The sequence below is a fragment of the Eublepharis macularius genome, chromosome 7 (genome assembly GCF_028583425.1).
Source record: "Eublepharis macularius isolate TG4126 chromosome 7, MPM_Emac_v1.0, whole genome shotgun sequence".
Taxonomy (NCBI): Eukaryota; Metazoa; Chordata; class Lepidosauria; order Squamata; family Eublepharidae; genus Eublepharis; species Eublepharis macularius.
Window position 1 is genome coordinate 104,348,065 of NC_072796.1, and position 144,179 is coordinate 104,492,243.

Sequence of the window (144,179 nt, forward strand, 5' to 3'; positions counted from 1 at the left end):
AAGACTTAACAACATTTGTGGTAGGATATGAGCATTCATCACAGCTCACTTCTTCAGATACAGCTAGAGTCCATCTGTCCTTATATCTTGGAGAGTAGAGTGATTACAGAAGCCGAATGATAATAGCCGGAAATGAGAGGAAGGTATGATCCTGATTAGTGGCACCACCACCACAACAACACAATTAGAAGGTCTTGTATAATCTTTTGTTGTGTAAATTGAGGATAAGGCTGCCTGTCTGTGATAATTTAGTCTGGATTAGATCATGAGTTTTTTGAGGTCTCATCAAAAGGGAAGGAAGCATGTCAACATCACTCTTTGATCAACTGAACCAGAGAATACTGCAGAATAGGAGCCTTGAAGCCAGGTCTTAGGCTATACAAACACCACCTTTTCTGGAAGAGGTTTTCTACTATTGTGATTGGAGAGGAAATGCATGAAAATCACCTATCAACACCTATTACCAACAAATCCTTTCAAAAGGTCTCTTTAAAAATCTTGAATCCTTTCCAGACCTCAAGACTCAGAGAACACAAACTGATTGGAAAAGGTGTAGTACTCAGGTTACTCCACCTCTTAAAGGGGAAACATCATTGGTTTTGGCAGGCTTAGGACTGGAGCTCATTAAGGCTTGAAGACAGAGACAGGAAATAGTTCTCAGCCTTGTAGTAGGGACTGGAGTTCTTCCAGATTTACAACTTATCTCCAAACAGCAGCGATCAGTTCCTCTGGAAGGAATGGCAGCTTTGGAGAGCACACTCTGTGGTATATCACAATGTCTAGGAGAAACAGTTCTAGAGAGACATTACATCTAGGGATCCCATTCCCCCAGTGGGGGCGGGGGATCCCCACCTTTCACCTTCCACCCCCCGCCTCCACTTACCTGGCCAACAGGGGAGGAAGTATAGCAGCAATGACCACCTACTAGCCTTGCTAACAGTCACAATATATTTACTAATACAATACATAAACTCAATACACAGTAAAATGCATGTACAATGAACCATTATCAATACAATTAACAATACAATTAATTCTACACTTCACACTATCCAGGAACCTCCAGGAATTAACCAAGCTGGCAACACAAGCATATACTATTTCCAAAATTTTATTGAAATTTTCTCATTTGTAAGCCCTGCAGTGATGTTCCTAAACCTGTGTGAGCTGCTTCCCAGAGCCCTAAGGCACAGAGGGGACTGCCTCTGATATCTTGCAGTCAAGTGAACATTTTCCCACCTTTGTTTTGATCATAATCAGGAGTATATTGTTAAATGATTACCAGCAATCCAACAAAAGAATTGCCTGGTACAAAAAGAGTGAAAGAAAAGCGGAAGAGTAAATCTAAACTACTGAATTGCCGTTCCCATAATCCTCTAGGGGGGGAAATAACTGCTAAATCAGTACATAATATAGATCTTTCCTGAGAGTTATGTGATATTTGATTGGTTTAAAAGCTGAATTCAGATCTTTCTTGATGAAGAGCTGTATGCAGTTTGAAATGTATTGGCCTTATTACTTTTGAAATAAATCTAACTCTGAGTCTTACATTTCATGTACCTATTAATGCAACATTCTGCTTAAAGAAACCTGGAAACACATTTATTAAAGCTACATTGGCCAATACAGGAACATAATTCAATTCTATTGGAAAGCATAGATTTAAAAACTATGTAATGCAGAAATTGATAGTATGGAATATACATTATAATGATGAATAGTATACCAAGGTACACATCTATGCCAAAAAAATCCCTTATTGAAATTTCTTAATGATTGAGCAAAAGTCTCTATGGAAAATGGGTCCCCTGGAGTCCAAACTGGGGGATGGGGTGTGTGTGATCTTGCTTCAGAGCTCTTGGGCCCATTCACCACACCTCCTGCTGGACAAGTAAGGGGCGGTGGAGGACAGACAATGGAAGTGGGGGAGAATACCCTGCTCCCACTGGGGGATTGGGAACCCTAGCATAGACTATTATTGCTTCTCTATCCTCCTCCTTCCAGTAAATATGACCGCTGACTTGCAAGAAATGGACTAGTTATTCTACAGTCATTTTCAAGGGAACATTTTATGGTTATTGATACATTCTTTGATAAGGCTGAAAATAAACTGTGGAGGAAAGATGGAATCCATATTCCTCATGCTTAGCTGTTCCACGGCTCACAAAGAGTGGAAATAGTTTCTAGGGTTGTTCGATGTGAAAGACGACATGATCTGGTTCCATTTTTTCTGTTACAGTAAAGGTCTGATGTTTTTACCATTTTTTTCAAACATAGATAAAGCTCGACAGAAGGTGACTAGGGACTTGATTAAGTATTTGGTAACAGTGGTGGGGGTTGTTATTTCCTACCAGCGCATCAAACTTACAGCAGTGCATCTTTACAGAGATGATGGTGTACCACTGTCATAGGTAGTTTATCACATTTTCCTAGTTGATTGACAGCGAGGCCTTCGTGACTTTTTAGTCAGCAGGTGGGAAGAGGTGAGTAAAATTAGACTTAACCTCTTCCTGTGGCAGAGACAATGCAGGGAGAATGCAAGATTTAACTGTGCACACCCTGGGGCACCTGTCAGGTGAAGGACAGTTTGCCTAAAACAGCTCCTAATGGTTGACTGGTCCTAGGGGATTGCTGAGGGAATGCATTTCATAGGTTGCATTTCATCTGAGTGATTCTGCAGGTTGTGGAATAGGATCAGCTATAAATAAGAGTGTAGTTTCTCAGTATTAAACAAGAAGACAAAACAAATGCAGGTAGAAAGGGAAGGGGGTCCATGCATGGAGGGGAGTGGGATAGGATGGATTCTCCCAGTAGATCATGCCCTCCAAACTCTTATGGACACTCCATGTAATCGTCACTGAACTCTAAGGCCATCTAACCCAGAAGAAGCCAGGCTGCCGTGCATAGCCCCTCTCACCACCCAGGCTGATGTGCAAGTGGCAAAAGGCATTCCAGTAATTTTTTTTCATGGTGAGCTTGGAGCTGGGTGGAATTGGCCAGCATGCAAAGCTATAGTGCATTTAATCTCCATAATCACAGCTGTAGGATCCCCATACTAAGAATGAAGCTGGCCCAAGTTTAAACCAAATTTTGAGTCTCATGTTTCTGTTCTGGGATATATGTGCAGTTTGTGGTTTTAAAAAAATCTTTTTAGACATAAAACTGTCCCTAATAGCTTTCTTGTCTATTTGATGCTCCCTGACTAAAAGGAGTAACAACAACTTTACTTAAAATGCAAATTCCTCCCAAAGGGTCCTAACACACTATGTGTGGGTTTCAGGTAAAAGCTGGTGGCTCCGTGGGTAAAGTGATCCTCACCTTGTTTAATGAGAATATGACTTACACATCTGCTTTTCTGCTATGAAAAGTAGTATGCAAAATAACCCTCAGAGGCATTATGTATTCATTTGGTTGGAAGACATCCAACATTGAGTTAAGCCCCTTAAATTTTATGGTTAACGTACTGGCTAAGTGCTGTAATAATAAAGAGAGAGTTAAGCCATATTTGTAAAGTAGCTTGTTTGTTTATAATGGAACCAGAGCACATACCTTTGTTCTCAGATGAAAAGCTTACTATATTATTTATCTATTTTACATCCATTCGGATCTATCAATTACTCCAACATTCTGTTGCTTGTAGATCATTAAAATATAAAAACTTGACTGAGCAGCAAACTAAGGGCTGCAGGATATATACCTGTAAATCACCTGTTGACATCTCTTCTAGAATACAAGTAATGTGAAATGATGAGTGTCTACTCTAATAGTATATAAATGCATATCCTGGTATGGGTCCAAGGACAGTGCAATGTTGATGGGTATCATCAATCTTCTTGCCCAATGGTAGCAAGTGAAACTGCATGAGCAGCTCAGAATATTATAGAAATGGCTATTAGAAGTGGATTGTGTCATCTTCTGTGTTGGCACTTCTGTTACTTAAGAAGGAACATTTTTCTTTCTTCCCTTTAAAGCTCACATAGGTTGCATTTCATCTTAGTGATTCTGCAGGTTGTGGAATAGGATCAGCCATAAATAAGAGCGTAGCTTCTCAGTATTAAAAAAAAGACAAAACAAATGCAGGCAGAAAGGGAAAGGAGGGTCCATGTGTGGAGGGGAGTGGGATAAGATGGATTCTCCCAGTAGATCATGCCCCCAAACTCTTACAGACACTTCATGTAACCATACATAAAGCTATTTATCTTGGTAATACTTGAATTGTGGTTATTGCATCACTTCCCTGGTTTTGCTTTTCAACGTAGTAGACCCTAAAACTTCTGCTACAAGAAATAACATGCAGGGTTTTTTCCACTTTGTTTTCTGTAGCTATCATACAATGGTTGATTTTCATAAAAGGCTTTATGCCCTTTCCCAAGATTCCAATCCTGCTCTTACAGAACAGTCTCTCCAATATAACCATTCCTTCTCACCATGCCTTATCCAAACCTAGAAGTACATGTTTTGTAGGCAGAAGGTCCCAATTCAGTCCCCGGACAACTGCAGCTAAAGGACTTCATGTAAGAAGTGATGATCTGAGATTATAAAGGGCCTTTACAAAGGAAGACCACATTGAATTAGATGGACCAGAGGTCTGTCTGACTCAGTATAAACCAGCTTTATATTCTATATATGACATGCTCCAGCTTTTCAAGAAATAGTGTCTGGATTGTGGCATCAAATCAGCAAAAGGAGCCACTAGGGAGGAGGTGATGGGCATGATTTGTGTTGCTTTGCCACCTCCCAGATCCATGCACTGCTGCCTGTGTCCAAAGAGAGGCACATTACGAGGCATTCCCACAACCCGTACTAATACCACTGTTGCCAGGGTCCGAGGTAGGCTGACTTTTCACCTGGCTGAAGCAGAATGGCAGGAGAACACTGGGGCAGCAAAATACCTTGAGCAAGTCCTGCATCCTGGGGCACAGTCCGTTCATTCATTTTTGACTGACGCCTTCTAAGAGCACATGACATTCTGAACCCATTTTTTAAAATTAGCTACTTGTAGGGCCAAGACAAATGTGAAGAGTTAATTCAGATGCTATTAACAGACAAGTCATGGGGTTTTGTAAGGCTCTTTCTTTCTACTTTCATGGCCTTGTGTTTATGTTCTTCAAGTAGAAGGTTTGGTGAGATTTGCACTACTTAGCTCCAAACTCACTGGGGTAAAGGAGGGCAAACAACTCTTATTCGTCATCCCGTGTAATCTTTGAATGTTTGAACAGAAGTTCATGTGTATATTGAGATTTTCTGGAAAAATATGCACACAGTCTGTTTTCATCCTAATTCCAAGTTACAGTGGATTTTTCTCTTCTCATGCTCCCCAAAGCACTGGAAGGTCACACATTTCTGAAAAACAGATTCAAATCACCACAGAGCATGCCAGTCAACAGACCAGTAAAAGATAATTGGATATGGGAAAAATATTGAGAAGGCAAACTAAAAAACTACCAACAATTTGATTATTATAATACATGTTTAGATCTAAATGTGTGAGAATACACACACACGCATGCAACACTATGTGAAGGAACCACTATTTTTTAAAACTAATTTCTTTTAAAACTAATTTTAACTTTAAAAAGCTGTATCTCTTCCCCGCTTTGCACTTAGACTAATTAATGCCTAACAAGGAATTACCATGGAATTGTTGCGTGTGAGTATCTATGGATCAGGACAATTATACATGCTTTATATCAGGGGAAAATCTATATTATTATAATACACGAAGAGATTAGGGCCGTCGTCACACGGGCTTCTATTTAGCGTGAAAATGGCACAATTTCCCGGCAAACACCCACCTTATTCCAACACTGATGCGATTTTCTCTCTTCTGCTTTGTGCTTGATAGTCGCGATATTTTGCGCCTCAGTGTGAATGCCTCACATCGATGTTTTTCGCCTCGCCACACCATAGGTCCACCCTTTTTTTCTCTCCTCAATCCCAGAATCCATTTCTCCCGCGACTCCCCCTTTTTTTTTTATAATGTCCTTATATCGCTATAACGACATCACACAATGAAAATTTTCTGCTGAAGAAAACAAGTAAAAATGACTGAATTGCCATTAGAGAAATTTTTATTTTGACCCCAAACCACACCTCGCTAAAAATGGCCGTGTTCAGTCATTTTCCGGTTTTTTTTTTTTAATTACGATGTTATAGCAATATAATGACTTTTTTTTTTTTGCGCGGGAAAATTTTAAACTCCGCAACCGTTCTATCCGACTTCCGCTTTCAGTTTTGCGTTACCGAGAGGATCTTAGGCGCGGAAGACTGCAGCCTCATCCAGCTGACAACAACTTCAGTTGTGCACACGGATTTCAGATTATTCAGGAAACAGCAGTAGATTAGGAAGCTAATGTTATTCCGTTATAGCGGAATTAAATGCCAAAAAAGATTTTTAAAAAAGGGGGGGGGAGCTGCTTCTGCGCCCATTAGAGAGAATGGAACAGAGCGCTTAGGTGTGGACAGCTGGGAGCGCGAAGAAACGCAAGGTGACCCAAAGAAACGTTACTGTGCCGATATCAGTGTATATGCTGTAAATTTAACGGAACAGATGCCAGTGTGACGACGGCCTAGATGAACTCAGCATTCACATTCTCATCACAAAAAAAGCATGCAACAGTCATCACTTGAATCAGAATTTCTACCATTTAGGTATCTATTGATCTAAGGTTACCCAAGCCAAATGTTTAATTGATATTGTAATAGGAACTCTGTAAAAAATACAGTTGACAAAATATTCTTGATGTGACTGGAGGTGATTTTTGATTTATTTTTTTTAGCAAAGTTGTGGTTTAAATTGTAAATGCTACCACACTGATGGGAAATGAGCACAAACTGCCACTGTACTTCTGCTTTTCTGTCCCCTTAGTATATGTTTTCTTCTTCAGGAAGCCTATAAAATACACATTGTATAGTTTCAGCATACTGTTTAATTGAACAAATGACCCTGCCTTATATTGAATCGGACTGTCAGTACTGGCAGCAGTTCTCCAGGGCTTCGGGGGGGCGGGGCTTTCACATCACCTGCTACCTGATCCTTTTCGTTAACCATGGCAGGGACTGAACATGGGACCTTCTGCATGCCAAGCAGATGCTCTGCCACTGAGCCATACCTCCTTAGTTATTAAAGGTATTCAAAAATCACTCGGTGTTTGATGTGTTTTTTCCCTCCAGAACAGATTATGAAAAATCTCCAGGTATGATCTTTCTCTGCACTGTTATGATTTCAATGGGACTTGAGTCTATGTAACTGTGCTTTAAGTCCAAGTGCCTCAGGGTAGCAAATTGAAATCTCAGGTTTGGATGCTTGGAAGAAAGGCTACAAACACTTTAAACAAAATAAATAGTATTTTCAGTATAGCAGGCTGAGATCTCACAGCCATCAGCTAGCCTAAACACTTAATGGCTTTGTTACTCCAAAAATGCACTCTCATATCTAAGATGATACAAGTATTGTAGTTGCCTGAACGGCAGTCAACCCTCCTCCCCATTAAAAATGGATTAAACACAAAACCAGATGGCTCTGAATTTAAGATGACCCTTCTTTCCTTTGTGTCTTTTGGTACCAGCCAGAAGACATGGGGGCAGAGGATGTGCCCAGAACTCTAGCGCTTGCACAGAGCCATATTTGCAGTGAACAGAAACTAAAAGAGCCACATGACTGCTGTATGCCGTGTGCTACTCCATCCAACACACGCATGCAAAAATACGAAACTATTAAATACAGAACTATAACAATGAGTACACCCACATGACTTTTTAGGCGCTTTCCTTCCATCCCTGGCACAGGGCCTCCAGCTCAGCCATCTTCCAGCCCTTCTGGAAGTGGATGTTTCAAAGGTGGTAGCCACCTGCCAGCAATCGACCTCAAAGGGCAATGGCTTTGCCTACTTTCCTAGAACATGGGGCGAGTGTCACAAATGGGGATGGTGCTCAGAAGAGCCACAGATGTTATGTTTAAAAGCCACAAGAGGCTCCCAAATCACTGATTGAATATCACTGGCCTAGAAGGACAGAGGAGCTCCCACAGCTGCTCCATGAAAAGCCATGCAGTGGTATACTTGCATGGCACTGACACTTGCGCTTTTCTTTCATCCGCAGATTCTTGGTGCTGGCCTTCTTGTTCAGTTTCACATGCACACATACACCTGAATGGGGTAATCCTATTTTATAAGATTTTCAACCCTCTTTCACTATCCAAGGCAGATGTGTTAGAGTGGCGCCATCTAGCGGACAGATTCATAGACATCATCTTACTACAAACAGTTCTGCTTTTCCAATCCTAAACATCTGCCCTCCGATATCTATGATACTGCTATAAGATCACTGTAATTCTGGTGGACTCTCTCATATTCTGTGCAAAGATGGCTGTAATGTGAAATAATATGAGTTGTAGTGGGCAGCAGAAGAGACACTATTCTGTCTTCAGTCAGCATCTCTGGGTGTCATTAAAAATTATAATTTTTTAAAAAAAATATCAGAGCAATGTAGATGCAATTTTTTTTTGCTCCTGCTGCTGCTTCTACTGGTACCCCCCCCCCAATATAATTGTGAAAAAGTAAAACTGTTATATTTTATTAGATTAGTTATTGGCACTCCCAGCCTAAAGATAGCATTAGACACTTCCCATTCACATGCATTCTCAGTGGTGTTTCCCACACTTAAGAGTCTTTGCTTTTTTTACATATATTGTGATTGACCCAAGGTTGCTATGTTTCCAGCTCAAGCAAGTGAGCCATGCTTTTGTCAGGAAAACTAAGGAGCAACCTTTTTGGGTACGCAGAATATCTGGATCGCACAGAGAACATTCAGCATGCACAGGGTTAAAAAAAACTTTAAACACCTACTGTACTCTGATTCCAGTGAACAACCATACATCTACCCTTAAAAGCACCTTTTTGTGCCTGTTTCATGGTGAGAAGAGTTCCAAGTGATTACAAAGTGACACAGAGAAGGGCCTTTTGAGCGTTCTCAAGAGTTCCTTTTTAGGTGGTCAATAAAAGAAAGGTTGAATTAATGGGTTCTAGATCAAATCAAGCCTGAATTTTCCCTAGAAGCTGAAGTGACAAAACTGAGGCTATTATACTTTGGTCACATCATGAGAAAACAAAACTCTCTGGAAAAGTCAGTAATGCTAGGAAAAGTTGAAGGCAGTATGAAAAGAGGAAGACCCAAAATAAGATGGCTTGCCTCAATAAAGGAAGCCATGTCCTCCAGTTTGCAGGATCTGAGCAAGGCTGTTACCAATAGGAGATTTTGGAGGTCTTTCATTCTTAAGGTTGCCATAAGTCAGAAGAGACTTGATGGCACACACACACACTCACTCTCTCTCTCTCTCACACTCTCTCTCTCACTCACTCTCACACTCTCTCTCACACTCACTCTCTCACACTCACTCTCACTCACACACACACACACACACACACACAAATGACATTCAGGGATTGGATTAATTAAGACTATGATTATTTCTTATTTATTGGTTTGTATAGTGCCATCAATTAATATGGCATTTTGCAGAGTAAAACTGCAAAACAAAACAAAAGATGCATCCCTGACTCAAGGAACTTACAATTTACATTTATTTTTCAATTATGCATAACTCTGGCTTAGTTCAGTCGTAATACAAACCATGGTTTACAGTTAGATAGTAAAACCAGGATTCGGCTCACAGATCACTCAAATCTTGGTTTGCCTCAATAAATGTTGGTTTAATTTCCTTCCCTCTGTATCAGGGTGTCACCAAAGAACAAGTCAGGATTAAACCAGGATTAAGACAGGATGTCTGCATTCAGACATCACACAAATCCATAGCTGAGATTAACTGTCGCTAATAATCCTGGTTCGTGGAATGGCCTATGTTCATACAATTACACTAAATATTGTGAATTTAATTAAACCAGGCTTTTGTGTGAAGCCTGACCTAAGCCAGTATTTAGCCTGCTTTAGCCGCACAGCTCAGAGCAGGTAACAGCATGAATATAAAATTGACCATAGTAATTAATACTTTCACCTTTGTGGGGCAAAATATATCTGAGGGCACTGGCCTTTTAAGTATATTTAAAATGTATATTTGGCAAACTATTTTCAAACATTCAACATATGAAACGGAGAGTGAAGAATGTAGAAAAATACTGTGGAATGTGCTCATTTAAAAATATTTACCTCCTGTGGGATTTTTTAAACACTTTGCTATACTTCCCTTAGCTTTATGGATACTGATAATCCATAATTTAAAGAGATGCCTTTTAAAATAAATGCAGAATGTAAATATCAGTCATTATTCACATTTGCAATTAGCATGTGAAACTTCCAGCAACAACTGCAGATAGCATGTGATTTTGTCAACAAATTCAAAATGTATTTTAAAATGTACAAAAGGAAGATATAAGAGAAGACCCCCAAGCACGAAAAGGAATGCATATATGTACTGCACCTTTGGAGACCAGACTATAGGAGCACAAACTAAGAACAGAGAAACTGCTACCATTCCATAAGCAACTGGTAAAAAAACCTGCAAAACAGAAAAAAAGGTTTGAGAAAACAAGAGTCATATAAACAGAAGCAGAGACTAAACACACACACACACACACACACACACAATCCCCTCTTTTTTATATTCTATACACAGGATCTTGAGGTCCCAGCAACCTATTTTCCACTCTGTGAAAACAACCGAAGCAGCCCCAGGCAGAATCTCTCAAAAGCTGCACTTCCATCATCTCTCTTCAATATTCATGATCAGCTTGAAGTCACCTTGCCCAGCAGCAACTACTATTCCATCATGTTCCCATGGAAGGCTCACATTGGCTTTGTTTCAAACTTGGTTATCAACATGACTGTAAAACCTGCAATGACTGGGATGCACAAGCAATTTTCTTTTATTTTCACTTCATTCAGACCCCATCTTTCTCTCTAAAGGGTTCCCAAAGAGGCTTACATCATTCTCCTCAGCTCCATTTTTTCCTCACAACAATGCTGTAAGGTAAGTGAAGCTGAGAGTATATGATTGGCCCAATGACACCTAGCAAGTTTCCATGGCAGAGCAGGGAACTGAACCTGGATCACTCAGATCCTAGTCCATCATTCTAGTCACTATACCATGCTGTAGATTTTTATACAGTTTAATTTTTTAAAAGAAGATTGTAAGCTCATTGAGGCACAAAGCTGTCTTATTGTACTCTTTGAAGCATCATGCACACTGAAGGTGCCATATTATATTGTTCGTATTGATAACAATGTAATTGGCTTACATGAAGAGGCATATCTTATTCTCTGAGATCACTTAGGTAGATCAATTTAAGCAACAAAAGATATGCAAGTTTGGAGACTGCAGTATCACTGATATCAGTAGTGCCTAATCTTGTTTAAAATAAGTGTTCTGTGCTTCACAGTAGTCCTAACTGGAAAAGATTTGCAAGACATTACTCATGATAAAATGTTTTTAGACATTTCTATCACACATTTTAATTTATTCCCTTTTACCTTGTATGGCCTGTGTAGATTAGGTTCTCGGTACCGGAGGACAATCAGGCTAGCACACGTAAATCCAATCATGAGCCAGAGAGAGAATCCAAAATAGTTAGTTAAAGCAATTAGGTCTGATGGGATAATGAAAATGGATGCAGTAACAGTTGAGAAAATCATGGCTGGTGCTGGAGTCCAATAGTGGACATTAAGCATGGATATTATAGCAGGCAAATGTCCAGACTGACTCCCAGCATAGCTTAATCGTCCAAGTGTAAACACGCTGCTGTTAAGGGCACCAAATATTGAAATAGCCACAGAGACAGGAATAATCCATGCAACTGAAGGGATCACTCTGTCAGCCCAGGTGACTGCTACAGCAACTGCAAGAAAATTATTGCAAGAAAATAATCAAAATTATTAGTTGATTTGTGTTAACAGCTCAGCAAACTTGCTAGTTGGTTAAACATTGTAGGCTCACCAAATGAGACTAGTTTACTTATATCCTACCTTCCCAATATAGTCCAGGTGGCTTACAACATTAATGAAACATATAAAAATGATAGAAAGCTAGCAGCATAAAAATACACAGAAACAACAGTAAAAACACCAAAAGCAGTAAGAAGAGTAATAAAAACAGAACAGAAATAAAGCAGCATAATAAGCTTAAAAACAAAACATTAAAACAAAAACAAGAGGTAATAAAACAATACTTCAAGGGGATACGGATAATACATCAAAGCATTGGAAAAATAAAAAAATCATTTGGTATCTAAAAGGCAGGCAATTAGTTGCCAGATGAATGTCAGTGAGGAGAAAATTCTAGAGTCTTGGCACCACAGCAGAAAAGGCCCCATCCCCACTGCTCATCTACCTTTCTTGTCAAGACCAGACCCTTCAAGAATTATCTGAAGTATATAGTTCAACACATGTGTTTTGTGTTCTGGAAAAGAAATTATGCTAAATCAATAAAATTCTGGTCTAGACGCTTGAAGTTAATTAACCTGGGACTTCTTGATTAAATGTAGGACAATGTTCTTGTATCTTTTTTTGAAGTAGTGCATCTTCAATCATTATGAAACTATCCTTCAGAAACCAAAATTCTATATTGTCTTGTGTACTGATTGTGGCAATTTGGGACCACTGAGCAAAGCAATCAGAAGGCCAGCAATAACTATAATGCACTATTGTTAGAAAGGAAGCCCACATAAAATTACCATAGTTACTCAAAAGGAAATTTATTTCAGGAGTGCCGGTAAGAGGAGATGGTCTTAAATCTGCAAACAAATTTATATGAAGCTGTGTGGCTGTCCACAGTTGGTTGGGCCATGCCACTGGGTAGTGAAACGGGTGAGGGTGGTGTTTGGCTGGAGAGCTAGTTCAGAGGCTTACAATCCAAAGATGCATCAGAAGCTGCTGCAGGAACTCATGACAGCCAAAAGTAGTTCAGGGTCAGGGCCTGATGCCTCCACATCAGTTGCCAAGGCAACAGAGCACTTGCAGGGGAGGGCAGGGAAAGTAGATGTTGTTGGAAAGGAGACAGCCTTGGGCTGGCTCCGAGGGGGGGATAGGAATCCAAGTGAAGTACCACCCCCTCCTCTCCCTAGATTCCCTTTAAAGGCCATTTGAAGTCTCTGTGCTCAGAATGGCTCTCGGCAGGGGATCATGCTCTAAACACGAAGAAGCAGAGGGCAACACTGTTTTCTCCTTAGATTAAGAAACACAACTTGGGATAGGATAAATTCAGAAGTTTTAGCTAAAGGAATGCTATATATCATATTCCATGGATGGAACTGAAAATGATTTGTCTGAGTTTAAAGAAGTGGAGAATGAAGACAATAAAAGCGAAAAAGAACTTGAAGATGATGAAGACAAGGACAGTGATGAAGGGGTGTGATGTGTAAAACCAAAGGCAATGGTAATCAAGCATAAGAGAACAAATATCCTGAAAGTTGTTAGTGAAAAGTTTATATACTTAATGTGTGTTTGTTACAGCTATGGATTTTTTTTAAAAAAAATGTAAAACTTTCTGTTTTTTAGGGGGGAGGATATTTAGATTTGTCTTCCTTTTGGGTAAATACGATAATCCAGTTGTGTGCTTCTTGCTTCTTGATATTCAGTTTTATAATTAAAATGTTGTCAATACTTCATGCATACTCCTGGGGGGGGGGGAGCTGAATACATATAACCAGAGGTGGATGGGGACATTAAAACAGCACTGGAGCAATCTGAGAAAAGAGGCCCCTGAACCCAGAGCTGTTCAGCTTGGACTGTGGGGCTGTGACTCAGTGACAGAGCTTCTGCTGAGCGTGTAGAAGATCCCTGAGTCAATCCCTGGCATTTCCAACTAGAAGAATGATAGGTGAAAAATTCTGCCAGAGATCCTGAAGAGCCACTGCCAGTCTGAGAAGACAATACTGACCTCAACGGACCTACAGAATAAGGCAGCTTCATAGATAGCCCAAGAGGGCCTGATCTTATCAGATCTCAGAAGCTAAGCAGGGTCGGCCTTGGTTAGTAATTGGATGGGAGACCTCCAATAAAGACCAGGATTGCAGAGGCAGGCATTGGCAAACCCCGTCCGTTAGTCTCTTCCCATGAAAATCCCACCAGGGATCATCATAAGCCAACTATAACTTGAGGGCAGGAGTTCATTCATTCATGTGTTCATGTGTTGGACCTGGCAATGGCAGCCACTTGTTATGGCCTGGGTCCTATGATTCAGCTAGTACCATAGAGGACCTTTGGTTCAGTGTGTTCCAGGCTGCCCTTCAGGACAATGGCACATCAAGAACGTGCCCTGTAAGATTATTTATTTATTTAGAAAATTTGTACACTGCCTCTACAGACCTGCTGCAGACAGAAGGTCAGTCCTCTGCGGTCTATAACCAAATTAATTTTTTTAACTGTAATAATTTCAATTATCTCTCTGCTTCAAACCAAGTAGTTGAGCCTGATCTTGTCAGATCTCAGAAGCTGAGCAGGGCCGGCCTTGGTTAGTAATTGGATGGGAGACTTCCAACGAAGACCAGGGTTGCAGAGACAGGCAATGGCAAACCACCTTTATTAGTCTCTTGCCTTGAAAAACCCCACCAGGGGTTGCCATAAGTCAGCTGTGACTTGAGGGCACTATCCATCACCATCAGTTATCACTTGGAGACAAAAATTACACAGAGGTTTCAACAAGCTCTGAGTGGTCCAAAAGAAAACCAGGGAAAATAACTTCAAACAAATATTGGATGAAGATTTAAAAGCACATTTTTTAAAGCTAGCCAGATGCCTTCCAAATCTAGCACAACCAGTCTGGGCTCATTGTTTGTTTGGGTTGTGTTTTATGCCTACACTTTGATCTGCCTAATACTCAACAACCAGCAAGTTTTTAAAAATAACCAGATGGAGCTTTGATCCAAAATAAACCCCACGCAACCATTACACATTAATATAATGGGTAAAATCAGGATATGACACTGGAAGATCTGCACTTGGATCTAAAACAGCATTTTTTTAAAAAATAGCAGCTAAATGTGGCCCCAATTGAGCTCTGGCCCTCAAAGGGAGGTTGCCTGACTTTGTTTTTCCTTATTTGTTTATTTATTTATTTAATGCTTTTTATAGTCTGACTTTCTCACTGAGACTCAAGGTGGATTATGCAGCGTGAGTTAATACAGTCAGTTTCAAGGACACTTCAATAAACAACGTAATAAGGTATATAAATGCAAATTTGCAAAGATTTAAAACCAGCAGAAATCTAATAGAGTTAAAGAAATGCTGAAACAGAGCATTAATAATTCTAAGCCTGACATATTAAACAACATAGAACCCAGTAGGATCATATTTAAAGCAACAGATAGTAAGTATATAGTAGCACATAGTAATAAAGTCTGTACTCCTTATCTTTTTATTGCTAACAACATAGTGGGTTGGTTTTGAACTGCAAAACCAGACAGGAGTGGAAGACTTAAACATCCTTCCCACCTCCAATACTATGGGTGCAATCAGCAGTGGAGCCAACATGGCTCCTATGGGATAGCCAATGTATCATGTCTATTTTGGCCCAATTTCTCTCTCCAACGGAATTCACAATCATTTCAATTTAGAATCATAGAGTTGGAAGGGCTCTTACAGACCATCTAGTCCAATTCCCTGCTCAACACAGGAACAGTTTAATAGGTTTACATTATTGTTCAAAGTCTCTGCAACCAGACTCTGGTTTCCCAAGTTCATTTAGTAGAGTCCAGTAGCACCTTTAAGACTAACCAACTTTATAGTAGCATAAGCTTTCGAGAACCAGTTCTCTTTGTCAGATGCAATCTTTACTATTTTGCAACTACAGACTAACACAGCTAACTCCTCTGGATCCAAATTCATTTACTTATTTTATGTTGTCTGATGTATATGTTATCACACCTTTCACTGAGTCAAAAATACATACTGCTAATCATACCTGAGGAGACCATTTCCTTGGGTGTGAGAACTGTCAGGTATGAAACATTTACCAGCAAGTAAAACACAGTTACTGAAGGAAGTGCAGTCATCACCGTCCAGGGAATATTTTTGCTTGGGTTTTTCACCTCCTCTGGAATATATAATTTAGAAGACACGTTAACTCACAAATACTCTCTGCCTACCTTACAAAACAGGAACTATAGTGGATTTTCTAGTCTCTGGATTAACCCCTTTAAGGATCTTTATCTGGAATTGAAAAGAATGTGAAACTCGAGTATACCCTGCAGAAAATCTCTATGTCAGCACTGGAGCTTTGGATTGTGGCACTATATGTAACCACAGTTATGTACCTTAGGTTTTGACTTGTACAATGCACTTGGATCAGATATCAACAGAATGAGCTACATGCTTGTATTTTTATATCTGATACTGCCAATACAGAAAAATGGCTCAGTTAGATGATTTGTTTTCAATACAATGAAAAGAAAACATGTCTTTTCATTATTGCTTCCAGACACATGGTTCAAGCTATTATTATTAGGAATAATAATAGTAAAAAAAAATTCCCATGCAAGAGATAAAATGTTTTACAAAACATATAAATGCACAGCTTGTAGAAAGAAGAAGAAAGAATTTTACATGGTCTGAACTCATTGACCTAACTGACCTAATGAGGAACTACTTTCAACACTTACTAAGTCTGTGATGTAGATGGGAACATAGCCAGAACCTAGCAGGTAGCTCTGTTTGGATTTAGATAAATATGTGATTGTCCTTAAGCATATAGAAAAAGAATTATACCTGCCATATAATTGAGAGACCACCAGCCACCATATGCATATAGTCCTTGGAAAAAGGCTTCTGCGATCTGAGCAGCATCTGGAATATCTCCACTGAAAGCACTCTCAAATCTTGCTGTGTTTTCTTTCTTCCCTCTTATCAGTAGGACAATCCCAGTAATTGCAATTACAGACAAAGCCATCATTTTCAGTATAGTAAAAACAGTCTGCACCCAAGTAGCCATCTTGACACTTCGACCGTTGAGGATCCCAAGAAACCAGAGAACAGCCAGAGCTAAACATTTCTTCAAGATTTCTGGAGCCGGACACTCACCATAGAAAGGCTGGATTGCATATTCAGCAAACAGTAAGGCCCGAGCAGCATTTGATGCTGGTTTATTGAACACTGCTGTCCATATAAAAATGAAAGCAAGAGGAGAGCCAAGGGCTCTCTTTATGTGGCTGTATTCTCCTCCTGACAATGGTAAAGCAGTGCCTAGCTCTGCATAACAGAGAGCACCCATCAGAGATATGATGCCACAGATAGTCCAGATGATCAATGCAACTCCAACATTGAGCAAAGAGTATTTCAGCACTCCTGTAGGGGATACGAAGATCCCTGCTCCTACAATTGTGCCCATTATAAAGCTAACCCCTCCCAAATAGCCAATGGTTTTTTTGAGCTGCATCTCGCCATCTTCATTTTCTCCTTTAGCTGGATCAGAGAGGCCTTTCTCCATGTTTCCCTCTCCTCCCTGTTTTTCAGCTGGGAACAGTTAATAATTTGAAGAGCATCATTTGCTCCCTCTCCTATCTTGAGTGCAAGGAATTTTTGCAAGGTCATTACAAATAAATTATCCTTTCATGTTTAACAAGCAAAGTACTCAAAGTACTAATGATTAACTATGTACCTCCTTAAAACTAATTTGCCTGTCTTCGAAAATGACAACTTGATCAGCATTCTCACACTGTATTTGTTGAGAAAACATAAAATGGGGCACTCTGTTTATGCTGTACTAGACGACAGAAGTGCACTGATTACTCCAGGCAGATGATTACAGACCGTAACGGTGATGATTAATCACCATTATTTATGTTCTACTTTTCACATGAAGAAGAATCTAAATTATCTGTATTTGGTTTGTATTCACAATTCTTCTGTCTCATAGACACACAGTCTGACTGATGTAGTTGTGCCAATATGCTGCCCATTTTCAGAGGAAACTGCTTCCAATTTTCCTTACTGATTTTAATGGGCTTAGTCATTCCGCATAGGACTACCCTGTGAGTTATTTTCAGGTAGTGAGAGAGACCAATTGTAAAGAAAGAGGAACTGCACTACTGTCTTATCTAAGACATATGGCATTCCCGTCTCATTGTCCAATTCTGGCTATACAAATACCATAGAACCCAACGGGGTTGATGAGCTGTGGCCATAATTTTTGAATTGTCAAGACAAAAATTAGTGATATTCTTCAATTAAAAAAGCATATTCAGTTCCAACAGTGCATAAAATCAAACATGTAAAAAAATAACAAAATAAAATGCAATTTCACTCACACAATTCTTAAGACACGAAAAAATAAATACCTTGCTTAAGTCGGTTTCCATTTATTTGCATCCCAGACCGGCTGAACCCCCTGAACACGCTCATCATCCATTACGCATAACAAACCTAACCTGTTCCACTCTCTTTCAGAGACTGATGATGGAATTCATACCAAGCCTCTCTCTGACCCAATCCCTTCCTTCCCTCCTTCCTATAATTTTCTTTATAATTATGTAGAAAATTATTTCCTCTTAATAGCATCTGAAGAAGTGGCCTCCGATTCACAAAAGCTCATGCTGGAATAAATGTTGTTAGTCTTAAAGGTGCCACTGGGCTCCTGTTTTATATAAAGACACAAGCAATATCAGTTATGCCGGGTAAGGTTGAGTCTTTCCTTATACAGTGGGTTATATCCATAGAAACTTAAGTATTATTAGAAAACTCTTCTGCCTGCACCTTGATAACTGACATTAGACTCTTCTGGGAACAAAACCAATTACAAATCCTTTTCAAAACGTCTTATGTAACAGTAGGCATGGGTAAACAACCTAATTTCTACAATCAGTCATTTCTACAAAAACATACATGCATACCTTATGAATGGGATGGGAAGACTTGACCAAAGAGAAATGATAGTTAATGGTTTATCAACAGTGATGCCATAAATGAACTAGTATGATTCAGGCTTTCTAGTTAGTGGAATCTATGTTCCAACTAATGCGAGTTACATATGCCCAAGAAATCAGTTCTGTACTAAGACATAAATGGCAAACCGTGTTGCCAATGACTCACTTCTTATACCCATGCAGGCACAGTATGTGGGGATAAGAAGTGATTCAGGGGCAAAATGGTTTGCTTCCCTGCCACCTCCTCAGGAGAGGAGGTGGAAGCACCTACACCTGCCTTAATCCAGTTGGGATCAGGAATGGAGCAGGTGGCAATGCTCACCTCACGCCTTCACCTGGCTGGGATCAGCTCATTGACTGAGGAAAGAACTCAGTTGTGATTATATGCTAGACAAAAGTTGAAATGATTATTATCCCGAGAAAGTGGTTACACGAAACAAGCAAGTAGCTAGCATCCTGTCGGGACGAATCAGGTTGATTTGGATCACCCTATAGCGCTTCAGGTCCAGAGGCACGACTCTTCTACAGTACCTTGGAGTCGCAATTGGTGCTGCCAGTGGAGTAGGAGAGAGAGGTTGTAACTGCAGTGAAGTCCACATTGGTGAGATATGACATCCTTCTCTTCAGGGCCAGCGCCACCATTGAGGCAGTGAGGTGAGCACCGGGGTGCCAAAGGGGGCGCTGGAGGGGGTTCCAGGGTGGAGGCGCGCGCCATGGAGCTGGAATGCTTGGCCCACAGCTGCTGCAGCTGACCACCCCCCGTGCCACCGCCATCACCACATGCCAGGCACAGCTGGCATCCGGGGCAGTGTGCAGAGCCTCCGCGTGCCGTCCCAGCCACCCTCCAGCCAATGGGGCCAGGTTTGCTGTGTGATAACGTCATCACGCGGTGACATCATCACGCAGTCCGGGGTGTGGGCGCACACTATGTGCGTGTGCGTGTAGGGGCAGCCGCCCCTGCTTTTCTTGATATATTGAAGAACTCTGTCTGAAGAGATATTCCCACTACTCACCACTACCATTCTGCCCCAGTTGAACTTTAACATACAGAGTGCAGCATTGTGCCATAGATATCTATTTTTGTGACACTGTTTTAGGATACTGGAATTGTATTCATTGTACTATTTATTCTTATGTTATATTTATTGTAAATGGTGTCTTGATATTGACAGTCAATGAGTTTCGAGAATATGATTTATTGTAAGGTTAATTCATTGTTACTTGACTAATCTTCTCCAGCACATAGGATTATTGGTTGATGCCGGTGGCTGTAATTTATATAATGCCAGTTATTTAAGATATATTCGTTGATATTCATGCATTGAGCACTTTAATATAAAATTATAAAAAGTATAAAAATTACATTGGAATTTGTTACTGTGTATTGTAGAATGACTGGTGTATTGCGGGATCAGGAGAGGAGCAGGTAGTAAAGTCCGCTGCCCACCTTTACCTGTTGGGATCAGGCGCGGGGCAGGAGGCAATGCCTGCTCCTCTCTTCACCCAGTGGGGAGCAGGTGGCAATGCCTGCCCCCCCTTCACCCAGCCGTAGTCAGGTGTAGAGCAGGAGGCAATGCCCGTTTCCCCTTCACCCACCTGGGATCAGGAGCAGAGCAGGTGGCAATGCCCGCCCCCTTTTACCTGGCCTGTATCAGGCATGGAGCAGGTAGCAAAGCCCATCACCCCTTCATGTGGCCAAGATCAGGCATGGATCAGGCATGGACAATGCCCACCCACCCCCCTCCTTCACCGGCTGGGATCAGTGACAGAGGAGGAGGGAATGCCTGCCTGCCTGCCCTTCCCTTTCTAGAGCCAATTGTATATTTTCCCACAATGGGCTTTGTTGCTAGTTTATTATACCAGACATATTAGGAAAGGCATTCCATCCTGTGTGAAGGCAAAGTGGAACACCTATCATAAGATGGCACTAATGATTTGCAGTTTTTATAAGTACTTATACTGATAATAATTCTTTTTTAAAAACAAAAATGGATTGCTTGAGTAATCACGAATGCGTTGGGGAGGAGGTTTTTTTGAACTGCAGATTTCAATGTCCTTAGGCAGAGTCACTCTGTGAAAAGACCCAGATTTGTGTGGATGAGATGCTTGAAGTAAGCACAAAGGAAGAGAAATTTAATGAAAGTCCTTGAGTTAAAACTCTGACAGTATTCCATTAGTTCCCAGACATTAAAAAGCTAGACAGAAAAATAAAATGTCAAGGCATTCTATTACAAGTCATCTTTTGACATCTGGATACTTGAATTTCCCACAAATAACAAGTTATAGTTGGTTTTAAAAACTCAGAACAAATATGAATTCAGCAAGTATACTGGGTATCAAGAAATAAAGCAAAACATGCCAGCAAGCAATATATATCGGATTACTCATAATGACATTCTTCAGTTCTTCTTCTCAAGCTTTTCATTAAAATAGACATATTGTCATAACATTTACTGTCTGTTTATTGATTTAGAAAGTGGTACCTTCATTGGACTTCGCCAAGGATTTCCACCTGTCCTTCTGTCCTACCTGTACAAATACCATCTGCTACAATATGCTTCTCCCTAAATTGTTTTTTCTTAGAAGATGGTGTACAGGCTTTCCAATTTTTTTACTTTGGCCTCTCTTCTGTTTCTTAGCTTTTCAAAATTTGGTTCAGGCTTTGGGCCTAGTCAGGTTGCAGAAGAGTAACCTCTGAAAATTAACTGAGCACTAAGCTAGCAGTTCTCAGGGAAATAAAAAGAGGTGTGGATGAGATCATGGGATCAAAGGGCTTCAAGGCCATAGACCAGGATGAGAGGGTCTCTACTAGAGATGGGCACGATCCAAAAAAAATTGCCGATCCAGCCAATTGTGGATTGGCGCCGGTGACGATCCCGATTAAACGATCCACACTGATCATCTCCCGTTCCCGATCCGTGGATCGTGGATCGTGGAGGCCAAAGCGGGGTGCGCTGCTATTCCCAGCTATGTGGGAAGGTGGATGTTGGCGGTGGCCACTGGGCCCGGCGGGCACGGGGAGACGGTGACGAGCCGTCTCCCCTCAGGGAGCAGGGGGTCTGGCTGCTTGCCGGCAGCACCCCCCATGTGCCCTCCTGCCAGGCCAAAAAGGAGCACGCTGGTGAGAAAAGAACGGTGGGTGATGCCGGCGGCACCTGTGTTTGTGTTTGGCCGTCAGAGCTGCCTATCAGGGTTTGCAGGGATGAGATTGGAGTGCCCATGGCTACAGAACACCCCCTTCCCCCTCCCTCCCCAGGGTGTCTTCTCCCAACTGGTGACTGCTTTGCTGCTCCGTGGTTGGAAGGAAGCCCTGCTGATCAAGGAAAGCTGGGCTTCCATTCGAGTTTCCAGGGTGACAGAAGGAGGGGAAACACAGCTCAGGCATTCCCCTGGCTCTGTTGCCCCGGGAATAGATTACTGGTGCCTGAGTGTCTGGCTTCCCGATCCGAGCACGATCCAGCCTCGATCCAGCCCCCTCCCGATCGCTGGATCGTTGGCTGTGGCTGATCATAATCCGCTGAGTCACGATCATGCGATCGCCATTATCGTGGGGGTTTTTGGATCGTAATGCGGATCGTGCCCATCTCTAGTCTCTACTGCATTCTATATGGGGTTGCCACGTCCCCCAGGGCTGAAAGAGGGAGATAGGTATTCATTGGGGGGACTTGCTGTCAAGGACTTACACGTGTGCTCCAGAATGCTCCTGTGTCATACTGGGAATGTCGTCATTCTTGGTGCGACATGGAAGCAACAGATTACACTGGGAGCCAATAGGATTGCCAGCCTCCAGGTGGTGACACACCAGTAGGTAAAGATACAAATCTATACGATGAAATGTATCAAAAATACTATAATGGAGTAACAAAACTCTCAAATACAATGAAAAGAATCAACATCAATCAAATGACACCCAGAGTATGTACAATCAAAAACAAGTGCACCTGTGTTGACATCAAGCCAATTAATCGGAAGACGTCTCAAATAAGTCCGAGGAAGGTAAGTCCAAAGAAGAAATCAATATAAAGTGTATAATAAAGTTCAGTAAAGTTGTCTTTTGTTTCCAGGTGGAGTACAATCCAGAGGGCTGCACCAGAGCTGCCCGCTGCACCCCAGACAGCACAGGCTGGAATCTGCTGTTTCGTAATATTCACGTCATCAGAGGCGATATCTGACCACCAACAACAAAAGTCAAATACAAATTCTCAAGGCATACCAATAAAGACAGTCAATTTTGCACAGAATCTCAAACAATTGTCACATGGCATACTTCTCCAGGCCACAGAGATCAGTTCCCCTGGAGAAAATGACAGCTTTGGAGCGTGGACTGTATGGCATTATACCCTAATGAGGTACCTAACCAAACCCTGCCCTCTCTAAGCTCCAGCCCGCAAATCTCCAGGAATTTCCCAACTTGGAGCTGGCAACCTTACAATTCAGTAATTTTTAAAAAACTTTTTTTCACTGAATGAGCCCCTGACATGATCCATCACTTGCACGTCATGCTGGGAATGTCATTCCCAGTGTGGTGTGGGAGCATTCCAGGAATTTCCAGCCCTCTTCCTGTGCCTCCTTCCTCACTAACCAGGTGAGAAATGGCAGGAGTGAAGGCTGAGTGTAGGGTTGCCAGTCCCCCATCTCGAGCAGGGGGATCCCCCGCCACCATCCCCTACCCCCGCATACCTGACTGGCGGGGGACACACCTCCTGGAGAGTGCTCCCGGGCGGCACAGTGTGCTCCTACGTGGCCCATGCGAAGACATTACTTCCCGGAAGTGACATCATCACACAGGCTAGGAGCACTCATGCACTGTGTGTGCGCGCAAGAAGGATAATGATCAGTTAAGTGCCAGGCCTTCAACCTCCTGCTGGGAGGTTGAGAGGACCCGGCAATCCTAGCTGGGTGTGGAGGATCCCCCGCCCTCACTGGGGGGCTAGTAAACCTAATTCCATCTCATTAGTGCAAGGGACACTGGTGGGGCAAACTGCTGTGATTGCAAACACGTTTCTGCTTCAGAGAGATGTGATGTGAGCAAGCAGGTTCAGGCCATGCTGCAGGGAGCTTGGCATAAAGCAAGGTGAGGTTTTTGCCCTCCCAAATAGTGTGTTTTGTTCTTGACATCTACTCTAGTTTAAAGGCACTAAACTCCAATATGTATTTACATAAGGGATTAAATATGGATTTTTTTAAAAAAAATAGCACTTTAAACTGTTTAGCAAGGCCTATTTTTCCAAAACTTCCACTGGCAAGTTAAAGTTGTCTTGGATGCACCCAAATAAACACATGCCAGGGGGTTCAATCTGGGATCCGTCTGTTTGCCCCAACTAAATGGCTAAGTTCCCCTTTCTAATCTATTTCTAAAGTATCTTTTAAGTAAGCATGTAGCTAGGCCTACCATATGTCCCCATAAACCAACCACAGTCTTCAGGGTGCCACCTACTGACAGTTCCTGCACTTAAGATGGCTTGCCTGGCATCATCCAGAACCTGTACCTTTTCCTTTGTAGCTCCCACTTTTTCTAACAGGATCCTTAAGATGAGCGGAGCACCATTATTAGAAATCTTCAGGAGACATTGCAAGGCCAGAGCTTTCTATGGGGTATAAGCTGTAGATATATCTGGTGGGAGGGGGTATCTAGGGTGGGAGGGGTACCTAATTTACACTGTTTTGCCATTTAATTTTTAATTATTTTAATTGTGACTTGTAAGCTACCTTGAGCCACAAGGAATGGCAAAACAAACATTTTAATTAATAAATAATGCTAACAACATTAGTAATATTTAAATAGAAAAAGAATGCATAAGACAGGCAATCCACAAACTGGTCCGTTTGTGTGAAAACAAAATTCTAATAAAGAAACAAGATTCAGCCACATGCACCAATCGCAAGCTAGACTGGCTGCTTTGCAAGCTTAGGCTCCCAAAATTATGTTTGTATATTATAAAATGCATTAGCCACAACCAACACACTCAAGTGTGTTGGCACAGCACTGCACTTGTGAGTAGGGAGACCAGCTCTGGGTTAGGAAATTCCTGGAGATTTTGAAGGAGGGCTAGAGGCTGGAGAGGGCAGTGTTTGGGAAGGGGAAGGACTGTATAATGCCATACAGTCTACCCTCTCAAGGTACAATTGCCAGGTTGCTCCCAATCCAGCTTCTACATTCCGCCCTCTTGCACCTAATGAACAACGGTCAAAGAGTGCAGAGTGCACTATGGTGGCCCAATCAGGGTACCAGCCGATACATCACAGTGGCTAACGCCCGTTACCAGGAAAAGATGCATCAGGTTGGTAAAACCACCTCCTCATCATTCGATATATCTACCAAACATAAAAACACAGCAGGCTACAAACCCTATTTTTGCTCACACCATCTCCCAACCCTTCACGCAGCTTTTTTTTTATTCACCCGCATCGTTAAGAGAAACAGACAGAGAAACGCTTGTGGATGATTGCATTGGGCTCAGTGCTTTTTCAGTGCCCATGTGTGTACATACACACTATTGACTATCCTTATGACAATCCATCCGTACTTGGCACCCTCTGAGATCCGCGCAGCATTTCCACCTGGAACAAAGAGGCTTCAAGTTCATCCCCCGCTCTGATGAAGAGGTCCCAAGAACCTGAAAATGTGCACTTCATGGCATCGTGCTATAGTGGTTGGTCTTAATGAAAGGAATAAAGCCCCATCCCTCTCCAAGCCTAGGAGTGGGACAAGACGCTGCAGTGCAGCAACGTCGGACAAGATATTACAGGAAGAGCTGTTTTTATGGGTCCCCTGGATTTCCCCCGTCCAACAGAATCTCGGGCCCAGAGTCATAAAAATAGACAAAACTGAGAGTCCTCCCGGGGAGGCGGTTACAGCTATTTCCGGTTTCCATGTGAAGGCTGAGCCAGGCACATTTTGCAGATAAGGAAGGAGCCGCTCTGTCTCCTTTTCTCTTTATGGTGCCCTGTCCTATTTCTCTCTCTCAGTCCAACCGGGAACTGAGAATGCAGCTCTAAGGCGGTTAACACCACAAAGCCTTCGCTCTTCCGTCACCAACTACTGTTTTACGACCCCCCCTCCTTTTTGACTAGCAGCGACTGCCCTGGAGCAGAGAAGCCGTAAAGCAGTCGCTTTCTCCCGTCATGCCCATCGGCGCCGTTTGCCTAACCACGGGGAGGAGGCATTTAAAGCGAAGGGCGGCAGGTTCCGCGCTGAAGGCTGGGGGGTAGAGCGAGGAGGGAGGGAAGTCATGACGGAGTCCGACGCAGAAGTGGGGGAACTCAGCCTCATGGACCGAGGTATCAAGAGGTGAGTGACTGCAAGACTGTATGAGGTCCTGTCAACCTCCCAGTGGGTCCTGAACACCTGAATTACAGCAGGTCTCTGGACGACAGGCAGCAGTTCTCCGGGAGAAAACAGCTGATTGGAAGGTGGACTCTATGGCATTGTACCTGCTGAAGTCCCTTCCCTCCCAAATCCTGCCCTCCCCAGGTTTCACCCCCAAATCTCCAGGAATTTCTCACCCAGGAGTTGGCAGTCCTAGCTAAGTTGGATTCCTCTTTTGTACCCTGGTAAGAACTTATTCACAAGATCTGTTTCTCTCACTTAGCCACTTGTACATTTTTATCCCACTTTTCATCCAAGAAATTCAAAGCAGTGTGTATGGTGATGTCCTCATATGATGGTGATGTTCACATATGATGTCCTCATATGTGATGTCCAACTTCTGTTCAGAAATACAGAACATTTGGTATAAGGGTAATGTGAGCATGTGCAGAATGCCCCTCTTGTTCTGCCTCCTGTTTATAAATATAATAGGTCCTTAACCCGAAGAACAGGACTTAAATTGTATTCAGCACCCACACATGTGACTTAATGGTAAATGTGCTGAGTGTTGTTTAGTATGCTTTGTTTTTTGAGTTTGTGAAATAACTGATGCCTTAATACTCTCTGTTCTTCATTTGTAGTTTGGCAGAAATACCTTTAAGTTCACAACTTCATACACTCAACTTGCACTGCAACCAGATATCAAGGATCGAAGGACTTGACCACATTTTGAATTTACATCATCTTGATCTATCATCAAATTGCATACGTCGGATCGAAGGACTGAGTTCTCTAGCTAACTTGCATACTTTAAACTTGTCTTGTAACTTGATAACAAAAATTGAAGGTTAGTTTGTGGAGGGATTGTTACTGTATTTGTTGCTTGTTGTGAATGTTGCCTTGAATAAGTTGTGAACATATAAAAGTTCTGTTCAAGAAGGCTTGTAAAACTTGTGCTATTGAGTTTTATTTTACACTTATCCACATTACTGGGAAAGCTATATTAAACTTGATAATTTTGTTCAAATCATTTTGAATATCAATAATAGTTTTCTGTGCCTCTTCTAGAGTTTTACATTTTTGCAACATTATATTATTTTTATGTTCATTCCCTGCTAGTTATTAGCTAGTCTAACAGCTAGTTCCTGCAAAATTAACAATGAATCTGCCTTAGTGGGGTGTGGTTCATGAGAACTTATACCATAATTTTTTTTGTTATTTTGACTTCAGTACACTAACATTGTTCCCACTCTGAAACATATAGTTAATAAGTCTTTTTCTTCTTCCTTTTATTCAGGATTGGAAAAGCTATTTAGCTTAAGTAGATTGAATTTATCTTATAACCGCATACATGATCTTACAGGTAAGATAAATTAGTATAAACCTCTAATGTTTATCATGCTTGATGAAGAAACAGTTTGAGCTGAGTTTAAATCTTGCTTGCCACCTGTTGCAAATAAACTATTTTTATATTTTTCATGAGATTAGTGATATGATGGTCCTATAAAATTAGCCATCTTGAACTGTTGTAGCATAGTCATTAAGTGTTTGGGCTCCAAGTCAGCACTCTCCTGGTTCAACTCCCACTGCTGGACAAAAACAAGAAGGAAAAACCCAACCTGCTAAATAAATCAAGAACCAAGAAGGTTGAACAGCCAAGAAAATATAAAATAAATATAATTATTGCCCAGTGCATAAATGATTAAAAACCGTGGAACAACATTAAAAAACTAGAGACCTAGTAGCAACAGTTACACAGAGTCATGCGATTGTTGGCACATATACAAGAGCCAAGTCACAAAATTGATTGCACATATACGGAGACCAAAAATGTTTTGGCCCTCTGGGCCTTCTTCAGTGGTCTAATTTGTTATTACATACACATATAAAAATTTTGGCTCATAAGTATAAAATATAAATATAAAATGTTACTGATTCAGGCCAGGTAGTTTGAATATGGAACCTAAGATCAAAAATAGAAATAAACATGTTGATGTAAGTCAGTTACAGAATGCTGTCAAAAATATTACTTTATATAGTTAAAATAAAAAATAGTAGCACGTACATTTATGGCTACCAGTGTAAGTTTTTAACTTTGTTCCATGGTTTTCAATTGTGTATACACTGTGCATAAACTGGTGTAGTGGTTAAGAGCAGCAGGACTCTAATCTGGAGAATCGGGTTTGAGTCCCCACTCCTCCACTCAAAGCTAGCTTGGTGATCTTGGGTCAGTCACAGCTGTCTCAGAGTTCTGTTGGCCCCACCTACCTCACAGGGTGATTGTCGTGAAGATAATAATAACACACTTTGTAAACCACTTTGAGCGGGCGTTAAGTTGTCCTGACGGGCAGTATATATATCACTCAGTATATAAATAAAATGTTACTATGTTGTTATTATTTTATATTTTCTTGGCTGGTCAACCTTGTTGGTTCTCAACACCCATCACTGCCATGAATTCTGCAGGTTGTCTTGGGTAAGCCAGTCCTCTCAGCCCCAGCCATATTGTGGGGATAATAACAACACTGACTTTGTTTACCACACCGAGTGGGCAGTAATCTGTCCAGAAGGACAGTATATAAGTACACTGTTATTGTTTTTATTGTTATTATTATATCAGAGATGGCTCAAGTTGAGGTGGAAAATCCAAGCATCCCTACGGTGGTAAAAATATAAGAAACAAAAAAAAAGAAAACAAAAAAAAAAAAGAAACAATAGTATAATGTAATGTAATCCTGCAGAATTTACAGGATTAATCTTTGAATTATAAAGATGGTGTCCATTGAAAATGTTTGGCAATTTTTGTTTAATTTTTTTCCAGGGCTGTTATATCTTCGTGGAACCAATTATAAAATTAGCTATCTTGAGCTTCATAGCAACTGCATAAACAATGTTAACCACTTACTCCAGTGCTTGACTGGATTACAGTACCTGTCCCATCTTACTTTAGAAAAGAACGGAAAAAGTAATCCACTGTGTACTGCAGCAAGTAAGAATTGTGTTTACTATATAGTTGCTTAGCATGCCTGCATATTCCATGAAGTTATGCTAGATCATCATAATTAGCTCTTCAGTAAAAAGCGTTTTTTTAAGTTATGTTGTGTTGAAATGAATTTTCAGATATCTATGGTATCTTTATATAGATTCTTTAAATATAAACATAAATGCACAATCTGTTTTAAGGTTACAGAGAGATCCTCCTCCAGGCTTTACCCCAGCTAACTATCCTAGATGGAAAAAATATATTTGGTGAACCAGTAAACATCATGGAAGCCAATCCGTCAGATCTGATGTGCTTTGAAGGCCTTTTGGATTGCTTGGCTTCATCCCATTCCCCCACAGAAGAAGAGGAGGTGTTGTGCCTTTTATTTATATTATGTCTAAAGCATAAGAGCAGGATATACGCCTTCCCTATACTACTAATTTTTTTTTTAATTATTTTTTAAATAGACTTGTGTTAATTTACCAGTGATAACACCCCGTATTGACCAGGTGTTAGCTCACTTTCGCCAACGTACAGCTACGCCATCTTGGCCCACAACTAGTGCTTCCACTGAACTGGTATCATCTTCGGAGCCAGAAACTGTGAAACTTGGCAACGACTTATACAATGATATGAGAATAAAAAAATTAGAGGATCAAATATCGCATCTTTTGGAAAAGGTAATAGGTTTAAGGAGAGGGTGTGTCCTCCAATCAAACTCGGTAAATATTTTTTATGCTGATCTCTGATGTGCTTGTCCAAATTAAATATAACTAACATGCTGGAATGTGCCCCAGAATGCTCTGCAATATGCAGATGTTCCTTTGTAGGCCCTTGAGACTTCCTTGGCAGACAAGTTGATGTGGAAAGTGTTCCCTGAATGAGGAAAGCCTAAAATAAAAACAAAACCCTGATAATAGAATTTTAGTTCCCTAACCTTCTTTTTTGAACCAGAAGAACATGCAGATAGATCTGGGAATACTATTTTTTGACCCAGTGGTCTGACCCACAAGGAAAGACAGTAATGTCTTTAGTCCTACACAGTTCATGTCATTCATCTTACAATGGGATTTAGCTCTGTACCATATTTCTCACAATTCAAGTAGTTAGCAAGCACATATCAAAACGGAAAGACATTGTCTATTTTTGTTAAAGAGATTTCTAAACTCCCTTTCCACCAAACAAGGTGCTCAGCAGCTAATAAAAAAAATGCGTACAATAGCATATAAAACACACAACGTTAAACTGCAGTGGTAAACTCACAACTTTTCAGTGCTTCGACATCTGTCCCCAATATAATCCAGACAGGATGGTCTATAGGGACAACACTAACCTTTCCTCATGGGGAATTCTACAACCTGGGATTGACAGCTGAAAAGGCCTTCCCATGGGTACTGATCAGCCTTACTGGTTTATGATACAGCTACAATGATCCATGCTTTGATTTCATTCAGGTTAAATTACTGTGATTGTGATGGGTTCTACGTGGGACTGTCTTTGAAAATTGCCTAGAAATTTCAGTTGGTCTAAAATGTGGTAGCCAGGCTACTTTCAAGAGTTGGATACAGGACATCATTCCTGTGCTAAAAGATCTCCACTGGCTGCTCATTTGTATTGGGCAAGATTCAAAGTGCTGCTGCTTATCTTCAAGGCCCCAAATGATTTGGGAACGAAGTACTTGAAGTACTGCCTTCTTTGCTGGTGGGCTGGATGGTATGGGAGATCTTCCTCACAAGCCAGGTACTCTGTGCCCCCACCCTCAGAAGAGAGGCGGGTGGTCACCAAAGACAGACCTTTTTCAGCGGTGGTACCTTGCCTGTGCAATGCCCTTCCCTTTGCAATTCAGTTGGTGCTTATGCCAGGCCTAACTGTTCCTTTTTACCCAGGCTTTTTGTTAAGGAGTTGATTTTAGTGTCGTTTTTTAGTTTTTAGATTTTTGGTTTGAAAATAAGTTTAAAATTCATTTTAAGCTGCACAATGTTGTATGTTGTTACATACTGGGTGGGTTCTTAATGCTGGTATATTATTTGTAAGTCACCTTGGGCAGGTCCTCTGAAGAGGCAGCATAGAAATGCACTAAATAAATAAATTAGTACTTCTAAGAAGGCACACCATGTATGAATCTTAAAGCCAGACATGTTAATACTGGAAGAGGAAGCCTTTCATGAAGTCTAGGCCTAGGTGATTAGGGTTTTCAATGTCAAAACCAGCACCTTGAATTGCACTTGGAAATACATTGGGAGCCAGCGTAACTGTGCTGAGCCAGTAATGCTGCGGTCATTGTGGTGTGTTTCTGTGAGAACTCTTGCAGCTGTATTTGAGCCAACTACAGTTTTCCCCAGCCATCTTCCAAGGGCAGTCCCAACTAAAACATGTTACCGCCATCTAATCCTGAATGTTACCAAAATGTGAATACAGCCAGGTTGGCTTTCTCCATATGTTGTTTGCCTGTGATTTGGAGGCTTACCACGCCTGTACTGCTGAAGTATAAATCTGTCTGTGGAAACCAAATTTTTGTACCCTCATTTTCCCCACTTGGTTGCCTCTGTCTTTTCTGCTTTGACTGCTTTAAGTTGCTGTTTGAATTAACTGATCTGTGACACATGTGCTGATAATGTGGCCTAGAAGCAACCTGAAATAGCATAATCTTTCTTCATACAAATTAGTAGTCTCTAAATTGCTGTGTGAATTGCACACTTGTGGGTCTGATTCAAAAGAGCCAAAGCTCACAAAAGCTTGAGAGGAGTAAGTTTGAGGACAAGTACTGCACTTGGCTGCTGCTTGGCTTTAAAATAGGTTTTGGGAGTTAATACAGTCATACAGATGATTCAGTTCTAAATAGTTTCCAATATAATTTACCTCTTTCAATCTATAAACCTTTGTTTCTAAAATGAAGATTATAGCACTCAGGACAAAAAGTGGAATTGATTCTGAATCAATTCTCTTATTTTTTAGATGACAAACTCTTCAAAAAATCACATTGATTTGAATGTTATTAAAGCAAAAAGAGACACAGATCTCACTTCAGGGAGTGATGGTGAAAAAGAAAACAGCAGGAAGGTGGTGAAAAGAAGCAAACTCCCTAATTATCGGAAAGCAACTTTATCTACCAAACACCGTTTTCAGAGGGGCAAAGTCTCAGACAGGTACCTTCAGAAATAACCCTCCTGCAGAATTCACATGGTGGGAGGGGAACTTGGGTAAAATGATGCTCAATTTTCTTCTGTAAGAAGTTTGATAACTATTGTATCTTATTTCCCTTGGTTGTACAAGATGAGAGCCATGAGGAATTGTGGGCGTGGGGACAAATGGAGAATCCCTTTTGCCCATTAGTACAAGATGGCTGAGCGCTGGGGCTACAGGAGGACTCTCCTGCCTAGCTGTAAATCTTGCAGCAAAGGATACACAATGGTAATAAAATCCGTGTAACAACAACAACCACATATATGCCTAACTAATAACTTCAGTAATTCATTTATTTATACATTCATTCATGCACAATACACATAATAAAAACTATTTATACATACAAATCTTCACTTCCCACATGGAACATCCTTTGCACAATTGCTAAAAATAGGTTACCTAAAAATATTAAAGTGCTGGTGCTACAAAATGCTATACAATTTTATTGCACATATAGTCCATAAAGTGCAAGTGCATAGTAACAACCCAGCATAATCCCTAATTACAGGTCCCAATTAGCAAAAGTTCAGCTGATATGTGAAGACTACAATCAAAGTAGGGAACAATCCTTCTCATATGTCAATTCCAAACAGCTGTGTAAAGTAGAGTCCAATAGAATTGGTATGGTCCTCCGACAGGTTATCTAGATCCTTATGTGGCCCATTTCATACAATCCTTATCAAAGAGTACACAGTCAATGAATCCCTCATAAATCCTTTTCATACGTTCTCGTTCCTGAATCCATTCAATAATCACTCCCAGTGAAGATTTGTATGTATAAATAGTTTTTATTATGCATATTGTGCATGAATGAATGTATAAATAAATGAATTACTGAAGTTGTTAGTTAGGCATATATGTGGTTGTTGTTGTTATATAGCTGTAAATCTTTGCAGTCCAGCGCAATTGTCCTCTAATGCTGACTTGGAAGGTTTTGTGGCTAAGTAAGCAGAAAGCTGCTTGTGGCGCCCCATACTAGAAAGGCCCAATGCTTGAATATTCAAATATTTCCTTCTTCTTGTTGTACAGGGATCTATCTGCAAACACACACACACCCATTCTGTTTGTTCCCACCCATATAGTTAACTTGTTTTGTTCTAAGAATCTATGTATTCCACTGTTAACTTACATGTCTGTGTCATTTTAGTGGAGACAAGCAGTCTTCTACAAAATCAGAAAAATTAGGCTCTCAAGTCCGAGAGGAAGAAGATTCAAGTTTACTCTCTGATGTGCCAAGTTTGGAAGTAGTGGGGAAATCACCCAAGAAATTGACAGGTGGAGAGAAGAACCCAGTGAAAAAACTAAAAAGCATAGATTCAAGTATTCCAGAGGAATCAACTTACAGGGTATTTATGGTTCTTTGTTTTGAAGATAATACCAACTCAGTTTTTAGACTGGCAGTAAATCTAGCAGTAATTAGAACAACTTCAGAGCAAAACTGCCTTTACAGTGTTGGGGATTGATGATACCTTTATAACACAATAGAAATAGTAAGATTTCCAGGAGTCTCCTATATTAAAATGCAAAGAGAAAACTGGGAAATTATACTATAGTTCTGTTTTCTTTTTTAAATGTCTGCTGCCACATCTCATTGCTTTGGTAGAATCGGACCAATATTCCATTCATCTCTGAGACTCTGCATATCATATTTATTTTCCCTCTTTTTATCGGATCAGTGTCCCCGTATTACCATCTCAGTAGCGAGTTTTCTCTGGATTGCTGTGAGAATTAGGGATTACAAGATTTAAGATCTGGAGAGATGATTGATTTTGGATTGTATTTTCCATTTTGTGAATTCAAATACTGGATTGTATTTTCCATTTTGTGAATTCAAATACTGATTTTTGTTTGACTATTTTATGCCAATAAAGGGACTGACTGACTGATCATATTTATTGACCGACATCAAATATTTATCAACAAATATTGTAGGTTTCATTTTCTGTGTTGATTCAATATGAGTTTCCAAAAGTGGGGATGATTCTGATGCACTCAAAGCTGCAGGGCCATATTTGAACACCAACAAATGTTGCAGTTGTAAATATTGCCATTCAGCAGAAGTTGACAGATCATATCTAGACCTCAGCTGAGAAAATGACAAAAAATCATTATCATCATCATAGCCTGTTGATCTAAAGTAAAAATCCACTTGTCTGTCTAAGACTTCTGTAAAAAAGAGATTCAATTTTTAAATCTGGATTGGACCATAATGTTAGTTTAATGTGAGAATGAGTCAAATTGATACTGTCATGCTATTATGCGCCATACTTCTCTAACTGCAAAAATTATGGAAGGAACAGAATCCATTTTAACATGAGCAGATCCTAATGTATTCCATAAATGGACTACATACCCATCTTGACAACTCATTGTCTTTTACAGTATCTTCCATTATTGCCAAGTAAAAAATTAAAACTTTTCCATTACTAAGACTTCGTGATGTGTGTATGTTTATGTTTAGAGCTATAGTTTGGGGAGGAGAGTTTGTCCGTAGGGTTTTTTTTCTCCTTGCTTGTCACAGATGTCAGTAAACAGTCCTATCCGCGAAGACAGTTTCAGGTGGTAGCAGTGTTGGATTGTTGTAGAAGAGCAGAAATCTAGTTGGTCTTTAAGGGGCTACTGGACCCGAATCTTAATCTTTCCCATCAAATTGTCTTGTATTTGTATTTAGACTGTGATGTTTTCTTCTTATTCAGGCACTGATTCAGGAACTGGATCAAGAGCGGGAGAGGCGGTGGAAAGCTGAACAAGCTGAAAAGAAACTGAGAGAAAATATCAAGGAACTGCAGTGCCACGCAAAAGAAGAAAAGGATATTCAAAGCATGGCTGTGTATACTACGGATAGGTGAGGAAGCAGAGTGTCAAATTTTTTTAAATAAAAAGATTATTTAATTTCTCCATCTATAAGAGAGAACACCTTAGAGTTGTAAAATATAACCAGTTCCGGTAGGTTTATGTGGATTTTAAAATCAGTTAATCCCCAGTATATTCCAGGTTTTGTAGCCCTTTCGATGGGTAGTTTCAGATAACTCTATGTGCACCTTTTGGACAGTGTGTGTATGTGTGTACCGCATACTTCCTGACAATAGACAGTGGGCGAATAGGACGTTTAATAGAAAACCTATCCTGATTTTTTTTTCTAGCAGTTATCCCACATGTTAGGGGGATCATATTAACAATATGATAAATTTCCCCTGCATGTAATGTTACATGTATTTGGGAAATAGCTATGAAAGTTAACGTTAATAACTTTTTGAAGACGTCTCAAAAACATTTATGCATAGCTTTTAATGATTGTAAAAGCAACATTTACTTCCACAATATTGTTTTTAACGGTATGCATTGAAAAACGTGTTCACTCAGAACAGTAAGATTCACCCATCTTTTTGTCAAGTTTTGTCCATACAGATCAGCGGGGCTTGGGGTAATGTTAAGCAGCTCTACTTGGAAACAATTTCTAAGTTTTCCAATGGGGCTTACTCCCAGAAAAGCATCCTTAGGAATGCTGCTGTAGCATTTTGGCTTTATACATATACATATACATATTTCATACACCTTCACCATGAATGAGGGCCAGAAGAAAAAGAAAACGCACTTGCTGAATATTTTGATTATTATCAAATATTTTGTTTTCTGCTCTTGTATGCTCTCCTGGAATAAGTACAGCTGTGAAATTGGATACTTCTGGTACTTTCTGTGAGAGGCCTTTAAAAGCAGTTCATAACTGAAGAATTTCTCTATAACCTGTGTGTAGCAAGGCAGAAGATGAACAGATGTCAAGAGTTGTAGCATTATGGCATTTATGTGCTTAGAAGGCTGTGTTTGCTTCATAATTTAGGTTAATGATCCACCAAATTAAATTATTTACAGCCCTCTTTCCTGAACTCTGGACTTTCTCCTGTTGCCTTCTAAATAACTTTAGTCCCTATTACACTGTTGTGAATAAAGTTCATTACTAGAGATGGGTAGATGACAAATACTATCATTTTAATCATTCAGACTTCCATAATGAGTATCCAAAGTTTTAAGTTGGGAACACACAACTGTACCTTCCCCAAAGGCAATTTTTGTTGGCTGTTCCTCTAAACCATTAAAAACAAATTATAAAGAAGATTCTGATGCATGAGCTTCATGTACTGCTTTTTTAGGCTAAAAGAGCTGGTATTGAGAGAGAGAAATGCAAAGACAAAACTGCAGGTTGACATTCAGCAACTGAAAGAGGAAACGGAAAGCCTTCGTAAGGAGCTAAATCAATCCAAACAGAAAGAGGAGGATCAAAGAAAGGCACGGCAGGCCCTAGAAGAAACCCTCTCCAAAATGGAGACACAAAGGGTGCAACAGCAAGCTTCAGAGGTATAGGCTTTAATTCCAAGAGTAGAAGAGTTGAGGCTATCGGTACTCTGGTCTTAACTATATTATAGAGAGGGCATGTTGGCAGATGCTGCTTGTTGCAGAGTAATGATAAGAGATGCACTTGACCAAATTATTCCTTCTGTTCATAGAGCTCTAATCTCCCTTGCATATTTACTGATTTTCTAGACTGCATTTTGGAATAGGACCAGGAGTATGTGAATCACTAGTAAACATAGCCCTACCTTTGTATCTTCTGTATGGGCAAACATTAGCGTAGACGAGCAGTACATGTGTGGACATGTTGGTGTCACATTTTTAGCTATGTCCTTGTATATCCCTGTTCACATTAAAATTTCTTCACATGACTGCAAGACCATGTGGCTGCTTCGGTGTCGTTTCTGGACTGTGAACAGTTGCTAAGTGGTAGCGGTTAAATGTTTCTAAGCCAATGAATGAACAATGTGATTTACCAAGCATGGGAGGAAATGTAATACTTTACATTTGCTAGAATTATGGTTTAGTACTGTATTTAACTGGCTTTTCTGAAATCTGAATGTAGTAAAAGGAACATAACTATTAGTATCCCCGATGTATGTTAAGCACTAGCTTGTAGAGCTGTCCAGAATTATAATCATTTTGGTTTTTCCATGTCATTTGGTCTCATAAATCATGAAAAAGAGGCAAATTACAGTAAGCATTTGTTTTTCTTGTACCAAAACTTGGTTCCAGAGTGTAGCTGTGTAAGTCTGTTGCAAGAAAAAAAAGGAGTCTTGTTGCACCTAAAAGACTAACAGAGGATTCCACTATATTAACTGTATGAATCAAAATGCGAATTTTTATTGTATTTGCTGTTGGCCATTACACGTTTACAGAACCATATGGTACAATAGCTAATAAAAACTTAAAATCCTTTGGTAAAATTAATTTAAAACAGTTAAAAAATAGACTATTCCAACCAGAAGATCATAAAACTGCCCCAGTTAGTGCTGCCCTAGATCTAATCTTCTTGCCTGCGAGGGCAAACTGAGAGATTCTGTAAGATACGAAAGTATCATTAGTTAACGGTATGACTGTGTTTTCATTGCCTTGGTTTAAAACATTGCAAAGATAAAACGAATTCAAACTGCAGAACTTAAAGCTTCAGCCGCTGAGAGAGAAGTTCAGTTACTTCGAGTATCTGTTCGACAACAAAAAGAGAAGACAGAACAAGTCCATGAAGTTCTTACACTAAGAGAGCAGGAGCACAGGTATGTATCTTGAAACAGCTTTATATAGTTGATTTATTGAAAATATTTATATACCTGGCTTTCTCCTAGGACCCAAGACATGTCTTAAGTATACGAAGAACTAAATGTTTGGAATAGTTAGCTATAGATAGGTATCTTTTTTTTTTCTTGAACCAAGTGTTGATGCTGAAAGCACTTTTAAAAAAATAACTCTTTGAGTGTAACTGCAAAGCTAGTCTTTCTGTTTGTAGCTGTATTGATGGACCATAGAAGCAACTCTTCTGTTTATCCCACAGGAAGCCATATATTCCCCCATGTGGGCTTCAGCGTATTAAAAAATATTCCAATTACGGATGAGCAGTCTTCATTTATCATAGTGCTTAATTTCTTGTATGTTTCTCAGAAAAGAACTGGAAGCTAGAGTTAGTTTAAATGGCTCAGAATTCCAAGAGGCTGTGTCAAAAGAAGTGGCTAAAGAGCAGCAGAGACACGAACGCCATATTAAAGAACTGGAGGGAAAAATTAGTCACTTATGCCAGAATTATAAAGATCTGGAAGATGAATTTCGAATTGCATTAACAATTGAAGCCAAAAGATTTGCAGAGGTAAGCAGAGTTGGAATGGGAAGAGAGACATGGGATTTTTTTATGCTATTAAAAGCAATTTTATTCTGTCCTTTCTTTGTAGAAATAGAACTGCCATATTTATTATTCCAGCTGTTGAGGTTAAAATGTCTATTACTATTGAATTGAGAATTAATGTCTCACATCCATGGGTTAGGTTCTGTGGATCTGTTCTGCTGGTGCTAATGGTATCTGCTGGTACAAGGAGCTTTCCCTGACAGAACAGGCTGTTTAGCAGACAACCCTATAGTCCTCAAATCCAAAATTAATACAGACTTTTCAGTGTTGTGTATCCTCCAATACTTCTTTTGCTGCACTTCACTAAAATTGCTACATCACATTTTATTCTGGAAATTAATGCATTATCTTCTAGAGATAACCTTAATAATCATTTTTTCTTTCTAAAATAGGTTAAAGAGGCCTTTGACAATGTCGCTGCTGAGTTGGCAGAACATAAACATGTTTTACTTCAATCTCAACAAAAAGAAAAGCAGTCAGCCACTCTGATCCAAGAGCTGACATCCATGGTGAAAGAACAAAAATCTAAGATCACAGAGCTGGTCAAATCAAAACAAGAAACAATGTGTAACTGGAAAGTATGACTCTTAATATTTTGCACGACTCCTATATTGCGTACTTTCTTATATAAACACCTGCTGAAATTAAACATAATGTTTAACAAGTATTACCTTGTGACCTTCACAAATAATCATGCTTTGTGTGACTACAAAATGTGCAGCCACTAGGCTGGCTTGAAATGTGTGTATATGTTTTAAAATAAGAAGCTACAGAGCATATGTTACAATATAATTTAGCTCTGAGAATGCTTTGGTTACTATCTTTTTTTATTACCATTTTTTCCAGATTTCTATTTTGCCACCTTTTCTTCCCTTTTTTATGGATCACTTCTGGTCCTCTTTTCTTAAATTATTTTTTCCTTGGCCCATTGCTTTTCCTTTCTTGACTTCCTTAGGAACACCTCAGGAAATAGCAGCAACAAACCTTTCTACCTCACCCATCCTCTTTAATAACAGTGCAGTTTGGCCATTTATTAACAAAGGCTTTATTATTACTAATATACATTTTCTGTGCAAGTTAAAACATAGATGTTATGGAGTAACTTTTTAGAGTGAGAGTCATTGAAGTTTTTCTTTTTGGTTTTGTAGAGTCAAATCCAAGCACTTGAAAGCATGGTAGAGGAAGATAAACAGAAGACAATTCAACTTGAGCTTCTTAAACAAGAAAAATCAAAACTTATTTCACAGATAACAGCTCAGGAGTCTGTGATTGATGGATTAAAAGCTGAAAGAAAAATATGGGGACAAGAACTGGCACAACAGGGTAAAAGAATAATGGAGTTTATTGCAAATGGGCAAAGGCCGTTACAGTCTTAAACTAGAAAGTAATACATGAAATGATCGGTGTGTCATGAAATGATTGGTGTGTCTTGTTATGATTCTGGTAGGATACAGATAAAGAACAAATCTGAAATCTCTGTTACTTTTGTAAGAATGCACAGTTAAGTAGTTTATAATCAGTGATATAGTGGTAGTAACTGTACCTATTATTTCAGTGGAGTTTAGCTTAGGTTTCCTTTCAGTTTGTCCATGTGGGATAGGAGCTCTTGCGTTACAGCTTGTGTTGTCAGGGTTGCCCTATTATTAGGTGCACCTAAGCACCAGGAGTGGAAGAGTGCCAAAACCACTGCTCCGCCTGTCCATGGTGTTGTAGCCTTCTGAGCGGGAGAGTCGCAGGGGCCCCTTTTCAGGGCCATTTTTGCCTCCCAGTACACACTGCAGCAAGCCACAGTCCTGGCTCCAGTGAGAGCTGCATATGTGGGGGGCTTCCCGACAGTGGCAGGAAATAGTCATTCACCTATGGTGCTGAATGTCCTTGGGCTGGCCCTATGTTCTGCTGATATTGTGGAATGTATCCAAATGCCCATCCATTACCGCTACTTCTGAAAAAGTTTTTACAAGTAGTTCCTTAACATACTACAATGTACTTTTACCTTAAAAAAGGAAATTGGTTAATACTATAAAGCCTGTGTAGAGAGATGCTGTAGAAGGCCTGTCAGTTTAAAATAACTATTCTCTTATATATGAAGTGAAGAATAGAAGAGGTAAGAAAGAGGGCTGCAAGCCAGGTTAGGTGCCTATGTGATCCGGATAAAAGAGCATCAGTTAAAGTTTTGTGTTGGGATTCAAAGCAAAGGGGCCTAAATAGTTAATATTGTTGTGACTATCTGGTTATGAGATGAAAGGAAATAGAACTTAAGGAAAACAAATATACAGTGGCAAGCAAGAAGAACAAACAAGCTTACGAAAGAAAACAGCCTTTTTGCAAGTTTCTGAAAGGATTGGTCAAAGTTTTACCAGTGTTCCTGCAGTTTGAAGTGGTGTAGATGGTGGTGTAGATCTTGGATAGAAAAAAACCTCAAATCCTCAGGAGGGAAAAAGTCCTTTTCTGCCGGCAGCTATCCTATAAAAATAAATGGCCTTCTCCGGGAAAGACTAATTTTTATGGGAGAGGTAATTTTGCTGAAGTGTGCAGCCTGAAGCAAAAGGTAACAAACCAATCACAGCTCAGCGTAAATGAAAAGGGCTTAAAACATCAGAGAATAAAAGAATTTATAGAATGAATCTCTGCTGCTTTCCATGTGCTATGACCGGTGCCCCTAAAAAGCCATTCCTGAGGGTAAGAGAAGCATCAAACAGTGTAAGAGGAGGTAGTTGGCAAAATTTCCTCCCTTTCCACGCTGGTACTAGCCAAACAAAAGCTTGTATAAGAACAGGGTCCTAATTTCTGCTGATTCCTTCTTGTTACGTGCCCCCCATGCTGATCCTGAGGATCCCCCGGCTGTCAGGGTTTTTGGGTGATGCGAAGGTCTCCACGAAAAAGGTGGAAATTTTGTTTCGGAAATTGTCGTACTTGAGTTCAGCGGTGCTTCAAGGGGCAGAGGCACCCGTCACAGGGTGTTCCGCCCTTTGCTCACCCTCATATAAGCTGCCATAAGCTCTTTATTCTTCATTCTTAACCTATTTATATAGGCTGAAGAATGCTGTCTGCTTGAGTCTGCAGTCCCTTCCCTAGTTTTGGAGCCTGGATGCTGGCCCTGCCTCTTCTAGGGAGCAGCTCTGGCTGGTGTTCCTCTCTGTTGGCCGATGCTCTTTGCTTGCAGTCCCAGCCTTTCCCTTTCTTGACAGTTGTCTTCACTCTTTCCTTAAACAAGCCACCCACAAGTAAGTCTTCCCTTGGTAGCCTCCTTTCCTTGCAGTACTTCTTCCCTTCTCTTGGCTGGGCCAGCTTTTTTATCAGGTTCCTGTCTGAGAAAGACTTAAGTGGCCCTACTCACTGCAGCCTCACCCCTGCTCCAGCTGCCTTTAAACTCAGCTGGGTTGGTGGCAGCTGTCATGGCCTTCCTCCCTCAAAGGGATAAAAACACTGATGTCTGATAGAGCTGCTGACTGCAGCCTAAAATTGCCATTTACAGAGAGCACTGAAATGGTAGTTGCTTGTAAATACAGAAACGAATACAGAAACGAATTCTTGATGAAGCAACCTATGCAGGCCTGAAAGAATTTTTATCTCCAGAGCTCACAAGTCACAACTGCTGTACTGTATATAATACCTTTTTCTTCAACCTGCTTGCGAAAGAGAATCGTTTACTGTGACAATGTTTTTAAAAACTGAATATTGCAACATTTGATGTAGTTGAAGGGAATTTAGATTCACTGTTAAGCTACAAAGCACCTGATCATCTAAGTATTATAATGCCTATATACCAAATCGCAGAGAACAGCTCAAAAGAGTGTAGGTTTGTAGTTCCTAAAATATTTGGGAAATGGAACAGAAGGTTGTGAGTTTGCTTGCCTTTATCATGTATAATCTTATATCGCTTAAATATCTACAATGCTGAAACCACCAAACCTGTTTTGGTCTCCTCCCACTCCCACAGGAGCTTCTCTTGCTCAAGATCGAGGAAAATTGGAAGCCAAAATAGAAGTCCTAACTAATGAGATTGAGACTCAGAAGAAACAAAATGAACGGAACAGTGATTCGTTGAAGATCAAGTCTAAAATAGTGGAAGATCAAACAGAAACCATTAGAAAATTAAAAGTAGTAAGCATTCTTTACTGTTTATTGACTAAAGATTTCTGTAATGATATAAGAACATGTCACAATGATTTTATAGGTTTATTTGTTTAATACATTGATATTATCAATAAGAAACTTCAGAAAATTAGCCAGAGGCTCTCAAGTTTTGTTCTGAGTCTACTCCTAAAGAGTAGCTGAGACTTCACTGCGCATCGTGATCTGCAGGGGCTGGGTAGCCACAGATGTCAGCCCTTGGAGGAGACTTATCTGTAAGCCCTGCTGGGAGGAGCAGAGCTCTCTTGTGGACTCAGATTGAGACAGACACCCTAGTAAGTTTTGTGGGTCCTAGGCCATGTAAGGTGTACTTTAGAATGCTGCCTATGATGCATACGATTATCTCCTTCTCATTTCCAGAAATGATCCTGTGTTTTAAACAGCTACATGAAAAGCTGAAATACAGTAGGTGAAGTCTTCTCCATTCCTGCATCTTAATAGGAAAGGTTGTGCCTACTGAGTTTCTGCACATCATGTAGCTGTCAATACATGGACTTTTGGAGGAACTATTCGTTTTAGCTAGGCAGAGAGCTTGATATGAACCTGGCAGAAAGCTTGCATCATAACAGATTCTATTACCACTCTGCTGTAGTAAAAAATATTGGTGACCTTAAGAATACTTTAATGGTGGAAGTTTCACTTAGTCAATTGCCCATAAAAAAGTGGATCTGAGAAGTGGTCTGATAGACTTCATATGTTTCTCAATTTGTTTTGTGAATCTCTTCTTTTGACAAATAGACCTTGTTGTGTGTGAGGTCTTTTTTACTTTTATATTTAATCAAGCAGTGAGAATATGATTCCAAATATTCTAGCATTAAATCACCTGATGCGATTTGATTTTGGGTGCCTTTAGGAACAAACTGCTATTAGATTTTCAGAGTTTACGTAGGACCTTGAATTTGAAACATACTTTTGTTTCCTCATTTTTTAAGTTAATGTGCAAATTCTGTTGCATTGCGAGTCACGCTACAAGTGATGCCTGACACGAGGAGAACAGGTGTCAGTTTCCAGAAAGTTTTGTAGTCATCTGTTTGACTGACAAGATCTCAGAACTGTGCAGGGAGGAGGGGGCGTTTAAATCTCCAGAGCTAGACTGCAACGCGCAGGTGGTGGCCAGCCAACCCCACTCCCCTGTGCTATGTTGGGAGGAAGGGTTTCCCCCACCTCTGACGAGGCTTCAAACCCTCCCACCTTCCAGGCACTCCCTGGAAGCTGGGGTAGTGCGGACTGAGGGGCTGGCTGGAAGACAGGACCACTGCCTGAGCTTCAGCTGGGCTGCGCACCTGTTCCATGGCCTTCCAGCCAGGTAACAAGGCAGCAAAGCGGCAGTCCACAGCTCAGCTGGAGCCACGCGGGCCTGGCCCCGCTTCCTGCGCGCTGGCCCCAATGATTCCCCTCTCCTCCACTTGAAGCCAGCTGGGTGATCTTGGGTCAGTCACAGCTTCTAGGAGCTCTCCCAGCCCCACCCACCTCACAGGGTGATTGTTGTGGGGATAATAATGACATACTTGGTAAACCGCTCTGAGTGGGCATTAAGTTGTCCTGAAGGGTGGTATTTAAATCGAATGTGGTGGTGGTGGTGGTGGTGGTAGAGGTGGTGGTTGTTGTTGTTAATGGTAAAGTCAGCAGTTGCAGTGCCAGTGGGATCCCCATGCCATGCCGCTCAGGAAAGCCGGGTACGGGCGTGTGCCATCCCAGCAGCGTAGGGACCCGCAAGACCCTGCTGGGCCACTCCCGCCACCACACCCAGTCAGCCCCCACACCAGCACCGGGAAAGGCACATGGCTAGGCTGTGCGCCCGCTCTGTGGCTTTTGGACCGGGCACTGAGGCAGCGAGAGGGCAGGCCACCACCTGCGCGCTGCAGTCCGGCTCTGGAAATTTAAATGCCCCCTCCTCCACACACAATTCTGAGAGCTTGTCAGTCAAACAGATGCCTACACTTCCCATGAAAACTTTTGGGAAACTGACACATGTTCTCCTTGTGGCAGGCGTCACTTGTAGCTTGACTCTGAGTTTTTTCCCTTTAATGAGCTTCGAAAAGATATGCATATATAAACTAAGTGTAGGCTCTGTTTCATTATATAGCCTTGCCTTACTAAAACAACAACTATGTTTATCTGGTGACCAGATCCATTCCAGCAAATGGTAGTTGCAACCAAGCTCCATTGAAAGCAATGGAATGTTATTTAGGCCTAGTGTTTACAGCTGGTGAGACGGTTAAGTTTTAGGAAAGGTCTCGTATAATTTAATAGTACTAAGAAAATCCTGCACATTGAACCCTAGCAGGCCAAGATAGAGCCCTTCCTGATATATCATTTCTAGACATAAGGAAATCGACTTTAATAGAGGGTTTATGATTTTATCTGGTGTCTTTGAGGTACATGCTTCGGTTGTGTCCATTGTGTTTTAACACTAGCAGAAATAAGACAGTATTTTATTTGTGTTAGTTCCATCACGTTTAATCTGTCTTTCTCCTATGACAGACTCCTAAGATGAACAGCAGCTGATAACTCTCTTACAGTGTAATCCTAAAAAGAGTTTAAGCCCATAGAGTGGAGTAACTCTGCTTAGAATTGCACTGTTAATTGGTCAATCCCAATGTTTTTCTGAAGGTACTAACAATAGTGAAGAACTCTCCTAATTTTAGTTAAGGGACCTTTCTTCTAAAGTTACTGAACTCTCTATGACGTCACAGTAAAAAAATTAGCTGTTGTCTTTTTTATTAGTACAAATAGAGTATATCCTTATGAAGAATTTTTAAGGCCTTACAGGAACGAGATGAACAAATAAGAAAACATCGTGAAGAAAGTACGGAAATGGAGAAGAGACTTCAGGTACAACTAGAAGAAAAAGAGGCACATGTGGATGAGCTAATGGAACAGTTAGAAAGGCAAAATGAGAGGAAAGAAGAACTAAAGCAACAGTTGCAACAAAAAGACAAAGAGCTTGAAGATACCAAGAAAGCTTACAGGTGCTCAAATTTAGTAACCTCATAAACTGTTGTAGCATAGTGGCTAAGTTGCTCAGCTCTGAATCGGCACTTTGCTGGTTCAGATGCTATGAACTCAGTATGTGGCCTTGGATAAGCCTCTCCTTTCAGCCCCAGCTGTATTGTGGGGGTAATAATAACACTTCACTTTGTCACTGCTTGGATCGTTCTGAAATGATCATGTTCATTTATTTTCAGTGCAATGAATAAGAAATGGCAAGATAAAGGAGGATTATTAAGCAAGCTGGAAGCTCAGGTTAAACAAATGAAAGACAATTTTGACATAAAAGAGAAACACCTAATTGAAGAAAGAGAGAAAAGTCTTCAATCTCAAAAGTAAATAGAAAATGTGTGTGCTTTTTTAATGTTGAAACACATAATTGGGGGTATATTATCTGGGGAAAACCTGGTGTTGCTGACTAGGCCCTGCCTCAGGAGAACTGGAGAAAAGTTATAGAGGGATTGCTGCAATTTTGAAGGCTTATCCAACTTGCAGGATCAAGAATATACTGGACAGGCGTATATGAATTGGTAAAAGGGCCAACAGTTGTCAAGACAACAGGCTTATTAATAATATTTATATGCTAACAGGAAAATTAAAAGGGCCACTTTTTACCTTTATCAGGCTGCAATTATTCCACAGTATTAAGCACATTTTTAATAAATTCCCAGTACTGTGGATTTGGACAAAGTTTCTTAATTGAAATTTAGTATTGGTTCCTCCTGCCTGCCCGCCCCCCTTTGGAAAAGTAGGTAGGGTCAAGAACTTTGTGGTCCAGCAGCATCTAGATCAGAGTCAAATGCATCATTCCTGTACGAAGAAAAACTCAAGTTTTGTCATTTTTTTTTCTTTAGGTGACTGTGGTAACAAATTCAAGTGTGTTCTCTTTCTCACATCATTTTCCTGTATCCTCTACTGCATAACAAGATTTTTGAAGTGGGGCTAATTGGTAAACCATTAGCTGCAGCCATAGACATTAAGAATAGTGTCTGATATGTGGAGTGGACTAGTTTCTGGAACGCACCTAGAGAAAAGGAATAGTCTTCTTGAATGTAATTGAGGATGTGTGTGTAATGTTTATCCCATTAGTACTGATACAGTATTGCAGTCTTAAAGGTTCCTCTTGTGTTTAGGGCAACAATGGAAAAGCTTCATTCTATGGATGATGCTTTCAGAAGGCAACTTGAATCAACACTAGCAGCTCATCAAGTGGAATTGCTGCAGTTAGCAAACGAAAAACAGCAACAAATTGTAGCAGCAAATGAAAAGGTGATGAATAGTACTGGTAGTGTTTAGCTGTGCAGTTCACCATGTCATATCTTAGCCCAATAAGACATAAGTTAGGATTTTTGTTGGCCTGTAACTTGTAGCTGACAAGTGTCACTCAGTTACCGGGATTGCCTCAGCAGTAAACTTGCACCAAATGCTGGCCGTGAAGTTGTGGGATTTGTTTCCAAGAGAGGGCAGCTTTACAGATCTTTTGAAATCCCTATAAAACATGATTCATTAGAGAAGTGTTGGGAGGTTACAGTAAATTAGTGCTATACTGAATTAGCAAGAACTGGCTGTTAAATTTGAGAGAGTTTATTTTGTTAAATTATCCTTATAGTTAACTCTGACCTTTAAGTGTACGTGTAACTAATAAAACAAACCTTTTAATGTAATAACAGACCATACAGACATGGAAGCTTATTTTTATGTATAGGCTTTCCTGCTAGTGGAGGAGAACACTAACATATTTTCTAGCATTTAAAGCTTTTATAACCATGCAGTGGCTGATGTCAAAGCTTTGCCTTCCTTTCTATAAAACCTCAAGAGAAAATGGTATTCTGTAAACCTCACAGTATTGGGGAAAAGCTAGCAAGATACTTCTACTTAATCTTTCATTAAGTAAGTAGTATGCAGTTGACATGATCTTTGTCAGAACATCAATACTGAGTGTGATGATACGCCAAAAGTCAAAAGAAGGTTAGTTATAGCATCACTAAATTTTATTTCAGGTTTACCAGGTTGAAGAAGAAATGAGACAGTTACTTCAGGAAACGGCAAGCAATAAAAAGGCCATGGAAGAGAAAATAAAACGGCTTACAGTTGCCCTGAGTGACATTCAGCAAGAGCTCTGACATATGGAATCTGACAAGCCTGTATAGGCTTACCAAACACAGATGCAATCATGATGTTAGCAGTTCTTTTTTAAAAAAAGACATTCTGTTAAGAAAATGCAGCATGCTAGCATGACTTACCTTTGCACATAAATATGTACAGTATTTCAAAATAAATAATCTTGTTAAACTATCTGCTGATGTTGAATTTTGTTAATAAAAGTCATTTTGCATGGAAGTTACTTTGGAAAAAAAGAAACTGCTTACACTGCGAGAACTTATTTTGGGGTCAGTGATACAAAGGAGAAATTGATTCTCCGAGACTTACATTGGGTTTTAAAATTAGACATTTTATTTCATGTTGGACTAGGGCACTGAATACAATATAGTGGACCTAAAAGAACCAATGACCAGAACTCATCCCTCAATGGATTTTTGGTAGTATTCCCCCTCCCAATACTGCAGGTGACTGTACCCCTTGAAAAATCATTCCTGAGAATCAGAAGACATCCAGGAACACTGTGGAATGTAACGTAGGGGCCTTCAACAGAAAAGGAGATTGGTGGAAATTACTACTTCCTTCATGTATATATAGAAATGCCTTTCCACTTGTAAAATACAGGGTTTAATCTAACCCAAGTTATTTCATATCTATAATTTCATATCTATAACATTTCTCTTGATATTTGGAGGGGAGCTTCCCCTGCTGCCCCAGATCTTAGCAGCATCCCTTCTAGGAAAGAAATTGATTGCATATCAGAATGAACTAAAAACAAACGCTGCTTACTATATATTGCGATGAATTTGGACAAATAGCTACAGATTAACTGTAATCCTTAAGAGTGCTAGTATGGAGACAGTTGTATGGGTGCAGAATTCACTTATTCCTGCAACTTGATACTACCCCTGCCAAGTTTTAATCTAGTATTTGGGGAATTCACAGTGGTATTCTAAGAACATTTCCTTGGGAGTAGCTTTTAGTAGGCTTCTGAGTAGTTTAGGATCATACGGTCAGTGTTGCAAACATGCTAGTGAGTGTTGAATTATAACCTTGAAACTTAAGAGAGTTGGAAGAATGACATACGTAGTGACAAATGCTTTCATGTGGGACGCAAAGAGGTGCTCTGTTCCTCACCCTTACTTGTTCATTCTATTGTTGTTAAAGGGTATGTGAGCGTGCTTGGTTTGCAGGAAACTTTGAAACTATACGCACTGTGGCTTTGAAACAGGTGTTTTTGTCTGCGTGTGTTCAATTATTTGAGAATGAAAAAGAAGACCTGGTCTGGCCTTCTAGCAACCAGTGTGCCACCCCGAGGGACAAGCGCCAGCCTCCTCCTGAAAGGAACAGCACATTTTTTCCCCTTCCTTCCTTACACAAAACTTTGTCTCCCAGCAACTGCGTGGGCAGCGTCACTTCCTCCCCCTCGGGCCCGGCGGCCGAGAAAGAGGGCCGGAGGCGGCTCCGTTCAGGTCCCGGCTGCTTTCTTAGGGCCAGCGGGAGGGCCACGTGGGGTCGCCGCCGCCGCCCCTGCCGCTGCCGCCGCCGGGGAAACCCAGCTCGCCGGGCTGGGAAGCGGGCGGGGGATGCAGCATGGCCGCGGTGCTGGCCGAGTCGGTTTCCAGCAGCGGCAGTTGCGGCGTGGAGGGAGCTGCGGGCGCCGGCGGGGGAAGCAGCAGCAGCAGCAGGCACGAGAAGAGCTTGGGGCTCCTCACGACGAAGTTCGTGTCTCTCCTGCAGGAGGCCAAGGACGGTGTGCTCGACCTGAAAGCGGTGCGGAGGGGCTGTCGGGTCAGGAGCCCAGGACTTGGGGAGAGGAACGGAGGCCCGGGCTGGGGTGGGATAGCGGGGCCTGAGTGAGGGGTCCCGTGGGAGAATCTCTGAAATGGGATCTCAGGGGAGAAGAAGAGCGGGCGGGGGGTGCTTAACGCTGCATCTGCTTCTGTGTGCATCTTTCACATGTAAGTTCTTGTGCTTTTAACTTTTTCATCGTCTCTGTAGGGTGTTTCTAATAGGATCAATAGGATTTAAGAGTTTTGTTGCTGTTGTTGGGGGAAGCAGTAGGTGTAGTTTTGCAGGAGGCCTGGTTTTTACAGGACACCCCAAAATCCCTTACCTGTACGAGGGTTACAGGTGCATTAATCGCATTTAAATGCTCTATACAGTTGTGTTGATGCTTGGAAGTGTGCTTGTTGCGTACTGAGATGACATAGATTGTAGGAGATCTTAATATGACTGGGCACGTGTCAAAAACTTGCCCAGATGAGGGCTTCACACACGGTCTAAACGTGCTAGGAAGTTGTGAAGGGTTTGAGCAGGATGTGTGAGCAAGTGTGGGAAGGAATCAAGCCAAACCTTTTCATCTGTAATGTGTATTTCATTTTGCCCAGTGCCTCACGTTTCAGTTGCTGTTTATTCCACTTACTGAATTGAGGGATCAGAGTGGTTTGCCCAAGCCTGCAGAGCGACCCTCTTGCAAAACTGGGAGACTTGAATCCAGTTCTCCCAAGATTCAACTTTCATTGTTTTTATATTGGGCAACAGTTGGTTCCAGTTGTCCACAGTGAAAACTTACCTCTTTATCACAACAATCCTATTTACCCCAAAGGAATTGTTTCCTCTCCCTGGACAAGTTGAATGAAAGGAAGTGTGAACAAGTAATTTTGGTGCTGGTATTAGGTTTGAGTTCAAATCTCTACTTGGTTATATGTTACTTAGTGCCCTAGGGCAAGCTGCTACCTATCAGCACTCATTTCTTTATGTGAAATGATAACCTATTTCCTGAAGCTGTTATGTGATTGTACAGTATAAAGATTATAAAATGCTTAAGTGCTTCATAATCATTCCTTGGGTGACCTGAGATACGGTAAGGTTGGTCTTTATAAAGATTGAACCTGTAATTGAGAAAGCAGTACTGATGACATTTGTATTAACCTAGGAGGAACCTAGTGGGTATACACTCACTTCCCCACCATATACATAAGTATTTTTCATGTAGGTTCAATTCACACAAGTCTTCCCCTTTAGAAATAGAGATGAGATTACTTTTATGTCCCTACATGTTGCATTACATTCCTATGTATGCAAGAAGGATGGAGTTGTCTCCATGCAAGGGGACTCTTTTGCTTGTTCATTATTTATTAACTTTGTACACAGCCTTTCTTCCCAAGGAGGATCCAAAGCAGCTTATGTTATTTTCCCTTCCTCCACTTTATCCTAACAACAACCATGTGAGGTAGGATAGGCAGAGAGTATTTGGCTGGCCTAAGGTCAACCCAGCAAGATACCATGGCGGAGTGGGGAGATGAACCTGGGTCTCCCAGATTTTAATCCAACATTCTAAACACTGGGAGACTCCAGGTTTGAATCCCTGCTCTGCTATGGAAGCTCACTGGGTGACTTTGGGCTAGTCGCTCACTCTCAGTCTAACCTACCTCATAGGGTTGTTGTGAGGATAAATGGAGTCTATCATACTTACAGCAATCATTCCCTATCCCTTTACTGATGCATCTCTTTGACACAGCTTCCTTATGTTTCAACCTTCCTTCCTGAATAAAAAGCCCTCTTGAATAATTCAGTTTTGCATAGCTTGCAGAAGGCCAGGAAACCTCTTCAGGTAGGCCATTCTATAAGGTGGGGGCCACCACAGAGAATGCATGTGCACAGGCAGCTGTTGATTTTGCCCATGCGCAAGGTGGCACCTATGGAAGACCTTGATCAGATGAGCAAAGCTGCTGTGGTGCAACATAGGGAGAGGCTGTCCTGTAGATATAATGGACCAAGGCGCTGAAGGGCTTTGTATATATGATCGTCAATACTTTGAATTGAGCCGAGTATCTGATAGGTAGCCAATGGAATGCCTGCAGAATACAGTAATATTCATGCTTCTCCTACCTCCCAATAATAGCCAAGCTGAAGTGTTCTGTCCAGCTGGAGTCTCCTGCTTTGGGTCCCCATTAGGAAGAAAGACAGGGTAGAATCACAGAGTTGGAAGGGGTCTTACAGACCATCTAGTCCACTCCACCACCACCACCACCACTCAATGCAGGAACAGCTAGCCTAAAGTCTCCCTGACAAATATTCATCCAGCCACTCTTCGAAGACTGCAAAAGAGGGGAAACCCACCACATCCCTAGTCAGCCAATTCCACTGATAAATTACTTTTAACATGAAGAAGTTTTCCCTAACGTCCAGCCAGCACCTTCCCTCCTGTAGTTTAAACCCATTGTTTTAAGTCCTATCCTCTGTTGCTAACAGGAGCAGCTCCCTTCCCTCCTCTAAGTGACAGCTGTTTAAATACTAAAAGAGAGCAATAAATAAAAATCTTTTTAAAAACTGCGTAGCTGTTGGAGTTTGGGTGGAATTTTTAGAAGTACCAAGGCCAGCCTGCCTACAGTCTGGGTCTATTTCAATAGCAAAACCCATATTTCTAGAGCAAGACTTTGATTTTATCAGTAGACTGGAAGCAGGTATCAGTCCTACCAGTAAAACATAGCTTGTTGGCCTGGATTTGTCATCTTATTGCATTAATAATCATATCTTCCAAGTGAATGTAATTCTTATGAAACGTCATGTCTTAGACAGGGGTGGGGTTTTTTTTGCATTGTTTTCTAATTTTGTAATCCCAGTCCTACTGCATTGTTTATTGGATGTCTTTGCTATCTGATTGGATTTTTTGTATTTAGTAATCCACCTTGAATCTCAACAAGAAAAGACAGTTGTAAACGAATAAAATAAAACCGTTTAGTAGGCATCACCTCTGTGTTGGTATGACTGAGTTGCTTAGTTCAGGCTTCCCAAAGCTTTAATCTCCTAATTAATCCTGATTAGAAAGCAATGAGGAGTGCAATGAAATGCACTGTCTACATTATTGTGTTTCAGCTGTGTAGAATTCATATCTGTTATCAATAATTTTGTCCTGTACACTATTGTGATTGTATGTTTCACTGTGTTTTAATCACATGCAGAATTTCATGTGGATTGTCTGCAATTGAACGTAAATTATAAAATCGAGACTAGGAGGAGCTTTGTGAGAGAAGTAGTGAAGGCGAGCATTTTTTGATGCTTAATTCCCACACTCTACTGTGGGAATGTATGGATTTTGTAGCATAGGAACATGGCTACACAATGTAATTTGAAAGTAGGGGGGGGGGCGTATGTGCACTGTAACACGGAACGGTTTCCTTAAGCAGTTGATCTGGAGCCTTGTTTGCAATTTTATGGGCTTCAATTTCTTTGACCAGCCAGGACCCAGGAGCCTCACAGTATCTGTCCCAAGAATCCTCAAGATTGTATCCAAATAGAATGTGGAAAATAATTGCTCTCAGCATATGAATTTGCAAATACATAAAACTTGTGGGACAAAAGTTAATGCGTACGTATTTTTAATATGGTATGGAGAAACGCATCTGTCACACTAAACTTTTCTTAGCCTTTTCCTTGGGTTTTTAGTGAGTTGGTGCTATGTTGGAATTGAACTGATGGAAGTTTAAATCTGTGATTAGGAATGTGAGGTTGGGTATATAGAGGAGGAGATCTTGCATTTTTTAGTTTTATTGATTAAATTTTTTTTGGTTTTGCTGTTACCCACTCTGACTCTATGAGTATAAGCTATATCAAAATAACTACAAATGTGGTTTATGTTCCAGCAGCAGGGTACACTTGAGAACTGTTCTGTGGAATGGAGAAACTACTACGGGACATTTTGTTTTTTATGTTGCTATAAAATGTGTTTCTCACTTTGATAGATCTGAAAATAATCAAAGTTGCTGTCTCCCTCTTAGAGTAAGCAAAAGGTGCTTTCCATCTTGCTTCATGATCCGGTGTGAAAATGAAATCTATTTTATCTGTAGCAAAAAAACAGTCAAGGCAGCCTGCTTGGTTGCCAAGAATCCCGGACCCATGCCAACACAAAAAATTGGGACTTGGGGCTTAGGCTGCTAATCACATTGTCAGTTAGTTGCATGTCAAACTCTTCTGCTGTTGTTTGCAGCACCATCAAGTAGTGAGAGCGTGACTCTTGTGTTCCTACTTTTCGGTTTCTTGTCTTCACCGTTCAGGAAGCCTTTGATTTTTCCTCACTGGTAGTGCCATCTATTAATGTTTCATTTGAACCATCTCCCTTTGCATTTTGGAACTGTGGCAAGCCTGATTTATTTCAGATAAGCCTACAATAAAGGTCTACTTCCATAAAATGTAAATAGGCCCAATCAGGGCTTTTTCATTGTGGACAATAATCATCATTACTGAGTGCTGGCACCTTTGGGGAGGTTCTGCCAAAACCTAACCCTCATGCACTGGCCCACCTCACTCAGCCAGAAAAAGAGAGAGTCAACCTGCAGAAACAGAATAGTGGAGTTTTTCAGAGGGATGGATATTGGTGCAACCGTAAATATGATACTGACACATTCTTTGTTTTTTAGGGGGGAAAGCAGAGCCTACCTCGTTAGATTTTTGTCACCCCCTCCATTTGAAGTCATATTTAAAAGAATAATCTCCCATTTTCTTTACGGCCTTGCTTAAGGAAAGCATGCCAACTTTTCAACTTTTTCTGAGCCGCTGCATGTCCTGTTCTCTCCCCCTTCCCACAAGTTGACTCATGCATGGCTAACTCCAAAAGAACTTATTCCCATGTTGTGGACAGCTGGGGAATTCTCTGGGTGTGATTTGAAGAGGTCATTCTGATAGAAGGTTTGTTTGAAGGTGACTGTCCCTGTCTCACTCCAGAGAAAGAGGGTGGTCCAAGACATCTAATTGCCCATCTGTGCCTGTGACAAGTTAAAGATTTCCCTTTTGGACTACTGATTGATATTCCCCTAGGAAAGTTGTGCAGCTTCAGTGAAGCTGTTGAAGAAGTCTCCCTCTTTGCCCTTCATCTGCATTTATTGCTCTTTATCTCTATTCTGTTACCAGGCTGCTGATACTCTTGCAGTAAGACAAAAAAGGCGTATCTATGATATCACCAATGTGCTGGAAGGGATAGATCTAATTGAAAAAAAGTCAAAAAACAGCATCCAGTGGAAGTAAGATAACTTTCCTATTTTTAACACAAAATATAGAGAATTGGTCAGCTCTGTTTCCCTTGAATTGGATGAAATTTGTAACTGTTGGACATTTTTGTACTGTGAAAAGATTTGTCAGGGGAATTGCTGATTTTTGTCTTCTTGGGCACCACTATGGTTGTTTGTTTGTTTTGTTTTGTTCTAAGGCAATTACCCAAAGGACTGGAAGTATTGTTGTCACAGACAGATTCCTCCATTGGTGGTCAGGTTGTATAGTAATGATAATAAGGAACTCACAGTTAAGTGACACGTTCTTTCAGTATGCCCAAGGCATCCCATAAAAAACTCAAAAAGGGATGCAGTGATGTGGGTTTTCTGGGAAAATTTGAACTGGAGAATTTTGTTATTCTAATTTAACTAAGTAGTTTAAATAATGCTAACAAAAGAAGACAAATACACGAATGAGCCTGGACCATGTACAAACACTGGGGTTTATCCATGCTTCATATTCCACATTTAGCACATCTAACATGATTGCTCTGCAGCACAACAGCCCTGACAACTATAGATAAACTATATTTACATATGTATGGTGGTAAATTTTCCTCAGAAAAATAGAGCTTTGAAAAATTTTCTGCCCTGCATCACTGAAGAGATATAAAAATGGAATGTGGATTATGTCTGTCTTGCAGATGTGAATTTGCAACAAAATAGTTGTTTTGTTGTTGCAAGTGAAACTGTCTGCAGACCTCTTCATACCTTGTGGTAAGATAAATTTGCTTTAGAGTCCAGGACTGGCCTGTGGGCTAGCCAGTTGGCCATCTCTAAATTATCTAGCTTGTTTCCAATCCAGGATCATCACAGTTCTCTTTAGTAATAGCAAAATCTATCTAACCATAGGAAATGAAGCACCTAAAACCTTCAAGGGTCACAAAATAAGAGAATTGGGGCCATTGGTCCTCCATGTGACTTTTTATGCGTGTGGAAAACCTCAGAGGAACTGAGTGGACATTAACAGATAATTTCCCGTTTAGTCAGATTCAGTAGACCATAAGGAGAACCACTTAAGGGAGCTAGTGGGCTGCTTGGAGTATCACAAATAGAAGTATAATTAAATGTTGCTAGTGCAACATGGAAAGCGTGTATGCTTTTATATCTAGGGTTACTGATCCTACTGGCCCGTTTCAAAGTTACCTGTCTCACTGGCCTTTTTTGACACTGCTTACTTTCCAGCGCCATATTACTGTTAGCAATGGGCAAAAATTAAATGTGTACAAGATTAGGCGTCACATATAGATGAACCATATGAAAATGCATGAAGCATTTCCTAAGCTGCTGTTACTATTAAAATAAGATGAGGCTGGAGTTGTGAAAGTTACTGCCTGCCTCTCTGGTGTTCTATCAAGGCAGCAGAAACATGGAGCTAATAGCCATTGTTCCAGTTACTGGCTTTCCAAATGGAGTCAAAATGCCATTGTATCTTGACTCATGGCATACTTAGTGAATATTTAAGCCTAATCCTTCTCCCCTACCACAATATTGTTCAGGTTTTTTCCTCAAGGTATTGCCATGTCTCTTTTTTTCCTCAAGGTATTGCCATGTCTCTTGTGCAAATATTGTACGAAATTAATGGATTGGATCATATGCACTGGTTGAAATTAATTTTCTTATATTACCTTTCCTGAAGCAGCCCCCTGTGAGCTTCCCTCCTATGATGATGGGGCTGAGGAACCCATGTGGGAAATAAGTCCTATAGCACAGCTGGGGGGAGAGAGGGAAGTGGCACAATTGCTTCCCCTCTCTTTGCTGGTAATGCTTTTGTTAGTGCAAAGTGATGCTGTTGTGAAAGGCAGAAAAGGGTCACTTTTGCCAGTTGGATCTCTTCAGCAGTTATTGTGTTGTGACATTTTGCGCATGTGAGTCCCCCTGCCAACCAGCTTTATGGTTTTGGGCTGATAGGGGATTACCAGAGGAAGGCAGGAAGGAGCCACCTTCCTGGGGCCTTCTATTGGAGGTTCCAGCCCATAATCTTCTTACGATGCTATTTTAATCCTTCTTACTCCGTGTTGCTCATTTATAATAGTATTGCATTTCTTTTGCTTTTTTCAAAGAGGCATAGGTGCCGGCTGTAATACGAAGGAAGTTGTAGATCGACTAAGGTATCTTGAAGCAGAAATTGAAGATCTGGAACTAAAAGAAAAGGAATTGGATCAGCAGAAATTGTGGTTACAGCAAAGCATTAAAAATGTTAAGGAAGACTCCACAAATAAAAGATATCCTTTAAACATATGCAGTGTAATTCTTACAAATGGCATTATTGCAACAATCCTTTAGTAAAACTATTAATATAGAAAGAGGAAGCTGGATTAGATAATGTGGTGGGCAGTTTCTTAACTGGTAGTTGGAGATTTTTTGCCAGCATCTCATAGAAGCTTTCAGGTAGACTGCTGGAAGTAAATGTTAAGGACAGATTTGCCGAGTGAAATATGAGGAAAATATACTGCAGATTGCAGCAAGAACAAAATTCATTGAGAACTCGTCACTGGTCTAAAGGGTCTTCATCACAATAAAGGAGGAGGAAATTCTGTTTGTTCCCTTCATGGTCCAGTAATGGAAAGAGAAGTTTTGCAGCAGCCATCAACAGTGCAATCCTAAACTGAGTTACACCAATCCAAGCTCACTGACTTCAGTGGGCTTAGACTGGAATAACTGTACATGCTTGCACTTTAAATCATACAAGTACTTAAAACCACGCTGCTTCGGTCACTAGTCCAGGGCGTATCAGGAAAAAAAATGCAAACAAATCTATTCTCACAAACAGTCTAAGGCCCATTCTAGAGTCACCGGTTTCATGGTGTTGTATCAATTTATTTTAAAAAAATTAATTTCATTTTTCACTGAGACTCAAGGTAGATTACTGACTATGAAAATTTAATCAGCAAAGACCTCCAGCGAACAACGCAGTAGGACTAGGACTACAGAGACTGGGGGAAAGTGTGAATAAAAGCTGTCTTAAGGCAACAAAAACTGTCTAAGGCATAACATTAAAAAATAAAGAAGGGATTACAAAGGTAGAGGAAATTGCAGTAAAGAAGAGGTGATACATACAATAAACATTGCAACATGGTACAATATTATCCCCTACAGAAGCAACCTCCTGAGCTGTTCTATTATACTACTCTTCTAATCCCTTTATAAAAATGCTCCTAAACATTTCTTGTTTGTCCTTGACATGGACCACTTTTTCATATATCACTCATGAAGATATTTGTGACTGTTTCAATGGTAAGTTGTTGAAAAACTCGGTATATTTGGAAATGTTATTTGGGAGAATCCAGTGATGTTTGCTGCTTTAATACTGTAGTTATGTGTTAGTGCCACTATTTAATTGCTCAGCTGGTGATTGAAACAGGATCTGAGCTGTTTGATTCTCAGAATTGATTTTCACAAATGGGAGGATGCCTGCCTTGTCCTAAATGATCTTCAAAAACTCTTTAGCGAACAGCCATTTTTCCCCCACTCAGATTCATCATGCTCTATTTTATTTTAAATTGGACCATCCCTTTACACAGAAGAGCTAGATGCAGTGGCCAGACGGCCGCTCTGTGAAAGCATAACTAAGAAATAGAGAAGGTAGCACCAGCTTGGGGTGGGAAAAGGAAGGGGAAGATCAAGGTAGTAAACTGCTAAAGTGAAATGGCAAAATTAAGACCATTCATAAACATATGAATGGAATTTATGAGTAGTATAGAGTTGACAGTGTCCATGTTTTCGTTCCCCCTTCTGTGGCAGAACTTACTTTCTAGATAAATGAAAATGAATGGGGTTTCAGTCTGGTTATGTGAGGTTATACAAATACAAAGTTCTGTGCCATTTTGGATGTTTGAACGCATGCAGTTAACATTTTATAATTACTCTATAATCAGGGGATACGCTGCTAGCAATTCAGGCACCGTCTGGTACACAGTTAGAAGTACCTGTACCTCACCTGGTATGTATAAATAGTTATTTTAATTTTGCTGATGATTAGTAAAAAATGGGTTGTGTCTTGTGAATCTGTTCAGCTATCAGGGGTGCTTCAGCTGTTCTACTGACGGAAGCCTCGTGTCAGGGAAAGGCTCCTTGTCTTAAAGCAAAACACTGCTACTATCAGAACATACCTGCAAGATCCAACCTGTGACGTTGATGCCAAGCAGCTCCTGTGCTTTGATTTTTGAGCTGTGTTTAAAAATCAGGGTTTACTTAATAGCATCAAAGAATATATGTAGTTCTTTTTACATTCTAGATTGGTTTATGTTTATTAAGAATTGGACGTTTCATGACTGAATGACGTAATAAACTTCATTACAGATCTCCAAGATAATACAATTCTTAAATTAGCGAACTGAATATCTGCTGATAATTACCATTCCATCAATTTCTGTTTTTATAACAAGCTTCAGTGGCTGAATTTGAAAAGGACAAGGATTGAGATTGAGGGAGTTGTCATTTTTTTTCTTGAGATTTAAAACTTTTAGCCTAAATTTCCCTGTTTTGCTAATTGGGTTATTATAACCCACCTAAATGGGTTATTTTAAAGTATTTAAAGGGGGGAAATTGACACTGAGTCTACTGATTACAGTCGTATCTTCATTTTCATGGGAGTTGATGACAAACATGTAAACTGCTGTGAGGTCAGAGAGCTGATCTTCTAAGACTGTGCCCAGTACAGCTTTTTACTCAGCAACAAGTTGAACTGGTTGACTGCATGAATATGTGCCCTTTCTGATCGTATGACCTATCAGTGCCTAGCCACAGTACAGCTCTCCACCCCCCCCCCCCCAATGCAGAGATGTGTGAAGAACTTACAGCATGGACAACAAAGGAGACACGACTCATCACTTGTGCATTTTCTATACATGAAGGAGAATAAATTAGAAGTATCTCTGTGTGAAGACTAGGGGTATGCACCCTGGAAATATTAAGGTTTCCTGTTTCGGGTTTATCTGAAGCAGGGGGAAAATTCGTAAATACCCAAAACCCAAAGCAGCAAGCTGCTTTAGATTCAGATATTTGAATCGCTTCGGAATGTTCCATAAAGATTCGGAACATTGCAAAGTGATTCAAGAGGGAGGCTTTTTCACAGCACCCACACACATCCTTACCCCCCCATCTCCTCCACCCCACTTACCTGGCCGGGTGGGGAAGGACAGAGCGGCCGCCTCCTCTGGACCCACAGCGGCTCACAGGGTGGCGGGGAAGGCCTCCTCCGGCCCTTCCTGCCCCTCAAATGGCCGTCACAAGAGCTATTTGAGGGGCAGGAAGGGCCTTTTCTGCCTCCTCTGCCGCCGTGCGGCCCCGCAGGGTGGCGGGGAAAGCCGGAGCCGCCACTGCCCCACCGCCTCCACAGCTGCAGGGCAAAGGTAAGTGGGGTGGGGTTGGGGACGTTTAAAGGGCCCTGCCACTTGTAAGCAGCAGGAAAGGGGCTCTTTAAACTTAAGCTGTCAGGTGGGAAATCCCCCCTCCTTCCAGCTGAAATTTAAAGGCACCTGCCACTTGCAAGAGGCAGGGAAAGGGCCCTTTAAACTCAGCCCCTAAGCTTCCCAAAGCAACCCGAATGCTTTGGGTAAGCACTTTGATTCAGGTCAGCATGCTATCCCCAATACAGGAATCCCAAATCTTTACAGATAGGGTCCGATTTGGGCATTTTACCCATATCGGAAACTCCAAGTGCACACCCCTAGTGCAGACTATACTACTGGGTACTGTCTGTTGGTGTAGATACACTCCTACTGGGAGTTTCTGTATCATTTAATGTCATGTCAAATTTTTTGTTTCTGCAATGTTTCATCTCTCTATGGGGATCAGTGCTTTTCAAATTTCTGCAGTTTCAATGAGAGGCAGACTATAAAAAACATTAAATAAATAAAATTTTACCTGAAAACCCTTTCAGAATCCTTCTCCTTCTTCCATTTTCTCTGAGCCATTTTCAAGTTGCAACCAAGTAACGAGGATCATTTTCTTTCACATGTAGGTTTTCCCTAGTCTCGTGTATACTTTTGATTACTTTTTAAAAATGATTGGTGGTAAAGAAGTTGCCTAGGAAATGCAAAAATTGTGGTGGCCAGATTGTGGAGAGGGGAGGGAGTGCTGCTCACCTTAAATGCACAGATAATATTTGTATGAATCTTGCTGAATTCTTAAGCAGGTGTGAATTGAATGGACTCCATTTCCAGAGGGTTTTTTCTCTTGAATGCCCTGTAGTGAGGTTGGCTGTATGACAATATGTTGATTTTATTATTTTGCATGCTAAATGAATGGAACAGAGGGGAAAACTTGTGCACTTCTGGTTTCGATCTAAATAACGAGTGGACAAAAAATAGCTAGATGCGGTTCTACAGTCATAGGAGTATATGCAGTGTTATAATAGTATATGCAATGTTATACGTGCTTGTGCAAGCACTCGAGTTTCATGCTTTATATATTTAATTCCTATACTTCTAGTGCAGTGTTTTAGCATGAAATCACCAGGGTCTTTAGGGATACCATTTTGCTTGCATTGATGTTTGGCTTAATTGCTACTTCTATTTCCATAAGGGATTGTACTTTTACTTTTCAATGTCTTATCTTTCTAAAGGGCCAGAAGAAATACCAGATCAATTTAAGCAGTCACTCCGGGCCTATCCATGTACTGCTCATCAATAAAGAATCTGGTTCCTCTAAGCCAGTAGTTTTTCCAGTTCCTCCACCAGATGACCTCATTCAATCTCCATCTCAAGCTGTGGTTCCATTGACTTCTCCTAAACTGAACTCTGATCAACAAAACTTAAAAAACAATAAAGACACTAGTCAGGAGCAATCCCTTTCACAGACACCAGTCATAGATATGCCAACAGGTAGGTGTGGAGACTTTCCTCTTACAAAGAGAAGTTGGAGAAGTATAGCAGTAGTGGACATCAGCACTTGGTGGCTTTAGGTCCAATGGGATGCTCCCATGGATGGAACTATTTCTGCCTGTGGAGTTCAATTTTAGTCAAAATGTGTCATATGAACATTTTTATGTAAGTCTACAGCATTATATAAATAACTATGTATACTGTAGACATCAACATATTTTCAAGACTGTTTCTTTAAATGTAAATGATTCTGGAAACATTTGATATGCTGTAATGTGTTTAATTATAAAACATTACTAAAGGGATCAGTGTTTTCAGTGTTGTGAAGTTTTTAACTTGATATACAAATATGTTGGTAGTGCTACCCATTGAAACTGTCTGACAGTGTTTCTCTTCAAATACTATTCTTACTACAGAATTTGATTTTTACCTTAACTTTCTCCCCTACCTCTGAGATAGCAAAAATTAAAATACGTGTGCTAAGGTGCAGCAGTTTGCAACTCTCTCAAGTATTGACTATATTTGTAATTTTTGTTACAAAAAAAATCAAAATGTTTATAGTTTTAAATTCCATAAATGTATTCCAAAAGTATGCCAAATGGTACAATTTTATATGCTAACCAAGTTATTTCAAATAGATATGCTAACTAAGTTATTTCTATTTTGAAATTGCTTGCCAAATCAGTTGTACTTGTATCCTCTTTGAAATGACTGCTTAGAGGGAAGGAGAAGCTTCCTCTGTGATCTTTTATCAGATGGTGGGGAGAGAAATAGAGAATGAATGAAAATGAAGGTTGGAGTTATGAGCTGAAAGAGGCGAAGAAAATAGAAGTGGAGAAATAGAGTAGAATAGAATAGCAATAGAAAGTTTGAGCAGAGGCTAAGATGTACAAGGCACCACCTGGATGAAGCTGCTCTCCCTTTTGAGGCAAGAAGGAAAACTGTAAGGGTGACTCCCACTAGGAAGACAAGTAGAAACTTGTTCCTGCCTCCCTGAGTAGAGAGTGGGAATCACCCATCAAGATGTCCTCCTTCCCTTAGAGGAGAAGGATCTTTCATGGTGAGTATCCAATGGTGCATTCTCCCCAAATTTCTAGGTTTTTTCCACATACAAAAACATGTGGGGTTTTTTGTGGCTTCAGAGTTTTCAGAAATTTGTCTATCACACCACAAATAGAATCTTACTTTGCTAAACACCAGTACTGAAAACAAATGCATAGTAATGAATTGCCCTTTATCAAAAAAGGTGTGGTAAAAAGGCTTAGGGAGACCATGTTTTCTAATAGCTGTTTATTGTTATAGATAGAAGTTCTCAAGAGAATACAACTCCTGAAACTCTTTATGGCAGCATTCCAGATTCTGAGCTATATGACAGTCTTGTAACAGAAACTACGCCGAGCTCAAATACTTGTCAGCCCTTCCTTCCACTGGATGTTAATAGTATCCTCAAACCCAACTCATTTGATCTAGCAAAAATAGATGAGCCTGAAGGTGAACTAAACTCTTTTCTTTTTTGGTTTTTGGTGGGGCAGGGGGAAGAGTGGTGGTGGGTTACTAATGTCCTAAATTGTTGATCATCATTGTAAAGCAGCGTCTAATCTGACATGTTTATAAAAAGTGGTAATTTGCTTTTGTGTTCGTTAGGTATAATTAATAGTGATATCATTGATGAGCTGATGTCCTCTGATGGTAAGTTTCTCATATTTTCATTGCTTTTAATAAGTAAGATTATTCTAGCTGACTTAACAAATACTTTTTAAGCTGTCCAATAGCAACCACAGGTTACTTTCCAGCTCCCCCCAGTGTTGACTGGAGGTTCAATTAAGTAGCCAGGTCTTATATTTTTTCCCACAAATCTCCTCTCCCTCCACAGCAATAAAGTGATGCCTGAACGTTTCCAGTATATTCTCATTGCAGTCACTGATGTGGTGCCACAGGCTACCATGGCTCAGAAAGTCTGTGAACAAAAATTCACACATTTTTTTCTTCCATGGCTGCTGCACACGTATCACAGCAGCCCAAATTCTGGAACTACTTGCTGCATGAAATACTAACTAAGGAAGAAGTACTTGAATAGTGCCATACTGAAGCAGGATCAAGTCCTAGTTTAATTTAAAAATCAGAAGTGGAAACAGCAGCTAGATTGTAAGAGAGTCTACTGGAAAATACCTATTAACATCCATTAAATTCCAGTTCCATATTTGGAAAGACACAGCAGAAATTTCCCCCATTGGACTAGCCAGCTCAAATACTTCTTTTCCTTTATCAAGATGAACAGTGTCATCTATACAACTGACAAAGCCTTTTCAACCCAGCAAATTATGATGTCTTTGAAGTATTACAGCACAGAATTATGTTTGTCCATTTGCCTTGCTCAAGATGGCAGCTTGAGTCTTCCAAGGCAAAACTATGATAGGATCATCTGATGTTTTTTGTTTTTATTTTAATGCAGTTGCAAAGGGCTTCCAGTTTTATTGGAGAAATGGTGCCAAAGATCAAGAGTTCATTCTTTGCCCCAGGCTTCCCCCCCCCCATCCCCGACACCCCTCTCCAGTCCCCTAGACACAAAAACGTGTATTTCTCAGTGTGGAGGAAGAAAGAGATCTTCAGGGATAGGAGGGCAAAAATAGGGCTTTAAATAAGTTTGGAGAGGAAGTGTTAAAGACTCTTACCCAAGTGCTGCTGCTTCAATAAAGTTTGCCATGTGTCCTGTCCCACCCACCCCATCAAACTGAATGTCTTTTGCATGTCATCTGACCCTTATTTTGTCCTCCTGGCATCTCTCTAATATGGCTACACTGAAATTTCTTGCTGAAGTTTACTCAGTGAAGTTTATAAGTAAACAGTGGTTCTTAAATGGAACCCTAGCATGCTAACTGTTACACGGACTACAGCGAAGGCTACCACTTATCTAATTTCACTGGTTCATCAAATTCCAGGGGAAGATAATTTAAGCAGTTTATATCTCCCCACTTCATGCTCCTTTGGGAAGACAACTGTAAAGGCATTTACTTGCCTTGTTAATTCATTTAAAGTTTGTCTTTGAAGTTCAAATAAAGGTAGTTTATTTTTTAAAAAATTGCATAGCTAAACTTTCATCTCATTGGGACAACCAAAAATAGTCACACTATTATCAACAGCCTCTTTAAGGGGAAAAAATAGCAAGCATTTTTGAATGAAACATCTATCCATTGTACAATATCCACTGGCAGAGAGCGAGAAATAGCATTTAAGTAGCTTCCAGCAGTTGCATGTAACAGAATAACATCCTCATGTACTAATCTTTTCATATCTCAGGAAATATGGTTGAGGTAACAACAGAAGAATATTTCAGAGACTTCCCCATGGACAGGACTTGTGGGAGTGGCTTAGAGATACAGGATCCCAGTTACACTTTAAATTAAGATGCTTTTTGTTCCATAGTGTTTCCGCTGTTGCGGCTCTCTCCTACACCTGGCGATGATTACAGCTTCAACTTGGATGACAATGAAGGAGTCTGTGATCTCTTCGATGTGCAGATACTGAACTATTAGATTTCAATGCAGCCAGAGTGCCTCATCTACCTCTAACTAAATAATATTGTAGACTGTTTCATAACACACAATAATGAATGCAAGATTTTTGCAACTCACCAACACCAGAAGTGCATATTCCTATTTCTGTAAGCAACGTCTTAAACAAAATACAACTGGCTTTTTAAATAGGATCACAGAAGTTAGTATTCTCAAATGCAGGTACACTGAAAACTGGTTTCATCCTTTTAAAAAAAAAAAAAAGCAGAGAATCAGTTTCATAGCTCCCTTATTCCTGCTAGTAAAATAATCTAGACATTAAACACACTGCTGCATTTTATTCATACTTGCAGTCATTCTAAAACTCTGGCCAGTTTTGTTTTGTTTAATTTTTCACTGCCAGTTGTAAAATGGAAGGGCATTAGGTAAGTTATGCTGTTTTGTTTCACTTAATTCATTTCGTGGGGTGCCTTCTTAATTAGCACTTTAAGTTTCTCCTTCTCCCTCCCTGCCTCCCCTTTTCAAAAACTTCGGACATTCCACATTCCTAGATTTAGGAAAACTGTATTTGTAGATTTTATTAAAAGAGTGCCAATGCTTGTACATTAACAAGATTTTTAAAATAAAAAGTATACAAAAGTGTTGATTAGTGATGTACCAGGAAATGGGATATTGGAGTACACATGTTTAATACTACAACTGAGACAGTAAGTTGGCAGCAGCATCCACATTAGTAGGTTCTCTTTCTGGCAGCTTTGGAATCTAGATTGAAAAGCAAAATAAAACCAAAAGAATTTTAAAGACACACCCAGATCACTGCTTTAAAAAAAAGAAATAACATAAGGAGCTTACCAAATGCCTCTTTGGTGGATCTGATGAAATGGCTTTGGATAACTGCTTGACTTCTTTCTGAACGTCCGTAAATATCTTATTTACCATCTTAACCTTTTCATCATTCACTATATTGATCTTTGGGAAACAAAGGAAAGACACAAACATTTTATATTTTAACAGGAAATAGCTATAAGTAGTTTTAAAATATTTTTGAATGGAAAACCTATCTAAATTGAACTCTTCTAAATTGCACAGTCTTGTCAGTGGATGGATAAGGAATTTAAAGAGAATAAAAATGCAAGTCGCCAAAATAACTACTTTTATACCATGGCTATGCTTGTTACTTACTCTGAGGAAAGGTAATGCCTCACAAAACACACAAAATTATCACTGGTGTATAACTTACTCAGTTTTGAGGAGCAGTTTTTCATTACTTGTGACTACTGAAAGAGAGACAAACAGGTTTTCCCTCACTGATCCTCTTTGTTATACATACAAAAAAATATATGATGGGGGGGAGAGCCCACATTCAGGCTTAAGTGTGCGCATACCCTGTGCCACACTTGTACTGCTTAACAGTAGATTAATTGATAATATCAGGTACCTTTTGGGGAGGGAAGATGGGAGATGATCTAGGTAAGAATAGCACTATATCTTTTCACCTCTTAGAGGTGATTTGAAGAAAGTGATGATTATTTTAAAATTCAGGTTTGAGTGTATTTCTTAATTCCCGCATCAAGGAAAGAACCAAGTTCAGCTGGGTGCTAGTGGTAGGGAACCCCTTCCTACTCTACTACTCTGGTAGGGTAGATGGCATTACACGCACACAGCACTGGGCACACAAGATTCCAGTGATCCCCAAGAAGAATTCAAAGGAGTTCAAAGAGGTATTACGTAATTTTGCAATACTAACCTTTTTCAGACTGGTTGTCACCGGCTTTGCTTTACTTTTTGCCTTCGTGATGTTTTTGTTGGCGACATGGAATACATTCTTCTGTTTCTGTCCTTTTGCTTTGTTCTTGCCCATTGCCTAAAATGTCAAAGAGTAAATTTCATTTTTGGTTTGTTGTTCAGCCATTCAGAAACATGTTTTTGTGGCTGCAGTAAGCAACCTGTAAGAGTTCCTTAAACTGTGCAACTAAGGCTTACATCTATTATGTAGCTTACTTGGAGTAAGCCTAGTTAAACCAAATGGTACTTACAAGCAAATGTACAAAAAAAATTAGCTCTCCCAGGTGTTACTTTGGTACACAGCAGCAATAAAAGCAATGAGTTTAAAAGCAATTAACTCACATGGAAATGTTAATAAATGAAGATAGCCAGCAAAGTAAAAGCAGCCCTTGTTACAGCAGGGCAAAAAAAAAAGTGCAAAAAATACACTCCCATAGGTTCTAGGCACTGAGAATCTTAATTTCAAAAGGGTATTTTTATGTCATAGAAAATGACATTTAATAATCTTAGTGTGGTGTAGGGGGTAGAGTGTTAGGCTAGTATCAAAGAGATCCAGGTTTGAATCCCATGCTGCCATGGAAGCTTGTTGGGTAGCCTTTAGCCAGCCATATACTCTCAGGCAACTACCTCACAGAGTTGTTAGGATAACACAGGAACGAAAAACAATGTGAGCCACTTTGGGTCTCCATTGTTGAGAAAGGTTGGGCATAATTGAATTAAAAATAAATGAACAGAGGCAGTATTTACAAACTACTCTTAAGCAGGAGAGCATTATCTCCATGCTTTGATGTGGAGAAGGGGGGGGGAGTAGCGGCTTGTTTATGGCAATGCACATGGCAGACAATGTACAAGCCACAAAACAACAAAATCTAAAGTGACATAAAACAGTGCAAATAACACAGCAGCCACTGTCATTACAATAACCCAACAGGTTTTTTTAAGGTATAGGATCCAAATAGGCCTCTGTAGACGTCATGCAGTGGAAGCATTCTACAAGTTCTGTGCTTGTTAAATGGAGAAGAAGATGCAAAGAACACTTCCCAAGACCCTTATGGGAGGAGGGAATTCTAACGTTCACAATGCACAGTGGCTCACAATGAAACAGTCGAGGCACACCTCTACTTCATATCTAGGCCTGTGCAGTAGATCCCATCATATCATGCATTTAGCTTTATCATCTGGAGATGCTCAAGGCTAAATCATGTTCACTGCATTCATAAAAGCCATTTCAAACAATACAACAGTAAAAACAGCAAGAACCGCTCACCAGATATAGTTCCACTCAAAGGCCTTTCTGAAAAGTTTTTACTTCAGTCCCCAAGCCCTGTAGAGATACTGTCAGCCCAAAACTCCATCTTAGGGCCAAGCTACAAGTGACGAATGACACTTGAACGGCAAGTGGATTGAGTGGAGGGCAAGTGAACAGGGAGAAATACACTTGCCCTTCAAGTGTCATTCGTCACTTGTAGCTTAGCCCTTAGAGAAGCATTCCGGTTTCTAGAAACCCACAACAGCCCTCCTTCCTCTCTTTGCCCTTAACACCTTATATGCCGAGGCACAACACTGCCTCTCGGAGAGAGGATTTAGTTATCATGGCGAATGGCTTTTATTCGAAGTAGCTAGGAAAGCTCCGATTCTAGAAAAGAAATAACAACCCCAATACAGTACAAGGCAGTTTAAAGCGCTGTCTTGCCTCCATTTCGCTCTAGGGACAGCCCCCCCACACAGCCACACTTTTGCTCCCCGCCTGCAAACTCACCCGGCTCGCGAATTCTCCTCTTCCTCCACGTGTGGCTGCGCAAGCGGCTTTCCGTCATCCAAATGCGTCTACAAGAAGGGGAGTCCTGGTCGGAGAAGCTCCGCCCCTTTGGGCCCCTTAGCGTGCTAAAGGGCGGTGTGTGTCCTAGTTGCGCGATGTGTGACGGGGACGCGTAACTGGGCGCTCTTAGCCCCCGTTCAGTTCGGCTGCTGCATTTTCTCTGCTGGCGGGTTGGATGGCATCTGTTCCTCTTATTTAGTTGTCACCGGCGCGCCTTAGGTCCGCTCGCTGTAACCGGGAGCAGCGATTCAGCATTTGTAGTGGTGCGAATACGGCACCGAAAGGTGCAAAGGGTGTTTGCGTTGGTTCGGCAGAGGCCGATACTTATTTTGGAACTGCAGGGCTTAGACTTGGGAGGAATCAAGAAGTCCTTTGAGGGCTTGATTTAAGCAGGAGCAGCAGGAAGAGCGGCAAAGCAGGGACCGCTAGAGAAGCAGCCCGGATCCTCGGCCTCCTAGGGACAAGAGAAGCGGCTGCAGGAGCCGCTCCGGACCAACTCGGATGCGGGCGAAGCAAAAATCCGTTTCCTGTGGGACTTGGCTTTCTTCCCACGAGGTCTCGTTTCAGCTGGGCTGCTGTAGGGCACACACTCAACTGTGCAATGTAACTTGTGCCCAGTCCGCCAGGGCCTTAAAAACTTCACTGGCTACGGTTTGTTTCCGAGAGTGCTGAAGCTTCCCCTTCTCTTCAGAACCTGGGGGCTGCGGTAGAACAGCAAGGTTTGAATCTAGGGGCACCTTAGAGGCCATCAACGTTTCCAGGGTATGAGCTTTCAGAAGTCAGAGCTCCCTTATATCTTCCAGTTTCAGTTGGGTAGCCCGGTTGGTCTGCAGCCGAAGCGCAAGCCCCGGGTCCAATAGCACCTTAAAGACCAACTAGATTTCTAGGGTATGAACTCTTTAACAAGTTACTGGACCCGAATCTTGCTCTTTTACTGCAGACCAACAGGGCTATCCACCTGAAGCTTAAATGAAGCAGTGAATGAAGGAATACTAAAATCAAAAGTGCAGTGTTGCTTCAGGACCGGACTCTAGGTGGCAGTGTGCACATACATTTATTTGAATTCTGGGCCGCCTTAGGGTTCCAGGAGGAGAGGATTTGGCAAATACTTGCAGTGGCAATGGAGCACCTATACAGCAGTTTTCCCCAAACATTCTTTGCCTCAGCTCACTGCAGCCATCATCCCCCCCATACACACATTCAGGGGATCTTTTTCAGACTTTCTTTTTTAAAAAATGGGAATTTCAAATGGTGTAATTGGCAAAGGTGTTAGACACAGATATAGATTATCTCCTTATCTGTTCAACCTATATGCAGAACATATAGGTTCTATCCAGGAAAGCTGGATTAGATTTAGTAGAAGCTGGAGTGAAAAGTAGAAGTATTTTTGAAATGCTGATAAAACAATCCTCAGGTGAAGGGCAGCATAAAATAGCAGGGAAGATGCAACCTCTTATGCAGGGCTTTTTTTCTAGGAAAGGAGGTGGTGGAACTCAGTGGGCTGCCCTTGGAGAAAATGGTCACATGGCTGGTGGTCCCATCCCCTGATCTCCAGAGGGGAGTTTAGATTGCCCTCTGCGTGGCGTGGAGGGCAATCTAAACTCCCCTCTGTCTGGAGATTAGGGGGCGGGGCCACCAGCCATGTGACCATTTTCAAGAGGTTCCGGAACTGCGTTCCACCACGTTCCTGCTGAAAAAAAGCCCTGCTCTTATGTAAACAGCTGGGTAAAGAGAAACACTTTGGCCTGGCACCATTGCAAAAATAGCTCTGCTACAAAAAAGCCAAAGTGAAGCAAAATTGTATGGAAAACTGCCCTGGGTCAGAACAAATATCTTCATATTATAAACACAATATGATTCTAAGATTGCCTGATACCATGTTTTTCTTTTGATTTGGATACTTACAATCCCCCTTATATAGTAAACTAACTACATTTTGCAGACAAATCTGGCACATCATTTGGTTCTTGAGGTAAGCTTTTTATTTTGTACACTTTTATCTCACCGAGCAATGCACATCATTCTTCCTGCCTCCATTACATCTTCACAACAACCTTGTGAGGTAGGTTCAGCTGAGAGTGACTGGCCCAAAGTTACTCTTTGAGTTTCATTGGATGAGTGGTGATTTGAACCCAGATCTTCCAGGACTTAGTCCAAATAGCCTAGCCACTATACCACACTGTCTTTCTAAAAAATGTGGAGAAATGACTGAGTGCTGGAAAAACTTAGCAACCAGCAGTTCCATTCTAGTTTTAAAATTCTGAAACTGAGTAGCTTTGACCCACCATGGTCCTCCTAGTCATTTGTTAATGCATGGGATACCTGCATGACCATATTTAATATATATATCTTACATACATTATCTCAGTAATACACCAATCTTGTAATGTTGGCCAGTATGATTATTCTGTATAGTAGACAGAAAAATACTCAAGATGAGAGAGAGTTGTTTCCAAATGCTTCCTACTGAGTACATAGTAGAGAGTATATTGAAACTGTACCCTTTCTGGTTCACAATTCAGTTTCTTAGTGGCAGTATCATAATTGCTCATTCTTCTGAACCACATTATTACCAAGTCACGTTAGAAAAGCACCACACTTGGTCAATGAAAGGCATTATTTTATAACCTAAGAAACTAATTTCTTCACACAAGTCCTCTTGGCAACAGAAGCAGGAGAACAAAAAGCAGGTGGATGTTGCGGTTCTCTGTTTTTTGTACCTAATTACAACCAGAGATGTCGGGCCTCAGAACAAAACAAAGCCACCACACCATTTCAGTACTGGCTGAAACCAATATTGGTGGAAGAGCTTAAGGTATGTGTGTGTGTGATGAGCTTCAGAGACAGTATTGTGGTATTCTAATGGCCCTCTTCTCTCAGTATGACTTTACCACTGTGACAATCTTGTGAATGAGTTTCGTAGTCTGTGGGTATATGATGTCTTATCTCTCTGGCCAGAATCTCCCAGTGGTCACATTGTTTGTACATCTCTTTTGTGCTCACCCTTGGGTGTATTCTCAGCAATCATATCTCTCTTGCTGTTTTGGTACTGTGAAGCTGATAAAACAGGAGCCAGCACTTGATTGCATTATGTGCACACAATGCAAGAGCCTTTTTGTTGGGTTGTGCACCTGTGGCTCTTTGTTTGGGACACTCTGCGGTCTGAATTGCACAGGCTGCTATGGCAGGGGGATGAAATGCAAACAGTTTTGCCATGGAACAGGACAGGATTCCCCCATCACTGCCGCCACAAAAAGCTAGGAATATAGCAGCAAGTGTGTAACTACTCTGTTTCATGTAGTAACGATGTAACAAATTGCTGTACAGAAATATGCATATTATTCATCTGCAATAAACTTGGTTAGTCCAAAGAGACGATTACAAAAATCTAAGCTAGGAGTCCCCAGTCTTACTGAACCTGTGGGCTGTTTTAGAATTTTGAAAAAAGGCAGCAGGTGGCACTACAAAATGGCTGCCACAGGAGGCAGAACAGTGGAAGGTTTCAAGCCAAGCATCCTCCTGTGGAAGTAGCTGTTCATATTGGAGTCCCCTGCAGACTGAAAAGGTGATACTTTTGGGGGTCCTCTGAAGCACTTTTTACTCCAATGAAGTGGAGAAAATCCAAGGTTGGCTCTTTGCTTTGGGGGAGAAGGAAGTGGAGAACAAGAAACACATTGGCAGGCACCATAGCATCCATAAGCTGAATGCTGGGGATCACCCATCTAAGCAGTGGGGAAAGAAATGTATGCAAGATCATTATTGCGCCAAATAATGCCTGCAGCCATGATCTGCTTGTCTACACAGGGGTGGCTGGATTGGTGGTGACCTTGGAGGCCTTTCCTCAAGCCATTGCCTTGCCGATCATCTCTTCCCTGCTACATGTGGCCAACTGGAATAGATCTGAATAAGCAGCTTTTGCCTTTTCTGCAGCCTAACATTTTGAGTTTATACACAGAAGTGATGACAACAGCTTCCATCACTGTCTTGTGGGAACAGAGCAATGTCTGTTAAACATAATGGTAGGCAGAAAAATTAGCTTTAGCACCTGGGAAAAGCCCAGTCATCCTTTAAACAAGTTAGCTAAAAAATACACAGGAACTGTGCTCCCGTGCTGGGGAGACCAGGAAGGGGTGAGTATATGGTAGAGGAAGTCCTTCTACAACAACAAAACAAACATATGATAAACATTTTTTAAAATGGTGGGATGCTGTAGAGCAGAGGGGGAGCCTTGCTGAAGTTCTCCAACTGTTTCATTATAGAGGGATCCAGGAGCAGTCATGATAAAACAGAACATCACCCATCCTGGACATTACTGAAAAAGTATCAAAACACATTAAAGAAAGCTCAACTTGTCTGAGGGGATTGGAGTGCCCAGTGATACCAGGTTCAGTATATAACAAGGGCTCACAACAGTCATACCACCTTGTTACACAGTGGGATAATGCTAGAAAGTGGATTGCTTCACACCAACATCTTCCTTTATGAGCACTGGCTTGCTAACAGCATCCATGTGACTAAAGGAGAAAAACTTCTGTTATCTCTTAACACAAATGTTTCAAGTGCATCAATATATTTCTGTGTGTGCTCTTTGAATAAGGCCTAATTTCCAGGAAACGCTGATCCTACCACTATCTAGGAATCAAGAAAGCAGGAAAATGTTTTGGACTGCAGTGGGTGGAAGAAGAGCGTTTGGAGGCAAAAATGATTGTTGAACTACCTCACAGCTGCCTAGGGTTGCCAGCTCCAAGTTGGGAAATTCCTGGAGATCTGGGGGGTGAAACCAGGAAAAAGTGGGGTTTGGGGAGGGAAAGGACCTTGGCATGGCATAATTCCATAGAGTCCACCCCAAAAGTAGCCTTTTTCTCCAGGTGAACTGATCTCTGTGGCCTGGAGACCAGTTGTAATTCCGGGAGATCTCCAGCCACTACCTGGAGGCTGGCAACCCTACAGCTGCCTGGCTTTTGCTCTACCCAGTGCACTGTGTGATGCAACTGAAACTTTTAAAGTTTTAAATAAAAACATACATGAAACTGTTAATAGGAGTGTTAGCTGCTTAAAACGAGTAGGGGTTAGTTCAAGAAGCATGAACAGAAATCCCTGATAGACATGGGCATGATCCAAAAATAAATCCCGATTAAGCCGATCGTGGATCTGGGCTGCTGCCGAACGCAGGTTCCCGATTCTAACCGATCAAGTCTCATTTCTGGTCCGAAATCGGAAATCGGGGAGGCCAGCGCCCAGGGCAACCGTAGTCAGGCTGTTGCACGTGCGCGCGCTCCTCCTGAGTCGCCCCTGCCCGCGCAGCAAGCTGGCTGTCCCAGTGCGCTGCGGAGCTGGCAGCAGCGCGAGTGGCTTGGAGGCTGCCCGCGCCGTTCACCTGCCCCGCAAGACAAGGGGCAGCTGGCTTGTCTGCGCGCCCTTTGTCCTGGGGAAAGGCGAACAGCGCAGGTGGCCTCCCAGCCTCCCGCGCTGCCTTTTGCCTTTCCCCAGGACAAGGGGTGGCTGGCTTGCCCACACGCTCCTTGTCCTGGGGAAAGGTGAACGGCGCGGGCGGCCTCCCAGCCTCCCGCGCTGCCTTTTGCCTTTCCTTTGTGCCCACCCTCTTCCCCCTCCCTCCCCTGGGTTGCTGCTCTGTGTTTGGAAGGAAGCCTGCTAATCAAGGAAAGCTGGGCTTCCATTCGTGTTTCGAGGGCAACAGAAGGAGGGCAAACACAGCTCATTTCCCTGACTCCATTGCCCCGGGAATTAATTACTAGCGCAAGAGTGTCTGCAATTCCAAACAGAAACTGACCCATCCAATCAAGTCCCGAACAAGCAAACTCCCGACTGCTGGATCGGTTGCCATGGACAGAACTGATTAGCTGAGTCACGATGGCGAAAACGCCAAAATCGGGGGGGGGGTTGAAATCGTAATTCAGATTGGGCCCATCTCTAGTCCCTGACCAGTAAAATGTTCTTTGAGTGAGTTTTGTTCATGCACTGACTGTTATATTTTGAATGGGAAAGGATGTGAGATTGGCTAGAAACTTGAGCAGCAGTCTTCAAATGTTACAGATTTTCTGTGTCTCAATAACAAATATGTTTGGGGGCGTTGGTGAGGTGGATCGGCTTTCTAGTCACCTGCTGGCAGCAGACAATCTCCCAGGGATTTGCCCCATTGCCCACTGAGATCGCCCACCATCAGTAGGCAGCCCGGGAAAGTGCATGTGCAAACCCAACCATGTACAAGACACTAGGTAAGTGCCAGGTCCCCCCCCCCCCCACGCTCCCGCTGGGAGGGCGTAGGGACTTGGCAACCCTACGGGGACCTGCTACTAAGTGCATGCATAGAGAACAAGACAGCAGGCCAAAGTCACTCTGCAGTAAAAACTATGGTTCTGCCCCTTGGCCTGTTCCTCACTACTCCTGATACTCAACTTGTTTCCTGGCCCCAGGTCATAACGCTTGTTTCTCTCTTTCTCTGGACTTGATGTTGTGTGACTTCCTGTCACATGTTTGCAGATCAGGAAGTTCTCCTAGACCCTGGAGGACTGAAGACCATTGCCCTAGAAAAAACTACCACACCTGGAGCAATGATGTCACTACTGAAAGTGAAGTCATAGTGTCGACTCCACTTCCAGACACCCAGGCTGGCTGGTGACTCCTGGGTGGTGCAGCACAGCCAAAGGAGGCCAGCTTGGGTACCCGGGCTGGGTGATGAAGCTGCCAAGGGGAGGGGCCAGTTATCCGGTATTTAGGAAACATTTCCCCCCAACAGACCCTCAAAATACCAGACTGTCTGGCTGAAAACTGGACACGTGGCAACCCCTCTGAAGGCACCTTTGGAATTCTGACACAGCATGGTGGGTGAAGCCACAAAATGGCTGCCGCAACCAGCCACAAAATGTATTCACTTTCCATAAACACTTGACGGATGCCAGGAAATGTGTCAGTGGGCTCCAGAGTGCCAATGGGGCACCATGCTGGGAACCCCTGTTCTAAAGACTCCCAAGGATCCTCCACAGTATGTGGTGGGTTCATGAGACATCATCTGTGTAAGTATCAGTGTGTGGAGTTCCTGTTTAGGTATAAAAATTATATCCTGCCTTTCTTCCCCATCACGGCCCCCAAACACCTAACTATTTTAAAAGTTACTAAAACAGATCATTAAAGCTACAGTAAAATATGTATATAAAAATGCAAAACCAACCACTAAGACATAAGGCTAGAAAGAGAGGTCATTGAGGAAACACCAGATGAACCAAAAAAGTGTTCACCTGCTAGCTGAAGACAGTGATAGAAGGGGAGAGCACAAAATTGCAAGAGAGCTAGGCAGCTGAAAGAAACAAGTGTCCCACTTGACAGAAGGTCTTCACAAAAAACAATTTCTTGGGCACAGAACTGAGGACTTCTAGGGTCCAAAGTGCAAGTTCCTGCTCAGCGAATCTTGCTAAGTAGAATAGTTCCTCTTTTGAACAGTATGTAGGCACCTGGCAAAAGCATTCCTTTGGGTATGTAAAGTGCAGTCAAGGCTCAGTGGACTGATGGCGACCATTGCCTGCCTCCATGTAGCAAACCTTCCCGTCCAAGATCTGACCAGCTCAGGCTAGCCTGGTACATCCAAGTCAGAATTCTTTTATTAGCTTGGGCCTTTTATCTAGTTGGCACTGCCTCCCCCCCATCTTTGTTTCGTATCTTGCCTTCGAGCAGTTTTGTAATGCTGCTTATTTTAGCAATTAAAAAAAGGAAAACCTCTGGTGCTGAGATTTTCCTGCAGGTTTTCCTGTCTTATTTTTGCAAGTCTTTTAATTTTTTGGTATATTGATAGTTCGGCGTTTTATTGTCTTTATGATTTTAACATTTATTGAGAGCTAAAAAGCAAAGTGCAACATAATAATAAAAAAGAATTAACGCACGCTCTGCAAACGCTTCTTGCGTTGAGAACCTGCTCTCTCTGCTCTGGGTTGATCTGTTGGAACCTCCAGTCGAGAAGGATCTAAACTTTTACGATTCTTCTCCCGCTTGTTAAACTTCTGGCTGACTGCTTTGACGGAGCTGGACCTTTGCTCCGATCCAGCAGGGCTCTTCTGATGCTCACTCGGCTTGCCAACGCCAAGTTGAGAAATTCCAGGAGATTTGGGGGTAGAGCCTGGAGACAGTCGGGTTTTCGGAGCGGAGGGACCTTGCAGGACGTAATGCCACGGCGTTCGCACTCCAAAGCAGCCGCTTTCTGCAGGGGAACTGATGCCTGGAGATTAGCTGTAATTCCGGGAGATCTCCAGGCTCCATCTGGAGACTGGCAACCTTAGTCACACTCTTTTCCTGGAAATAAGCGCCCTAGAGAAGAAAGCCAGGCGGGCAGCAACCCAGAAGCCAGCCACTGTCGTTCGTTACCCTTCCCCCAGGGGGCGCGGCGGGGCCTCGGGAGGCCGGCTCTCGGGGCGGCCACGTGCGGCTGCGCTGCGCATAAGAGGGCGCCGCAGGGGCGCTCCGGGCACGCTGGTGGTCTGCCCCTCGGAGCGCCTGGTCGCCTCGCCCGCGGTTCTTCGGTGTCGAGCCGGGCGTTCGCCTCGCCGCATCCCCTCCGCCTCTGCCTTCGTGCTCTTCCTCCTCTTCCAGTTAGGGAACTAGCCATGCTGCACTGGGGATACGAAGAGGATAACGGTGAGGGGAGAGAGCTTCCGCCGGCTCTCTGGGGAAACGTGAGCAGGAGGACGGGAGGGGGGCGCAGGGGGCTCTGAGCCCCGTCGGGCGCGGCTGGGCAGAGTTCGACTCCAGCCCCCTGCCTTGTGCTGCTGGCTTCCCGCTGGATCTTCGTGCGAGGGGGGAAGCCAGCGGCGCAGGTGTGAAGGTGAGGGTGGACGTTGCCTTCCAGGCTGGTGAGAGTCGTCTGAACTGCGCGCCCTTGCTTTGCCTCGCTGACACGGTTACATCTTTCTACACTTTCAAACTTTTGACCAGCATCCCCTATAATCGCTTCCTGTTAGATGCGGATTCGAAAACCATTCAAACCCAGCCAAACCGAGAAGAGATCTTAGTTCACTTCTTCGCATCCCGGTTAATTGGTCTTTCTTCTGTAAATGTTTTGGGGGGGGGGGGGGGTCGGGGAGGAATCAATCCTTACGAATCGCAGGTTCTGTTAATTTCCCACATAAGCTTCGAAATGGGACTAAAGTAGAATGACTTTAGTGGCTATTAATAATTACACCCTACTGCTTCAAGGGATAAAAAGGGATGCACTTGCAGATTTCGACTGGCCAACTTAGGAACACCACTTGCTCTTTTGAAATATATATTTGATGTCTAAATGAGATGCAGCACTGCCGTAGTTTAATAGAATTTGATTTTTTTTCCCATTTAGTATTGCATTAACACTTGTTTTTAAAAGTCAAGTCCTGTGTTTGCTCTCCCTCCCTTTCTCTTTTAGTTGCTATAGCTACACAATGATATCTCCAGAGTTCAGACATTTTCACAAAATGTCCTGCCCAAACCTTGTGCATTTACTGGTGTTTTCAATGGAACTTAATTACATGAAAGGGTGCATAGGTTAGCTGCCTTAGAGGTTTTCACAAGTGACAGTCAAAAGTACATTTTTGTTCCTGTTACAGTCTTTGTGTCACATGCACACATTACACATGCTGTATATAATACAGAAAAGAAATAGCCAGGCTGTGTTGTATGTTCACATTGTAGACTGATGTAAGCAGAAACCCAAATTGAGTAGGCAAAGTATTGAAACTTCAAAAATGGTTTGGAGTGATATCATGGAGAGATGAAGGGTTTGTAAAATATGCTTCTACCTTCATAATATTTTGCACTTGTTAACATTAAAAATATTTGCCTGACGTTGCTGGTATTAAAGTGAGAAGTGGTAGTTTCTATGCAACAATATTTTTTAATCCAGATATATAGACATCTGAGCTTTCTAAGTAGTAGCTGTAATTAAGACGTAAATTGTGTTTCTGCTCATATGTATTGTGATCCTTCTAGAACCTTTCTGGCCTGAATGCCCCAAACCTCGCAATATCTACCTGTGAAAATGTTGATGTGCCTGCAAACAAAAGGGGGAAAATGAGAAATAAGAATTTCTCTTGTCCAGATATTCTGGCAGAGAAAAGAGACTCGGTGTGACCCAGTTTTATGCAGGTGGCTGTGTTTGTAGTAGCATGACAAAACTCAAGTGCAATAGCACCTTAAAGACCAACAAAATTTTCCAGGGAATAAACTTTTGTTTATCAAAGTTCATTTTGTTAGAAACCTACCCTCAAAACTGTTGTTGTTCTTTAAATTTTGTTGGACTCGAATTTTGATGACCCAGGAAATCAATCTTTATGCTAAGATACGTTTTTATATATCTATCTTCCCCCTTCTAGGTGTAGTGTGTCTCCCCAACTCTTTAGCTACCCTATAGCCACAGAAGGTTGTGCCTTATTGTGCTAGGTTATGAGCTTCGGAGGAACTCTGACTTTGGATATGTTGAGAAATACCGTAGTGTATAGGATCCAACAATCATCCACTCAAAATTAGTCTCTATGCGTGTAACAAAACAACTTTGTACATGGGACATCTGCAGGAGGTAAAAGTTGCCCTGGTCTAATCTTGATGCAACAGCAGGATGGATGACGTCTGCTAAGCAAGCTGTGCATCAAAGATAAAGATATGTAACTTTTTAATCTGCTACGTAAGGAAGATACCTCCTCTGTCAACTCAATAGATGACTTGCTGACTTCATGGCCTACTAACAGTTACATCCGAATGCTGTATGTCAACAGAGAACCAATAGGAAAGTTACGTGGGGAGGGGCTTCCCATTTGCCTCACTGCCAGCTTGGTTCTCCACACAGCATGTGGGATCCCTGCTTTGAGGATGTTTGTTGAGTACTTCAGGCTTCTGTGATGCTTTGGCTTGGTACTGTTTCAGTGATGTGGTATCAGTTCTGAATTGAGAAATCAGTTCCATATAACTAGAATGGGTTTGATCAGTTCAGGAGAAGAAGGTGGCTTGTCATCCCAGGATAACAATAAGCCCATATAGATAACTATTTCAGCACATGTTCTACTCACTTGCATTTAAAACTTTCTTCCCTATCTTCATTGAAAATAAACCAATTTAAATTCACTTGTGTGACCTGGAAGCAACTTATTGGTTGCACATTTGATGGTGTGGGACAGCTTCATATTGCTCAGAACATTATTTGGGGTAGATTCTTTCCTGTTTTTTGATGCAGCCATAAAGGATTTAATAAATGATGCAGTCTTGAAGCAAGCTGACACATTTTAGGTCTATAATGTGTCTTGCAATGTATGGTATAAAGTTCATTTGGGAAGATCATTGTGGTGGGACAGAGATATGGTTGATGACGTAAAACAACATACATGTTCCAGATAATGTTAGAAGGCGCTGTTGTTGTGCTTTCTTCCCCCACCCCTCCATGACAAACACAGCTGACATTAGACTACAACTGGTAGTAGGTGATGTGAAAAACCTCTGCCCAAAATACTGGAGAGCCATTTCTGGTCAGAGAAGACCACGATAGACTCAGCGTAAGGGAGCAAGGAACTAAGACTGGGCACTCGCCTTCTTTTCATGCCATGGGATTTTTATGATCAGTTACTAATGGGGGAAGGCCCAATTCTGAGTCCCCATCTGAAATCAAACCTAATTACCCCTGTTGAGTTACTTGGCTGTCCCAGGATTAGGATATTAAAGTAGGATATTTGACAATAATGATACTGAATTAGAAATGAAGCATTTTTGGTGGGTGAATAACACATTAATCAGCTGATGGATGAATGTTCTCTGAATCTATTGCATGTGTGTTAATTGCAGGTGTCTGCTGCATTCCTAATGACCAGAATGCCTGGAAGTAGGCAGAAAATGATCAACCTAGTGTTCTAACCCTCATCTTTGGGTATTTAATGCATTAGAATTAAGCCTTATTTGAGTAAAGATCTTTCTGATAGCTCAGCAAAGACAACCGGATGGTGTACTTTCTATCTCTTTCAATCCGGCTGTTGTTGTTTTTTAAAAAATAATTTGAATAATATTTTTTTTAGAAATAAGAAACCTTTTTTTTTAAGAAATAAGAAAATTAAGGTAGGTTCTCGTGGTTATTTTCTTATATGACAATTCCTTTGTTTCTGCAAGTGTTTCGAATATATTGTAAAGAACAATTTTTCTACTGAATATATTTTAGGGCCTTCTCACTGGAAGGAAATTTTCCCCATTGCAACTGGAGACCGTCAATCTCCCATTGATATCCACACTCAGGATACCAAATATGATCCCAGTCTGCGTCCTCTCAGTCCTAATTATGATCCAACTTCTGCTAAAGTCATTCTCAACAACGGACACTCCACTAGTGTGGAATTTGATGACACTGAAAACAAATCAGGTTTGTTTTGTGGCAGATTTAATTTCACATTCACTGGTCTTTTCTTTGGAAACTGTTTTTAATGGACCAACATGACAACCTACAATCTTGCAGTGCAGTCCTCAACACAATCACGAACTGTGCAACCCTAAGCAAAGTTACTCCAGTCTAAGCTAATTGATTTCAGTGGACTTAGAGTAAAATAACTTTGTTTAGGATTGCATTGTTAGTCTTACCAGAGGTAACATTGCATCCGAAGATTAGCAATGGTACCATTCTTCATGGAAGATCCTTTTTCTTGACTTTAGTATGTCACCTTTAGAGATGATACTGGAGAAAGGGCTGTGGCTTGTTGGACATGCTCCACATGCTAAGCGGTAGAAGACATGCTTTGCATGCAAATGGCTTCAGATTCGGTCTCTAGTCTCTTTTTAAATGATCGCAGGAATCTGTGTCTCGGAGCTGCTGCTAGTCAGAATAGACACTGCTGGACAAGATGGATATGCCCATAACATACTAAATTTCAGCTATATAAAAATATTGGATTTCAGAAATGCTGTCTTTTGTTTTACTTCAATCTGATTCAGGCTTTTCTACTGCGACAGCTGAACTGCCGCCAAAAAAACCAAATACTGAAATGGGATAAAATTAATTTTTCAAGCACAGTTGAAGCATAGTTGGAACCTTTGTTCTTTGTATTGGGTTTAATTTCCGATGAACAGTTCACATTTCTTAGTTTCTTTTTGTCTGTGCTCATTGGTTGATTGATGTCCCAATGACCTAAGCTCATCTTCTCAAAATCAGATGATTAAAGTAAATAAGGAAACAGTAAATCAGTTTTGAAAATTCAGAGATTAGTATGAACAGGTCTCTAGAAATGTCACTGTATTTCAAAATGTTTCCTTTTTCTTAGCTGAATAACAAACCCGCTGTACAGGAACCTTCAGTGGAATTTTTAGGGGATAAAAAATATACCATGGTTGTTGTGGGTTTTCCGGGCTGTATTGCCGTGGTCTTGGCATTGTAGTTCCTGATGTTTCGCCAGCAGCTGTGGCTGGCATCTTCAGAGGTGTAGCACCAAAAGACAGAGATCTCTCAGTGTCACAGTGTGGAAAAGATGTTGGCAGGTCATTTGTATCTACTCACTGAGAGATCTCTGTCTTTTGGTGCTACACCTCTGAAGATGCCAGCCACAGCTGCTGGCGAAACGTCAGGAACTACAATGCCAAGACCACGGCAATACAGCCCGGAAAACCCACAACAACCATCGTTCTCCGGCCGTGAGAGCCTTCGACAATACAAAAAATATACCCATAAGCAAAACCAGATCTATCATCAGCACTGTTCCACTGAATTCAGACCAGGGCTGGTTTTGGATATTGAAACATCTAGAGACAACTGAGTCAAGGGGCCCTTTCAATACTGCCAGCTTCACAGGGAACACTTTACCCTGCTGGTTCCTGGTTGCTAGTTGTCCTCCAGGACAGCAGCTTGTTAGAAATTACCTGGCATTTAGTGCTCTCCTAAGCTGATAAACCTATTTAAGTCCATTGATGTTAGTATCCTTAAAGGGGTGTAACTTGGCTTAAGATGGCACTGCTAAAAGGTCTGCATGCCTGCATCAGGCTGAGGTCCAACCCTATACTTGCTGCCATCCCGTGTTTCCCTGCTGAACATTCAGTGACACTTTATACTGACTATGGTCCTATCCAACGCAATGTTGATTGCTGTATCTGGCAGCAGCAGACAGCCTTCTGCATTAAAGAAAGGCAGTAGGAGCATGCACTATTGTTTGTGGAACAGATCTGTGAATATCAGCCAATAAGTGTTTCATATATCAACCACTTCCTCCTAGTTACCTTTTGTTTCTAAATTAAAGGAAGTCTTGGTGTCTACGATGATTAGAGATGGGTACAAACTTGAATACGAACCAAAAAACCCCCACGAACCAGCGGTTCGTAGAAGCTCATTTTCACGAACTTTCACAAACTGGTCGACTGGTTTGTTTGGTTCGTTTTAAAGGGCAATGCCCCTTTCTGTGTCACTGCAAAGCAGCATGGAAAGGGGCATTTAAACCCTCAGATCAGCTGGCAGGCAATGGGGGATCTCTCCGTGGTCTGACAGCTGATAGTTTAAAGGAACCTTGCAAGCAGCAGGGCCCTTTAAACGGCCTAGAGCCCACAAACCCCAGCTCTTCACCCCAGCCAACCACTTCCCCACCCCCCAAGCCCCCCACTTACCTTGGCTCTGCTGCATGGTTCGGTTTTCCCGTAGCTCGTGCCCATGTCGAAAGATGATTGATCGTTCAAGACATTGTATTTTGAAACGCACTAAGGCTCAGATTTTGATTTTTGCTTTTAACAAACAACATAAAATAAATAAATTTACATGGGTGTGTCTTGCCAAGAAATTTGTATAGTGAGCTTAGTAAGCTTGCTAGTATTTTCTGATTTGAAGTCCAGCATATTTGTGCTTCATGCAGTGCTCTCAACATTATAACAGTGCCACTCTACATTATATATTTACAGTGTTGAGTGGGGGCCCACTCAGTGGAAACTATAGGCTGCGGCAAGTTCATTTCCATTGGGGACCCAATGATGACACTGGCTCTGAGCATGCAGTGGATGGAACAAAATTTGCAGCAGAGGTAAGGCATTACAGTGAATTGTATAAAAGCAGTTGTCATTCACTCTGACAGTGTTCCTGAACCCACTCTTGGACAGTTCTGTTTAAAAAACTGCCAAAGTGATTTCAGCACCAAGTTATTTTTCATTTGCAATACAAATCACATAGTGATTCACTAGCATTGCACAGTGTGTCAATCTAACTAATTTGTGTGGCAAAAGAGAACTGATTTGGGGAAGATCAGACAAATAGTACATGAAGATCTTGGTTTAGGAAGGCCTTGAATATTCAGTGATATTGGATTGGTTTGAATTTGCTTTTTAATTTGGTAGTTTTAGAATTCAGAACCAGCTTAGTCTAGAAATTTCCATTTTATTTGTCTTACTCTTTGACCATGGTCACATTTACTTGGTAGTAAATCTCATGGATTTTAATGGAACTTACTTCCACTTAAATGTGCTTAGGGTACTCAGCTACATTACCATTTTGTCTTTTTTTTTTGTGAATTGCACCTTTAAGCATCTAGCAATTACACTGTCCAGTGAGGGCTACATCATTCAATGGATATGTTTGCCCCATGTCATGTGATGAACACTGTAATGTTTGAAGGAAGATACATGTCCAAAAACACATGGGGAGCCACATTTAGCTGTCGTTTCCCAGTATGTGACAGTGCATGTCTAGATACACATCTTCTTTCTGTGTTCCAGTGTTCAGTTCATGGGCATGTAAAAAACAGAAGAAACATCTTCTGCATAAAGTATGGTGACACTGAACTGGCCAGTTATTTTGTATTTTTAGAATAATGCTGAATGCCACTTGAAATAGTGCCTTCAGTATTTAAGAGTGTATTTTGTTCTAAAGTAAATATCACATGTGGGGGAAAATTTAAAAAGTATTCTTATAATAATAATAATAACAACATTCAATTTATATACCGCCCTTCAGGACAAGTTAATGCCCACTCAGAGCAGTTTACAAAATATGTCATTATTATCCCCACAACAATAATCACCCTGTGAGGTGGGTGGGGCTGAGAGAGCTCCAGAGAGCTGTGACTAGCCCAAGGTCACCCAGCTGGCTTCATGTGGAGGAGTGAGGAATCAAACCCAGCTCTCCAGATTAGAGTCCCACGCTCTTAACCACTATACCAAACTGGCTCTAGATTCTTATGAAGAATCTAGGCTGTAGGACTACATAAGAATGGTCCAATCCACTATAAACCTAGTGCCTAGATGCTCGATAAAGATTATTTTTCCCTTTTCTGTGGAAATTAACATGCATTCTGGCAAGGCAAGTGATTGTTAGGAATGGGAGGGCTGTGTAAGATTTCTGTATCCGTATCTCAGCGGAGATGTGGGAGGTGTGCACAGACATTCCATTCATTATGATGAAGCCTCACACGACCTACTGCATATAGGCCAAGGGAAGAAAGAAAATAAGGATCCAGTGAGCCTATGGGAATCTTCTTTGCACAGTCATGCTCCTGCAGTGGACTGGATCTTGCCCTATATATATTGTATAGTTCAAGTGCTAGAGATGGGGAGAGGTTTTCCCAAGTGAAAAATGTCATGCAGAAAACAATCAATTGCTCTTCCTATATATTCTCTAATTCAGCGTGGGAAGTGATTTATATGTGGATATTTGAATCGCTGTCAGTTGCCCTGTGTGCGCTCAAATCTACTTTTTTTCATTGAAATGAAAGAGGAAGCACTTACTGACAGGGGAGCTTCAGGGATTGCACCGAAGCTTCTATAGTGTATAAGAATTCTCTGGATTTGTTTGTGTTCTTAAATTATTTTTGACAGTTTGTTTCAGTATTGTTTCTATATTGAAAGGGAATGTCAAAATTCTAATCTAGTTTGCAAAACCCACTATTTAAAATTTCAAATGCAGCTCTAGCATATTGATTCCACCACCCCCTTACGAATGTCAATGGCTTTCAGTTAACTATTATTATGGTGAAAGCTTTCTATGATCATGTGGAAGAAAATGGTTTTGATGTGGTTGATAGCATCTTGAATGCATCTTTAATGCAAGTGCTGAAGACTGACAGAGAAGTTGTTTTCTTAGTAAAAGAAAAAAAGTGGGAGGAAATCAATGGGGGAAAAATCAGTTTGCGGGCAAATGACATTTGCAGTGTTTAAAGACTTATATTTTCCACAGGAACCAGGTGAGATGGAATATAACGAATTAATAAGAGGTGCTTAGAAAGCAAAGTTTGCCAAAACATACTTTATAGCTGGAAAACATAAGGTCCATCTAAGAAACCAAATGGAAGGAGAAAATGTCTAGGAATTTCTAGTCAGTCTAAATAGGTTTCCCACTGCTGGTTATAAACATCTTCAAGAATCCACTAGAAACTATTTTGATTTTGGATCCTAAGCATTGCAAGGATGTGAGGCTTACCACAGTGGAAGAGCCTTCCAAAGGATCAGTGGTTAGGTGGCAGTTTTTAGTGCTTAGTTCCATGAAGAAAAAGGCTCTTTGGCTCAACAATGCACCTCTGCCAAATTGGCACATGCAAGAAGAAAAGAGCTACTCTGCAGTCAAAGAAAACAACGTGGTTCCCCTGGCAGATGATCTCAACAGACCATTGGATCCAAGGTCCCATTAAGCTGGGACACCTTATCCACTGGACCCAGGTCTCTCCAACAGTCTGCGGTACAGGAGTGCCGATGATGATGCACACAAGAAACAGGCCTTAAAAGATTTCTCCAACATGCTGTGGTGCAGAAGTGGTGGTAAGACAAGATACATACATCCTTTAAAAGAGAAGCCACAAGCCATTGGGAATGGGCCTACCCCCACAGTGTTTCAGAGCTCTGTCATTTAGCAGGATGACGGAGAAGAGGAAGTGTGGCTTATTTTATTTGTGTTCTTCCTTGTTTGTTGTTTTCCATTAATCTGCAATAAAAGCCATTCCTACTGAAAGCATTGGTTTTCTTTTTGTAATGTTCATAAAATTTTAAAAAGTTACTCAAATGTTGGACAACATAATAATATTTTACAGTTACATAGCCGTTTTCCTGCAACGACATTTAAGCCCTCAATCCAGCGTGTATATCTGAGGATTTCTGTCAAGGGAAAAACGGGGGTGGGACCATGACCTAGTGGGAGGGATAAGCGTATGATTGTGCCAGAGACAATTTCAACGTGGCCAAAACTAGGACTGGCTAGAATGGATCTTCAGAACTTTGGACCAACGTGCATGGAGCTTCCCAAGGACTTCATACGTTCAAGATGGCTTTGAGCTACTTGCATACAAAATTAAAGTGGCCCCAAGCACACCTCATCGTATATTACGGAGGGTTGTCTGTCTTCAATAATTTGATGATTGATAGTACTTGTGATCTTTTCAGCTTCATGTGGTCCATTGGAATGCAGAAAAATACACCTCTTTTGTTGAGGCTGCGAGCCAGCCAGATGGATTAGCAGTCATGGCTGTTTTCTTAAAGGTAAGAACATTTTTTTTTCATTTTTTGAAAAATTAAAGTGAATATAGTAAACTTTGAGGACTTACCCTACATGATATGCCTAATATATGTCAGGTCACAGTTGTATGACTGGACTCTCAACCAGATGTACATCATGGAAACCCACCTTTAAAAGCTCTCATTTGCTCAGCTCTGTGAGGGAGCACTGTTGTGAGGGAGAAGAATCATCTACTTTCCCTCCAATCCTGCTTTCACCAGTGGAAAGGGAAGTGGTGGTGGCTCCATGTGCTCTAGGAAGGACACGTAGAGTGAGAGAAAAGACACAAAAAGCTCACCCATCACCCATTCTGCTGGTGAAAGCAGAAAGGAAGAGAAACTGAAAACCCCCCTCCACCTGACAGCATTGAGTAAACAAGTTTTTTTTTTTAAAGGTTTGTTTCCCAGTCTACATCTGACTGAGTGTGGTCATGAAGCCATGATCTGACAAGTCAGGCATATCATGTAGTTACACCTTCAGTAGCTTCTCTTCCTGGGTTCAGTGGTCAGAAAGAACCTGAAATGTGTTAAGCAACATGCTAATTAATATGTGGCGAATGTTTCTGTACTTGCTTGTTCAATTAACTGGAAAAAATATTTACTGGTTAAAAAAATTCCTCAATGCACCTATTGAATATTATAGGGCATCTATAGTTCCTGTGGCATATTGAAGACATCCCTTTCCTAATGAGCTAAAAAATGTCTTGGACGTCTTTCATTCCTCAAGAACATCTTGGGAAGCTCTTGGGTACTTCATATTCTGAAACTCAAGGCAGGACTCTCTGAAAATACCGCAATTAGGGAATAACCTTTGCAAACTGACTCAGCATTTAACAATATCTTTAATTTTGCAGATCCAGAAGAGTTAGCCATGTTCGTCTGTAGTTGCAAAATAGTAAAGAGCCCAGTAGCACCTTTAAAACTAACCAACTTTATTGTAGCATAAGCTTTCGAGAACCACAGCTCTCTTCATCAGATGCAAGCAGTAACTTATTTTGCAGTAACTTTCTGTTTTCCTACGTTACTCATTTTTAACTACTCTTTTTACAGTGATCTGCTTAGGGTTTCACTGTTAGTGTATGTATTGTGATCATTTTAAAGCTGTTGCTTCTGTTTGCATATTTTTCATGTATGATTTTATATGATGATTAAAAACTTGGAGCATTTTGATGAGAAAGCAGTGGATACGACTCAAGAATAAATGAAATAAATTTAAAAATTGCCTTGATCAAGGCAAATTTTGATCATCCTTTGTCTTTCTAGGTGGGTGAATGCAACTCACAGCTGAAGAAAATCACAGACAATTTGGATGCCATTAAAATTAAGGTAAGATAATTCTAATCTTCATGAATGGGTCCAACAGTCACATTCTATGCAACCCAGGGAGCTCTTATGGGTGTAGGATTCCATAGTGTGCACTTGGAAGCTTCACTGGCTCTTATTGCTCTCTTCTTCGTTCCAGTGATGGAGGCAGATCTGTGTGCACATCCCTTGGTGCCCTCTACACGTAGACATTGGTTTAGATCGCGGTTTAGCTCCTTCTCCATAAATTATAGCTGAAGTGACTGTCATTTGTTAAATTAAAATTAGTAAAAACAGTGAACATCAGTTATAAAATTAATGCAAATGAAAAAATAACAGTAAAATGCAGTGGGGAATACTAGCAGGGAATAAAATGCAAAATAGATCACATGTATAACATCAACAGCAATGGTGGTTCAACAGGGGGTACCCCTTGAGGCCTTCATATTGCCCAGCCCAAGAGCCAAAACAGAGGGTTTGGGAAGCCCTGCTTGAGTGCGTGCTGGCTTGCCATGTTTGGTGTTTTGACTTGAGGAGGGGGTAGGATGGCAGTGAGAGGAAGGGAAGATGGAGGGCACTGCCCCAACAAATCCACTGCCCTTGCTCAACACCTCACTTAACCTCGTTGTACAGCTGTCCATGAGCAGCACAGAATAACTTCTGCCCTGGAAGAGTCTTAACAATGGCTGTTCCCAGTCATGTGTTAGTGTAAAGTGCCATCAAGTTTCAGAAAACTTAGGGTTTTCAAGGCAGTAGATGAACAAAGGTGGTTTGCCATTGCTTGCCTCTGCTTAGCAAACCTGACCTTCCTTGGTGGTCTCGCATACAGATAACTGGCCAGGACCAACCCTGATTAGCTTCTGAAATCTGACAAGATTGGGCTATCCTGGGCCACTGATATCAGGGCAGTTCCCAGTCATATGACACAAAAAGATAGCTAGGCAAACCCTTCATCATTCTGATTCACACCGTTGTTAACAAGGGGGCGGGGGGGGGGGGAGGTGGATGACAGTGCCTGTAAGAGAGTTGGGAAATGCTGTCTTTCGGTATTTGTCTTTCTTTCTTTAGGGTAAGCAGCAGAGGTTCACCAACTTTGACCCCTCCCGTTTGCTCCCTCATTCTCTGGACTACTGGACTTACCTTGGCTCTCTCACTGTTCCTCCTCTTCTCGAAAGTGTCATCTGGATCATTCTTAGAGAGCCAATAAACATTTGCTCTGAACAGGTATATTTGACTATTCCTGCCCACTCAACTAGTATTGTAAATCTTGGTTTTTGAACAGGACACTCCCTAGGATGTGCTTAATCTATTATATTTATATAATTATATGGGGAATATACTGTCTATCATCTTTTTTAAAAAATCTGTATGTTCAGGAATGTTAGGACAGCATATAAGGCACACTTACCCATTTTATCCTCACAATAATCCTGTGAGCTAGGTTAGGCTAAGAGTGTGTAACACACCCAAAGTCACCCAGTAAGTTTAATACGTCTTAGTGCACTTATTAGTACTTACGTTAAAGAATTGTGCAGTTTGTATGGGTGAGAAAACAATGCCAAATTCAAGAGTAGGAAAGAAATGTTAGGACTTGGTTGAAAGTCCAGACTCGTTTTTACAAAATTGTAGTCTGGTATTTTATCCATCATTGTAACACATGTGCTATATGGTTATGTGGCAGGAAGATTTGCATGTTGCAAGGACCTTTAGCTGCTACAAGGCATCTGTATGTGTGATCACCTTCCAAGGCACATTATAGGCCTATGTTCAGGGCCGTATTAACCCATGGCTGTGCCCCTAGGCTTTCAGGTATTTCAGGCCCACTCCGGCACTTCAATCTTTCATCCCACTGCAGCTGATAGCCTGACCCTGGTACGGTAGGTACTAAACCACAGTACATAGCCGTATATCCATTTTGAGGGTGTCCTGAAGAATTCTATTCACGGAGTGCAAAAGTGCTTTTAACCATTGGAGCCGTAGAGCACAGGTAACAGTGCCTCAGCAAAAAAAGTGATGGGCCCCTAGTCCCTGCAGGGCCCCTAGGCTTCAGCCTAGTTGTGGATCTTTTTTGCAAGAGCCAGGCCCACCATTTTTCAGGGGCAGAGGGCAGATTTGCCCTCGCTGCACTTGGAGGTCTGTTGGTTTTCCTCACAAAAATGAATGATACCTACTTGTGAGAAAGTAAAGGAATATATTCAGAGAGACTATGAGGACTGCATTTCATAGATGTGTCCCTGGTGGACCAGCCATTGAAAATTAAGTCAGCGTGAATTCCTCTTGGGTTCTGTTTCTTGGTGTCTCTAAAACTTGGTGACATGCTGGGAATTGGCTTTTATGGATGGAATTTTTTTGTAGCATGTACCTTTTTTGTACATGATCAATCTAGTCATCGAAAACAGTGGAGTGATTAGTGTCACCAGTTATTATGTGTGTTCTATATATGTCAAAAGCATAGCACATTTTTTAAAATGTGGTTGAAAAACTCTTCTGAACTGAAATGAGGTCTAAAATAACAGAACTGCTATTACATAATGCACAAATGGAAGTTTTTGCATTTTGTGGTGTCTTCTCTTATTAACTTCATGTGAGAGAATCTCTCTAGATGTGCACACAGAGCTGTCCTCCCATTGGAGTTAAAAGAGAATCTCACACATACATGCACATAGACTTTATGCTGAACATAGGTAATATAGACTGGGATGATACCTTGGTGGGAGCGGGGGGACAGTATCTGCAAATAACTCACTATATCTTTTTTCTGCTTTGTACTCTGTTTCCATCCACAGCTTGCAAAATTTCGCAGCATCCTTTGTACTGGTGATGGAGAGGCTGCCTGCTGCATGCTGAAAAACTTTAGACCCCCACAGCCTTTAAGGGGCCGGGAAGTGAGAAGAAATTAAGGAGAAACAAAAGCAAAAATGGCATTATTTAGGAAGAATGTATGATAATAGGCTGTCTGGTTGTTTTAAAGATTAAGATACCTTATAGTTTAGGACATGAGCCAGCCAATGTTACTGTCAGTTTTTGTTTTTTTGTTTTGTTTTTTTGCTGGCCGTGATTTAAGCACATGCTTAACTCTCCAACTGAAACCAATGGGACTACTAAAAATTCTGGATTGTGTCCTAATTTTTAACAGATAAGCAATATTTTAGCTCAGTTGTTTTAATGAGTAGGTACCATTTTTTTGCTGTTGAGCTACATCAGATAGGTGTGTATTGCTTATTATGAAGAATAGAGTTGACATTGTACATTGTACAAAATAAGGTTAGGTACTGTTGTATTATAATGGATTAATGGGAGACATGCAATTGATTAATGGGAAATATGTGGAAGTCATTGACATAGGTACCTGCATTTCCCCAGTAATGTAGTTGGGGAAAAAAACATGATATGGTACTGTTAATTTTTTTTCCACCTGCAAGTGCCAGTCAGTGAAGTGGGAGAAGGCAGTTACTTCAGTGCTGATCAGCGTTTGGGATTTTTTTTTCCAGCAACGCATGCTGAGGGAGATAGAGGGGGTGGCATCCACATGTCTCCCCCACTCCATCCCATCTGTAGTTTGGATCTGAGAATAGGCCTCACTGGAAGCTGGCAAGACAGAGTTATGTATATTCTGTTAAGTACATAGGACAGATACAAGGATGTTATGCAGTGATGTAAGTGATGGTTGGATGTGGCATATTTTCTTTCTTCCTCCTCACCCCCCCCCCTTTCCTTTTAACATGGAATTTTACCTATTATTTAAGTGTTGTCTGAGTAACTGTGAAGTATCAGAGACTAAATATTTCCAATAAGCGCTATGAATGATTAAGATGAACTTGTTTGCCTCAGGAGAGGAAGCAGTAAGATTGAAGGTAGCTGATGGATGTGCTTCTATTAGAAATGCTGGAGCGGGGAGCTGCATTCTAATTTATTAATAATAAATTGAGTTTATTCTATAACTTTATGAATTACAGCCAATAAAAACACATGATCTGAATAGCTTTGCTTTGGACATGTGGCAAAAAAAGCTTTATTGATGTGGTTGGAGAATTTCTTTCTCAGTGGTGGTTTGTCTCTGTCTTAAATACACAGTATTTAGCAACAACTGGGGCATGGGCCCAGTGACCAAAAACCAACCCTGTGGCCCGAAGCACACGTCCTTAGAAGTCAGTTCCATTGGCTGAGCTGAACCAATTGCTGAGCGACTGCTGTGTTCAAAAACACAACACATAAATATTTCAGGCAGATCCATAAAATATAAAATATTTGGCCCTTAAAGTAGCAAGATTTTATTGGCACACAGTAGAAATTAGAACTGTAATCAAAAGTCAAATGCTGGTTATCATAACCCTTAATAGTCATCTTAAGTATGCTCAACTCTGCTGATTTGTAGTTTTTGGCTCACTGCAGACATTTTGGTTGGTTTGTGGCTAGTGCTAACCATACTTGCATGGTTCAGATGTCAAAACAAGCAGTGGTTTGGAGACAACCTATAAGAGAAGTGGCATGCAAGAGGGGAGGAGGAAGAAGGAACATTTGTGTTTATGACACTTACCCTGGGCCACAAGATGATGCCTTGGAGGCTGAGAACATGGAGCTGTGCTGGCATGTGTTCTTTGATCAGTCAAATATACCATCAACCAATTATTACTATTTTGGCCTATGTTTTTGCATAAATTCCCTAATCCCTATACCTGAAAATACACATTTTTTTAATTTTTTATTTATAGTTCTTTCTCACTGAGACTCGAAGCACATTGCACAATACAAGTCAAACACTTTGCAAATGGGAAAAATCAACAACTATGTACATTCTCTGTTGTGGCCCCCTCATATGGAATGGCCTGCCTGATGAAGTTAGGTGGGCTCCCCCTCTTCTGGCTTGCTGCAAAGTACAAATATTCAGGAGGGCTACTATTAGAAAAACAAGTTAAGGCAGAGGCAAAAAATGCTGCCTACAATCTCGCGCTAGCCTGGAAGATGGCTTCTTACCTCGACACAGCTGACCTGGCCACCTGGATCCATGCTATGGTAACATCAAGACTTGACTATTGTAATTCACTATACATTGGTCTCCCATCTAAGTTAACTAGGAGGCTCCAATTGGTGCAAAATGCTGCAGCTCAACTGTTAGCAGGAGCATGAACATCACTCCCATCCTACAGTCACTCCATTGGCTACCTATCAGTTACTGCGCTCAATTCAAGATATTGGTTATTACATACAAAGCTCTTCATGGCCTTGGCCTGGCATGCCTGCAGGACTGCCTCCCTCCCTATGACCCTCCATGGCAGCTTTGCTCATCCAAACGGTCTTTTGCAGGTGCCAGGCTGCACATGGGCGAAATCAACAGCAGCCCGTACACGGGCTTTCTCTGTGGTGGCCCCTACCCTGTGGAATGGCTTGCCTGAGGAAGTCAGGAGAGCCCCCACTCTCGGCTTTCCACAAACAATGCAAAACCAAATTATTCAAAAGCTTTTTACTTAGGAGGGCGGTATTGTAGGGAGGGGGGGGTGTCTCATGTTTTGCTTATGAGTTGGGGCCATAGACTTCATCACTATATTGTCTTGTATATTATCTGTTGCTTTAAATATATACTCCTATATACTACCTGTGCTGCATGCTGCTAATGTCAGCCCTATAATTAAGCCTGTTCGTGGGGAGGGCAGGCTAAAAATTGAATCAATAAATTAAAATAAATGTTCTGTTTCAGCAGTTCTTCAACTCCTTATTAGATCCTTGCTAATGCTTTGCTTTTGTGAACTTGTATTTATTTACCCTAAGACATTGTTTATGGAAATATCCTTGACACTGTATGGAAATGCCTGCCCTTGTCCTTGCTACACTATGTAATCTGCCCTGAGTCTCAGTGAGAAAGGTGGAATATGTAAAGGCGGACATAAATAATAGTTTATCTTAAAATTACAAATGTTTTGAGTTGCAAATTGATTAAAACTTATGAGCATTTTTTGTACAAATTTGCCCATTGTCCATGCATTATTCTGAATCTGATCACAAAGAAATAGTTGCAATTGATATGATAAGAACACCTAATGGGCTCTGATAAAAATTCTAAACATTTCAGATGGTAGTTTGATTAGCGAATTACTTTTAGCCTCTGCTAACCAGTAGGTGTCACTACAAGCAAAGTAATAATTCGATTTGGTGAAACTAGTTTAGTTAGATTGGTTGAAGCCATGAAGATAACTTGAAGATGTTTTATTTAATTGAAAGTTCAGGAATAAAAGCGAGTAAGAGGTGTTTTGAATGATTGGAGTGTATCTGGACAAGTAAAATCTGTTTTACAGAAGCAATCACAAACCCATTCCTCCTATATTTCTCATCTTTCTAGCTTTGATGTCTTGCAAAATTTCAAGTGTAAGCAATACCACATAGACTAAGGGAGAGCAGCAATCTTACTCCAGCCTGGGGATTTCAGCTTATTATTGAGCAAATAAACAATAGTTCTGCTGATAGTGTATTGGTAGAGTATAGGGGTTAGAGTATTAGACTAGGATCTGGGAGATCCAGGTTCGAAACCTCACTCTGACATGGAAGCTTGCTGGGTGACCTCAGACCAATCGTACTTTCACACTAACTTAACTCACAGGGGTTTTGTGAGGATAAAATGGAGAAGAGAATGATGTAAGCCACTTCGGGGTCTCTGTTGGGGAGTAAGGTGGAGGGGTCTAGATGAAAAACGCGTAGCATCAAAGCATTTCAAACTATAACTTTTTAAAAGCAGATTTACTCAATTACACTGAAACAGAGCCAAACAGATCTGTGCAAATGTGTTGACAGCCTAAATCCAAGAGACAACCACATCTTTCATCACACTGAAATGGCTTTGCTGCCAGATATTCTAGCAGCAAAACATTAGTTGTTCTGCTCCCCCTGCAATATTGTCACTTCCTGTGGCGAGTCATCTGACCCTGCCCCACATTTGTTGGGCAGTCTGTCCAGCTGAAGCATAACCATTGAATGCATTAGGCATGGAACAAGGTCATCAACAGACATCTCCCGTAGGCTTGGCCCTCACTCATTTTTCTCTCTGCTGGGCTCACTTCCATTATCGGCTTCAGTTACCTCAGGTGATAGGATGCAGGAGGGAAAGTCAAAAGCAAGAACTATGTAATACCTTTTATTAAGGCTAGGCAGAATAACAAACCAGTGTGTAAGCTAGTTTGTGTGAAGGGGGAAAGTGGTTGGTTGGGGCGAGTGTGTTACTAACACCCACTATCCATGCACCATTGTTGCATTCCCTACCAACACATTATAAAAGACTGGGGCAGATCCTGGTTTAAAGATACAACTTTCTTGCAACCACAGTCTACCAAGACTGTGCGCTGAAAAGAACAACCATGGCTTCACTGAGACTTCTGCAGGAGACATTTCCAAATGATTTTTCTCTTTTTTTTTTCCAGGTGCCTTTCAGTTCGTTCTTGTCCCATTAGTTTCAACTGAAATTTTGTGAGCAGAACTGAGGAACTTCACTTGTTTATCTCCCCCTCCTCCCACACACTGTTGTTGTCATTAAAATTGAATGTCTAGGCATCTGGACGACTAATTCAGTATGTTTCTAAATCAGCAGACCCTTATACCTTGTAAAAGATCAGAAAATTTCAAAAGCAATTTTATGACAGAGTTAGAACTGGGCATGTCCAGTGCCCATAATCCAGAATACATGCTTTTTAAATCTCTCATTCTGTATGGAATAATATGTACCTTTCTGACACTGGATAGTTCACTTTTTAGAGAGTCTCTGTTGATGTCTTAAACATAAAGCATTCTAATGCTTTAACGTTAATAAGAAAGGAAATGTAGAGTAAAATAATGCCTCAAAAAGATCACACTCTTTAGGTTTATAAACCTCCAATTTGTTAATATGTTAATTATGCAAATGATGACGGGCATTTGAAAGACTCAAGACAAAACATGAGGATACTGGACACAACCAGGCATCTTTCCAAATGCAGGCCCCATTTAAATGAATTTAAATTGCACAAGAGTACATTCACTTTTCATTGCAGTGGGACTGGAGCAGGAAAAATTCCATACAGGTAGCTGCCATTATCTGCAGAGCACCCCGTGTACCAGAGAGAATGGAATGGAGTGAGTGGGCGGGGGGGGGGGGGAGAGACATAACTACTGAAGGCTGCAAGAAAGCAGCAATTCAAAAACCATTGCTCTTCCTGAAGACAAAGTATATCCTTTACATGCTCGGTGACTGGCTGCCTCCATTTTATTATGTGCCGCCTTCCTTGCTCATCTTGGTGCCAGAACCTATACTTTTACATCTAACCAAATAAAGTGCCCTTTCTGGGTAAAGTGAGAGCAGTAGCTGACCAACTCCAGACCTTCGTGGAAAACTCTAGCACTCTAGACCCTTTCCAGTCTGGATTCTGTCCAGGGCATGGGACAAATACAGCACTAGTAGCATCAGTGGGTCATCTCCGTCTGAATAAAGGCCATGGCTCCTTACTGCTCCTCCTGGATCTGTCTGCAGCCTTTGACACAGTAGACCATGCCATCCTGTTGAGGCATCTAGAAACAGAAGTGGGCACCAAAGGACTGGCTTAAATCATTTCTCATGGAATGAACTCAAAGGGTTGCCGTCGGAGATCAGCTGTCTCCAGAATGGGAACTATCTTGTGGGGTTCCGCAGGGTGCAATCTTATCTACCATGTTACCATACCTCTACATAAAACATTTAGGAGAACTCATTCACAGCTATGGAGTGGGATGTCATCAATATGCACGTGACACCCAACTCTATATCTCGCTATCCAGGTCCCTACAGGAAGCAGTAGAGATCTTAGATCGCTTCCTGACAGCCGTGGTGAAATGGCTGAAAAATAACAAATTGAAATTGAACCCAGACAAAATAACAAATTGAAATTGAACCCAGACAAGACTGAAGTGATGCTTGTTGGGAAGGCAGAGATCTTGAAGGACATTGTACTCCCCACTTTTGATAGAGTTCGTCTGACCCTTGCAATCTCAGTTAAGAGCCATGGGGTTTTACTGGATCCAGCACTACTACTAGAAAAACAAGTTAAGGCAGCTGCAAAAAATGCTTACTACAGGGTCTCTTGCAGGTGCCAGCCTGCACATGGGTGAAATCAACAGCAGCCTGCACACAGGCTTTCTCTGTCGTGGTCCCTACCCTGTGGAATGGCCTGCCTGAGGAGGTCAGGAGAGCGCCCACTTTCCTGGCTTTCCGCAGACAATGCAAAACTGAATTATTCAAAAAGGTTTTTTACTCAGATAGTAGGGAAGTACTGTAGGGAGGAGGTCTCAGATGCTTCACTAATGAGTTACGGACCATAGACTTCACCACTATGTTGCCTTGCATATTATCTGTTGCTTTGAATATGTACTCCTCTATACTACCTGTGCTTCATGTTATCTAATATCAGTTGTAGAATTGATTATGTTCTGTTTCAGCAATTCTTCAACTGTGTATTGGATCCTTGTTAATGCTACATCTTTGTAAACTCCTATGATATTGTTTATGGAAATATTCTTAACACTGCATGGAAATGTCCTTGACACTGATTGTACTAATCTCACACTATGTAATCCACTTTGAGTCTCAGTGAGAAAGTAAAATCAAAAAGAGTCCAGTAGCACCTTTAAGACTAACCAATTTTATTGTAGCATAAGCTTTCGAGATGCTGTTTGCATCTCCATATCAGAAGGAGCTGTTTGCATCTACTCCGCCCTCCCCTCTCCTCCTCTATATCTGACCAGTTTCTTTTTGCCCTCCATGCATCTGACGAAGAGAACTGTGATTCTTGAAAGCTTATGCTACAATAAAATTGGTTAGTCTTAAAGGTGCTACTGGACTCTTTTTGATTTTGCTACTACAGACTAACACGGCTAACTCCTCTGGATTAGTGAGAAAGGTGGACTATAAATGACATAAATAAATAAAATAAATAAGCAGACCTCTGTTCATCAGATTAACAAAAGACAGCCAGCAGAGAAAGGAGGCCTGCACTTAATTTCATCTGAGAGAGCCTTCAGAAGAAGCCTTTTTCTGCTCAAGGACTAGCTCTTAGATCATTAGTCAAGGATCTCCAATTATTAATTGTGCCCTTTGTCCCTAGCAAAACCTATTGCCATTAGCTTCCCTATTTAGGGAAAGAGCCATGGTTTAGTGGTACAGCACCTGCTTTGCATGCAAATGATTGCAGTTAAAAGGGTAAGGTAGCAGATGATGTGAAAGACCTCACCTGGAAAGCAGCTGCTAGTCTGAGTAGACAACACTGACCTTAATAGTCCAGTGAGCTGAGCCATTATAATACACCTTCAAGTGTTTGTGTATGTACAACCATCCATAGTTCATGCCTTTATTGGGGTAAGCCTCTGCTGTTCCATTTCCTACCTGGCACTAGATATCCAAACAATCCCATTCTGTACAGTTTGAATTTCCATTCCAGTCACCTGCCTCCAAATATGCTCCATTCTACCTGGAATTCTGTCTCCCTTACATTCTTTGGAATTATTCCCAGGGCCCTGGACCTTTCATCTTCCCTATTTTTGAGTTATGAGCCTAATAACACTTGCGCCTTCACCTAATGCCCTTATCTTTACAAGCCTGTAAAGAAACTAATAGGTTTTTTAAAAATTCTCTGCAGTTCCTATAGCTAGGGAAAATGAGCCACACAGATATATGGCAAAGGAACATGTATTCTCCGACCATACACCCCCTTTTCATACATGGTGTTTTGTCACCAACTATTAATAAGGGGTTTAGCATGCTATGCACAATGAATGGAACCCAAGGTTTTGAGGTTTTCTGGAATTTTCTGCAAATTGACAAATATAAAGGAAAAGAGAGTAAAGTGGATTTGTCCGTACCTTAGGGACAGAGGTACTCAGGGCCTCTTTTAAATGTTTAGTAATGCTGATCAAAGACATAAGCTAACTTCATTCTTTTTCCTTATATTATGCAACTGAGTTCGGAGTCCTAAGGCTAAGTTCCTTTATAGTCATGCATAAAGGGTTAGATATAGTACAAAATTTCCTCTTGTACAAGAGCTGTTATGCATGTGGAAATGCAAGGAAAAAGACCACTGTAGCTGCTTGAGTCAGTCAAACTTACTATATTATATGCATTTCCACTTGTGCAAGATCTTATGCAATCAGCTTCTGGGAACTACAATATATAAGGAGGAAAGTGCTAGGTGTTGCACAAGATCTTGCACAAGCAGAACTGCACTAATATTTACGTTTGTGCATTGCTGGAACTAAGCCAACATATTTTAAAATGTCAGTATTACATGGCACCCGGGAAAATACATAGAGAATTCAGAAGCCAGACAATGCAAGGATTTTGGAATATGTATTCAGAATATAAAGGGAAGCTGAAACAAGAGTGAAATAGTTTGTGTTAAAGATTACCAAGCAAAGCAGAAACATCAATGCTAAGGAACTTTCAACTATTAAGGAACAGATAATGTCACACAGAGTTGATATCCCAGCAACAGGAGTCTTGGTAGTGCATGTAACTTCGTGATATAGCACTCCTTGAGAACATTGACTGAGGCATGACCCCCTTTTTCCATGGTATCCGATTCATGCAGTAAAAACAGAGCCTGTTGAGCCTGATACTGGAGCAGTCTCCACCCTTGTCTGTGTGTCAAAGTTGAACAGCACTGTGATTACTTTAATGTACAAGTCTGAAGGGTTTTTTGCAGGGGTATCATTGCCCCAATGACTCATATGTAGAGGTGGGCACGGTCCGCATAACGGACCTAATTTTGTCACGAACTTACCCAGTTCGTCCTTCGCGAACACGCGGGCCGTGGGCTTGTGATTTTCTCACGAAAACGCCGAACATTGGGGCTTTCTGTCCGTGTGTCCGTTGGCCCGTCATGCCAGGATTCCCGCTCAAACAATTTCCTAGTCAGCAGGGTGGAGCCACCTTCCCCATTTGGAACACACCAATTTTATCCCAGGAAACCTTGATTGGCAGCTCTGTCAGCCAAACAGAGATCACCAGCCTTTCTGCATAAAAGACAAAGCGCGTGAAGACCCGCTCCATTTTGCTGGCACGGGGACGCGAGTTAGCTTCTAAGCTTAGCAACTGCTTGCTGTGGGGAAGGTTTTATTTTTTTTAATGAGAGCGCGGCTTGTGTCTTAGGACTTTGGGGCTTCTGGAGCAAGAGAGCTTTTGCTTTTCTCCAATTCTGTTTAATTTTTTTCTCCTCCTTTCTATTCTAGTTTTCTTGAGAGCACTTTTAAAAAAACCCTTTTACCGCACTATCGGGTTACTCTGTTTTCTTTCTGCGTTTTTCGAGTCCTTGGGTTCTTCTTGGGCTTAATCCCCCCTCCCCCCCCAAAATCTCTTCCTTTTTTCTGGGTTGCTGGTGGGTCCTATTGTGCTCTGACGCCGCCCGCTCACAGACCCACAGTGGGTGCAAGGCAGCTTTGGGCATTGTCTGCCTGAGTTCTTGCCTTCTTTCCCCCGCGTTCTTTCTTGGTTGCTGATGAGATGCAAGGGAAGGAAGAGTGCTATTAGGCTCTGTGGAACACCCACTCTCTGATGACCAGCAGCATGTTTTGGGGGGCTCTGTCTGCTTCACTTCTTTCAAAGCCTTTTTCACTCCCTAAATAGTGGGTGACTTGGGAGGACATTTCCAGCCTGGCTTTTGAGGTGCAGGGGGGCTGCTGCTGGCCTCTGTGAAACACCCACCCTAGGACCACTGGCAGCACATTTTGGGGGGCTGTCTCTGCTTCACTTCTTTCAAAGCCTTTCACTCCCTAAATAGTGGGTGACTTGGGGGGACATTTCCAGCCTGGCTTTTGAGGTGCAGGGGGGCTGCTGCTGGCCTCTGTGAAACACCCACCCTAGGACCACTGGCAGCACATTTTGGGGGGCTCTCTCTGCTTCACTTCTTTCAAAGCCTTTTTCACTCCCTCAATAGTGGGTGACTTGGGGGGACATTTCCAGCCTGGCTTTTGAGATGCAGGGGAAAGACTGCTACTGGCCTCTGTGAAACACCCACCCTAGGACCACTGGCAGCATGTTTTGGGGGGGCTCTCTCTGCTTCACTCCTTTCAAAGCCTTTCACTCCATAAATAGTGGGTGACTTGGGAGGACATTTCCAGCCTGGCTTTTGAGGTGCAGGGGGAAGACTGCTACTGGCCTCTGTGAAACACCCACCCTAGGACCACTGGCAGCACGTTTTGGGGGGCTCTGTCTGCTTCACTTCTTTCTAAGCCTCTCTAGAGTGTCTTTTGTGGTGCATTATTCACTCAACTGGGGTTCAGCTGGATGCCACTTGGCTCTGCCCTACCCTGCTCCAAGCTTTTGGGGCTCTGTGCTTCATTTAAAATTCTCACTTGTTTGTAGAGATCTTTTCTCATAGTACCATGAGGGTTGGAAAGAGGAACAAGAGTGGTCGTGGTGGGAAGAATTGCAAAGGTTGTCCTGGGTGCCCATCGGTGCCCAGTACAAGTGGCACCAGGGACAGGGAGACCTCAGAGGCAGCACCTCGTTCTACAGATTTGCTTTTGGGGATCAAGGAGCAGGCAGAAGAGCTCTTAGCGTTGCCCACTGAGGATCAGCTGCCAACACTCTCCGTGGATCAATCTCAGGGGGCACCGGAGGGTCCGGCAGAAACATCCAGCTCCTTCCCATCCCAACCTCCTGTGGCTTCCCCTGCCTGCACTCCACCCCCCTGGCCCAGCCGCACACTTCAGCCATTAAGGCTTTGTCCTCCTCCTGAGCCACAGATTCCTGGTGTCCGTTTTAAACCCACGCTTTGGTGGCACTTCCGAACCATCCCAAATGACCCGTGTTTGGTGCGTTGTCAGGTCTGCAATGCCATGGTGCGTAGGGGTGTGGACCCCAAACACCTGTCGTCCAGTGTCCTCCGCAGGCATCTGCAGAGACATCACCCAAGCCTGCTGGCTCAAGAAAAACCATCAAGCAGTGGGGTGAAGAGGGCTGCTGAGCAGGGAGAAGGGCAAGTGGAACGTGAGTCCACCCCTAGTCAGAAGGCTCACACCCCTGAGAGAGCTGTGGGTAGGAGTGGAACTTCTAGGCAGACTACCCTTCAGGAACTTCAGGAAGTGGGTTTTGTCGGTGACCGTCCTGCTCTTGCGAGTGCAAGTGCCCCTCTGAGGGTCAATCCCCAAAGTCCAGTGACAAGTAGGACAGTGGCCCGGGTCAGCTTGCTTGATAGCAAGCAAGCTGATACACCATGTCACTGAGGTGGGACTCGTTGTTCACTGCCCAAAGAGCCTCCCTCTGAACAGGGTAGCATGAGTTTCCTTCCCTCAAGGTGTGGAAGACATCCTTTCCCTTGCTCCCATGCCTTCCATTCCAGCAAGGGGCCTTTGAATTGCTCCATGATCTCCTGTTGCGGAGTTGGCTTTCACTCAAGTACATCCATTCATTGCCCATCATGGAGAGTTGGTCTCCCCGCCCCCGGGGAGGGCATCTATTGTTGATGCAGCCCTATGTAGGTGGGTTTTGTGGGCAGCCACCTCTCCTGGACAGGAGCACAAGTCTCACTCCTTCCCCCAAGGGCGGGTAAGGGTCATTCAGAATAGGGGAGGGGAAGTTGTTGTTTGTCTCTTTGGAAAAGTGATAATTGAGGAGCATTACATGAGAACCTTTGGTGGGGAAAGTCGACTCAAGTGAAAATCTGTGGGAAAAACAAGGCCTTTCTGAATCGAACCGGTTCTTGAACCGGTTCTCGAACTGGGCCGGTCCGTTTAAAAGTTCGTGGTCCGTGGTCCGTGGAAGCCCATGAACCCCGAACCGGCGGTCCGTAGGCAAATGCCGGTCCGTGCCCATCTCTACTCATATGCAGTCACCTCCACAAGGCATTTTGGGGTGCTCGGGTTTAAAATACTGAAAGTGCATAATTCTTATAGGAAACAATTTTTAATGAGTCCTTACCATGATACATGGTAGTGAACGCATTGATTTTTTTCCAGTAATGTTTACATAATACTTTTTGATGCACAAAGTATTTTATGTTGCCTTATTGGCTGATAACTCCATGAAGCCAGTTACTCTCTTGCAATATGCCTTGTCTGAAACTTGCCAATTCTGCACCAATAACTTTCAAATGTACTACCTTTACTTCTGCCAATATTACATTTTGACTGATTGCACACAGTTGTGATCCTGAAGGCCTCATTAGGTATGTGCAAAAGTTCACAAATCAGCACTGCAATTTCTCTGTTTTTCTCCCTAACAGTCCCTCCACTTGCATTGGAAATGACTGAGAGCCAAGCTACAAGTGACGCCTTACACAGGTTGGACACTTGTCAGCTTCCCTCAAGTTTTGATGGGAAATGTAGGCGTCCTGGTCTTGCAGCTGTAATGGAGAGCCAAGCTGTAAAACCAGGACGCCTACATTTCCCATCAAAACTTGAGGGAAGCTGACAAGTGTCCAACCTGTGTCAGGCGTCACTTGTAGCTTGGCTCTGACTCCTATGTTCAGAAACTGGCTTTTAAAACAACATGTTGGTGGAAAGAAATCCTTAATCTGTTGAGAACTTCCAGAATATATGATGCTATCATGTGTAGGCTGTTCAAAATTGTTGACGATAGGTTGGGTCCAGTGGCTGTGATAATGGAATAAATTCACGGAACAGATCTTTCCCCTCTCTCCTGATGCCCAGCTTAATGGGAAATTGGCATAATTCCACTCCTTCACCCTTTGTACCAGCTATTCACCAAGCAAAAATGCTCATGTTAGAATGGGAGGGGGAATGATTTCTACCAAGCCTCTCCACCACCATCTGCATCCCACTCTGTTGCTATGTGACCCTAAGGAGTAGCTTTTTTGGAGTATTGCGGGGAGGAAGAGAGAAGGGAACTGTTCTGTGAATGCATTCCATGCATGGTGATTTAGATCCAACTCAGTAAAATGGACAAAGGTAACATTCATCTTGAGTTGTTCTGAAGGGCGGTATATAAATCTAGTAGTAGTAGTAGTAGTAGTAGTATCTACTGAAAACTGAATCAGATGCATTCAAGTGGATTTCATTAGATTTCTATTGCAATATCAGTTTGAACAAGAATTAGCATTTAGTTATTTTGGGGAGTTCTGCAGAAAGAGGCAGCGGGGCGGAGGACTATCATGATTCTATCATGCCAGCTTTTTTGCAGATTTTCTGAAGCACAGTAATCCAAGTTTGAAGTGTCTTAAGCCAAGTTCCACTTCATCACCACCACTTGGTGACAGCAAAATTCATCACCCACAGGCAGAAAATTGTATTGGTCTGTTCTCATACTTCCTCTGCAGTATGTTTATAGTCTTGTAAAACAGGGAAGTAATTGGATGATCCACCCAGACACAAATATACACAAGGACAGCATTCTAATTAGTAAAGTTTATTCAAAAATTAATGCCTGAAAAGTCAGGGCTTTACACAGATTTAATAGGAAATAAATCTAATAAGTCTAAAACGGAGGTCAGGTGTAGATACTTTACCAATGACACTAGAGTGCTAGTTTCAGATTACAAGTATGGAACGTGTTGTTGCTGCTGCTGCTGTCCCTGATCTCCAAATGTCATTAGCATTCTCTATTTTCCCATGGTTCTGCATTGTCTGTTTGCCAATGTGAGAGCCATTCATCTACATTTGACAAGGGCTTTTTTGGGGGGGAGGGGGATGTAGTTCTGAAAGGCTATGAACTCTCTGGACTTCTGCTAAAAGCAAGAGAAACAGGGAGCACTCAGGGGCCTGTAAAACCAGCTGTTCTGCTGTTGAGAAAGTGAAGTATGTGTGTGAGTGTGTGTTGGGGGGGGGAGTCTGTTCTCAGGGCAGCTTTATTATAATAGTTGATAGCTTCTTTTAAAACTATGCTGTGCTGACATTTAGTAAAGCATGCAGAGCTTTATTTCATCTATGGATCTATTTTTTTTTAATACAGCAAGATTCAAGTCCTGCAGCACCTAGTAAGAAGAATTCCAGGATAGCAGCTTCAGAGAGTCAACGCTCCTTTCATCAGATATCTGACGCAGGGAGTGACTCTTGAAAGTTCATACCCTGGAAACTGTGATGGTCTTAATGTGCTACTGGACTCGAATCTTGCTCTTTGACTACTGATCAAAGCAGCTCCCCACCTGAAACTATCCTTTTAATAGGTTTCACAGCAGGTACTTTTATAATCCACCTTGCAATACAATAACTATTGTGTTCATTTACAGTGCAATCCTGAATAGTTATATCCTTCACAGTCAGTTGAAGTTCGTGGGTTTAGAAAGGTGTAACTCTGTTTAGGACTGCACTGTTAAAGACTTTGCAACATTATATAGCTCTAATTTTTTGGGCAACCAATAATTGGGTCAAGGGATGGAGGGGACAACGCCAGACTCGCCTCCTCTGTGACAGCCTATGGTACCAAGCCCAGTGTCCACCAAGCCCAGCAGGGCCACAGAAGAACCCTTTCCAGCTGGTTAACGGCTGGCCCTCTAACAGCCTAACAATCAGTTGCCTGGTGGCTCTGCCCTTAGAATGGTAATGGAGACCAACAGGAATATAACTCTGAGGCCACTATTGGTCACTTGCAGGCTTAGCCACACTCTTGTGAGTTTCGGGGTATAGGAGGCCACTGGGAGTTGCCCAGCCTTGTCTAGCCCCTTTAAAAGGCCTGAGGAGGATACATCAGTTCTTGCTCTTAGCCCAGGAGGGAGTATCAAGCCGTGCTGAGTGGGTTGACTAGATGCAGGAGGTAATAAAAGCCACTCTGTGGGATGCTGTAGTTCCAACCATTTTGCAAGAGGCAGTTGTGAGACCCCCCCCCCCCCTGAAGAGGGCATCCCTGGTTCCAAATATCCAAAACAACTATTGCCCAGTGGGTAATAGTCCTTGAAAAGTATGACCTGATCACCTTGAAGTCAGATGACTGTAATGGGCTCTGTGTGGGGCTGCCTTTGAAAATGTGAACTAAATACACTTTTGACTTTCGGGGAAATGAATAAAACATCTTCTGTGAGTGTGCAGATGTTTGTTATCTTATTGCTTGTTGTAATGTTTGTATTCCTCTTGCTTTCACAAAAATCTTCTCCTTAGGGAATTATTTCCCCTTCCCAGGGCCTTGAAGAAACCATGGGTTTTCCATGTGGGTTTACTTTGCAAAGCAAGCCATGAAGATGTTTCGGTGATGTGCTTGGAGTGGCTGTGCTTCTTTCTCTTTGTCAAAATATCTGTGTGCAATAAAGGGATTCAAACCCTATCCGTTGAAAGGGGAACACAACACCAGGACTTGGTATCATACATGCAATAGGTTTTTGGTGCCTCCCAACTGCATGTCAGCTTTTTCCTGCTTGCAACCAAAGCAAGAAGGGAAAAGCAGCTTTAGCCTCCCCCTTTTGTTTACATATCCACAAACAGCCTTATGGAGCTGTTACTGGACCTCTTTTGACTGAAAGGGAGTCTCCTTTTACTACCCACTTCCTCTGCCAACCACATACTCCCAGTTCTAGCTTGTCTGAGTAATCTAAGTGCTGGCTTTCTCACTTTAGTTCTTCAACTAAAAGGTTTTTTTATCAACTATAAGCTGTCACGGTAAGAGCAAACTTTTCTCTCCTTTTCCTCACACAGAGGAATCTCAGTCTGACCCTCCCTGGTCAGATTCCAGGCTTAGACTCTCTTCTGACAATCCTGTTAGCGCCTATTCTTACATTCTTGCTGGCCAATCACAGACATTGGGAGCAGCATGCCAATCATCCTCCCTTCAGGTAGTTGTTTTAACCCTCTACCTGCCTCTCTCTGGATGCAGCAGTTGGTCATCCTTGCTTGCACTGATGCCCATTCCATAACACACCCTTCTAAGTCCACAGATGTAAATGGGCTTAAAAGGGCACAACTCTGTTTAGGATTGCACTGTAATCATATAAATGATTTTAGAAATATTCCATAGGGCCTTAAAGCCATAATACAAACAGCACATATCCATACATTATCTTAAGGGTGAACAGACTTTCTGTAAAATGTCACATTTAAGATGTGACATTGCCCTGACTTGCCAAAGCACAAACTGGGTCATAGTATCTTGTTATTGCTACTTGCTGTTGCTGATGGGTAAACTTCTGATATCAGTTTTGTGCAGATGTGCCTGGATGACGACAGCAAACATAGATATAGGAATGACTTGTCATGCTTGTGCAGGATCGTGTAAAATATGTACTCTTATAATGTTGTGCTCAATATTTTCCCCTGGTTCACTACAGTGTCCTAAAAATCTCTCCACAGATGCCATAATCAGGAGTTTAGGTGACCTGAATGTGAGGCAAGGTCACTTTAAATAGCAAATTTTGAGTGCTATTAAGGGAGGCAGAGAAAAAAAAAAGGCCGGTGCATTTCTATGCAAATCTCACTGAGATGAACAGGACCTACAGTATTTACTCAAATGCAAGACTAGCCCCCCTCCCAGTATACCAGTTACAGTTGTGTCCAATAAAAACTCTTTTTGTGTTCCCCAGGCCTCCCCCCGCCACCCTTGGCCAGGTGAGTGCAGTGGGCGGGCAGAGGCTGGGAGAAGGAGATCCTCTATCAGGGGATCTGGCAGCCCTAGCCCTGGCCTCATTGCTGACGGGGAATCTGCAAGGATTTGCAGGGGTACTTCACTTTTCTCTGTGACCCCTTCCCCACACTGTTTCCTCTTTCCCTCCTCCTGGCAGCCTCCACATGCTCATCTTTTCCTACATCCTCATCTTTTCCTACATCCTTCTGTCCTTCATACCAATTAAACTACGTTTTAGCTCCCTCCCATCTTCACCTATATTTATTAATTTACTTCATTTGTATACTGCCTATTTCTCCACAATGGGGACCCAAAGCAGCTTACCTCATTCATCTTCCCTCTATATTATCCTCACAACAACCCTGAGAGACAGGTTAGGCTGAAAGTGTGTGACTAGGCCCAAAGTAATGCAGAAAGCTTCCATGGCAGAGTGAGCTTTGAAGCTGGGTCTCCCAGATCCTTCTCTGAAACTCTAACACTACACAACACTGGGTTTTGTTGGGGGGTGGGAGGCTGCTTTTAAACAGCAGCAAGCAGCCAGGGCTGGGTGAGTCATGCAAGACTTATGGCATTAAGTCGCCAGACATTGCTTTTGGGCCTGGCCCCAATAAGTCCCCCCTCAGGTCAAAACAGCCCTGGAAAGGGCCTTTACTGACAGAAACCAAGCCAGGAATACTGGCTAAACTGTTATGGTTACCTAGCAACAGCTACTGAGCACATCTGGTTAAAGCTACAGGTGTTCCTTTTATCATTTTGGGTTCTTTTAAACCCGCCAATGTTTTTTTTTTAAATTTTAGATTTTTCTGCAAATCTGGGACATTTTTCAAGTGTGTGGGCTCCACTTTCCTGATTTAAGTATCCATGGATCAGGCCCACTTGGCTATTACTATATAAGATGTGGAAAATTTATTTACAAAATGAAGAACTTTACATCCTAATAAAATTGTGGTGAAGTTAGATATAATATGAAAACTGTGGTCACAAGAAGTTCTTTACCTGCAATTGATCCTGATTCATATGTATACATGCACACATGTATACCAAATACTGGATCAGGTGTTTGTTTTGGTATTCCTCTCCGCTCTTCTTCTCTGAGGCAGGCTGCCCAACTTTTGTAAACTTATTTGCAGCTTCATATACGTTCTCTTGCATGTTGGTAAAAACTGTTGCACGATTTCTATGGTGAGTGGTTATGTCAAAGACTTGAGCCAATTAGTATTCCTCACTACCAGTTTTTGTAGAGCTTAGTCTTGGAAAAGAAAAGATACTTTTGTACCCAGTATGGTGAGATGCTTCCAATGTGGGCTCCATTGCTCTTAAAATATTTATTTTCACCCTCTTCACCTTTGAGTGTTTTCAAGTTCTCCCTGTATGTTGAGTAAACTCATGGATGTTGGGCAATCATTGTGAACACAAAATAACTATGGTGTCCTTCTAGGCCCGTAAAGAGGTCACTCATACATTTCATATAATCCTTTAATTAAAAAGGAAACTCTGAAAGCTATGTCCTGTACCAATTCTGATAGTTTGGTCAATAGATCCCTGCTCTAATAGGTTACAGGCCAAAATAATATTAAGAAAACACTTCATGAACAGCAAAAAGATTTGTAATTCTTTCATAAACCAGTAAAAGTGTTGGGAATAAGAGCCAAGAGAAACATAAATCTCATCCTAATAGACAGATACAAAGGGATATACTCTGGAGTAGCAAGCTGCACTATCTTTTATGAGATCAGATAATTGACAGCAATTTTCTGGCTCAGAAAAACACTCAGTGTGAGGTGAGTGTGGAACAAGCTCAGTAAAAAGATCTCCTTGGTAGTGTAAGTGGCTTTAAGAGAAGTGACCTTTCTCTATTGTGTCTGCCAACATTGAAAGTAATCCTAGAACTGTCTGAATGCCATGAACTAGCTTTGACTGACTGGACAACTGGACCATCTTCTCAGATGCAAAACAGCTGCTTCATATTCTCCTTTGAGGCATACCTTATATATGTTGCAGTCCAAGGTATTTTTACTTGGACCTTGATCCAGAAATCTCAGAAAAGGGTAGCCTCTTCCTCTCTAGATCTTCCTCTCTACTTTCCAGTAAACAAGGTCTGGGTTCTCCTCAGATCCTGTCAAACCAACATGGAATACAGAGCTGGAAGTTCTGTATTCAGAGCTCTCACTGATCTTTGAAAGTTAATTCTCAGGTATGTGAGGTCCTGCTTTGGACTGGAACTACAACATATAGGGAAAGGGGACATAAGTTTCCCCCCATGCTAATTTTCTGTCCTGAATCAGCTCTGGGGAGCTGCTACTTGTCCCATTTGGGAAACTTACAACTTGCTGATTTTCCCAGACTAAAGTGTGCTACATTTTTGAGCTCCAGGGGATAAATAATCTCATGCTCGTTGCCAAGTCACATTGCAGTTACATTTATGTGCTAGCCAGCATTTCCCTTATAGATATAGACTCCTCTTTTGTAGTTCGGGAGCAACAGTGGGAAAGAAGAAAGTTATTTGCTCCTGTATGAAAAAATGCACCTTCTAGCCACCCATCTAATCATACTTCTGACTTTTCTGATGATAGCTGTGAAGGAAGGCAACAAGGATATTACAGTACACAGACTTGCTTGAGATTTAGTACTGAATTAGACCTAGAAACTGCTTTACACATGACAACTTTCATACATGGAGTTAAACACTCCTGTAACTTGTATGTATGTGTTTTCCCACATTAAGTGTCATGTGCAGCACACTTTCTGTGTCGTGGTACGCATTGGCTGATAGGCTTATCACTTTGCCTCATTTCACCTCACCTCACCACAATGCTTTTCAATCAAATCAAATCACAGTCAGTTGCCAGTCATCAAGTATTAATCAGGGGTAAGGAAATCAAATGATGTGAAATCAACCACTATCATAGACCATGGAAGGCACATCAGGGAGATGGGTCATGGTAACTGACTAAGGGTGTTATAGCTGGGCGTGTACTCTGTGACATAGACTAGACTGAGAGATTATGAATAAGGTCAGTGGGCGAAATTTATAGCAGAATGGGGATTGAAACCCATCTCCCTGGTGCAAGTCTAACACCAGATCCACTTCACCAGTCAAGTTTTTTGCATTAAACATCCAGTTGGTCTGCCTGAGAACACTGAACATTTAATACGCTAACAAAGGGGTCAGATCAAAAACCTGTGACAGGATCAAAGTTAAATGATATCCCGGTTTTGATTGCCATTGCCATTGTTGTTCAGTCTTTCCTATGAGCTGTTTTGCTGGACCCCAAACAACCCTATCTAGCTATTTGCCCCTTTGTAGGAAACATACACAATGCCTGAATGGTGTCTTTGAGTTTCCCCCAGATAGCAGCTCTGTGGGGGCCATATAAGGGCATGAAAACAGTATATGAAGGAAGAATCAAATCTTCTTCCCCCAAGCTGCAGTTCTGGTCTGAACTGGGGTCTGAATCGGCTGCTATTTTTTTAAAAAAAGTATGTTAGATATCCACTCATGGATGTTCTAGCACCTTTTCTAGTTTGGCCAAAGAGTCAGTTTTAAATATTATGCTCAGATAGTAGTTTCTAATAAATACAATGTGAGGCTGAATAACTGACTAACACAAATGATAGAAGTGATAAAATGATCCATGATAAACCACATATTTTCTTGGCAGTTTAAAAACATTTACCCACTAGGTGCTTGACAAGTTTTCAGTAGTAAGTGCTGCCATCTGCTGCCTGAGGGAGAGAAATGAACTCTAGATAATACTTAAGTATTGGTTTTAACTCAAGTTCCCGAAACATATACTAAGGACTAGTATAGTCCTTACGCTAGTATAGTTCTTAGTTATTTCACATAATTTAAAAAGTTCAAAATATTTTTTATCTGCATGCCCATTCATATATACATACTTACATACATACTTATTTCTTTTGCAAAATTCAAGCATTTTAACTGCGAACCTTACTCTTGTGATTTAAAGGACGTTTGTAATAGCACCTACAGCAGGATTTATTTCACAAAGTGCTGATACTTAGTTTGTTTTTGTGAATTGGATAGTAAATGATTCCCTGGAGCATTCAGAACTATCATGATAAATGAATAAACTGCTGCAGAGTGTAGCGGGCACTGGATCCTCCTCCCTGCCTATTTCTGTACTTTGTGCGGAAGCGGTATCATTTCACCACCCTTTTGTTCAGGCATGATTTGGCTTCTTTTTTCTGAGGGGACACAACTGGGAGTTATATGGTTTAACATGATCTCAGAGAGGAGAGCTGAGGAGGAGACCTCTGCTTGAGACCTGGGAAAACTGCCCTCTATCAGAGTAGACAATATTGGACAAGTTGAATTGAAAGTTGACCAAGGCAGTGTGATAAGTTCATATGTTTAAGTTATGTAGCCTTATCCTATGCATGCTTACTTGGACATATTGTCCCTTCTGCATTCAATGGGATTTACACCAAAGTCACGATTGCAGCATGGCAGGACATATAAACATATAAAGAATTTTCTTAAAGGGGAGATCACCAATTAATTTATGTACATAGGCAACACATACACCCAGCAACCTAGAGCCATTTATCCATGACTGTATGTATACGCACTACACATTTTGCTCTCATGTATGTGACTTCTTGGCAGGATTGCTCAATTGCTTTTTATTTTAAGTGGGCATTTTGACAACCCACCAGTGACTAGGTAAATAGCAGGACAAGCTCTGCTAACTAAGTACAACAGATCCAAACAGGACATCAGGTAAGATTATGCATTTTTACAGCAACCCCGTGTCTATATGTCCTGGGCTGCATGAATGACTATGTGGCTAAATATGTTCATTCTGGTTGTTGTTGATTCTAAAGTACCAATTTTCCATCTTAAATATGGATAATTTCTGAATCCAAAAGTATCATGACAAAAAGAATGCACTTTTGAACCACAGTAGAAGTGAGGTAGTGTTGAAGCACAGCTAAAACAAGTTTTATGCCAGTTTTGCACAGAAGGTCCTGGGCTCAATCTACAGTATTCTTATTTATACAGTATCCTTATTTATAGTATAGTATATCAGATCACAGGAAGACCTGTGTCTTCCTGACATCATGGAGAGCAACTGCTGGTTAAAGTAATCTGCACTAGGCAAGTTGCTCCAGTAGTCTGACTTGGTGTAAAATATGCTTAGAGATGCTGCTAACTTTACAGCAAACATGTTCAGCAGACGAACACCTCTTTGATAGCTGTGATCAGTCATAACTAAGCCTTGAATCTATTTACTTCACTTCCATCAAACTCAAGCAGCTATAGGACGGCTTTGCAGCTGTGCAGTAGAGGTGGTTGTGGAGTTTAATTTCTTTCAGTGTTGCAGTTTCTTTTGCTTCTGTGCAGAAAGTGACATCAATTCTCCCTCAGAGTCATGGATCTCCTTCAGAGTAACCTTCTGTAATCTCCATAAAATAATGGTCCCAAATCTTTCTGTGCCACATTTTCAATGTTGGGGGTTTGGAACTATTCCAGATAGTGGCTACGGTTGCTTTGGCCAGAGCCAGCAATATAGCTGTTATTTTTCTTGTCCCTTTTGGTAAGTCATATTCAGGCCATAAATTTAATAAAATTATTTCTAGATTCATGGGAATATTATATCCAATAATCTGTTCAACTCAAGATTTTACTTTGAGACAGAACTGCTTTATAGACTTACAGTGCCACCAGCAGTGTAAAAATGAACCTGGCTCTCCACATAGTTTCCAACATTTTGAAGAAATTGAATTATTTATATGGTGAAGTTTATATGGAGTTAGGTACCATCCGGTTAATATTTTAATGGATTGTGTTGCGTGATGTTTATTGACATTATATTGTCAAAGGCTTTCTTGGCTGGAGAACGTTAGTTGTTGTAGATTTTCTGGGCTGCATGGCCGTGGTCTTGGCATTGTAGTTCCTGACGTTTCGCCATCAGCTGTGACTGGCATCTTCAGAGGTGTAGCACTGAAAGACAGAGTTTGACACTGAGAGATCTCTGTCTTTTGGTGCTACACCTCTGAAGATGCCAGTCACAGCTGATGGCGAAATGTCAGGAACTACAATGCCAAGACCACGGCCATGCAGCCCAGAAAATCTACAACAACTAATTTATTGACCTTGTTTTAAATATCTGTGAATTCCAGGGTTTTTATCATTGTGATTCAGGTGTTTAGGTTATAGTCTAAATTCCATGACTTCGTGTATGAAAAAGAATTGGAATTAAGTCCTTCCTTATGCCACATGGCAATTTTTATCAAACATACCAAATATTGCAGACTTTCAATGTAATGTGCATGTTCAAAGCCCTTGTTTTCTTTCTTTTTCTTACTGCCTGAATTTGTGAAAGTGGATGCTTTTGTGCCACAAGGGGGCACTAATAATTCAATATTCTATGGCATTTCTAAAACCACTCAAAAATGATAACTGAGATGAGAATGTTGTTGCCCCATTTTCTTCTTGTACTAAATTGATGGAAACCAGAGTAGATATTTAACCATTATATCTGTTGATGTTTCTAGCATCACAAAATGACCTATAATTTTATTATTAATGCAGCATAAGTTGGTTGTCAGAAGACTTAACAAAGTAACACATTTTGTTATTCTTTACAGACGTTTTGCTTCTTTATGGATGAAATTGAACTGCGGCATGTTTCCTGGAAGGACCACAGTTCACTTAGTGGCATGCCTGCTTTGCATATTGAATCTCCCAACCCATTATATGAAACAGGAAAATCCTGTTGCAAATAATTGTTAAAGTGCATTAACCAATATGTGTGAAAGCAGCCTTGGTTACTTACTCTCTTAAATTTATGATGACTCAATAAATGAATGCAAGACCCTACTCTACAGTGGTAATGTAGACAGCTAATGCTGGCAGCATGCCTAATATATTAAGAACAAGAGCTGCAGAGCAGATACATAATAACCCTCAGATGGGACTCAAACCCACAGTCCCTAGTTTAGAACTGAGAGTCTGAATCCCCTCTGAGCTGCTAGTCTGTAAGAATTTGTATCATTTTATAATTGGTCTCAGTGAAATACTTGTATGTCCTAAGCTCCATTACAACACGAATAACCCTGTGATTTAGTCCATGCACTAAAAACAATTGTATGCTCTAGCTTTGAATTTTTTAAAAAAATCAGAATAACTCTGTATTGGTCTTTAGCTGTAAGAATGTCAAACCAGCTTCATTTATTTCTGGAATTCTGTATTAGCACACTGCAGCTGTGGGAAGCGAATGATTCTAGAACAAGAACACCACAACTGTCCTCATTAATACAGAACTTGGTTTTTGGCTCTGTGTTCGAAGGAAGAAAACTGAGAACAGAGCATGCAGCTGGAAAACTCTCTCCTTAATTCCCTCCTTTGTTAGCATCTTGGCTGGGTTCAGAGAGCTCAAGGAAAAGAGTATCTGAGAACAGAGTTCAAAGTCAAGAATCCTTTCCTCGCTTGTAGCCTTCCTGCCACTTCATGCGCTCCACCTTTGGAATCCTGGCAGGGAGCCAGGTCTGCTCATCAAACTGACAGACACAGAGCTAGTTCCAGAACAATTTCCACATGCCTACCAATTATTGTTAGCAAACGCCACATTCATAAAAAATTGTGTTAGTTATAAGCACAAGTGTTCAGATTGCAATCCTAAACCTACCATTATAATATGTGGATGTTAAACAGGAATCTTATACTCATAACAGATGCATGTTTCAATATGAGCATTATAGCAGTACATTATCCATAACTCCCCACCATGTTATGCATGGTGGTATAAATGCATTTGCCGCCACACAACAGGTGAAGCATTCCATAGTAAGCACATCATGTCTCATCACACGAGAGAACATTCACAGTTATAAAAGAATAGGGGGCACCTTGTGATTGTACTCGGTTGACATAAATGTGACAATTGAGATTTTGTTCTTGGTGGGATCTATTCATGAGTCAACACATTTAAAAGGTAATACATGTTGATTGATAAAAAATAAGAAAAGTTTATAAATTAAATCACCCCACAGATATCAATTACATGCAGGGACATTATTAGCAAAACATGAACTGGAAGCTGTTAATCATGCACGATCTTAGATCTGATGATCTCTGTTACAGGTTTATGTATCTCTGCAGGGGTGTTTTTCTCCTATTTGGACAATGAATTCTTTGAGTTCTCAAATATATTCCTTGGCTTCTTGTGTTTAAAGTGATAATCCAGTCTGGAATCTCATAAAGTTTACTGATTATCCACTAGGAAACTTGAGACAGTAATAAATCCTTTCATTTTGAGTAGTATGAAATCCAATAGCTTCAAGATGATATACAATAGGGATTTTTGTAAAGGATCCTAACTAATGAGACTTTCAGAGGAGCTTCATATATTCATGTAATATTTTAGGAAATGTTAAGAGAAATTTTCATTTAAACAAGATAACAGTTGATACAAAATGGAAATATGCTGAACTCTGTGTATTTAAATACTCATCTTTAAAAAAATAATTATCTAATAAGTTGTAGTAATAGGACAGGATTATAATTCCAGAATGTTTCTGCTAGAGCAATACTTTAAGATTAATGACTAACATCCATCCACATGTTCTCAATGGATTGCTATGTTTTTCATAGTGTTACCTATTAAGAGGCTTATGAGCTTTGTGTCTCACATATTACTAGTGAACTATCCATTTTGCTGGCACTGAAGAGACTCTGTGAATAAAAGGCATGGTGACTTTCTCATAGTTTGCAATACAGGTGATTAACACTTCCTTTATCATCTGTGAAATAACTAGGCATTAACCTGTATGAGCTATTTTATACATGCCAACATTCCTACACAGAAGTTACTTTTTGTGTTGGAATTTGCACAAATCTTCCCAGAAGCAATCTGTCATGTGTATTTTGCTGTGTTTTCTTTATCTAATGTGTATCTGCTAAGATGTCAATGGTACGTTTCCTGCGAAATGCATATCTGCAGAACTGTCACTCGCCTAAGCTACATGATATTCATACAAGTTGCAACTGCTAAGTGATGAATACTGTCTTGGAACTGTATCACATGTGAAGTAGCTCAACTATCTTAGATGTTTCCCATGCATGGGATAATTTTGCATTCAACAACTTCAGGACAGTCAAAATTAAGATGCTGAACTGGGCACAAACAACACATTTGTTCCCAATGTTTTGAAAGTAGCATCTGTCTTCAATATGTGTTCATTAGCCCTATGCATACACATTGAACATGTATTGAAGAGAATAGGATTGCTTTTTCTGGCATCATCTTTGTACATGCAAGAGAAAGTCTGCATAGAGCTCTGATGATGTAGGCGTTTCCATGGGATTGGAACCTTGCAACAACAAAAAAAGCCTATCCAATCACACCAATTTATGTAGGGTTCTGTGAAGATCTTCTGTTCAATGTGATAAGGTCAGTGAGTGGGACCTGTGGTGCAGGGTGAGTCCCCAACCCTTTAAAGCCTGTCACCTTTGGAATTGTTACACAGGGTAGTGGGCACAATCACAAAATAGCCAACACAAAAGGTGGAGTCAACCAACCACTACGTGGCTGCCATATGAAGCAGAGACAATCAGAAACTGTCAGAGAGTGATGCTATGCATAACTCCAATAGTAAATCTTCGATATTTCAGCCAGAAGCTCTGCTTAACAATGCCTTTTCGAATGGATATTTTGTTTAAAATCATTTTCATGCTTACACACAGCTTACTTTCAGTCACACAGTGCTTGTGCTGTATTGGCAGCTGCTGAAATGATTTTTTTTAAAAAAAGAATCTGCACAATCAGATAGCCAATAGCCAATTAGAGACCTTGCTGGGAAAAAGCTGGACCACTTTCTGAGAACGCTTGGCAGGCACCAGGAAAGACGGTGAGCTCAGTGTTGGAGATTCCTGGTCTACCTTATGAACAGCATAAATTCATTTAAAAGTAAATAGCAACAACAAAATCCAAGGCATAATTTGCTGACAACCTTGCATAACTTCAAAGATAACTAACTGTGCTGGTTATACCACAAGAATAAATTGATTGACTGATTGATTGATATAACTAACTGTTTTGTTGACATTGTCATCATCCAAAGAAAAGCCTCTTATTGGAAACACATTGACTCTGTACTTGTTGCAGATGAGTTCAGTGCTAGTACTAAAACCATACTAGGTTTTAGTACTCTGGGGCCCACAATAATCCTTCTACTTATATGGAACCTTTGAAGAGACAAAGATGATAGAAGAATCTACCAGTTTTGTGGGTGGGGAATCACATTTGGATGTGATACAAAACTTGAGTACAAAGAAAGAAGAATGAAATAATTCAAGAAATGTTGCTTAATGTTGCTTCAATGAATGTTGCTTAAAAACAATTAAAACACTTTTCACAATGTTCCATAGATTTTCTTTATTCTGAAAATAGTTCTTCACGTATACTTTAAAATTCAGCTTTCTTTGAAATCTAGAACTTCTTTGTGTAAAACTTACCCCATATAGCATTGATCTCCAAAGTTCTTCCATGTTTGGAAATGTTTCTACCTCCTTACACCTATGTTCTTTGGCCATTCATTACTTTGAGATTTGGGGAATGGCGAGGAAACTAGATAAGAAGGAAAAAGTGACAAGTACATTCTACACACAAATATTTACCAATAAGGAGAGAAATGATGTGGTAAAATGTGAAGAGTTTTTTGAAAGCCCTGTGATTAATATTGAGTGACTAAATATATGTCTGGTCAGTGCTTCGAAATGAATTTGACTGGCTGAAACAGGGAATGTGAACTGTAGGCTTGTGGGTTGATGTGGTTTGGATGTTGCTGTGAGTGGGCCATCAGTGTACTTTAAAAAGAGTGAAATCTGAGATCTTGGGGAGGGGGTCATCCAAGATTCCTCCTTTCTTTGTTTCCCACTACCAGCATCAAAAACAATAACATATTTTCCTCTCTCCTGAGTTTCATTGAATTTTCCCTTCTGGTTTATGAAGACTTGATGTTAGTTGCTCTGAAAAGATAGGTTCAAATCTATTTTCAAAAGATTTATGAAGTCTCTCTAATGTGGATTCTAGTTCTTTTCAGCCAGTGTGACCTAGTAGTTAGAATGCCAGAGTACGACTAGAGAGACTTGGGTTCAAATCCCTAATCAACCATAAACTCATGAGGTGACCTTGGGCCCATCACTCTCTTTCACTTGGTCCCATGTTACAAGGATAAAATGGAGGAGGGAAAGCTATACATGCTGCTCTGATAAAAGAGATAAAAAGATGGTTGATATCCTTACAGCTTTCTTTTTTGCACAGAGAAGAGGCAAAGTAGGATTGACAGCTCTGGGTTGGGAAACTCCTGGAGATTTCAGAAGTGGAGCCAGGGGAGGACAGGATTTGGAGGAATGGCAGAATCTTTCCATAATGCCATAGAGTCTACCCTTCAAAGCAGCCATTTTTTCCAAGGGAGCTGATCTCTGTCACCCGAAAATCAATTGTGATTCCAAGAGATCTCCGGGTCCCACCTAGAAGCTGGCAATCCTAAATCAAAGTGATTTTTTCCCTTCATGCTTCATATGTTCCATACTTTCATAACCCTTGTGCTTTGTTTGCCTGTTTTTAGGACCACTGTAATTTTGTAAGTTTTTATCCTGTGGAATCTCTCTCTCTCTTGAAAAGATCTTTGAGAAAAGGCCATCATTAAAGCATGTATTTTCTTGCCACATACAAGAGTGGTGTGGGTGGCTATCAGCAGCTATAGCACTTCTGGATTTATGGCTAAACAAATGCTGCTGGTCCAGAGATTAAGGCAGGCAAGGTGCTGACATATTGCCGGACAATGTGCGTAAGTTCTATAATTGAAACATTGTGTTCATGCATCTGTAGGAAAAGGTGCAGTGGTTGAAATATAGAAAGAATACCTTCCATGCCCGAAGTATTACTGTACTGCTATAATTTCTGCTGAACTACTATTAAATATACATGGAGCCCTAACTGTCTGGTCAGGAAATAGAGTGTGAAGGAGCAACCACAGAATGCTGGGTTTCACAAAAACAGAGCAGAGGCTAATTAATAAAGGACCATCCACATGGATTTCATGTTGCTGCCAGGAAAATTAATGTTCTTGCCAGATGAATGCACAGCAGTAACAATGAATGTGCTAAACGTCAGCTGTTCCATCATGTATGCAGAGCCACAGGGGCTGTTTCCAGCCAGCTTTTTCACTCAATTTTACCTAATTTCTTTATCCATGCAGGCCCTAGGATCTTTAGCATAGCTTTTTTGATGATCAAAGGAGACCATTTCCTCACCTTTTCACCTGGCTGGATCCATCTTACTACACTTAGGAAAGAGGTGATTTAGTTTAGATTAAGCAATGCTGGTAGAGTTGCCAACCTCTAGGTTATGCCTGGAGATCTCCTGAAATTACTACTGATCTCTAGGGGACAAATCAGTTTCCCTGGAGAAAATAGCTGCTTTGGGAGGTGAACTCTATGGCATTATATCTTGCTGAGGACCCTCCCCTCCCTAAACCCCACCCTCCCCAGGCTCCACCTCCTAGAGTTCCAGGAATTTCCCAATCTAGAGTTGGCGATCCTAGAAGCTGGATAAGGTAACACATATGGACAATCAGAGAGGAAGACATTGTTACACTCTTTTACAGTCAGCCACAAATGGCTGAATGAATGGCTGCATATTACCTCTCCATCTAATAATAAAGCGGCTATAGCACAGTTACCAACATTTGTAAACACAGAGGGTTCCAAATAATATCCTCTTCTCTTCTCTTCTCTTCTCTTCTCTTCTCTTCTCTTCTCTTCTCTTCTCTTCTCTTCTCTTCTCTTCTCTTCTCTTCTCTTCTCTTCTCTTCTCACTATGGTTCTGTTTTTTCTAGTTTTGTTGCAATTTTTTTTGCCATTTGGTTTCTGAGGAGGAAAAGCAGGTAGCCAGTGGAGAAATGATATGCTGTCACAGTGTATAATACAGATCAACTCAGATGGGGGCAAAAGATATACCTTCAACATGTGAACCAAAAAGGAAGCACATTCATGATTGCATTGTAACAGCGGCACCATCCCCACCACTCCCACGTGCATGGGAAAGTATGTAAAGTGAATGATCAGTTACGCCATTTCCACCAAGTGGAAATTTTTATTTTGAATGCAGTTAATTACTAAAAAGCAATGATTTGATTGTGAAGAATAGCCCCAGGATAGAACCACCCTAATTTAAAGGGGGAAACAGAGAGAGATAGGAAATTAGCTTTCTCAAGCATCTGAGGGCCAAGCTACACATGACGAATGACACTTGAATGGCAAGTGGATTGAGTGGAGGGCAAGTGAACAGGGAGAAATACACTTGCCGTTCAAGTGTCATTCGTCATGTGTAGCTTGGCCCTGAGATCATGGAGAATTCTGGGCAGTAGATCCAGGATGGACAAAAGGAAATACTTCTTCACACAATGAGTAATTAAAATGTAGAATTCACTGCTAGCATGACTAAATTGGCAAGTCCATTCAGGAGTGAAGCGAAGGCAGAAGCTGGCTCCTGAAAGAACAGGAAGTGAGAGAAGGGCCACTTTCCATGAAACTGAGGCACTTTATATCCTTCCTGGACATAAAGGCCCACAGTAAGCCACATACATTCATATTTACAATCATCTCTGCAAGTCCATCCTGTGAGGGTCATGTAGAGCGGCTGCTGGGAGCAGAAGTGTCACAGCCCGGCCCCAGAGCAGTTGCGCTTCGCGTAATGTGCCAAACAGTCTCGGTAGACAAGCTCCTGGTCTCCCCCGTACCCTTGTGCCAGGGCCGGGCCTGCCCCTGCCGCCCCCAACAATAGCAGCAGTGCGGGGGTGAATTCACTACTAGAAAATGTACTGGTGTCTTCTTCTCCCCTTGCAGGGGCTGTTAAAGACAATTCACACACACCGTTCAATTACTGCGTGCTGATTTCACAACTCAGGGTGTGTGAAAAAAATCATGCTTGAAGTGTGATATAGTTATATGTATGTTCTGTCAGTGGTACTTGGTCCATATCAGGTATTTCACTGTATGTGGTAGTTATCTGATGGTTAACATATTCAGAGTATTAATTTCTACAGAATACATCAGTGGACAAGTGAGCAGTATTATTTTTAGTTGATCCAGAAATGATTGAACATTTCATACATTATGTGTAAGGCTAATAACATTTTTTCTGGGATTGTGCTGAACTTTCACTTCAAAACAGTTCCAGAGAAAATTGTATGCTTTGGGCGGGGTGGGTGGGTGGGTGGGTATCAGAAACATCTTTGCCTTCACTTTTTTGAGGGGGAGGGATTTTCCCACACTAAGCCTTATTTGCAGCTATTTCACTCACTGCCATGGTTTTATTTGTTACTTCTTCATTCACTACATGATCTCAACTAATCAGTGATCACATAGTAAACATGATAACATCATTTTTCTACAGAGCCAGTCAGCTCTGGCTACACCACTGTGCAACATCATGGCACTATGTAGCCAATCATATTTTGCTATATGACACCATCACTGAGAACAAACAAAGCCCAGATTGCCCTCACTCTGAATGGTGGGAAAAGAGGGAGTACATTGGCCAATTGCCAAGGCAATTAGGCTGAGGCTCCCTATTTTTCTAGCAATATAATGCAGGAAGACAGCAGGCAATGGCCTGGTTGCCTCAGCAATGGGGTGAGTTCCCTCATCACCCACCATTCAAAATGAGGACAAACAAAATCCTCAAATTGTATGCTTAGTTTGAAGGGGAAAGTGAAGAAGGAACATTCTTCCATTGCTAAGAGCAGAACTACAAGTGACAAAAGGCACAGATTGGACACTTGTCAACTTCCCTCAAGTTTTGATGGGAAATGTAGGCATCCTAGTCTTGCAGCTTGGCTCTCTGACTGCTGTCCAATGGACTTTTCAACTGTCACTTGTCCAACATTCCGCCAACATTTCCCATCAAAACTTGAGGGAAGCTGACAAGTGTCCAATCTGTGCCTTTTGTCACTTGTAGTTCCGCTCTAAGACAATTAGACTGATGCTTCCCGTCTTGTGAAACTGCATCAGTAGGCAACAAAAGCACTAGTACAGTGTGGCAAAAGAGTAAGAATTAGCAGTGTGGCAAAACAGTAAGAATTATTTCACATAGAAGACAATATGTTCGGACCTAGAAGGGTCATGAAAACATGCTCTAAATTTTTCATCAATGTTTTACCATTCTCCCCTTTAATTCTTCCTTTTGCTCCTTTTCTTTTGAGGCCTATTTGTGGCCATATTCATGGCACGGCGGCTTTACCTCCCCCCACTCCCACATTGTTTTCAAAGCATCAAACCAGCCCAGCTAATTTTTACAACATGATTTATACAACAGAGCCAATAATAGCTCTATGGCTTCATAATATGCAGATAGAGCATAAGCAAGGCTTTTTTTCCCAGCCGGAACATGGTGGAACGGCATTCCAGCACCTCTCTAAACATGCTTCAGGAAACCTGAAGTGGAAAAAAAGGGTTTAAATACTCCTTTCCATGCCACTTCAAAGTGGCATGGAAAGGGGCATTTAAACCCAGCCAGCTTGTTTGGGCTGCCTGGCTGGGATGTCCTGGTCAAGCAGCTGAAGCTCAGGGGTTTAAAATTTAAAGAGTCCCTTGCTGCGGAGCTCTGTGCGATGATGTCATTTCCCAGAAGTGATGTCATTGTGTGGTCCCAGAAGCTCGCACACATGTAGTGGAAGGATAGCCACCTCTTGCGAGGAGTTACCCCAGGTGCTGGCAAACACTACCCTGAATTCCACTACCTGTTTCCCCAGAAAAAAAAGCCTTCAGCATAAGTATTATTTATTGTGAACTGAGAACACAACCTGAGGCAAACTGAAAACTTTCCTGTGGTTTCAACTGGCAGGGAAAGATTGGTTCTGGTGTACAAGTTGTCATTCAGAGAGGCTATATTTCTCATTAAGGAGACATGGAGTTCTCTAGAACACAGTTAAAAACATAGTTCTAACAATTTATAAGTAATGTGTTTAATAAGGGAAATAAATTGATTGACCTGTGTAACACAAGAGATGTAATAATCAATTTAACAAAGAAGTTACTACTGTTTATAAAAAGCTGGAATCATAAAATCCTATTGGGAGACAGGACCAAAGTCTTATGGAATCAACCAGGGAAGGGGACAGCTTTCAGACTTTCTATGACAAGAGCTGCAAACCATATGGAACAAGATAATGGCAGATTGTTCTTGGTGAATGGACTGAGTGTTTCAAAATGGAATGTCCTTGGAAAGGGCACTGAGTGTCTCCAAGCAGGACAAGATAACCTTTGATGGAGTTTATCTAAAGGTCATAGGCTTGTAAAGGATAGCTCTCTTAAAGAAGGGTTTTATGGGCAGGTCATGTACTTCACATGGAGAATTAAGAATATGTGCTACAGATAAGTTAAAATGTCTCACAGGTGTGACATATACACAGAATAACAGAATACCTTCAAGGGCTATTGGGTTTTCCATTAACAGAAGCGGTGGGGCAGTTTGCCCGTTTCCCCACTCCTGCTGCAGATGTCTGTTTCCCCTTTATACTGTTCCTGAGGATTCCAGCATTTTAGAAGAATCACTGGGTTGTAGTGGGAAGGGGAAGGCAAGAAAGCTCTGTTCCACTGATGGAAGTGCCTTCTGCTAGTAGAAAACTGGATCTAACCCATTCACTTGTAGAAGACTGTGCTGCAATCCTAAACAGAGTTACTGCAGTCTAAGCCCATTTGAAATTAATGGGCTTAGATTGGAGTAACTTTGTTTAGGATAGCACCGTTAGTCCAGCATATCTGCCTGCAATGCTAGAAGAGTATGTTATGTGCCATTCTGCTGATTCAGCAGCTAGTCTTCGTCATCCTAACTACTTGTTTGGTGGGGCAGTTTCTAGTCAATCATTTAATCATTTTAAATTGAAGTATTACAGTTTGCTGATTTATAGATTACACTGCCTAATCCTCGGATTTTTTATACATGTTCCATCTTCATGCAGTTCAGGCTGGTGCCACACTTTTTGCACTGCTGAAGGATCCATTTTCCACATTCATCTACAAGTGTAACTGTTGTGGGAGTTCCATATACCGCTTAAACACAAGCAAAGGACTGCTGCATGTCTAGTTACACGTAAGCCCATCACACTGGTCCAGCTTCTCACTGCATTTTTCCTTTTGTTTGTTTCAAGACCAGTTAATTGCTTCTTGTAAATTAATTACTCGGCTGGCCAGCTCAGTCTTGGTACTCAGGGCTAACTGTCAGTTGCGGCACTGGGGTTCTGAGTTAAAGTAAAAGTATTGCATTTTTTTGTTGTAGCAAGCCAAAAACAATGCTCATAATTTTAAAATGCTATTTCTATAGCAATAGAGCAGTTATGAAAGAATGGTCATTTTTAAAAAAAGATTGATGGTGTGTGTAGCTGACTAAAAAGTGCAGTGATACTTAAGCTTACCTTCCCAAGAAACCAGAGATGATAATTTACAATTATTCATGGCTGGTTGCAGGGGAAAACAAGAAATACGTTGGAAGGAGAAGGGGGATAAAATACTAAAAATAATAGGAGTCCTGGGAAGGCTCAATAGCACATTGACTGTCAACATGGGATAACCTCTTTTAAATGTTTTAAAAAATTACCACATATTAGGTCTGAGGAAAAAAACACAGGAAAAAACACCAAAAAATTGGTAATGCAACACACTGAAGACAGTGTCATCCAGATCGTCTCTAAAAAGGGATTTAAAATATTGTGCAGACCCAAACTAAACAGCTAGTACAAAACCAACCAAATTTAAAGCTGTAAGATTTGATTGCCAATTCAGCAAAATATTTTACTTTATTTGCTATTTATATTGCAGCAAATTAGTAGTTAAAGTGTTGGGCAACCTAGGTTAGAATCCCTGCAGCCATGGAAACTTTCTGGTCTACCTTGGGCCAGTCAGACACTCTCTACCTCACAGGGCTGTTGAGAGGATAGAATGAGAGAAGACCAATGTCAGCCACTTTGGAAAGAGAGACATGGTATGAATGAAGTGAATACATAAATAAATAAGATTTAGGGTGGTGTAGTTGCCACTTGTTCCTATGGTACACTGGAAGCATGGTGATGTTAGCCACTAGCAGATTCTTTGAATTATCAGCAGCCACTGGAGTCTTACAGCAGCAGTTTCCTTTTCTCGCTGTCAGCTATGCAAAAACATGCATGCAAAGATTTTTGCCAACCAGAGTTAACAAGTGCACATTGCACTTATGTGATTGATTGAATTCAAGACAACTTTTAACGGAGCTATTTGGGACCAAAATGTCAGCATATTAGGGGTGATCTTCTGCTGGGCATAGATCTAGATAACATGTAGTATATTTCAATACCGCACTTCCTCCATGGAGCTCAGCAAAACATGAATTCTTCTTCCCTCCTCCACTTTATCCACACAATAACATTTTGAGATAGATTAGACTGTGAGATGATGGTCAATAAATGAGTGTCTGGCTCTCCCAATTTTAATATGACATTTTCACCACTACACCACACTGCTCCAAAAGAGGTAGAAGGCTTGGATTTAGAAAGCCAAAAAAATAGAGATGCGTGATTCAGTCCCCACTGAGTTACTCTGCTTACTTCTCTTTCCCATTTTTCTGCTACTCTTCCTCCAGGAATGTCAGATGACATGATTCCCCCTTCCTTCTTTTTTTCTTCATTGCATCTCCGTGAGGCTGTGTTGGGGACGGGTCTACATAAGGAATTTAAATCCTTCAGTCCTGGGAACTAAGTTTCCAGGTGCACAGATGCTTGATTAGCATCAGGACCAAAGCACACATGGAGAGGAGCCTGCCCCCATGCAAGTTTCTCACCCTGAAAGAGCCTGGGAAAACCCGTACATACCCCATCAGTACATGTGGAGTTCTCAATGGTGTGTATGGACTTAAATACCCTCTCCTTGCATGCCATGGTTTGAATCCAAATTGTACACATACATGTCCTGACATGGGTAGCCCACGTGACTCTGATCTCATCAGATCTCAGAAGCTAAGCAAGATTGGCCTTGGTTAGTAATTGGATGGGAGACCTCCAAAGAAGACCAGGGTTGCAGAGGCAGGCAATAGCAAACCATTGCACAGCTGCAATTCAGATGAGGGCTGCATTGAAAGCAGGAAGGGATTTAGCCAAGTTTCCCACACAATGTATTGTCGAAGGCTTTCACGGCCGGAGAACGATGGTTGTTGGGGGTTTTCCGGGCTGTATTGCCGTGGTCTTGGCATTGTAGTTCCTGACGTTTCGCCAGCAGCTGTGGCTGGCATCTTCAGAGGTGTAGCACCAAAAGACAGAGATCTCTCAGTGTGACACTGAGAGATCTCTGTCTTTTGGTGCTACACCTCTGAAGATGCCAGCCACAGCTGCTGGCGAAACGTCAGGAACTACAATGCCAAGACCACGGCAATACAGCCCGGAAAACCCCCAACAACCTTCCCACACAATATTAAAGAAAACAAATGTATGTCCTTTTACATTTATTAAAACTTAAAATGTTTATAGAGAGGGAAAGGTGATCTGGAAATTGAGCAGGGCATAAGGGGTTAAATTCCCCCTGCCCTTCTCACACAGTCCTGCTCTGAAGTGCAGCTGCATCTCCAATTTACCGTTTAGATTCTGGTGGCAGTCTGCCATCTCTGTCACGTCTGCCTAGGAATTCTTTCACATCTGCCATGCATGGTAGGCCAATGCATTGTAGAAGATTCTGGAGCAAGTTCAAGTTCGCGCATGCAAGCAGAGTATTGGCCAGGCATGTTGGACCTAAGTGCTGCCCTACATGAACTTGGATTGAAATCTAGAACTTGGATGCCATCTTATCAGACAAAATGGTCTGGCTTGCTCCTGTGCCTTTGTGCAGAAATCAGTAGGTAGGTAGGAAGATAAGCACACACTCCTACTAAAAGTCAAGAAATCAAGCCACCATAAGTAACATAGGAGCAGGGATTGGTTATCAACTTTATCAAGAACACAACACAGTACAATGACTGCACAAAACATTGGTGCAATTCACACTGTCAGATATGTATCCATGTTGTGGTTCTTTATAACACCCTTTGTGCCTTCCTCCAGCTAGTGAAGGGCATACTGAACACCCAGTTATGCTGGTAAAGACTGGCTCTTTCATGGCCTGTTTTATATACTGTGTTAACAGAATCAGAATAAAAAGACTAAACAAACAGGCAGAATGGGGAATGTTTGCTCTGGTCTTCCTTCCCTGGCCAAATCTTACTGACAATAGACCAGTCAGATACAAGAAACAAACATCACAGGTCAGCACTTAAAGAACATACAATAAACTGCAGCTTTTGTTTCTGATGATAGAATGGGGTACTTTATGCTACCAGTGGGCACTGTCCTTTATGGATACATTTTCCAGCAGCCACAAAGAGTAGGAGCCAAAGAATGGCAACTGGAGCTCTGCTCACAGCAGTGGAGCTGTGGATCCTTCCATCCTGGCCTTTCTCAAATGGGGAACAGAGTTTGGATTGGCTGGGGCTGGTCTTCTCCTGTCAATTGGAGGTAGGGCTGAGACTTAGAAAATAGATATCTGCTCCTCCCGCACAGGCATTTGCCATGCCTCGCCTGTATAGAGACTGTTGTGTGCAGCACAACCCTAAGCAGAGGGCTGTGACATCTACTTGGCTGCTGTGTCATTCCCTTGAGATATTATTCTAGCCTGCAGGTGGGTGAGGAGTGTTAAGTGAGGCAGGAACCGGGCAGATTGATCAGAACAGGTAGGGAGAATTGGCAAGCATCCTGAGGCATTGGGCGTGATGGGGGGGGGGGTCATCTCCAGAGAAGAACATCATGAGTCTGGCGATAGGGTGGGTTGCAATGGAGAACCTTGGTGCTGAGCAGCATCACCTAAACCTGATCGTGGCTTTTAGCCCATCAAGACAAGGTGATGAAACTTGGCACCTCTTGGCACAGGATATGTGCAGGTGATGATAAACAAGGCTGGCATAATCGTTGGCTGTGTTTGGAGCCAAGGTGTATCTGCCCAACAAAGGCAGTCATGCAAGCTGCCCACTTTTAAAATACGTTAGCATATTTTAATAAATTACAGAGAGCGCCCATCCAAATAAACTAGATAAACCCTTTCTGCTGTCTCATGTCTTCATTTGGGGAAGGGTGCCTGGGACAAAAGCCCTTTTCTGCCTTCTCTTTTCCTCTGCAGTCCCTTGTACCAGTTCCTCATACCAGTTCCCTGCACCATCTAAAGTGCTGATCCTGAAGGTCTGGGAACAGTATGCAATGCAGGATATGGTGCTGCAGCTTGAGCAGAAGATCTGCAGAAATTGGACCACCCCCTGGAGGAATCATTTTGATCTAACCTAGTTTTTCTTTCTGCCAAATATTTGGTGAACTAATACATCTCTCACATTTCTGCCTGGAGATGTTACTATCAGTTATCGACAACCTTCTTTCCTCTTGTTCTGACCTCACCTGACTGTTTAGGTTGTGAGGTGGCAAGTGTTCCCATATAATCAAATATTCCAATCAGAACACAGCTTTCAAGGTCAGCATGAGACAAAAAGCTGTACCTAGGGAGAGCCGAGATGCCAAGCCCCTGGTATTTCAAAGCAGACACGTCCAGCGTTTATAAAAGCAAACAGCTTAGGTCAGATTTTCATTCTTGGATTATTCCAAGGCAGCCATGCCAGAGTGCATAAAAGCAGATCGCTCAGCTCAGATTTTCATTCTTGAATTCAGATCTGGATTTCAATGCACATGCCATGCAAATGAATACCTATGACAAGTCACCTACTTACAGAGATTAGGCAGTTAAAGTGTATCAAATCTGGAAGCTGTGCCTTAAATAGATGAAAGATGTGTTGTATAAGCACTACATATATTAAATGATTGTCTAAATTAATTCCTTCTGATGAGTATTTTCTTTTTTCATATTTTATAATGGAATAGGATTGTAGCCAACTGTAATTATTTTTGTAGGAATCATCTTGCTTTTACTGCATGTCAAATCTTTGTAATTCTACTTTTTCCATTGTTTATAATATACTTTGCCTCGGCTGTTTGTTGTTCACATTGTTTTCTAATTCTGTAATCCTAGTCCTATTGTATTGTCTATTGTTCTTTTTATGCTGTTTGATTGCATTGTTTTATATTCTGTAATCCACTTTGAGTTTTAACAAGAAAGGCAGATTATAAGTAAATACATATTTTATTTTGTCTCCTAGGAATCTATGTTCTGCACTATTTTCATTGCAACTTTCATAACTGTATCTCCAACTCAGATTGTGCCACACATGATTGAAGGATATTATTGCATAACATAAGAGATTTTATAAATTAATTTGTTGTGTACTGTTCTTTAACTCTGTTCTATACTGCACATCTGCTAAATTACAAAGATTTGTAAAAGATTGCTATATTTAAAAGAGGAATATAGCAGATAAACGGAGAAATCTCTGTGTTAAAAAGACAGAGATTTCCCTCTACATTTTGCTATTTTAACTTTGGCAGCTCTTCCAACAAAAGATCTGGCCCTTGTGTGGTTTCCATCCGTACCTAAAATGCTTTCCATTTCATGGCCTGCATCACAGAGAAGTGAAAGGCATATGACATTCTGGCTTGTTGGTGACAACATACCACTAAGACCTTGGCACCCCTCAGCCAAAACACAGTGTGACATGCCTGAGAATGTGTACTGTGAGGCATGTTACATGTCAAATACCATTAAATGTGGGACTTCTTCTTGTATTTTGTGGAATAAAGAATGTAACATCTTGCAGATTCTTGAAGGAAAATAAAAAGGTTCTTTTATGTTATGTTGCTTATTTATATAAGACTGTTAATGTAAACAGTACTTTGCAGTATTATGCTACTAACTAGTATTTTAAATTTCTGCAAAGCCTAGCAGCAAGAATTGTGGGTCATGGTCTGCACTGCTGTTTAGTCATATTTAATGGAATTAAATCCGTTATTACACCTCACCATATGGGGATATGCACTGCTGTTTGACCCATAGCCAGTGAAGAAGTTCCTGTCCCTATAAGTGATAGTGCCCATGGCCCATGTGTCTTCAAAGACATTTTGGAAGACCCGTGGCTCAGTGGTAGACCACACAGTTGACATGCATAAGATCGCTGTCATCTCCAGCAAAAGGATCTGAGGGGGAAAGGCTGGAAAAGACGCTGAGAGTTGCTGTCAATTGGGGTGGACAGTGCTGACCTAATTGAATCTAGTTATTCACGTTGATAAGGTTTAAAATCTAGGGATACTGAACATGCGGAGGAATTGTGCCTTTCCCCTTTACTTTCAACTTTCTCACACTCCGTTCATTTGTAAGCACAGCCTATGCACAAGGTTCCTAATCTATTCTCAATCTCAATGGAACCATGATTATATGAATGCAAGGAGCAGGGACAGTGGATGCTAGCCTTCTGCCTTACATGAGTTCTTCAGCATCCCAGGATTTTAACGAGATGAACAGAGGTGTTGGCTTAATGTATGGCTTTCTCTGTGGTGGGTCCATTCTTCTGAAATGGTCTACTAGAGTGTATGAGGTAGACACCTTCATTTGCCAGAGTCAGGCAAGCATGTAAGACTCTACAGTTACAGAGGATGTTTGGTAGAGCATAAACTGTTTTGGCTGCATTTCAACTGTGTGCATTGGTTTATACATTTGCATTTTAATTGTGTGTAAGTTTAACTTGTTACATTTATATCCTTGCAATTTTTGCTTTTTTGTTAGCCACTTTGAGTCTGAGGAGATAAAATGAGAAATAAATCTACTAAATTAATAAACTCCTTCTGTTTGCACTTTCATTCACCATGATAGATTTTATCCTGGTGGTGTTCAGCTGCTCTGCTCTCTCTCTTTATAATCTGTGTTTATTTTTTTGTGGATCAAAATGTGCTACTGTAATTTACCTCCGGGGACTGCCCCAGTACATTAGCAATTAATGACTGGGAGTGAAAATGATAAAGTTTTGGAGGAAAACTCACTGTACAAGGTTAATAGATTTAACCAAGAACACTAATGTTTTAAATAAGTCTATTTTAGAGGCCAAATTAGATTCCCAGATCCATTGGTATCAATACTTCCAAATAAGAAGCTTAGTTAACACGTTTAAAGATTGTTTGTTGAAACCCTTGACTGACTTTGAAAAACTGTTAAAAGTGACAAATGAATTAAGCATCTACACAGTCTTATTAACGGCCTCCAACAATAAACAATCATCATACGTGCAGGCTTGGCACAGAGACCTTGGTTTTACACTCTCTAAAGTTCAATGGCAACAGATCTGGCAATCTAAATTGGCTACTTCCTCATCAATCAATATTAAAACCCAGATGTTTAAATTATTAATGAGATGGTATCTTACGCCAGTTAAACATCATCATATGAACTCCAACCAGCAATCAACCTGCTGGAAAAAATATGGAGACCGAGGTTCCTATTTTCATACGTGGTGGTCTTATAAACATGTCCAATCATTCTGGTATCTAATTCGAACTCAAATATTTACTATTACAACATGTGTATTTCCTTTTAAGCCAGAAGTAATGTTGTTGAATTTTTTTCAAAATACAGGTATACCCCGGTGAAAACCTAATAGCATTTTTATGTGCTGCAGCCTGCTTAGTCATTGCAGCAGCTTGGAAGAGCCATAACTCCCTTTGTTATTTGATTGGTACAAGAAGATGCGGGACATATTTGTAATGGAGAAAATTCTGGAGCAACAAAAGCAAGTTGAATCAGACCAATAGATCTCTGATTTTGCTGAAACATGGCAAATTATAATTGACTTTATAGCAACAAATGAGGCAACATCCCACGTCACCCACCCCAAACAGTTCCCTACTTTTATGATGTAGATTTATCGTTAGCTGTAGTTCTGTCCATGATTGTAAATTTAGTTGACCCATTGTTCTTCAGTTACTTAGTAATTCTTGTGTATACTTTAATATTTAGCATCTTTCAATGTTTTGATTTCTGATTTTTGATATATGTTGTTTTCAAGTAGTTATTGAACAATTTTTCTGTTTTAATAAAGTTTATTTAAACCTGGGGAAAATGATAAAGTTCATCTATGCTGAATTTTACTTTACCTTCTTTTAAAAAATAAACTTTAATTTAGCTCTTCGCAGTTATATGAGGATGATTTGATCCATTTTTTTTCTTTTCCCATACTCAGCTCCACAAGGAGATCTGTGCAGGGCTGGCCTCAGGGTTTCTGGCACCCACAGCTGCCCTACATGTGCGTGCATGTGTAGTGCGCATGTGCGCTCCCGGACTGTGTGATGGTCACCGTGTGATGACATCATCACGCAGCAAAGCCAGCTCCATTGGCTGGCAGGAGGCTGGGACAGCACATGGAGGTTGCCTGCGCTCCACATGCTGCCCCAGACGCTTGCTGTGCCTGGCCTGCGGCAGCTGCGCCCAGCTGGAGGTGTGTGGCAACAGCGGCAGTGCGGGGCTGGCCAGCTGCAGCAGCTGCGGGCCAGACATGCCAGCTCCGTGGCACGCGCCTCCACCCCTGGCACCCCCTCTGGTGCCCCCTTCAGTACCCCAGCACCCGTGGCACCCGCCTCACTGCCTAAATGGTAGCGCTGGCCCTGGATTTGTTTACCTGGATTTAAAACCCACCACAAAAATAGATCAGAGCTGGCTGTTCTACTTGCATCTTGGATTTAAATGACAGATGTGCAAAATCCCTATTGGACAGATGATTGATGATGTGCTTAAGTTTTGAACTACGTTTCTAATTTGTTTCTGAATTACTAATTAAGTGATTTTCGATCTGTAAGTCAAGGAAATCCTGGGGTTCCTGTGAAGTTTCTTACAGGTTCCCCAGTTAAAAAAAATCTGTGATTACCAATAAGGGTACTTGAAAAGCAGCTTGTTCTCTCCTACAGATATTTTCATGTGATACACAGACAAGGGAGAGTTTAGTATCAAGATTTCTCTCTCTAGCTGTCCAGCTTAATTGGTGGTGGAGCCCTTTTATTCCCACCAAACTGAACATCAGTAAGTGAGCCAAGCTTGTTCTGCAGTGCATTGTAACTCTTCCCACATATGATCAATAGGATTTGAGTCCAGGGGCATCTTAGAGACCAAGATTTTCAGGGTATGAGCTTTTGACAGTCAGAGCTCCTTTCTTCCCTTCAAAGGGGGCCTTTCTCTCTTTTTTGCCAGTGAAAAAGTTAATAGAATACAGCCCAGAGAATTAACACCCAACAAAACTCCTAATGCAGAAACCTGGCAGACTAGCAAGAGTAGACATCTTTTAAATAAACAAGATGGGTAGCTTTGTTAGTCTGTCTGTAGCAGTAGAAGAAAGTAATAATAATAATGTAATAACATTCGATTTATATACCGCCTTTCAGGACAACTTAATGCCCACTCAGAGCAGTTTACAAAGTATGCCATTATTATCCCCACAACAAACCACCCTGTGAGGTAAGATATTGGCAAAAGATGTTGTTTGGGTCAGTTTAAAGTCTGTTTTTTAAGAACTCACATATTTTATTAGGGGGCACAAAATGAAACAAAGAGCTGAAAATATACCTGGAATTTGCTGTTTGTTTAGTTAAAGTGGCTTCTGAATCAGTAAACCTAATTAGGAAAAGAAGCTGAAACGAGTACCCTCCCATCAAAAAGTTTGTGTGTTTTCTTTTGGTTCTTTCCATGCAGTGGCAGCTCAGGCAGGCAGGCACTGGGCTGGCAGCATCTTGTTTTGTTTCCTTAATAGCAAGTCTACCAACCAATTGGATTCCAAGGGGAGAGACTGAGCCATTTGCATTATACCAATTAACTCCATTGGTGGTACCATTAAGTGCAAAATAGCTGCCCAAGAGCCTCATTTCCCAACCCACCCTTAGAAAAGACAGTGTCCATCTGTGCTTGCACAGTCAACACTCGCCTTGCACAACTCAGTGGGGCCGAAACACATGGTAATGGAAAAAACCAAATTAGATCCAGACTGGCAATGGCCAACCTGGAAAAAACCAATAATGGAACTAGGGTTGCCAGGTTTCCTCAACCTCCCGGCAGGGGATAGGGGCCTGGCACTTACCTTGGGGGAGAGGTGTGTGTGTACACATGAAGTGTGCATGCGTATGCCCCCACAAGTGCAATGACATCACTTTGGGAGTGACATCATTGCGCAGCCCCTGGGAGCATGCCCAGGCTCTGCAGGGGCTCAAAAGGGGCCCAATCTGCACCGAAACGGGCCCATTTTCAGGCACTGCAGAGTGCAGGAGTGCTCCCGAAACAGGCCCGTTTTGCCGCAGATCCACAGCACCTCAAGATGAGCCCAATCCGTGGCAAAATGGGCCCGAAACGAGCCTTATTTTGGCCGAAACGGGTCCGTTTTGAGGCTCTGTGGAGGACAGGAGTGCTCCCGCACTCCGCAGCTACCCTGATCCAGGCCAAAACGGGCCTGATCCTGGCAGCTGCTGCACACAGGAGCGCACAGCCCCACGGGGGAGTGCGCACGGAAGGTGCGCCCCCTGCTGGTTAAATAAGTGGGGCGGGGTGTGGGGAACAGGGGCAAGGGTTCCCCCACCCCCACCGGGGGTCTGGCATCCCTAAATGGAACAGAGTTGGTTTGGAACCTCCAGATTCAAAACTGTAATGAAAGTTTTCTCAGTGCATACCTCTAGATTCTCTAATGTTCTAAATATGCAACTAAAGGATGTTAGCTGAGTGCAAAAAGAGCAGTGAAGTTACGCTGTGCTGATTAAAGAGGCAAAAAGTTTATTTGAGGAAAATACATACTTGATAGTAAAGAGAAGAGAGATTCCTTGCTATCTGACTACATCTTGCAGAGAGAGAAGAAGAAGTGTGGCAGGAGAGAGAAGAAGCAGGATATTGCCCTGTTTAACCCAATAGGAGACAAGACAAGGAAATGAACCCCAGGAAACAAGAGAGATGCTGCTCTCACTGTACTAACTTAGTGATCCTTGCTGCCCCCTGCATAGAAGGCTCTTCTTCCTTCTTGCTGCTGCAGTACACCAGACATTGCTATTTCCAACAAAGGATACAATTCTAAATATACTTGCTAAAATGATACTCTTTGAACTCAATGGAGCTTACTTTGGAGTGCTGTGTGTTGTTAGTATTCCTTTAGGTCAGCCTAAGTTTACACTTACTCATTGCACTGTCTTAGGGACCATGTTTGGGTGGGAAAATGGAATAGAAATGTTTTAAATAAAGAAATTAGGCAAGCACAGATCCAGCGTTCCTTTCTGTATAGTTTTCATGTGTATGTTAACGCAAAATATCATCATGGTTAAATTCATGTATACCTGTAGACAAATAGATTTCTCTCATAATTTCTTAGTCTGATGGAGGGATATTGGATTACCATTCTAGACGTTTCTTTGCTGAGCACAGACATCTCTTTGGAACAATAATTAGTAACTTGAGAAGTGTATCTAATTGCAGTAGTTGAATTTAAGCACTGTATCGATTGTACATGTGCAGAGACAGTATAGCCTTTCCGCTTTGATGTCCTTGCCAACGGCATTCTTCTTTCTCCTCTTGCATTCACAAATAGGAACTAACTGGAGCAGAACTGAGGGCATGTTTGTTCAGGCAGAAATCCTGATTTTGAGCATCAGAGAAACTGGGTGTACATTTATGGGGTGGTTATTATAACGAAAAACAAATAATTGCACGCATTTGATCATAACAACATTATAGCCAATTTGTTCAAAAGACACTTCAGAACTGTGACAGGAATTGGGAAAAAAACTGCTTATTGATATCCACTGTCATTGTGTTACATAAAATACTTATTTTAATGTGCAATTTAATGTGTAATAATTTCTGTTTCACTTCACTTAGCGGGACTACTTCAAATTTCTTCATATTTAAAATGTAAAATGCATTTCAGCATTCCAACGTGTTTAAAAGGATCTGGGTGCACAGCACATAGTTTGTGCAATCACTTCCCTCCGTCTCCTGTTATAGGCTTGTTATTATTGGGAAGCCTAGCAAAGATTTCTCATTTGCTTTTTGTAGCATCCAGAACAAATCAATTCAGCACTGCCCTGCTTGTCTTTCACAAAATGTCGTCACAACCTTAACAGACATAGTTCCCAGGGTTCAGCAGTAGCATCACCACTACACACAAAACTTTATATTGGCCTCAGAGCAAGGCCTGTGCTTAAGTTCATAAAAACACAGTAACTGTTTTACTGGATCAGATCAAAGATCCATCGGGTGCAGCATTTTTTTTCTGCAATAGTATCAAGTCAAGTGAAAAGCTCACAACAACCACGTTGTGATGGTCACATCCGATACCAATTAATCAAGGTGATGTAGCCTCTGAATTTGGAAGTTCTGTTCTTTAGCTGTCTTTCATTGAAAGCTATATAAATCATGGCCATCAGTGAAACTTTTGTGAATTAAAAAGGGCTGCTTTTCACTCCTTTCTTTTCTTCTCCCCCTTTCGCCCCATTATTGACCTGGGTCTTATACTTTTTGGCATGCACAGATAACAGTGCAAAGGTACTCCAAGTCCTGGCACTTCTTCTCTAATCTCTCTGAAGTCCTTTCTAAAGCCTCATAAACCAAACTCCCTCCTACTGGAGTCTCCTTTACATCCAAGAAACAGCTCTACGTCTGCTTGGGTTGCTGCTTTTCATGTATTGATATCTCAACTTATTCGTGAATTTCCTTGTCCTTTGTCATGATTACTAGGATTTCTTCTTCTTATTATTATTATTTATTACATTTCTAACTCGCCCTTCCCACAAGCGGGCTCAGGGCGAGGTACAACAGTTATAAAAATATAATACAAATATTAAAACAATTAATAAAACAACAGTTCATCATAAAATCAATAAACAGATAATAACTGTCCCAAGATGGGGTCAGTTCCAGATTCCTGCCCATCAACATACAGGAGGAGGGAAGCGGACACATAATGTACTGCAACCCATACGTGGGACAGCAAATGAATGGGCACTATATAGCCACGTGCTGTACCCATATGTTGGGCAGCTGGCCAGTGGACACTGTATAACCCCACACTTAGTGGGAGGCTGGTGGGAGGCTGAGTGAGGATCTCATGCTGGCCTCAACCATACGCCTGGTGGAACATCTCTGTCTTACAGGCCTGCCGAAATGATAGAAGATCCTGACAGGCCCGGCTGTCCTCAGACAGAGAGTTCCACCAGGTTGGGGCCAAGACCGAAAAGGCCCTGGCCCTGGTTGAGGCCAACCGAGCCTCCCTGGGGCCAGGGACCACCAGCAGATGTTTTCCAGCTGATTGGAGCGTTCTCCGGGGCACATACAGGGAGAGGCAGTCCCTTAGCCATTACTTACCTCTTCCTTTCTGTCCTATAATAATTGGTTTTGTCTCCATCCCGATACGCTTGAGAAAATAGAAGCATGTGCATCAAGACAGCATAGGTGAGGAAGCTACCTACCATTGCTACAAATCTGCTGTCTGTACAGAGTGCTGTAATAGGCAGTCACTTAATCTCTTCCAATAGAAAGACAGGCCTTTCTCTGCATTATCTTGATTTGCCTTGAACAAGCTATTGATCTTGCCTGTGGCCTCATCTGCTCTGTGATATCTGATTATTCACCTTATATTATACAGTTCAAGGTCAGCAGAAGCAGAGGGTTGTATGGTGTTAGGAATGAGTTGCCAATCTTCTGGAATTTCAGAGTAGACACGCCTGGAGTTTATAAAAGCAAACAGCTTAAGTTAGATTTTCATTCCTGGATTATTCTCAGCCAGACTGTGCCAAAATGTATAAAAGCAGACTGTGCTACTCTTGAATCAAGATTTAGGTTCATCTGTGTGTGCTATGCCACTGAACATTTGCAACAAAAATGTGAGATGCAAAGGACTGCAGAGCTGTGTACATTGATCTTACAGAGTTCCAAGGAACATGGCAGTGTTCCCTGCTGAAGAAATGCATTTGATTTCACTGGTAATAAATGCTTTGTGTTTTAAATGTTAGTTCCTGTGATTGAGAGATGCTAAATGTGTTACTTTTTAAGGTGTACATTTACTATTTTAAGTGATTACCCCCACCATCACATGCAAAGTACCACCTCAAGCAGGATTCCAGAGAGACAGCACAAAAATCTCCTAAATAAATAAAATATACAAAAAAGTGTAAACAGGACAAATAGTTGTTTAACAACATTCTTATCATACAAATACTTGTCAAAGAGCTAGGACTGTCTAAACTGCCTGTTAAGTGTGTATTTGGTGTCTACCCTGAGAGTATTGTTTTGCAATGTGTGAAACAACTGTCTGGGAGGCTCAATCTATTACCAAGTTCTCATGTTTATTGGGGAACAACACAGTGACTTTGTATCACACATGCAACAGGAGTTTTGCACCATCCAGATGCACACTGGTTCTTCTCTATTTGCAATCACAGCATGCAATGAGAAGTGGCTTGAACCTCCTTTCCCACACTGTTTTTGTGCCTGCAAACTGTCTCAGGGAGCCCGTATTGGCTCAGTTGTGAAACTTACACATAGCTATGTAAGTTAAGTAATCTTTACAGTTGAGCCAGTACTGTAGGGTTGCCAGTTCCTGGTTGGGAAATTTCTGGAGATTTGGAAAACAGAGCCTGGAGACGGTGGGGTCTGAGGAGAGGAGGGACCTCAGCAGGACATAATGCTATAGAGCTCACCCTTTAAAGCAGCTGTTTTCTCCAGGGGAACTGATCTCTGTTGCCTGGAGATCAGTTGAAATTCTGGGAGATCTCCAGCCCCCACCCAGAGGCTGGCAACCCTAGCCAGTAGTGGCTCCATGGGGCAGGTTGCAGATGTGAAAGGGGGGGGGGCACTGAAGATGCAGGGATTGCAAACAGAAATAGCTGGTGCATACCTGGAAGGCACAAAACATCAATTGCACGTGTGATACAAACATCCTTGTGCTGTCCCCTCCAAACATGAGAATGTGTAGATAAGAGTCTGAAATGCATTGCACAAAAGAACCAGAGAAGAGTTTTATGCAACAGTTACTCTTTTAAATTTTGCTGTGGACAACAATCCTGCTAGTTTCCAATCTGCAGTTGAACCAGCAGCAATAATCAGAGGGATTATCACAGTTACGGGTTTAAAGTGAGCTGAATAAGCATGCCTGCTACTATAAAATCCAGTTGTCTATCAGCTTTAGGTTGTTTCTACAACCTTTAACAAGTTATTTAGTGGAAGAGCAATTTGTTAAAAACTTATTAATCAGTTAAAAATATGTGCCCCCCCCAATATGTTGTGCAACACTTTAAATATTATTTTAAAGAGAAATTCTTATAAAAACTTCATAGGATGGGGTCATCTCTGAAGAAGCATTCCTCCTTTACACAGGAAAGAACACATTTTCTAAGATGGTGACAATAGATGCACTATATATGTGTACTTATCTAAAACTCAACAAGGGTTTGTTTTCCCTTTAAAATTATTTTTATTGAGTTGGATCCAGCCACTTTTTCCACTGGTGAAAAAGAGAACAGAGGTTCCCCTTTGACCACCAAAAAGGCTATGCTGCAGCTCATGGAATCTGTATGGACAAAAGCCATGTGTGAAGAGGTATAAGGGAATAAGGGGAGCCTGTGTGTAAAAGGTGGCTGGCTTCAACCCATTCACATGCGCATATATGCAGATTTATTTAATTGGTTGATTTATCAGTTACACAGACATGAAATCAGCAAAGTTCAAATGACTGCCACTGTTTTGCACAGAGTGCTTTGTTATTGGTCACATCTGTGCACATATTAAAACACAGAAATGCAACATGTGGGACAAGTCCTCATTTATCAATGTCTGCATTTTTAACAGGTACACATGGCAAGGAGATGGCACTAGCAACGGCTCCATACCACGAACGTTGCTGTTTGCCAGGGGGTGACTCAAGGACTCTGCAGCTGGCGTCATGTTGAGTTTTCTGCTTCCCAGGCCCTTTTCTCCTTGTGATGGCCATGTTGCAGGAGCAGCAATGACTTCAGCTCCTCCTGCACTGTTTTCACTTCCTCAAACTGTCCCACAGGGCTGTCATTGACTCAACAGCATAACTTAAGAGACAGCTACATAAGTAACATGATTTTGCGAAAGAAGACAATAGCAGCTCCTTTGGGTTTGCAGGTGCAAAAATGGCGTCAGGAGGGGGCTAAAGCCAATACTACCTGTGCACCGCAGTTGCAAGTAGGAAAGGGCATCGATGAGTCGGGGAGGCACAAAACTCCCCCTGAATGTCTAACACAAAGACCTCATGTCATCTACCGACCAACACATGGCCTTTGTAATATGTGAAGGGGCCCTTTAATAGCGGCCTGGCATTTGTTTTTACAGTCAGGTCTGCAGTGCTGTACACACTTGGTTTTTAAAAAATTGTTATTACCTGGGAATACATATCACTGAACACCGCTGGACATATTCCCAAGTAAACATATATAGGACTGGGGTGCTAATCATGTTTGTCTGAGTGCAGCTTATCATTCTTGTCCTCCCACACTCCTTGAATTAGCATAAAGGCATTTCAGATGACTGGTGCCATGTTTCAAGCCACCTCCGCATTGTCTGCCTCCATCTGTCTCTGCTCCCACAAGACAAATTGAAATGACAGCTGCTGTCGAGTATGGGACAATACCAGGAGTGGCACCCCGGTTTACGACTGAGACAAAGAAGTTGTTAACAAGCAGCTGTTTCGTTGCGGGAAGTGAAGTGGTCAGGAGAGGGCAGGGGCAGGGATGTGCCAGGGCCTATTCATGTGATATATTGATGATAGCCCCAGCAATTTGCAGCCTGATCAAAGAACTCTTTGCGTCAATGTCACATGACACTGAGGGAAAGGTAGTATTAAAATAGACGGCACTGCTTTAATTCAGAAGTGGAAGTGATCAAATGATACTTCCTCAAACTCCTTCCACCATCATCAGAAAGACTTGCAGGTCACTTGCCTATAAAATACCTTTGGTTTTATGTAGGAGCTCTGAGGCCTGGTATTCCCTAACTGAATTTCTTAACCATGTACGGTCAGGAAAATGGCACGGGAAAAGATCCCATCTCAGATTCCTCCCAACACTTTTCCCTCAAAGCCACTTCAAGTGCCAAACATGAGTTCCTCCTGACAGAGATTCTCCATAACCTTTCTATTTTGAAGTCCATGATTGCAGTAGGACTAAACGTTTTGATCTAAATATTCTGCAAAAATATCTGTTTTGCAGATGTAAACAGTACATAATTTGAATTTATACATCCCTTTACTACCATAAAACATGTTCCTCCATTGAATTGAATAACCCAACTTTATGAAACATGAAAAAAAAAATCTAAACCTTCTCCCTATACCTTTCAGTAAAGTTCACACAAGCAAAGGAGCACAGAAATCCATGTGCATCCAAGTAGCTGACTCCATGTGCTGGAGCACAGAAATCCATGTGCATCCATGTGCTGGAGCCAGCTAATTGCTGCACTTTAATGGTACAGCTGGTTTACTAGTGGTTGAATGTGGCTCTGGAAATCCCAGGTGTCCAATTCAGCTCAGCCATGACGTGTGTACCAAAACTGATTTTTGGAAGATTTGTCTGTTTCCCTCTATCAACGTCTTCACCAGACTTTTTTGGGGGGGGGGTGTTGGTGTTTCCGTATTGACCTGCCTTCATGTTTACGTTTTAACTTCTGTGCATGCTTTATTTTAAAGTCTTTCAGCTGTTCACCAGTTTGAAGGTCCTAATCGGATGGAGAGGCAGGATAAAAATGTTTTAAATTAATAAATAAAATAGTGGCCTGCAATAAATCAGTATGAGCATAATCTATTAACATTTAATGTTGCAGTCGTAAACACATGAACTACTGCTCATTGGCACCCTGCTTTACATGACCTGGTACCAATGTAAGTGAAGCATTGGCTTCTCCCATACGGATCTGCCTGCCAGATGAGGTCTTGTTCAGGTTCTGCTCTATATGGCCACTGAATTCTGAGGATGCAGACCTAGGAACATATTGCCCATCTCATAGATGTCAATAAGTGAATTAAGTGCATGCTACCTCTCCCACCAAAATCAATAGATCCTGCAATTTTGGTTGTATTATTCCTTGTTAGACAAACCTTGCTCACCAGGTTGTTGAGAGGACAAAATAAGTTAGGCCAAACATGTGATAACAAAGTCCCTGAAGTCGAGAAACAATGGGCTGGATGTGGTCTAATGCTCAGACCAGGTAAGTTTTAGGTACTGTTAACAACAACAACAACAACAACAACATTCGATTTATATACCGCCCTTCAGGACAACTTAACACCCACTCAGAGCGGTTTACAAAGTATGTCATTATTATCCACACAACAAAACACCCTGTGAGGTGGGTGGGGCTGAGAGAGCTCCTAGAAGCTGTGACTGACCCAAGGTCACCCAGCCAGCTTCAAGTGGAAGAGTGGGGATTGGGAATCAAACCCGGTTCTCCAGATTAGAGTCCCACGCTCTTAACTACTACACCAAACTGGTGTAGTGATTGATAACAACGCCAACTGAGGTTTGTAGAGTATCTGTTTTGGATGGTTTTGTGCTCCCTCTTAAGGAGAGAGAGATTGGGGATATTCTTCAATCTGGGACTTCATTTGGAGGCACACATCTTCTCTGCAACACATAGAACCTTTAGCTGGTTGAGCACTCTGTGTGGGATGCCTAAGAAGACTGCTCAGGAGATTCAGCTGGTTCAGACTGTGGGAGCTAGGCTGCTAGCAGGTGAAAGCTGTAGGGTCTATATCTTGCCAGTTATAGTAGCACTTCACTGGCTGTTGGTTTGCTTCTAGCCACAATTCAAGTTGCTGTTTCTGACCTATAAAGTTCTATGTTGGGGTCCCCAACCTTTTTGAGCCTGTGGGCATCTTTGGAATTCTGACACAGGGTGATGGGTGCAACTACAAAATGGCTGCTGCAGGAGGCACAGCCAACCAAAAAATGGCTGCTGCAGAATGGAGGAATCCCAAGTCTAGGAGAGAAGGGGGTAATTTTTAAAATACCCTAGGAAAAGGAGTGAGAAAGAATAACACCAATACTGTGGCACTAACTGCATCTGAAACAACATTGTTTTAATCTGCACAGCCAATCAGCTCTCCATTGGCCAATCAGAAGCCCTGCTGGGTAAGAGCCCCACATGGTCCTACCTACTTTCTAAAAGCACTTGGCAGGT

General features: G+C 41.5%; 5 protein-coding genes across 8 annotated transcripts; 3 read left to right on the forward strand and 2 right to left on the reverse strand.

The window, feature by feature from the left end:
• Window positions 1-9,443: 9,443 nt before the first annotated feature.
• SLC7A13 (solute carrier family 7 member 13) lies at window positions 9,444-17,431 on the reverse strand. The gene is made up of 4 exons (XM_054985570.1): window positions 16,714-17,431; window positions 15,911-16,042; window positions 11,485-11,849; window positions 9,444-10,513 (listed from the first exon to the last, which is right to left on the reverse strand). The coding sequence occupies exons 1-4, from the start codon at window positions 17,429-17,431 to the stop codon at window positions 10,280-10,282; spliced, it is 1,449 nt and encodes a 482-aa protein (XP_054841545.1). The 3' UTR covers window positions 9,444-10,279.
• Window positions 17,432-25,989: 8,558 nt separating this feature from the next.
• On the forward strand, window positions 25,990-47,984 carry LRRCC1 (leucine rich repeat and coiled-coil centrosomal protein 1). 3 transcript variants are annotated; one of them, XM_054985646.1, is made up of 19 exons: window positions 25,990-26,157; window positions 26,817-27,022; window positions 27,473-27,538; window positions 28,997-29,164; window positions 29,359-29,528; window positions 29,626-29,838; window positions 32,114-32,304; window positions 33,492-33,690; window positions 35,041-35,189; window positions 36,493-36,697; window positions 37,805-37,944; window positions 38,327-38,528; window positions 38,957-39,142; window positions 39,713-39,887; window positions 42,505-42,668; window positions 45,462-45,670; window positions 45,887-46,024; window positions 46,823-46,958; window positions 47,690-47,984. In XM_054985646.1, exons 1-19 carry the CDS (start codon window positions 26,099-26,101, stop codon window positions 47,810-47,812), a joined length of 3,099 nt encoding a protein of 1,032 aa, XP_054841621.1. In that variant the 5' UTR covers window positions 25,990-26,098; the 3' UTR covers window positions 47,813-47,984. The 3 variants fall into 3 exon arrangements, with proteins under 3 accessions (XP_054841621.1, XP_054841622.1, XP_054841623.1); XM_054985647.1 differs by lacking the exon at window positions 29,626-29,838; XM_054985648.1 differs by lacking the exons at window positions 36,493-36,697; window positions 37,805-37,944.
• A 1,336-nt stretch (window positions 47,985-49,320) lies between these two features.
• E2F5 (E2F transcription factor 5) lies at window positions 49,321-65,712 on the forward strand. Its single transcript, XM_054985755.1, has 9 exons — window positions 49,321-49,562; window positions 54,702-54,811; window positions 56,902-57,063; window positions 58,032-58,075; window positions 58,717-58,781; window positions 61,407-61,665; window positions 62,968-63,156; window positions 63,310-63,354; window positions 65,089-65,712. The coding sequence occupies exons 1-9, from the start codon at window positions 49,383-49,385 to the stop codon at window positions 65,196-65,198; spliced, it is 1,164 nt and encodes a 387-aa protein (XP_054841730.1). The 5' UTR covers window positions 49,321-49,382; the 3' UTR covers window positions 65,199-65,712.
• An 11-nt stretch (window positions 65,713-65,723) lies between these two features.
• RBIS (ribosomal biogenesis factor) lies at window positions 65,724-69,197 on the reverse strand. 2 transcript variants are annotated; one of them, XM_054985757.1, is made up of 4 exons: window positions 68,230-68,390; window positions 66,925-67,041; window positions 66,030-66,146; window positions 65,724-65,939 (listed from the first exon to the last, which is right to left on the reverse strand). In XM_054985757.1, exons 2-4 carry the CDS (start codon window positions 67,036-67,038, stop codon window positions 65,871-65,873), a joined length of 300 nt encoding a protein of 99 aa, XP_054841732.1. In that variant the 5' UTR covers window positions 67,039-67,041; window positions 68,230-68,390; the 3' UTR covers window positions 65,724-65,870. The 2 variants fall into 2 exon arrangements, with proteins under 2 accessions (XP_054841732.1, XP_054841731.1); XM_054985756.1 differs by lacking the exon at window positions 68,230-68,390 and adding an exon at window positions 68,722-69,197 and having other exon boundaries at window positions 65,727-65,939.
• A 6,543-nt stretch (window positions 69,198-75,740) lies between these two features.
• Window positions 75,741-92,239, forward strand: LOC129333964 (carbonic anhydrase 13-like). The gene is made up of 8 exons (XM_054985893.1): window positions 75,741-75,791; window positions 77,166-77,424; window positions 80,957-81,154; window positions 83,662-83,780; window positions 87,121-87,216; window positions 88,495-88,557; window positions 89,602-89,757; window positions 91,320-92,239. Exons 1-8 carry the CDS (start codon window positions 75,741-75,743, stop codon window positions 91,431-91,433), a joined length of 1,056 nt encoding a protein of 351 aa, XP_054841868.1. The 3' UTR covers window positions 91,434-92,239.
• The last annotated feature ends 51,940 nt before the right edge of the window (window positions 92,240-144,179 follow it).

Excerpts from the sequence above, each read along its gene's own strand:
- LRRCC1 (XM_054985646.1), top strand. The coding sequence starts at position 26,099 with ATGACGGAGTCCGACGCAGAAGTGGGGGAACTCAGCCTCATGGACCGA. Across the intron at positions 27,539-28,996 it reads CCGCATACATGATCTTACAG|GGCTGTTATATCTTCGTGGA; the intron begins GTAAGATAAATT and ends ATTTTTTTCCAG. Across the intron at positions 29,165-29,358 it reads TCCACTGTGTACTGCAGCAA|GTTACAGAGAGATCCTCCTC; the intron begins GTAAGAATTGTG and ends ATCTGTTTTAAG.
- RBIS (XM_054985757.1), bottom strand. The coding sequence starts at position 67,038 with ATGGGCAAGAACAAAGCAAAAGGACAGAAACAGAAGAATGTATTCCAT. Across the intron at positions 66,147-66,924 it reads TGACAACCAGTCTGAAAAAG|ATCAATATAGTGAATGATGA; the intron begins GTTAGTATTGCA and ends TGTTTCCCAAAG. Across the intron at positions 65,940-66,029 it reads ATCCACCAAAGAGGCATTTG|ATTCCAAAGCTGCCAGAAAG; the intron begins GTAAGCTCCTTA and ends TTTTCAATCTAG.
- LOC129333964 (XM_054985893.1), top strand. The coding sequence starts at position 75,741 with ATGCTGGGAACCCCTGTTCTAAAGACTCCCAAGGATCCTCCACAGTAT. Across the intron at positions 75,792-77,165 it reads AGGATCCTCCACAGTATGTG|GGGGCGCGGCGGGGCCTCGG; the intron begins GTGGGTTCATGA and ends CCCTTCCCCCAG. Across the intron at positions 77,425-80,956 it reads GGGATACGAAGAGGATAACG|GGCCTTCTCACTGGAAGGAA; the intron begins GTGAGGGGAGAG and ends AATATATTTTAG.
- E2F5 (XM_054985755.1), top strand. The coding sequence starts at position 49,383 with ATGGCCGCGGTGCTGGCCGAGTCGGTTTCCAGCAGCGGCAGTTGCGGC. Across the intron at positions 49,563-54,701 it reads GTGTGCTCGACCTGAAAGCG|GCTGCTGATACTCTTGCAGT; the intron begins GTGCGGAGGGGC and ends TTCTGTTACCAG. Across the intron at positions 54,812-56,901 it reads AAAAACAGCATCCAGTGGAA|AGGCATAGGTGCCGGCTGTA; the intron begins GTAAGATAACTT and ends CTTTTTTCAAAG.
- SLC7A13 (XM_054985570.1), bottom strand. The coding sequence starts at position 17,431 with ATGGAGAAAGGCCTCTCTGATCCAGCTAAAGGAGAAAATGAAGATGGC. Across the intron at positions 16,043-16,713 it reads GTCTCTCAATTATATGGCAG|AGGAGGTGAAAAACCCAAGC; the intron begins GTATAATTCTTT and ends TATATATTCCAG. Across the intron at positions 10,514-11,484 it reads ATCTACACAGGCCATACAAG|GTTTTTTTACCAGTTGCTTA; the intron begins GTAAAAGGGAAT and ends TCTGTTTTGCAG.